Here is a 144,179-nt window from a genome sequence, read left to right on the forward strand (position 1 = left end):
GAGCTACTTAATGAGATCAGTACTGAAAATCACTTTTATAGGCTAAAGCTACAAGGAAAATATAAGTTGAGACATAAGACTGCTGTCAAACATTAAATAAAGGCAACAACATACTACTGACTAGTTGATAGATAATGTACACTGGTTCCAACAAGTGAATGATAGGGATTGGTGATCCACAAATATCTGTCTAGACGTGGTTACTTTCCTAAATTCCTATATTCACTCAAAGGTTTGTGGGTCAATTTCAGATTTCACAATAAATGGGCCTGGTGAGTGTGAGACTTAATGGCCTAAAGACTGGAAAATGCATCCATTACTTTACATCTTGAGAGTTAAACCTGCACTTGCTTCACATCTACCCAATTATTTACCCTTTTCAATTTTTATTAACCAAGAATTTCAGGTAGATGCATTTTGAACTCTAGAGTTTTCAGAGCTCAGTTACATTATTTGGTCTCATGTAAGAGCTATGATTCCGCTGACAAATCATAGATACCAGCTTCATATGTTCATGCACCTGGAGTAATGGTTTACTTTCATCAACAATCATCCCATGAACCCTCACCCAAGTCCTTAAAGGTGAAGAAAGTATTTGAAGTGGTGCTGTTAGGATTAACAGTAAGTGGTCATCAACATTCAACGTTACCTGAATGTTATTCCACTTTTGAACCACAAACAGTTCCCACTACAACATGAAGCTTAGGAAGGGAATTTTACATAGTTAATGCATTATAGCCGCCTATTTTTCCAAAGCATGCTGGTTTGTTTACATGGGCACATCCAGATCTCCAAAGTTCCCTATCACCTAAAGCCCATGATCTCTTCTGGTTCTTGACACCCTCGCAGCTATGACACCATTAATGTTCAAACTAGGAAGTGTAAAGAAGATAAAACAAGGCATTAGGGGGGTCATTCCGACCCTGGCGGTCCATGACCGCCATGGCGGAGGGCGGCGGAAGCACCGCCAACAGGCTGGCGGTGCTTCCTGGGCTATTCTGACCGCAGTGGTAAAGCCGCGGTCAGAAAAGGGGAACCGGCGGTTTCCCGACGGTTTTCCCCTGGCCCAGGGAATCCGCCATGGCGGCGCTGCTTGCAGCACCGCCATGGGGATTCCGACCCCCTTCCCGCCAGCCTGTTTCTGACGGTGTCCACCGCCAAAACCAGGATGGCGGGAACGGGTGCCGTGGGGCCCCTGGGGGCCCCTGCACTGCCCACGCCACTGGCATGGGCAGTGCAGGGGCCCCCTAACAGGGCTCCACAAAGATTTTCACTGTCTGCTTTGCAGACAGTGAAAACCGCGACGGGTGCCACTGCACCCGTCGCACCCCTGCAACTCCGCCGGCTCCATTCGGAGCCGGCTTCCTCGTTGCAGGGGCTTTCCCGCTGGGCCGGCGGACGGCCTTTTGGCGGTTGCCCGCCGGCCCAGCGGGAAAGTTGGAATGACCGCTGCGGTCTTTTGACCGCGGTGCGGTCATTCGGCGGTAACCGCATGGCGGGCGGCGACCGCCGCCCGCCGCGGTCAGAATGACCGCCTAGGTCTTTTCCATCTATGCAATCAGGATCTGCAATAAAATCCTCAATTTCATCAGGACCACCCCAACATTGCTCCAATTTAAGAAAGAATTGAAGATGCACCTCTTACATCATACAACATCACAATGCATGAAAGTCCACAAACCAGCTATCTGTACTATCACCTGTTGATTTTATGCATGTCTTTTACCCTGTACAGTGCTCTGCTGCCTTTTTGCTAGGTTTGCGCTATAGAAATCCCACATACACATATCCCTATACATATTCATACATAACATGAAGCAAAACAAGAAGCAAAGGGATTTTTCAAGGAGAAATGTTTCTTGGCAATGTGGCATAGTGGGCTTGGCATCTAGGAGGATATATACTAAGGGCATATGTGAGCTAACACAATGTTTTATGCTTTCACTTTGTGGCATCACTTCAAGCCATCAAGGAGATTGACAGAATAAGAGGATATGACTGCATTGGCCTTTTGCTTTTCGCTGTAGTTTGAATCTGAGCCCTGTACTTCCTTTGCTTTGATATTTTCTCTCTTTCCCGTTCCTTTAGTGATCAATACCTGATTGTTCCTTCTCCCCACATTTACAGTGCATGTTTTCTGAATCGTATTATGCTCCTCCATGATCAAGGTTGAATCCCACAGTTCTTTGGGGTTGTCAGGGGGTAAAATGATGAGGAGACGGGTGAAATATTTTATTGTAACCTTTCTATAAATACTTGTATGCCTACAATATGTTCATATCTGATGACACATTCATTCGCATCCTCAATCAAGGTTCAAGTTTTATTGCCATAAAAACATGTAGAATCAATAAAGTCGATCAAATACATAACAAGAATTGATCAAATATTAATACAAGACAGTAAAATACAAACAGGTTCCTGTGATTTCCTAGTGTTTAAATTCAAAGTTAAAAGGTCCACATATCCAAAAATCAATTGCATGTGAATGCTCAAATGTCCTGCACTAGGCCTAATTCCGTCATAACAATGAGCAGACATGGGGGTGTGGACAAGCCGTTGATCATGGCGGACGCGAGCTGAAGAAGCTCTGCGTCGCGCCCGTCTTATCCAGTGCCATCTGGGGGGGCAGAGGCGCCTTTCAGGTGACCGGGCGGGAGCCCGATCAACACCGGGTCACTTTGGTGCTGCGCACCGACTCACTGGAGCGGCGCGCTGAGGAATTGGGCCGGGACCGCATGGGCTGGCGGCCTGCGGTGCTAGGCCGAGCGGTGGTGTAGCCGTACTGTGTGGTGCGGTATGCGTGGTGGTGGCAAGGCCTGCGCACGGGGACGGCCTCGCGTCGAGGCTACCCAACAGCCGCTGCTGCCCCAGTGGAGGTGAGGACTCGGCAGGAGAGTGAGGTGCGGAGAGTGGGCGGACTGCCGGCAGCTGCCTCCCGGGAGCCGGACAAGGATCCTGACTGGGCCTGCGGGTCCCCCTGGGGCCTGGCTGGGGTGCGGTTGTGCCTGGGCCAGGCCTGACTGAGGAGGTTGGCTGGAAGAGGACGCCCTGAGGAGCGGGTGCCTCGTCTGGGGCACAGCATTACCTTTTGTGGACAGGCTATGAATGGGACCGCGTTAGGCCCAGCTGGAGCAGCAGAATAGCACTCATGTTTGCCTCTGGGCTAGCTGACCACCCGAGGAACTTGGAGGCTGGTGGTGGGGCCTGTGGAGCTGAAGAAGGTAGTGGGAGCCCAGCGGTGCAGTGATTACGGGCTGGGCTGCTTGTGCGGTAGTGGACTGGGGCCTGGCCCGAGTCAAGATCTGGATCAGCGGTGAGAGAGGCGGAACTGTAGGAGCCTGAGTGGTGAACCATTTATTAACAGCGAGGACAGCATTGAGTGGAGGATCCTCTTTGGTGCCTGTTACTGTGGAACCAGAAGCTACCAGGCGCTGGTGGTGTGGAGTTGGGAGTGGGCCTTGGGTGTTGCACTCGGCATCAGACTGTTGTACTGTCGGTGGCAATCTTTTAGCTTGGTCCCTCTGCGCCAAATGAGATCAATTAAAGGTGCGAAGCGGGTGGAGTTGGTGGAGTGACGGCGGGTGTCAGATTTGGAACAGGTTGGAATCCCTTGCGGCCTGGAACATGGCGGGGATGGGACGTTTGCGTTCTTGTACTTGAGCTGGGAGGGCGCAGGACATGGCTGTGCAAGACAGCCAGAAGTTAGATGCAGTTCTTGCTGTGGTGGAGCTCATTGGAGACTCGGAGCGGACCCGCACATCGTTAGAAGCCAAAATAGATAAGGTGACCAGCAACCATGTCCTTCTGCATGCTGACCATCGCAAGTTGGTAGACAAAACTGGCAAGATTGAGGCAAGGGTAGATGATCTGACGCCGACAGCTTCCCGTTTGAAGTCGGAGATGGAGGTCGTGCTGGCCCGTGTAGCGGAACTGGAGTGTCGGGTGGCGGATGCGGAGGGGCGCTCCAGGAGGAACAATATTCAGGTGGTTGGCTTGCCGGAAGGCGCTGAGGTCCAGGACACAGTGGCCTACTCAGAGAATTAGCGGCGGGGGCTGGTGCCAACGTGCACGCTTACTCCCTTTTTTTCTGTGCAGCGGGCGCATCGGATTCCCACGTGACCGAGACCGCCTGGGAGTGGTCCTCGTCCTTTCATCATCCACCTCCTCCATTATGCGGACAGAGACGTTATACTTATCACTGTGAGAACCTCCCCGCCCCCTCGGGTGGATGATGCGCAGGTCCTGCTATTTCCAGACTACACTCTGGCGGTGCAGAGGGATCGAGCCTCCTACCTGCCTTTGAAGCGCAGACTCAGTACTCTCGGCCTAAACTACTCCCTGTTATTTCCCGCCATGCTATGAATTGTGGCTGAGAACAAATCGCACTTCTTTTCTACACCGGAGGCGGCGTGGGAGTGGCTCGAGTCAACGGGAGCGCCTCAGGCTGTGCGGCGGAGCAAAATGTGCTGGTATTGCGAAGTAAGCGCAATCGGGCCAGGCGCGCCCGGAAGAGAGGTGAAGTCTGCGCGGGCCCGTGGAGCGTGCCCTAGACTTGGAGCAGCTCATACAGGAGAGGAGGGAGGCGATTCATTCTGCTGTGGCTATTAGCGCCTCCCTGTTGGCATCAGAGTCGGAGACTGAAATCTCGCAGCCGCCTAGTGATCGATCTATCACACCGGATCGACTTTTGGAGTTGGGCCTTGTTGAGGGCCTGCCCGTAACGCCTGCCACAGCGGTGAACTTTTATAAGGGCTGCGCGAGTTGTGCTGTAAGACTGTTCATTGCTGTGGCTGCCCCTCTGGAATGTTGTGTGACCTTGACTCCAATAAGTATGTTTGATGCTGCGAGAGGATGGCGGGTCTGATTGTTGAATGTGGGCTCTTGGCCTCGGAGAATTGAGTGGGCTGCCGCTGGTACTGTGCCTGTCTTTATTTGCTGTTCATTCTTATGGTCGGCTGCTGAGGCCTTCCTTTTTTGCCCCCCTCTCTGTTATCCACTATAGCCGGACTGTATGGTTTGTGTGGGGATTGCTTCCTCGTGGGATTGGCCTACCTCATAATGTGTGGTTGCGATGTTGCACGCTACTGTTTTTGTTGTTGGGTTTGGGTTGTGGCCTGTTTTCTATCTGCTCCGATGGTATTGGTTATGTTTTGGCTATGCTGGAGGACATATACAGATCGTCCGATCGGAGGTTGGGAATCTGTCAATGCTGGTGTGGCGCTACGCTGTGGGGCAGGGTGGTTGTGGGTGGGGGGTAGCTGGCTATCTGTGACATGTCTTCCTACACTGCGATTACTTGGAATGTGAGGGGCATACACACCTCCAAGCGCTGATACGCTATCTATTCCTATCTTAGAAGGCACTCAGTTTATTTGGCGTTTCTGCAAGAGACGCATTTGGTGGGCTTGGAGATCCCCCGATTGCAGTTGAGCTGGAGAGGGCAGTTATATGCGACAGGTCACTCAGAGTATGCTAGGGGTGCCCTGACCTGGATTAGAGCGGGCGTTCCCTTTGCGTTGGAGGAGCAGATCATAGACCCACAGGGTAGATTTGTTCTGATTCGAGGGAGCTTGGCGGGTCATGCTGTGGTGCTGGGTTCCATCTATGCTCCGAATGTAGACCAGGCCTCCTTTCTGCACGGGTTGTCCCAACACTTGGAGGGTTGGAGTGATTTCCCATGGTTGTTGGGTGGAGACTTCAACTGTGTACTTGATATCGACTTGGACCATTCCTTTCCTCCACTGCCTACGTCCCCGGTTGTGACAGCTGCACGTGGTTTAGTGACTTGGATGCACCACTGGCAGTTGGTAGATATATGGCGGAAGAGGCATGCTGGAACAGGGTTTATTCGTTCTACTCTGCCCCGCACTCCCTAAATGTGTGCTTAGACAGGATGCTTTGCACTCGGAACCTGGCCTCAGTGATTGTTGACACAGATTATTACGGGCGTATGCACTCGGACCACAACCCGCTGCTTGTGAGCCTGAGTTGGGACTCCTCTCCTCCAGCTGTTCCTACTTGGAGGCTTAGGCCGGAACTGTTAGAAGACGCTGCTTTTAGAGTACTTCGAGCACAATGATGCACGGCTTCGTCGGGTTTGTTGGAATGGGATGCATTTTAAGTTTTCGTCCGTGGGCATTGCCTGGCTCCGTCGAACGTGATCTGGCTCGGGTGGAGCGTGTCATGCTATGCCTGGAAAGGGAGGTGGCTGGTAGCCTGACGGAGGATTCGTTGTTCAGCTCGTGCTGAGCATCTGTCGTTACTTGAGCGCTTGCGCTGTTTGAATTACGCTGCGCACTCTGCGAGATCCCATGCTTCGGCCGATAAAACGGGCAAGCTACTTGCCTGGTTGATTCAACATGACTGTGAGACGGGACCGATCGTGGAGATTTGTTTGCAGGTGGGGGGAATGGTGCATATGCCCGGGGAGATACAAGCTGAGTTCACAAGGCATTATGAGGTGCTCTATGCCCCGGGTGCGCCTCCGATGGAGAGTTTCTGTAGCAACTTTATAGCTGGTGTGGAACTTCCATGTTTGGAGAAGGAGCAGATAGAGGCGCTTGAGGAGCCTCTTGATCTTGAGGAGATAAAGTTCAGCATTGGTGAGCTTGCATCCGGTAAAACACTGGGCCCGGATGGTTTACCGGCTGACTTCTACAAGGTCTTTGCGTTTCAGCTGGTGCCTCGGTTGCTCAGTGTGTATGAGGAGGCAGTTCAAAGGGGTTGTTTGTCAGCTTCTCAGAGGGACATTACTGGTGTCTCTTCCCAAGCCTGGGAGGGACCCAGCGGGATGGGTTTGTACCGGCCGCTAGCGATACTGAACACCGACTACAAAATCCTGGCCAAGGTGCTGGCAGTGCGTCTTACGCCGAGAGTGCCGTACCTGGTCCACTCAGACCAGAACGGGTTTGTTCCTGCTAGAGGTACCTCGCATAATATCAGACGGCCGTTTCGAGTCATGCAGTACGCGAGGCAGGATTGGCCGAGGGCGGGATGCCTTGTCCTGGACTTGGAAAAGGCTTTTGACTCTCTGGAACGGTCTTACCTGTTCAAGCTGTTGCGGCGGTTTGGTATGGGACCCTCCTTCACTCGATTGGTAAACTGTTATATACTCGACCAAAGGTTCGGTAAAGCTGGGGGCGTGATATCAGAGCTGATCCGTGTGTGCAGGGGCACCAGGCAGGACTGCCCTCTTTCCCCGCTGTTGTTTTCTCTCGCCATGGAGCCCCTGGCGGCGGCCTTGCATGGAGAGGGGACTGACTGGGGCATTGCCCTAGGGGACGGCCTGCATGTAGTATCGCTGTATGCCGACGACCTCCTCCTGAATTTTAGGGATGTTACGCAGATCCCTTCGGAGGTCATGACGCTGTTGCAACGATTTGCGATGATATCTGGCCTCAGGATCATTTGGTCCAAATCGTGCCTTTTCCCTTTTGATCCTGCGCTCCTGGATCCAGGGCTCCGCCTGGCTGGGAGTCCTGTTCCATGGCAGCCACACACGATCCGGTACTTGGGTATCCGTGTTTACCATCGAGAGGAGGACCTAGTTGATGGCAATCTCACGAGAGCGGTGTCTTTGATTAAATCTCAGATGACATTCTGGAGGACGCTGCTGCTGTCGGTGGCAGGTAGAATAGCGCTTTTGAAGATGGTAGTCCTGCCGCGTTTATTGTATTTCTTTTCAAATATTCCGCACTGGATTCCCCCCAGCTTCTTTAGGGCCTTGGAGTCAGAGTTGAGGGAATTTATCTGGAATGGAGGCCGTTGTAGGGTTGCTCTGAAAAAACTGTACTTACCGTCAGAGAAGGGCGGGTTGACTGTCCCTAACCTGGAGCACTACTACTTGGCTTCCCAGCTTCAGTGGGTGTCCAGGTGGCTGGTGGGCATCCAGCTGACTGATACGGCTTCTGAGCGGGGTCCATGGTCTCTACTGCAGGTTTTGCACTTATTTAATCCGCTTGCGCACGTGCCGGCTCTGCGACAGCTGTTCCTCAGACTGGCGTATAGCTGTTTTCGTAGATCCCTCCGGCTCACAGGGCGGGTGGTCCCGTTTGCGCCGGCCTTAACGCTGCTGGGCACACCACATGGCCCTAGGATTACGTCGGACTCGGAGCTGTGCGCATGGCATGAAGTGGAGTTGTGTACGCTGGGTGATCTTTATTAGGATGGCCAACTGCTTTCGTTCTCTAGGTTTCAGGAGCTGGGGCTGCCATCGGGGCCGTTTCTGTTGTAAAATTCCTTGTTGAGAGCCCTGAGATCCAAATGGGGAGATGTGTCGGTGGCTCCTCCCACGCATTTGCTGATTCATTACTTACAGGTGATGGGCCGGGGTCGGCGCTTGATTAGCTGGTTTGCAAACAAGTTGCGGACGCATGCTGTTCTGGAGTGTGGTGCGTTGCGTGATGCCTGGGAGGAGGATGCAGGCAACTCAATTTCAGAAGCACATTGGACGTCAGCCCTTTCTGGCCACCTTAATATACCCTGTAACTCCAGATTACGTTTAATTCAGTTTTACATTGTTCATAGAGCCTACCTCACTCCGGCTCGAGGGAACAGATATTTTGCTTGTCAGGATGCAGCTTGTCCCCGCTGTTTTTGTGTAGGCGTGGATTTGCTCCACATGTTATGGTCTTGCCCTCCTTTGTGCTGCTAATGGAAAGCAGTGGTCAACTGCCTGTCGGAGTGCACGGCCCGGCGGGTTCTGTTCACCTGGGAAGCGTGTATACTGGGACTTTTTCCCAGAGGCAAGCAGCATAGAGTTTAGGTGCGATTTACGGATCTGGGACTGATCACGGCAAAGCGTCTAGTAACCCGTAGGTGGAAGTCGTCAGACCTCCCATCGGTGCAGGCTTGGAAATGCTCCTTTGAGGTATGGGCGGGGGCCGAGGGAGTAGAGTTGAAGAGAGAAGAGGTGTTAGGGCTGCATGAGTTCCCGTTGTCAGCTGGCTGGGAGGAGCTGCTTTTGCGGCTGCAAAGTATGAACGGAGACTCCACTGTGGAGGAATCGGTCTAGCATAGATGGGTGTTCGCTGGGGGAATGGTGCGCTGCGATGAGGTGGTGTGTGTGTCCTCTGGTGGGATTTGATGCAGTCCTAGTGTGCTGAAGGGTACTGTTGGCTGGGTTCTGCGACTGGCTCTGCCCCTCTGCCGGTATGCTGGATTGATGTGGATTAGTTCTCAAACCGGTCAGGATACGTTCGAATGGTAATTTGTTGCCTGTATGTCTAGTAACCAGCAGTTGTTAATATTTGTATTGTTTGTTTGTAACCTGTTTACAGTATTTGCCTACCAGCTAGAAATACTCAAGTTATATTATGGGTGGGGGTGTCATTGCACAGCGGTCCTATTTGTTACATAATGCATTTGTTTAACATTTCTCCATGGACGTTCATGCTTTGAGTCCATAGCGTAAGCACATCTTGTACTTGTGTTGTATTCTTGTAAATAATATGCTATGGCAACTCGGGCTTGACATGGCTTAATGGAAGGATTAGATGTCTGGTTACAGCTTGTTATGCCACCTGAATTTTCTCCTCTTCTTTTTACTTCGAGTGGATATCCAGGTACATTGTAATGCACAATGATAATTATCCGCATGTCAGTGGTTCCTATTTGGTGTTATGATGTGATAAAATGCTAATAAACAGATTTATGAAAAAAAAAAACAATGAGCATACATTTTGTGAAATTGTAGTTTAATCTTAGGTTCTAGGCTTCAGCACCTCCATGACTTCTTGCCTGCAAGTCTTGACTGAGAGCTAATTAAACAATGGACAAAGCACTGAACACCATTTTTTAGGCATGCTGAACAAATGCATAAGACATGCAGTGGTGATTCTCTGCTGCTCCACAAAATCGGCAACTCTGTTCCCTATTGATTTTCTGCTAATGTGGATGATTGGATATAGTGGAGTGAATGCTAAACCTGTGTAGTATGAATTCACTTTTTAGATGTTTTGGAACCCTATTGTCAAAGTATGGTTGTCACTTTAAGGTAGTGTAAGTGTTTATTATTTGCCAGCTGTGCTTTCGTTTTGTAATACAATTTTTATCTTCTGAATAAGACTTATGTATGCCAATTTGTTAAGGACATTTTTGAAACTTGTTGTTAGTGGCAGAAACCCAGAGAGATTCGCCGGTAAATGACTCATGGATTTCTCCAGATAATGTCTGTGAGTTGAAGTTGGGCTCATTGTAATAATCATGTGGCATAATAGATGATCCAACATGTGCAGTTGGGCTGCACCCAGTCTGTGACACATTTTTGAAAACTGCACTCCTACTTTCTAAATCCTGTTCGACTATACGAATCTCTAGTCATACCCAGGCCTGAGATGTAAATTTAGGCATCCTCAATCAAGCGTTACCAGATTGCAAAGACAGCATTTTACCCCTGTTATTTTGTCCTTCTATTGGGGTCCCTCGCAAGGAGATATATTTATTGTAAATTGTTAGGTGCGGAATGGCACTGTGGCTACTTGGAAGGGGTTGGTTGCCCTTTCCTCAGGTAATCAAGAAGGCAACCTAACAAGGCATACCTTTACAGTTTCCATTGCTTGACATTGTCACAAAATGAAGTGAGGTTAGCAATTTAAAGGAATGGCTTGCTAGAGGAATATGAGGGAGCCGAGGTCACACGTTGATTATATTTAAGAGTAAAGGGGGACACGTTGATACACTGCACCATTTCCACAAAATGATATTGACAATGGGGTAGCATAGATTGGACTCTTTAGGCATTCAGAGCAATTCCGCAATTCAGTGTGTCCATATGTTACAGCAAATCTACAGAGTCTTACTTAACAAAGTGTCATGGGTAAAAAAAGTGCAAAAAATGCACATGAGCTCATATGGTGCTAGTTTCTGTGAAAGTTTATGATTAGTTTGATTCCACTCTGAAGCACTTCCACAGACTAGCATATGAAACATACTAGACAATACACCTTACTTTGTTTATCAAGAGAAAATTACTTAAACTGTACCTCTAACCGATGGCATTATGTAAAACATCTTCAAATGTGTACTAATAATTTGGAATGCCTCCCTGGGTCTGTTGATCTCATAATATGTCATGTGATCTTATCAATGATGTAATCAATTATGTCATTACAGAGATCGTCGATATGTAATCGATGATGTCATTTTAGATGTCTTTAATGACGTCATGTATGGCGTCTTGAGCTCAGCACGGACACATGTGTGCATTGTGATTAGCATAGCTAACCACAACTAGCCAATTTCAGAGATTTTTGATGGATTTAATTTGCAACAATGCCCTCATTTAAATGTGTTTATGAGGAATTTCAGAGGTGTTTAAAATATTTAGGTCTAATGAGCAAACAAAAAACATAGACCTCCCTTAATAATGTTTTAATATTAGTCTTTTGCCTACTCTTACTGTGCACAGTGAAAGTGCTGTTCGCTGTTTCCATTTAAAAAAATCAAAACACCATAAAAATGTGAAAAAGCAAAAAAAGAAACTTACAGAGCCACCACCACTTTTCAAAAGTAGAAACCTACTATTTGTTTTCTTTTTTATTTTATTTAATGGGCTATTTAAAAAAGTATTGAATATTTATTATGCTTAAACTGTGGCTTTTGTAGTAGAAATCACATTCATAACACAAAGTAATTACAATTTCTTTTCATAGTCTTTATCTACACATTTTAGCCTACGTTCAATGGCAAGTGCACTTAATAAATTGCAGTGATATTTAAGGGTAAGGATGTAAATGTGGTAATGCACAAAGACTTTGTTTTGGTCAGGCCTTATCACATAACAAGCTGGGTGACTAACTCCCCCTGTACATTTCCTCAGACATGTGCATGAGGCACAGTGGAGGAGATACTTTGTGCCCTTCTCCAGAGTTGCAGTTCCCACAATGTATGGCTTTTGCCAGTGTGCAACAGGGATAACCACAGGAGCTTGCCAATGGCCATGCCTTTCACTTAACCCCTAAGAGGCAAACCTCCACTTATCACAGTGCATGCACCAGAGTAAACCTCTTGAGCTGTGGCAACATTTTTGTTTGCAACCTCTCATTTTTACCATTTCCCTTGTTTTTGATTGTCTTACATTTTTATTGCATTATTGAGTGTATGAACAGTCTAGCGGTGCCCCCTTTGTTTAGTTAATCCTATCTCCTTTATCTCTCAAACGTTGGGCCAGATTTACAAGGCTCTAGCTCCTCCTTGTGCCACACTAGCATCATTTTGTACGCTAATGTGGCTCAAGGAGGTAATTTTCACGGTGCCATATTTACAAAGTGGCACAATGCATGCATTGCACCACTTTGTGACCCCTTGTGCCACATTCTGCATGTATCAGGCTTAATATATGCAAAGGGGTGTTCTGGCGTTAGGCGGCCCGTAAAAATGGGTTAGTGAAATCTAAAAAATTTCACTACATCATTTTTGGCATCGTTTTTAACACCTGCTCAGAGCAGGCGTTAAAATGATGCTTGCGCTTTGCTCCTCTAGCGTCAACATTTTTGACGTAAGTGGAGCAAAGCCCACAATAGCATCAAAAACTCTGATGCTATTGGCCTATGGTGCGCTGTATTATAAATACAGCACATACACAGGGGCAGCTCCTCCATAAGGGCAGAGGAGCATCACCCCATCCCTCGCCAGCAGCAACAGCTGTAAACCCTTTCCCAAAAAACGATAATAAACTGTGGGCAGGGCGACTGGGACGACGAGCAATGATGGGGAGTGCTCAGCACTCCCCCTCACTGTGCATGTATGTTTGGCCCGCCGTCTTGGTCTGGCCAAACACACATGTGCAGAAGGGTCTCTACAGCCCAGCAACACAGTTGCCGGACTGGAGAAAGCCTGCACAGACTCCCAGTTTGCCTGGGAGTGCCCTGGCTGGGCTATCCCAGCCAATCCTGAGGTTCCTCTGAGCAGAGTCAGGATTTGCCGCAGGCTGGGAGCCTGTGTCTGCAGTGAGATGGAGGAGCAGAGTAGTGCATAGAGGAGCGAGATAAGTGTTTAAAAAAAATATTTTTTATAATGTAATGTGTCCCTGCCCCCTCACAGGTGCTGCCCCACCCCTTCTGCGACTCGCGACTGCACACACTTGGTGTCGTTAGGTGGGGCAAGGATGACCTAAGAAAACTAGTGCATCAGTACTGATGCACCATTTTCTAGTAAATCTTGCCCTTTGTTTCTCAGTTTTTTTTTTTATCATCATGATGTTTATTTCAGGGTAAAGCCACATAACACATACATAAATAACTACATGCATCACAGGGAATACAATAGTAAAGTATTAAATATTAAAATATATGTAACAAATGTGCAAAAATCAAACCAGGTTATTACAATATAAAACATATTAGTGTCAAGAACATAGTCAGCCTCATGCACCACTGTACAGCTTATTAGGTGGTAAATCTTCATTACTTATACCAGAAGGCATGAAAATGTTGCCAAACCCTTGGTTGACCCAAGGTTACACAGTATAGTCTGGTCATTAAATAGTTACACCAGGACTGCGATTGTGTCTTCACCCTTTTGTTTTGTTTGAACCCGTAGGAGTTAGAAGCTTCCTTGGTGACCAAGCAGAGAATACAAACTTGCTTATTCCAAAAATGACTAGTCTGCTTGTGTCAGATCTAATACTTCTTAAGGCCACTTGATAACTCTGAGTGCCGAAATTTAGGCCTAGTGGCCGGATCCACTTTAGTCTTTAGGCTGTAGTAAATGGGACAAAAGAGCACCACATGTTCAATAGTTTCAGCAATATGAGCACAGTGAAACAAATGAAACAAGAGGAAACTGCATTGTATTTTGATAGAAAAGCCCTGGCAGGTAAAGTACAGAACCTAAATGTAACATAACGACTCTTAGCTAGAGGGGGCTGGATGTAATTGAGACAGGGCTCATACTTTGGAGTAAGTTTCACAGTCAGGAATTGATCATTGAGTTTCCCATTTGTCACTGACTAGTGTCACTGGTCTGTAGTGGTACTCCAATAGGCACTTATAAGGCTATCTTTGACAGCATTTGTGATAGTCAAGGGATCAGACCACAACATGTAGATCCCCACTCCAGAAAGCCATGTTTTCACTTGCTGAAACCACCGTAAGTTTGAGTTAGTATCAAACTGAAGTACTTCTACCATTTCATTTTTGTGTGATTCCAAGTCAGGATAGGACAAATGCCTTAGCAAGTAGAGGAGCGGCCTGAGGGTGTCAAAGTTGTCAATAGTAGGCTTTTCACTTTGGAGAAGAAGAGACAAACTCTGTGAGATTCCATGGAGTTCTGCGGATGGAATTGGGCATGTTGCCCTGCTCGCGCTAATGTTTAGCACCAGGAGCTTATTCCATGCTGTAAAATTAGCATGATCAGTACCACGTGGTGTGCCAGAGGGTACTGCTTCTTTCTGCCACTCAGGTGATTTTCTACTTGAGTGGCAGATTTCTCCACATGAACAGTTGTGACCTGCCGCAACCGCTCACATTGAGAAATCGCGCTGGGAGTCATTCTAGTTCCTGAATGTTGTATTAGGGGACACAAATTCTGGCTCATGCCCGCCAACTTAACATTGGATGAGAAAAAACACAATCACGTGGTGGTTGGCAGGACAATTCAGGGCAATAATGATTATCTAATTACACAATACAATTCTCCTCAACATGTTATTACCCTGAATTTTAATTTTTGTCTGATTGGGACTAATTCAAATTCTTGGTTGCTGAATGTGCCTAAAGAGGAATATAATTGATACATGTCCCCTGGACCTATTAGTCCTCTAGTCTTAGGGAATACGCTAGAAAAAATTAAATCATAATTTGCAAGGAGAATTCCTTTGTGACCCTTGTGGTGGTTAGGTGTTTACTTCTATGGTCATCAATATATATTTTCTTTCTGCTCAAAACCTTTTTCTGTCCTGATGGCACCTAGTAAATTGTATGGTCAAAACGTTTTTGTCGCAATATTGGCAAATTGGGGAAGAAGCATTTGTTAAAACAGGTACCTTCATGTTCAGACTATTTAATCAACTTTAAAAAGCCCTGACTTTTGTTTTTGTATATGCTTACACTGTAAATTGTTTGTATAAGAATGTTTAGTGTAATATGTTGAGCATGAATTGTTTGTCTGCATATTGTTTTGTTATATCGTTTTTGACAAATAATTATTCAAATATTGATTTCAATTTCTTTGAATTCTTTCTGTGGGCACTGTTGTTCTGTTGTATAATTGTGGTACAGATGTACTTTGTCTCCTGGAACCTCTGTGGCTTCTATATGGTTTGACTACCCCTGGTTCTAGGTCAGTAGGGCTGCCCCGTTGTTTCAAAACCATCAATCCTACTGTTTACATTTGGAGTACATTTCATCCGAGAGAAGAGATTACAAACAACAGTTTCATTTTTTAAACTGATTGCAATGCAAATACAATGAACTGGTTGTGGCCAGTTACCCACCTCCGGGATTCTGTGCAACTTATTAATCACATCATGTAGTTGGCTGTAGCCACCCCCAACCTTCTGGGGCATCACCTTGTTAAAAAGGTTTTGTGGTTCTTGATTTTCTCTGGTCTTAGAGGGCTTAACCCCTTAAGAAAAATATCACATGGGGTGGCATCAGGTGGTATATGCAATGGTGAGACATTTTCTGCTGTTACTTGCTGACAGTTTGTAATGATGGCTTGGGGATGGTTTGGCTCGTCTTTTGTGTTTGGAGCAGCTAAACGTTCAGGAAACAACATTGTTGGGAGGGTCATTGCTTGTGTGGTGGCCTGGGCTTGTGGTCCTAACAGTTTAGGGAAATGGTTATTAGTTGCTGGAGGATCCATTCATTTGGTATTGAAGTGCATGCATTTCTTTTGAGAAAGATCCTCTTTTGGAGTGGGGTGGCTGTGAGCCCACCAAGAGACTCTTCAGGAAGCCGAGCTAGTTGAGAATTGAAGTCATAAAGGAAGTGATATGGTTTTCCAACAGGTCCAGTCTAATACACATGGGATTCCTCGGATCATCCCCCTATTTAAATTCAGGTTTATCAAGAGCCATGTTGATAGTTGAATTCTCTTGGGTGATGGAAGCAGAGATCCCTTTGCTGCGCTAGGGATTTGTCAGCTCTTTTTTTTTTTAGGTGGGGATTTAATAGGTCTAGTGCAACTTTGTTGCCTGCTTTCTCCTGGGAATCTAAATATACAGACAGAGTATCTACACAGGGCTTGTGCCTTGTCTTGCCACCTAAAGTTGAGAAGAAGCAGAAGAAGCATAGGCCACTCTAATATGGGCAGGTCCTGTCTCATCCCCACTCACATTAACTGTTATTTTTACCGAGATCAGGCATCTACGGCTAATCCAATTTCCTGGTCAATAGCCCCCACAGTGTTTGTGAGATGACTTGTGGTTGCATGACAATTAGATAACCCTCACTATTAGATGTGGATTTCCTGTTGTCCATTATGCAATGATGGCAGTTCTCAAGATAAATGAATAGGAGCCAAGACAGGATCACCAAGGGATGACCAGACCCAGCTCAGCATGTTCTGGGCTCCGATGGGCACAGATGGACTCACTCTTGACTCAGTCTTCACCAAATCATGAGATTTGAAAGCTGCCTAACACTTTTGTATGCCTGATCAATACTATAAGGACCCCATTCCCATGACAATGAAGGAGGATAGTAGGGAATATGATCCCCACAGATCCCGCCCCAAGGTAACTAAGTGAGTGGCTAACTGTGATTGCCTTTGCTACTCCTGCAGCAGTCTAAAGTTGAAATACCTAACAAGTTAGTGGGATATCAGATCCATATCAATAATGGAACAATTGAACAGCCTCACTTCTGTACTACTTCTGTACAGCTTCCAGGTGAGCCCCATCTATCCAAGACCACCCAAACTTCGACCCATTCCAAAAAGTACAGCGAAAATGGTCAGCGCCACATTCAAGCAAGCAATAAAAAAGCAAGGCAAGGCAATTGCAGGCATTTTGTAAGTAGGAACCAGACATAAACAGTAAGCCACATAAGCACTTGCTGGCAACCACAACAAACGCTTGCATTGCCTCAGTCACAGAAACAAAATCACCAAAAACTAGCCTTCCATCAGCTTCTCCAGCCTCCCTATTCCCCCTTTACATGCTGTCAAGGCTCCTCCTGCATGGTTCTGCTGGCACACTTGCAAAGGTCTTCTTCCTGCCTCAGGTTCAGAAAACCCAAGCCAACTGGTGAGACACAATCACTATTCCCACCACTAGAGGTCGACCATATCTTTGGACTCAGTGAAGAGTCTGAGTCAGAGTGTAGTAGTCAGAATCATTCAATTACAAATGAATGACATAAAACCATAAACATATTTTAAACACCATGAAGAATGTAATCACTAAATGAAACTCCAAACTGAATAAAGTTTCAAAGCTTTATTACAATGCTAAAATCAAAGTCACGTATATGGTGCACAAAAATAATTTATAAACATACATGAAAAACATTGGCTGACTGAAATGTCTAAAGAGATTTAGCCTACCAGTCATCAATATTGTTAAACACCCCAAAAGAATGACATAACTTAGCAAAACCACAATATGCACATTAATTTCAGATTTCGAACATCAATTTGGACTTGATTGTGTGGAAATGGCTAACACATGTGGGCAAAAACCAAAAGGAAAAGACAAAACTAATTTGGGAAAATCATCTAACGAGGACAACTCACTATAAAATGTGCTGGTATAATTATCTAAACTGAAAAGGAAACAAGAAACCACATTTAGTTATACCTCTCCTCATGGGACAGCAGACAGTAAAGTTTCATCAGATAGAGTGTTCACCTTCTCCTGACATAAATAGACAGCAGCATAAGGACAGTACAGAACACAGACTGCACATAGAACAGGTTAGCAGTGCAGAATTGATTGGGCATATTAGCACTGAACAACAGGAGCAATTAGGGCAATTAAGGGTAGAAGAAACTCATAATGTAAAGATTAACTATGGCAAAAGACTTTGAAAGGGACAGGAGGTGAAGATGACACCAACAGCCTTTGCCAGACATCAACAGACTTTAACAGACAGTAGTAGTCTTGAGGCAGGAGTAGACTAATTTAAAGTTACAAAGTTCCTCACTAATCATAAAAATATGTGGGTCTATTGACTGGTCCGTCAGGTGGGCTCATCGCAGGCACAAGATGAAGCAACCAGTGGTTGCCTCTGACACCATCAAGTTTGAAACTATTCCGGATTCTCTCATTATAAGCATGAAGTCATTTCAATGATTTCATATTATTCCTTGTTACTTCACGATTCCTTCTCACACAGGATGGACTAAACATTTCTCACATGAAAAGTATAAGTTTTCCTGTCTTATTGGACAGCCAGAACAAATATAATTACATAGTTAACATTGAAACATGTTCTTTGTCTTCAATACAATTTGGACATTCAACATCATGTCAGCATACTAGGGAAAGATTTCAGGTCAGAGAGAACAAAATAACCAAGTATTTTCCCTACACTGCTCCGAAATAAATCTCCATGCCCAGTCAAGCTAAGAAAGCCTTAATACACATTAATACAATTAATACAGTAATAAATCCTACTGCTCACCTTAGTAAAAAGTTAAATCAAGTATACAAAGTAAATTATTTTATTGGAAGCATTATTTACGACATGTTAGAACAGTTTAAATGTGCATTTATTCTTCTGTACACATGTGAGCTATGTTAAAAAAATAATGTAATTCAATCCAAGTACGATTAATTCATATTAATTTAATACTTTACTTCGAATATTCATCTAATAAAAATACTTTTTGAATTATTTCATGTCAGCAGTTTACTCAAATATAAATGCACAATATTTTCATGTTAAAATGTGATGTCAAAATACAAGTGGAGGCCACATTGTCCATTATTTTTCAAATCATGCACGTTTTGCATTTCCACATTAATTTCTGTGTTAGACTTTAAAATGAATGTTTGTAAGTCGGCATATGCTACCTTCTATGCACTAATGTATTAGTCAAATTTGATCTCTATCAGTCCCTCCTCTGACGGCAATCTATGACATCACAAAATAACTTTTCTCATTTACAATGAGACAAATCAAAAACTTATTTTAAGAACGATGGACTCCATACATCTATGTTTGAGTATTTATTTAAGTGTAGGACAACAACCCCTGCTAGTCCTCCCTGCTCAGCACCTGTCTGCTCTCTGTCCCAGGAATCCACAACCTGGAATCCTTTGAGAAGCATTGGTTGCCAAAATATCCTTAGCATCAGGTTGTTTAGATGCAACATCTTCATGGTCTGATAGTGCCTGTTTCTCACAATCTCCATTTTTGTTTCTTCCCTCCTCTGTTTATTCTGTCTTTTCCAGAAATTATAAACCTTCTAAAATCAAAGTGCACAAGTTATGCACACTGTCACAATCAAGAACTGTTTCAGGATCCTTCTCACAAATCAATTTCTCAAATCTCCAATCCAAGATCCTACCTTTGAGAATCCTTCACCTATTGTTTCCCAAATATTCTCATGTTTCAGCTCCTTCAAGTCAAGTTTCAGGCCTGTCAGATTAGATAGGTATCTTTGTATTTCCTTACTTTTATCTGGTATGTATATACAATTGTGTTGTGACTTTAAAACTCAGCAAACCCTGCCTTCTTTTGCCAAGGTGATTCTGCAAAACCGTAGACCTTACAACAACCATTTTTCAATCCATTAGGAGCATTGCACCTGAAAAAATCAGTTGACAGTTTATCTACAATAGGCAATAACTTCCTTATGTTTATGTCATTTAAGATCACACCTACTGATGGAATGAAAGCTCCAAAAATATCTCCTGTAATCCCTGAACCACATTCTACTCTTTTAAATCACACTTTAAGTCTCTCAATCCCTGCTGTATTGTCAATGTGGTCCACTTGATACATTTTCAGAAACACCGCTCCTAAAGAGCATGTGCTATACCAACCTTTTAGTAACTGGTAATAAGCTTTCTTACAATAGATGTAATATACACTAGGCACATTGGGGTCTTGTGCATTTAGCATAAAATTCCATACACTCTAAAAGAAAATCACACATCTGCATTCACTCATTCCCACAAGCCTATTGTCAGTTTACGATTGCAGCCTATATGTATAAAGCCCCCCTTCATGCTACCAATCTAATGCTAAGCATCCTTGTGTGTCAGGAGTGTTATGAACTATTTTCTGCTTGGAAACTATCTCCCTATTTATCTTTTCTTCCAATGCTTTTCTTCTGTCATCAACTTGATTAATGAACTTCTTTTCTACCTGTGGAAGAAGACATTTTCAAATATTCTTGTGTGCATATGCTGTGCCAAAGGTTAGTGTAGGTTCAAGGAATCCACCTACTATATCTATGTTGTTAGCTTTTGCAATGCTGCTCAAATGCTGATTAATAGGAACAAAAAAGAAAATGAAATCAAAGTTAGATTAGAAATACTGAATGTACTCCTGATTGTACAAGTATGTTAACAATATACTGCAACTAATTCCATATGTCAGTGTTATGCTGTGATGGTGATTCCTTCCTGTACCAATGCACACAAAATTACATTTACTTCGTTAACCCTGTTCTGGGTTCATGGCTTCTGTAAAACCAGAAAAGGAAAGAAAAAAAGAAAAAATGTAAAGGCAAAAGCGAGCAAAAATCAAATACAAAGTGGCTTTCAAAATTCTTTTTGCACTATTTTCAACATTTCTTGATCTTCACAAAGTTCTTCAAGGTGCATCTAAAAGTTGCCAAAAATAGTTCAAAATGTTCATTTTCAATAAAACACAGTCTGATGATCACTTATGGTCGCTTCCAGAGTGTAATGTCTTAAATGATCAATTGGCAATGTTATCTCAATATTCAGTTCAAATGCAATTTGAAGTTCCAAAATGTTTAGCTGAATTCTCAGGGTCAAAACAAAAGGCCAGAAACTCAGTCTTCCATTCATTTGTCACAAGATATATCCATTCAGGTGAAGAGTATCTGCAGCACAGCACTCTTTTCCTTTTTGTTCTCCTTACAGCATCACCTCTGACTTCACTCTGATTCGACTCTTCAACTGCCTTTGACATTGTTGGGAGTTTATCAGCAACCAGTTAATCTGCAGATGCAGGCAATTGATCTTCTTGTACAATTCTCTTTGCAGGTGCAACTGTGTTCACAACATTTGATGTGTTGGCAGGAATCAGGTGGCTTTGACTTTGCTCTCCTGCACTTTTGTCTGCATTCAGGCTGCTTGCGATTTCACCTTTTTGCATGATTTCTGCTTCATCCACTTATTGAGTCCTCACAGTTTGGTCAAACTGAATCCCTTCTTCATCTGCATTAGCTCTTCCAGGATCAGACTCTGTGTTTGTCAAGAGGACATGGACCTTTATGTTAATGGCTGGATGAATCCAGTTCGGAAGACTAACACACTTCACAGCTGCTGTCGTCACCAAGACAACTTGAAACGATCCTTTCCAACTTGGATCTAGACAAGTCTTCCTTACATGTTTCTTTATAAGAATCCATTCCCCAGCTTTCAAACTGTAGCACTGTTCTTGGGTCTCTTGAACTGATGCTGCTTCAACCTGATGAGACAAAGAGTGAATTACATCAGCCAGACCTTAGCAATAATCCAGCACTAAGTCATCTGTCATGTTCTCAAGTGCATTTGCAGGTACTTCTGGTAACGTCGTTGCATATCCCATAAGGATCTCGTGGGGTGACAATCCTGTCTTCCTGCCAGGGGTGCTAAGCATGCTCATCAGGACAAGTGGTAATGCATCTGGCCATTTCAATGCTGTTGAGGCACAAACCTCTGCCAATAGAGCTTTCAGTGTTCCATTAATTTGTTCCACTAATACAGATGCCTCTGGTTTGTAACTCCAGTGCAATTTTTGTCCACTGTTCAGTACTGCATATAACAATTTTATGATTTCATTATTAAAATAAGCTCCTCGATCTGATTCCTAAGAAGTCGGGATCCTAAATATCAGTATTAGTTCCATGAGCACCACCCCACTCTTCGTTGAAGGTGATGCAATGGAGTCCACAATGTCTTGCAATTTGGTCAGCATAGGCATTGCCCAAAGATACATAATCATTTGACTTTTGATGGGATGTACACTTCAAAACTGCAGTCTTCTCAGGCAACTGCAAAGCATTTAACAAACTATGAATTCTTTCACCATTTTGAATGGGTGATCCTGATGAGGTCATAAAACCCCTCTGGAGCCATAGCTGCCAAAAGTCATGCACAACACCTAATCCATATTGACAATCCCTGAATATTGTCACTTTGACCTGCTCAGATATGCAGCATGTACTTGCAAGGGCAACCAACTTGTGACTCCTTGAAGCCATGAAGTTTTGACTACCCCTGAGATGGTGCAAACTGTATAACCAGCTCTCAGAGTACCTTTGTTGTCTCTTAAACAGGAGCCATCAACAAATACAACTTGATCATTCTCCTACAAAGGAGTATCTTGAACATCAGGTCTGAGTCTGGTGCACAGTTCAGTGACATCGAGGCAGTCATGTTCCATTTCATTAGCATTATTTGAATCAATAACATTAACAGGCAATAAAGAAGCATGATTTAGCACAGCACATCTCTTGATAATCACATTAGTAGAACCAATGATCAATAACTCATAACAAGTAAGACGGGCACTGGTCAAATTTAGGGTGTTAGTTCTTCTTAAAAAAACTTCAACTAAATGAGGGACATAAACAGTTAAAATGTGTCCCATCAAAATGCCTTCACATTGACCTGTGTTTACAGCAGCAGCGGTCACTGCGTTTAAACAACAGGGCAAGCAAAAGGGCAAAGCAGCAGTGACAGGGTCCAATGCAGCAGAAAAATATGCCACAGGTCTATTTGTTCCTCCATGCAACTGTGTAAAAACAGAAAGAGCATAACCATTACAGTCATGAAAAAACAGTGAAAAGCTTGTCATGCAGTCAAGCATTCCAAAGGCTGGAGCTCTGCACAAACTCTCTCTCAACTCAGTAAAGGCTTTCATACATTCTTCACTACAGAGACTGGGTCTGTAACTTCTTTGTGTGTTAACGTCTGCAGTGGTTTCTAAATTACTGAAAAACATGGGATCCATTGGCAACAATGGCTCACCATGCCCAAAAACACTCTGACATCTCTCTGTGCAACTGGGGGATTCAGTTGCATAATAGTTACAACTGTCTCTCAAGACACTTTCCTTGCACCTTTCTCAATTTGGTAACCCAAAAATTTTATTTCCTTTTGGCAATACTGTAATTTTGTAGAGGAAACCTTATGTCCATTTTCACCCAAATGATTTAATACTGCTATGGTATCTTGTCTGCATGCTGCATTTGTATTAAATGCAACCATCAGGTCATCAATGTATTGCACTAAAGCAGACTAAAATGGCAAGTTAAAAGACTCCAATGCCCAGATTTACAAGAAAATGAGGGAGCGAGATGCTGCACCAAATTTGGCAGCGTGGTTCTCCACCATTTTCAAAACGCAGGGATGCACCGTATTCACTAGAAAATGGCGCACCCGTGAGTTTCCTCCTGTGCCGAAGCAAAATCTGCTGCCGAGCACCAATGCAGCCACCCATGCCCTCATTCTGAGGGGGAGATTGCTTTCAGGGTGAGATTGTTTTTGTGCAGGAAGGGACACCTTCACAAAAACAATCTTCAATTGTGATTTGCTCTTTCTATGTGTGCTGCAGAATGTAGCTCACATACAAAGAGCAAAAAACTAGGAGAAATGAAAGCATTTCTCCTCGTGCGCCATGCTAACTGCATCCCTGGGGCGACATTTGATTTTGGCGCTGCCATAGATTTATGAAAACTTGTAAATCTGGGGCTGCTTCAAAATGGAATGGGGGCTGTTGTGGCATGCCCACAGCAACACTCATTGCAAGCCTTATTGACGCAAAGTGCTGCGCATGAAGGGGCCGCATTTACAAGGTAAAGTTAAGCTATAAAAAGTGGCTTAATGCCACTTTGTAAATACGGTACAGTGCATACCACGACTGGAGCATCACTAAAAGTGCAGATTAGGCGGCGATAGGGCCTTGCAAAACTGGCCCTAATTTCTTCTTCAAAAACTGATTAAAAATGTATGGAGATTTTGAAAAACCCTTGTGAAGTATGGCACCATGAATACACACAGTTTCCGAATCTGAATAAGAAAAGGAATTGGTTATCCTCGTGTGAAGGCACTGAAAAGACTGCCTATGACAAATCAATAACAGAAAACCATTCTGCTTCACATGGAATTTGAAATAATATTACTGCTGGATTCAGTACCACAGGACAACAGGATACCACCATTTTGTTCAACTTTCTCAAATCCTGAACTATGCTATATTTCCCACTTGGCTTTGGCAATCCCATAATTAGAGAATGACGTGGGTTACCCGTGACTTCTTTCAGAACTTCAAGCTCGACCAAATCTGCAATTACTGGGGCAATTCCTTCAATTGCTTTTGGAGTCATGTTATACTGTGGTGTTCTGGGGAAAACAGCCTTCTACTTCACAGTCATGATGACTGTTTCAACTCCTTTTATTAGTCCAATATCCTTTCCAGAGAGATCCCAAGCTCTCAACCCTAATGTGGCTTGTAATTCATCAGGCAGGTATTTGACTGAAATGACAGGAAGCAAGGTAATGAGAGGATACAGCTCATCAATTTGACTGGCAGTTTCATCATCACTATTTGTTTGAATTTCCATCCCTTCATGAGTACAAGTGATGGAGCATTTTAATTCACACAGTAAGTCTCTCCCTAACAGACTCACAGGACTTGAATCGCAAACTACAAATTGATGCAGAACCTCAAATGTTCCTATTCTGACTGGAATGATCTCTGTAATGATGTTTACCAATTGCTGATTTGATACTCCTACAACCTGAACTGTCCTTTCTGAAAGAGGCACATTAGGGACTTCTGCAGATCTGACAGTGGAACAAGTTGTTCCAGTGTCAACCTGTAATGAAACATTATTACACATGACACTCACATTCACATAAGACTTTGTTGATCTACCTCCAATGAGGCAGCCAACACACATTCCACCTCTTCTGAACTCTCACTCATATATTCTTCACTCATCTCATCATCACTGTAATCTATCAATGGGTATTGTGTGATTAACTGATTTACATTTGCATTTGTTCTTTTGTTCGGGTTCGGCTGAGGAACCATTACCTGTTGCTGTGCCATCGGAGTTTGTGGACTCTGCAATTGTTGTGGGGCCTGAAATTAATGTTGAGGAAATTGTACTTGTTGTTGGGTAGCCTACATTTGGACTGCTCCAGTAAGAACATTTATATTTTGATTTCGGGGCCTTTGAGCTCTTTGATTTTGAAATTGACTCTTGTCATCCATCTACACAACACCACCACCTTGCACCAAATTTTCCTGTTTCCAATGTCTGAGGTCACCGCAAGCATGACAAGGAAGCATCTTCTTCATGTTTTGAACATCGGACACATTCAAATTTAGGTCTACTTGAATTCCATAACCTATACCTCTGAACTGAGGCACCATATTGCCCTGCTGTTGTGTTCCCTGCATTCCTCTTGCGCTCATCAATTATTGGGATCTCTGCATACCTGCTGCTTGGGCAGACTTAATTTGCATCACCATTGCCTTCTCCCTTAGTCTTTTCTGCTTCAACTCAATTTCGTCACTACATTATTTTGCATAATGCAATAGGTCATCATTTGGCCCGTAGACAAGGGTCGCTCCCCAGGGGGGCAAATTTATTTTACGCTATTTCTGCCCCCCGGGGGCAGATGGGCCTATTGTTATTAGGCCGATGTGCCCCAAGGGGGGGCAGAAACCTCTAGGCACCAGGGCTATTTTTTTTTGTTTGTTTTTGTTTTTAGAAGTGGGGAGCAACCCCTTAGGCCTAGGGGGGCAAATTGTATTTAGACCATTTCTGCTCCCTTTGGGGGCAGATCGGCTGATTTTAGGTCGAAACCACTAGGCACCGGGGATTTTTTTGCGCCAATGTCACGCAAGGGGAGCGACCCCGTAGGCAAGGGTCGCTCCCCAGGGGGCAAATTATATTTAGGCTATTTCTGCCGCCCTTGGGGGTAGATTAGCCTATTTTTATGAGGTCAATCTGCCCCCAAGGGGGACAGAACCCACTAGACACCAGGGAGGTTTTTTTTCGTGAATTTCACGCAAGGGGAGCGACCCCTTAGGCAAGGGTCATTCCCCTGGGGGGCAAATTTATTTTAGGCCATTTTAATTAGGCCGATCTGTCACCAAGAGGGGCAGAAACCACTAGGCACCGGGGATTTTTGTTGTTGTTGTTGTTTTACAGATAGGGACCGACCCCTTAGGCAAGGTTCTCTCCCCTGAAGGGGCAAATTGTATTTAGGCCATTTCTGCCCCCTGTTGGGGGCAGATCGGCCGATTTTAGGTAAATGGGGGCAGAAACCACTAGGCACCAATGTCACGCAAGGGGAGCGACCCCGTAGGCAAGGGTCGCTCCCCAGGGGGGTGAGGGGGCAAATTTATTTTACACTATTTCTGCCCCCCGGGGGTAGATCGGCTTATTGTTGTTAGGCCGATCTGCCCCCAGGGGGGGCAGAAACCTCTAGGCACCAGGGCTATTTTTTTGTGTTTGTTTTTGTTTGTTTGTGTTTTTAGAGATGGGGAGAGACCCCTTAGGCAAGGGTCGCTGCCCTGGGGGGCAAATTGTATTTAGACCATTTCTGCTCCCCTTGGGGGCAGATCGGCTGATTTTAGGTCGAAAACAATAGGCACCGGTGATTTTTTTGCGCCAATGTCACGCAAGGGGAGCGACCCCGTAGGCAAGGGTCGCTCCCCAGGGGGTTTGGGGGGGGCAGGGGGCAAATTTATTTTAGGCCATTTCTGCCCCCCGGGGGCAGATCAGCCTATTGTTATTAGGCCGATCTGCCCCCGCAGGGGCAGAAGCCTCTAGGCGCCAGGGATAAAAAGTGTTTTTTTTTTTTGTTTTTTAGAGGTGGGGAGCGACCCCTTAGGCAAGGGTCGCTCCCACGGCGGGTGGGGTGGCAAATTTATTTTAGGCCTTTTCTGCCCCCCGGGGGCAGAACAGCCTATTGTTATTAGGCTGATCTGCCCCCAGGTGTGGCAGAAATCTCTAGGCGCCAGGGATTGGTGTGTGTGTATGCATGTTTTTTCTTTAGGGGGGCAGCCCCTTGGGTAAGGGTCGCTCCCCATGGGGGCACATTACTGTTGGCCATATCTGCCTCCCATTGGGGGCAGATGGGCCTATTTTTGGAAGGCCCATCTGCTCCCAAGGGGGGGCAGAAAGCCCACCAGAGGCCAGGGAAGTTTTTTTTTCAATAATAAGAGGGTGGGGGTATGGCCACAATCCACAGGTAGGCACTTTGTGAAAAACACCTCTGTTTTCTGTGAAAAAATGTGATGTGTCCACATTGTGTTTTGGCCCATTTCCTTTTGTGGGCGCTACGCCTACACACACAAGTGAGGTACCATTTTTATTGGGAGACTTGCGGGAACGTTGGGTGGAAGGAAATTTGTGGCTTCTCTCAAATTCCAGAACTTTCTGTCACCGAAATAAGAGGAAAAGGTGTTTTTTTGGCCAAATTCTGAGGTTTGCAAAGGATTCTGGGTAACAGAACCTGGTCAGAGCCCCACAAGTCACCCCATTTTGGATTCCCCTAGGTGTCTAGTTTTAAAAAATGCGCTCGTTTGCTAGGTTTCCCCAGGTGCCGGCTGAGCTACAGGCCACAATCCACAGGTAGGCACTTTGTAAAAAACACCTCTGTTTTCTGTGAAAAAATGTGATGAGTCCACGTTGTGTTTTGGGCCATTTCCTTTCGTGGGCGCTAGGCCTACCCACACAATTGAGCTACCACTTTTATCGGGAGACTTGGGAGAACGCTGAGTGGAAGGAAATTTGTGGCTCCTCTCAGATTCCAGAACTTTCTGTCACCGAAATGAGAGGAAAAAGTGTTTTTTTGGCCATATTTCGAGGTTTGCAAAGGATTCTGGGTAACAGAACCTGGTCAGAGCCCCACAAGTCACCCCATCCTGGATTCCCCTAGGTGTCTCGTTTTCAAAACTGCGCAGGTTTGCTAGGTTTCCCTAGGTGCCGACTGAGCTAGAGGCCAAAATCCACAGCTAGGCACTTTGCAAAAAACAGCTCTGTTTTCTGTGAAAAAATGTGATGAGTCCACGTTGTGTTTTGGGCCATTTCCTTTCGTGGGCGCTAGGCCTACCCACACAATTGAGCTACCACTTTTATCGGGAGACTTGGGAGAACGCTGAGTGGAAGGAAATTTGTGGCTCCTCTCAGATTCCAGAACTTTCTGTCACCGAAATGAGAGGAAAAAGTGTTTTTTTGGCCATATTTCGAGGTTTGCAAAGGATTCTGGGTAACAGAACCTGGTCAGAGCCCCACAAGTCACCCCATCCTGGATTCCCCTAGGTGTCTCGTTTTCAAAACTGCGCAGGTTTGCTAGGTTTCCCTAGGTGCCGACTGAGCTAGAGGCCAAAATCCACAGCTAGGCACTTTGCAAAAAACAGCTCTGTTTTCTTTGTGAAAATGTGATGTGTTCACGTTGTGTTTTGGGGCATTTCCTGTCGCGGGTGCTAGGCATATTCACGCAAGTGAGGTACCATTTTTATCGGGAGACATGGGGGGAACACAGAATACCAAAACAATTATTGCCCCTTGTCTTTCTCAGTGTGTAAAAAAGCCGTCTATTTGAGAAATGCCCTGTAATTCACATGCTAGTATGGGCACCCCGGAATTCAGAGATGTGCAAATAACGACTGCTTCTCAACACCTTATCTTGTGGCCATTTCGGAAATACAAAGGTTTTCTTGATACCTATTTTTCACTTTTTATATTTCAGTAAATGAACTGCTGTATTCCGGTATAGAATAAAAACCCATTGCAAGGTGCAGCTCATTTATTGCCTCTGGGTACCTAGGGTTCTTGATGAACCTACAAGCCCTATATATCCCCACAACCAGAAGAGTCCAGCGGACGTAACGGTATATTGCTTTAAAACATCTGACATCGCAGGAAAAAGTTACAGCATAAAACGTGGAGAAAAATGGCAGTTTTTTTTACCTCAATTTCAAATTTATTTATTTCAGCTGTTATTTTCTGTAGGAAACACTTGTAGGATCTACACAAATGACCCCTTTCTGAATTCAGATTTTTGTCTTCTTTTCAGAAATGTTTAGTTTTCTGGGATCCAGCATTGGTTTCTCACCCATTTCGGTCACTAACTGGAAGGAGGCTGAAAGCACAAAAAATAGTAAAAATGGGGTATGTCCCAGTAAAATGTCAAAATTGTATTGAAAAATGGGGTTTTCTAATTCAAGTCTGCCTGTTCCTGAAAGCTGGGAAGATGGTGATCTTGCCACCGCAAACCCTTTGTTGATGCCATTTTCAGGGGAAAAACCACGAGCCGCCTTCTGCAGCCCTTTTTCCCATTTTTTTTGAAAAAAACTAAATTTTCACTGTATTTTGGCTAATTTCTTGGTCTCCCTCAGGGGAACCCACAAAGTCTGGGTACCTCTAGAATCCCTAGGAAGTTGGAAGAAAAGGACTCAAATTTGGCATGGGTAGCTTATGTAAACAAAACCTTATGATGGCCTAAGCGCCAACTGCCCCAAATAGCCAAAAAAAGGCTCGGCACAGGAGGGGAAAAGGCTTGGCAGCGAAGGGGTTAAATAAAGGGTTGTAAGTTGCCATAAGCGAATTTCTACACCACTTATGTATTAGTAAAATTTTATCTCTATCAGTTCTTTCAGCCTGATACAACCAGCCAGCCACTACAACTGTTGATAACTGTATGTTTGAAGCTGTAACAATGGGTGAACTACAGGCGTCACAAAAACTGAAAAGGAAAGCTTGGGAAAGCAGGAAGGATGATGTGCAAGCCGAGACAGAAGCTAGGCTGACTGCTTCCACACACCATCTCTCCTCTGCAGTGTCACAGGACACCTACTGATGCAGGAAGTCATGTGAGTTGCAGTTGAGAGGTTTTTCTTCCCTTTATGGTGTTTCCCTCTTCCTCACCTCCCCTAAAGCACCCACCTAGCTTGTTTTTTCCATGCAATTTATTTTAATCTCTTTTCCTGCCTTTGTCTATTTAAACTTACTCATCCATGTTAGAAATGGGGCTTCTGGTTGGCTAGGGTATGCATCTAAGGCAGTCAGAACCCACCCACTCTAGTCAGGGCAAGGGAGTTACACACCCAAGATAACCCTTGTTCACTTCCTTGGTAGCTTAGCATGAGCTGTCAGACATATCCCAGAAGCAATGTACAAAGCAATTGCACAACACACACAACACACGTGACACACTATCACCACCACAAAGAAAACAGAACACCAAGTTATGTAAAAATAAACTGCATTGCACACAACATCATTAGACCACACATAACAAGTGTCAGTAATACCCTCATACACAAGCTGTTGTCAGAACATTACTCAGGTACAATTACTCTGTGAAAACTGACAGTAGTCATAATAAAATACATAGGTTACCTGTTGCCCTGCAACATAAGTAGTAGTCAGGTTGTCATTAGCATCAACATTGTATATGGAATGATACATTATCCTAAATGCCGAGACATCATCAGGCATGCACATAAAATTAAACATCCCCCTCTGTCTGTGTCATAAAATCATCCTGCAATACAAGTAGTTATAGAAAGATTCGTCAACCACTTCTTTGGCATAAGGCTCACAAACTAATGTGCTTTTTCCATGAAGAATACGGTTAAGGAGCACCCTCTATCCCCACAGGAGCTCCTGCGCTCCTATTACCATGAATGTGGGATCGAAGAAGGCTCGACAGGGATGGGGCCTCTGGAGAGGACTCCCTGCTGCCCTGTGAGCCATGTTCAGGGCAAGGTATGTGGGTAAAAGAGGTAAGGGACACCCACCACAATTAGCAAGGGTGGAGAGACCTCTCTCGATCTCCCCATATGTTGAGTTATCAGTGTGGCCACCCGCAAGCGTGCAGCGCAGCCACACCCGATATGGAGCGTCCCACTTCCAGCTTTGCACAGGGCCTATCCCCTGATTCCAAGAAGTGGGAGGGAATCACACAACTCTGACGCTGCAGGGAACTCCAACCGGTTCTCCTGCTCGCACCTCACCACTATGGCAGTTTCCTGGGCCGCCACAGCACTCTCGGACAGGGGAGGATCTCCCTATCATCACGGCCACCAGCCCATGCAGTCCTTCACGGCCTAAGCACGTCCGGCTCATGTTGCCCGTCACACCCATCTGGGGCTGAAATGGTGAGCCCTCAGGTGATCGGAGAGACACTTCCTCCTGGGCTCTGATGGCAAGAGTATGTGCCTGATTGTGCCCCAGGGGCATGACACCATGGGACACGGCCTGAAGCACGGTTATAGAATGCTCCTCACGACCTCCCCTCCAATGGGAAGCCTCACACACGGGGCACCTCCTGGCCCCGAGGGGGGAGAGGAATAAACAGACTCTTCGGCATGCAAAGTCTAGTGCTCTTCATAAGAAGTAGAAAAATGAAGTGAGGAGCAGTCTACTCACACTCTGAGGACCCCTAGAGTGCTTTCCAAAACCATGGGGGCAAAGAGCGCTCTTCAGGCGCTGTTAAACGGGAGAGATAAGCAGGCAGGCCAGCACACATGAGGAAGGGGGGCTGGGGTGGCAGTTCCTTGTGGCAATCCAGCAGAGCCAGGGAAGCCCAGGTCACTGGCAACAGGGCAACAAGCAGAAAAATGATCTGGAACGTACAGGTAACTTAAATCAGGTATTAGCTAATCATATCAAGTTTACAAAGGAGAGCACATGCACTTTAGCACTTTAGCACTGATCAGCAGTGGTAAAGTGCCCAGAAGCCCAACATTAACAAAAAGGGTCCGAACAAAATAGGCAAAACGTTGGGGGAATGACCCTGTAAAAAAGGCCAGGTCCAACAATCCATATCTCTCCTTTTTACCAACCGTGCTCTGCACCCACTTACATCCTTTTTTCTCTTTTTTTAACAATGCTCCTATTTTTTTCTGCTTCGCTATATGAATGCTGCATGGATGCTATAAGGTTAAAAGTACAGCAGAACGGTCTATGTTGATACAGCAATTGCTTTTGAGCTTGCAAAGGTCACCTTATGGTGCTGGCAGGCCTGTAGTAGGGAGAGAGAGACAGGAGAAGTCAGCGAGGAGCAAAATGTGGACAACTGGGATCTGAGAGGCAGGCCTGAAATTCTTGCCAGTCTGTCTATGATTTTCTTGGCCAATTGTAAATCATCTATGTCTCAGACAAAAGTCAGCAGTGGTGTAGTGCACTGTTCCACAGCCGAACCAGAGGGTGCCCTCCAGCTCGGAGTCTTAGGCCACTCTACTACATGCACCATTGATCATTATTTTCTTTGTGTAGGGTGGGTAGATGACTGGGAGCAGTGTTACTGGCAGAAATATCTATCAAGTGTTCTAATAGTACAATACTATTGTGGTTAAGCTGCAGCTAATAAAACTTTTTTTTTATTATCTTACTAAAACTGTTCAATCTGCTCTATGATACATTAGCTGCACCTTTTGTTACAACGTTTCTACAGAAATTGGTTGTTGGCATATTATTTCTGTAGATGAGCAACTGCACGCAATGGGGACCGAATTAAAGGTACTTGATGAAGAACACATGGAAGGTTATTTTACAGATTGAGCATCTGATTGAATATTTAAATTATTAAAAGCTAAGTGTGTGTTATGAGTGAGGGTCAGATTCAGTAATTTGCAAGTTATGGAAAGGGAGGGTGGGGTTGCGTAGCAGTTGAGTAAAACATCTCTCTTGTTTGAACTTGTAATATGTGACTGGCGTTGTTACTCAGTCAATCTGGAAAGTCTAGATGGGATAAAGCAGCAAATGTATTATAGAATGGAATGGAAAATGCTTTAGGAAGTAGTGTAGCATTTATTTTACTGAATGAAGTTGAAGAATTAACAATTGATCTATAGAAATATCCTAAAGGGAAGGCCTCAAGCCAACTGTTGATATTCAGAATACAATCTGCTTTACAACACTTTAGTTGCACCTTTTGTTACTTAGGGCCTGATTTAGAGTTTGGCAGATTGGTTACTCTGTAACCAATATGATTTCTATCCCATCTGATCGTAATAAGGCAGATGGGTTAGCCGTCACCATGTGATGGAGTAACCACGCCCACCAAACGCTAAATCAAGCTCTTGGAGTCTGGCGGATGGATTACACCATAACAAATGTAATGGACATCCCTTCCTCTTTATTACGATCTCCATAGGCCTTAGTGGGATCATAATAACGTGGACGGGATATCCATCATGTTTGTGACAGAGTAACCCTTTCCGCCAAACTCTAAATCAGGCCCAAAATAACTGTGGAAATTGGTTGTTAGTACATTATTTTTGCCCCTATTCACATCTTTCTTTCATCCAATTATTGTATATTTTAGTTAGGAGGAGTTGAAGCTAAATCAGAACACTTTTTATAAAAAATATTCTGGAAAAAAAACATTTATGAAAGGTGTATTTCTTGCATGTCAACCAAATATTGATTTTTAAATATCCACTAGCTCTAGCCCTTTATGCACCTGACTTCATCCTTCTGAACTTTTCTTGGAAGCATTTACTCAAGAAAATGTCGTCGTCTTTGCTAGCTCACTTGCAATAGAAGTTTTCACAATCGGTTCTTACAGCTGAATTTATCTTCAGATCATTTGGTTATGTTGTATCTGAAGAGTAATGGCATACATTTTAGACATGGGTTTATATTCATTCATTTTCTTAAACTCTAGTTTAGTAGCAGGTCTCATGCTACCTATTAGTGTCACTACAATTGTTTTACCCTGAAAAAGGATGTGAGCCACCTTGGTACAGCTGTCATATTTCACAGCAGTCTCGATAAAGAAACATATTGGGAGTCATTACGACCCTGGCAGACGGTGTTAAAGCGGCGGTAAGACCGCAAACAGGCTGGCGAAAAAAAAAGGGAATCATGACCGTGGCGGAAACTGCCAACAAAGACAGCCACTTTAACACTCCGACCGCCATGGCGGTACAGACAAGCAGCACGGCGGTCACCGCCAACAGACAGGCGGGAGACAAAGTACCGCCCACAGTATCACAACCTACCAATCCGCCACCTTTTTTAGGGGCGGATTCACTGTGGATAAAAACACAGCGGAAACAGCCATTTCAATGTGAAAACGCTCACCTCAACACACTCCATGAGGAAGGAGGGCACCATGGAGCCGTAACTCCAAATACTCCCTGCGATAGTCTTCCTGCTCCTCTACGATCATCAGCAACGCCGGCGCCGAAGACAACGGTGAGTACTGCACCTACGACATCGGGGAGGGGGGAGGCAAAAGTCAGGGACACACACATGCAACACCCCCACCCCCACCCTGACCCTCACCCACTACAACACACACACCTATGCATATCCAAACATCACAGTAACAACCCCCAAACCCCCCCGGAAGAATGCAAACACAAAAAGAAATGAGTTGAACCATTGTAATGTATCCAAATACAGTAAGCTAATATATACAGATATATATACACATTCAACAAAATATACATCATGATTAGTAGTGCAGGTATGCACCATTCAATGACCGTGGACCACTGGGCCCAAAATGCATGGGCGAGGCCCACATCAGATACCTGACCAGAAACGGAAAGAACACTGCTGGGGCATCAGATCGAAATTCAACAGGCACCTCAGGGGGAAGGGAAGGGGGGGCACCTCAGCCGGATGACAGCACCACGCCAGATCCACGATGGGGCTCCATGCCCATTGATGTATCCTGGGGAGTGCAAAGCCACAGTCTCACAAGTCCTTTCAGTGGGTGGTGTGCCCACTGCTTTATCCTGGGGAGTGCAAAGCCACAGTCTCACAAGTCTTTTCAGTGGGTGGTTTGCCCACTGTACCATCCTGGGGAGGGCAAAGCCACAGTCTCACAAGTCTTTTCAGTGGGTGGTTTACCCACCCCCACAGTCTCACAAGTCTTTTCAGTGGGTGGTTTGCCCACTGTACCATCCTGGGGAGTGCAAAGCCACAGTCTCACAAGTCTTTTCAGTGGGTGGTTTGCCCACTTTACCATCCTGGGGAGTGCAAAGCCACAGTCTCACAAGTCCTTTCAGTGGGTGGTTTGCCCACTGTACCATCCTGGGGAGTGGAAAGCCACAGTCTCACAAGTCTTTTCAGTGAGTGGTTTGCCCACTGTACCATCCTGGGGAGTGCAAAGCCACAGTCTCACAAGTCTTTTCAGTGAGTGGTTTGCCCACTGTAAAATCCGGGGGAGTGCAAAGCCACAGTCTCACAAGTCCTTTCAGTGGGTGGTTTGCCCACTGTACCATCCTGGGGAGTGGAAAGCCACAGTCTCACAAGTCCTTTCAGTGGGTGGTTTGCCCACTGTACCATCGTGGGGAGTGCAAAGCCACAGTCTCTCAAGTGGATGACAGTCTCCACTGGTTCTGGAGGGGGGCTGGTGCCCAGAGTGCTTCATCCTGTTAAGGACTGAGGTAGTGGATGCTGTTCTCCACTGGTTTTGGAGGGGGACTGGTGCCCAGAGTGTTTCATCCTGGTAAGGACTGAGGTAGTGGATGCTGTTCTCCACTGGTTCTGGAGGGGGACTGGTGCCCAGAGTGCTTCATCCTGTTAAGGACTGAGGTAGTGGATGCTGTTCTCCACTGGTTCTGGAGGGGGACTGGTGCCCAGAGTGCATCACTCTCCGCGTGATGGTCCCAGTTCCGTCACTGCCCCTGCCGCACATGGGCTACCGGTGCTTGAGTTGGCAGTGCTTGCCCTGTTCAGCGGTGCTTGCCATGGCGGTCTTTGCCCTGTTCAGCGGTGCTTGCCTTGTTCAGTGGTGCCTGACTTTGCAGTTTCTGACCTGTTCAGCGGTGCTTGCCATGGCGGTCTTTGCCCTGTTCAGCGGTGCTTGCCCTGTTCAGCGGTGCTTGACTTTGCTGTCTCTGACCTGTGCAGCGGTGTTTGCCATGGCGGTCCCTCATTGCCCAGCGGGGCTGTGACTGCCGGGGCCCTCCTGGGCACTGACTCTGGCGGTGGTCTCCTGGAGACCACTGACGATGGGACTGCCCTCCTGGGCACTGACTCTGGCGGTGGCGTTCTGGCCAATGACGATCGGGCTGGTGGTGGCCTCCTGGGCAATGGGGATGATGGCGGCCTTCTCCGCCGTGCTGCTCTTCCCAGACTTTGGCACTTTCTTCTGCCCCTTCCCCACCTTGGGAGGAGTCACAGGTGAGTCGACACTCCCCCCGGGACCCTTGTGAGCGGCTTTGCCGGCTGGAGTCTTCCCCCTATCCCGTCGGGCACTGTCCAACTTCTGGTGCTTCACAGGGGGTGACTGGCTGTGCTTTGGCTCCGTGTCACACTGGCTTCCCTGGTGCCCGGTGCACTCCACATACCTCTAACAGGCACCACTGGTACCGGAGATTTTTTGGCTGAGGTGCTAGTACGGGACCTATGAATTGGGGGGGGGTGGGAAAGAGGTAAAGTTTCTGACGAATACTGGGACGGGTAGCTGGAGGGGGTCTGGGAGTGGAGGAAGAGGAGGTGGTTGTAGGAGGTGTAACTTTTGATGATTTGGGTGCAGGTGCATGTTCTGGAGGCTGTTGTGAGGTGGATGAATGTTGGGTGTGTGTGCCCGCGTTTGTGTACTTTGGGAGGGGGTGTCACAGACACACTGGGAGAGGACACAGGGGATGTGTAAATGGTAGTGGGGGTGGTGAGTGCAGGTGAGCGGGGTGTGGTGGTGGGTGTCCTGGTGCGAGTCCTAGTGGCTGTAGTGGTAGTGCATGCAGGTGAGAGTGTAGACGACACTGGGAGGGAGGAGGGAGACGACGACGAGGGGGACACAGTGGAGGCAGTGGATGTTGCTGTGTCTGTATGTGGGTGATGCTTGTGTGAGTGCCTGTGGGATGTGTGGTGCCTATGTTTGCCTGAGCTTCCATTGTGTGTTGACGTGTGTGCAGGCTGGTCTGACGGTGTGCTTGGGATAGGCAGAGGTACAGGGGATTGGGTCTGGGTGGAGGAAGTTGGAGGGGGGAGGCTAGAGACAGGGATAATGGCTGCCATCAGTGCTGAGGCCAGAAATTGCAGGGTTCGATGATGGGCAGCCTGACCAGAATGAATGCCCTCCAGGAATGCATTAGTGTGTTGCAGCTCCCTTCCTACACCCTGGATGTACTTGGCACTCTACAGAGGTGGGGTGGAGTGGCACATGGCCTGCATTATGGAGGGGCATAGCCTACAGAACTCGCCCTGGCCTAGGGAAACCCACAGCCCTCCTCCCCCACCCAGACCCCTCCACTGCGCGCAAAGTCAGCTGAATGAGAGTGTACTCACCCCCTTGTGTCTGCTGTGATGCCCTCAAGTGCCCATCCAACTCAGGGTAGGCCACCGCCAGGATCCAGAACATCAGGGGGGTCATGGTGCGACGGGCACCCCTCCCACGTTGGGAGGCCATCCCCAGCTGAGCCTCTGCCGTCTTCTTGCTCCGGCGGTGAATGTCCTCCCATCTTTTACGGCAGTGGGTGCTCTGTCTCTGGTGGACCCCCAGGGTCCGGACGTCCTTGGCGATGGCACGCCAAATATCCTTCTTCTGGTGGGCGCTGACCTACATGATATGTACAGGGGAAGAAGAGAAGTCATTACCAACTGCACCGTCGAAGTGAGTGGCCCACATCCCTACCCTTGCCATGTGGCACATGCATTCACAGTCCTTCATGCTCGCAGAACTCTGCCCCCTTCCTTCTTACAACCAGCCCTCTCCACCCAGGCATAGCCCATACAACTTGCACCCTATGTACTCACCTGTTGGTCTGGAGGACCGTAGAGTAGCTTGTACTGGGGGAGGACCCCGTCCACGAGCTTCTCCAACTCCTGTGCAGTGAAGGCAGGGGCCCTTTCCCCAGATACACGTGCCATTGTCTCTTCCAGATCGAGGTCACAGCAGCACTTGCAGTATAGGTCCTCTCCTGTCGAAGATCAGGTATCGAGTGATTCAACAGATAGAAAATGGCAGTCACGTCCGCGGCGGTGACGTCCGTGGCGGTGCGTATCATCACCGCCGGCGCACTTCGTCATTGGCTCCTGGGACCCATAGGTTCCAATGTTAACCAATGCAGCATTGCGCAGCGGTCTTCGACCGCCTACCGCGACGGTGTACAACGCCAGTGCAGTTACCTCACATCCCATTGTCCCAGTTTAGAGGTCAGGCAGCCGCCATTTCAGGGGCCCACATGGCTTCATTTCCAACTGCATCACACATACCTAGGCCTGGACTCAACACACATACAGACAACTTTTTGGATTATGTTTCGTGTTCTGTGTAGCTGTGGGTACATACCTCTGAGTTGCTTGACTCTGTGGTCGCTTTTGTCCTTCCTAGGCACCGTCACCTGGGACATGTGAGGAGATGGCGGAATCCTCCGGTGTACCGACCGCTGGTGGACCTGTTGACAATGAAGGAGCGACATTTAATCATCACCTACAGGTTTGACCGTGCCACAATCTAGGAACTGTGTACCCAGTTGGAGCCAGACCTGATGTCAGCAATCCGCCATCCCACAGGAATCCCCCCTCAAGTGCAGGTGCTATTAGTGCTCCATTTCCTTGCAAGTGGGTCATTTCAAACAACAGTGGTCATGGCATCAGGGATGTCCCAGCCTATGTTTTCCAACGTGTTGTCCAGAGTGTTGTCTGCCCTGCTGAAACACATGAGGAGCTACATCGTTTTCCCTCAGGTGGAGGATTTGGCTACTGTTAAAGGTGACTTCTATGCCCTTGGACATATCCCTAACATCATAGGTGCCATTGATGGGACCCATGTACCTCTGGTCCCCCCCACAGGAGTGAACAGGTGTACAGGAACCGGAAGAGTTATCATTCGATGAATGTACAGATGGTATGTTTGGCAGACCAGTACATCTCCCAGGTAAATGCTATGTCCCTGGCTCTGCGCATGACGCCTACATCCTGTGGAATAGCAGCATCCCTTATGTGATGGGTCAACTCCAGAGGCACCGTGTGTGGCTATTAGGGGACTCTGGTTACCCCAAGCTGTCATGGCTATTGACCCCAGTGAGGAATCCCAGGGCAAGGGCAGAGGAACGTTACAATGAGGCCCATGGGCGGACTAGGAGGGTGATCGAACGCACCTTCGGCCTCCTGAAGGCCAGGTTCAGGTGTCTCCATATGACAGGTGGTTCCCTATTCTACTCACCAAGGAAGGTGTGCCAGATCATCATCGCCTGCTGTATGCTTCACAATCTTGCTTTGCAACGCCAGGTGCCTTTTCTGCAGGAGGATGGTCCAGATGACGGTGTTGTGGCATCTGTGGAGCCTGTGGACAGTGATGAGGAGGAAGCAGAGGAAGAAGACATTGACAACAGGGACTCAGTCATACAGCAATATTTCCAGTGACACACAGGTGAGAACACTTTCTTGACTACTACATGTACATGTACTTTCACTTCTACCTCTATCCTGTCTGTCAATTTCAACCAGTATTTCGTAACTGAGTTGTACATTTCCATTACGGTTTCACAGGTGTGGTTTCCAACGTGTGTCATCTGCTTGCATCCTTCATGGACTTGTGATGTGTGACATAGGTATGTTGATATTACTATTTAGAACGGATTTTGTCACTGTCATAGCTAATACACTTTTTCTAAATCACAGACTGACTCCAGATTGTTTTGTACTTCAAGGGTGTTTATTGAAGTGCTAATTTTTGGAGGGGGTGGTAAAATGGTGAGGGGTGATGGTGGAGGAATGTCCATGGCAGAGTCCAGTCTATTAGTCCCACAGGTGCACTGCCCATATGGGCATAGGAAGTGGAGCTGGGGCAGTTCCAATATGGACAGGGTTACAAAGTGGGACTGTGGGATGACAATCAGGGTGGTCTCATTTCTTGGCGGGGGTCTTGCCATCATGCTCTGTCCTGTTCCTGGATATCAGGGACCGCTTGCGGGGTGGTTCTCCGTCTGCAGGGGGTGGGGTGCTGGTGTGGTGGTCCTGTGGCGGGGCGTCCTGTCCACTAGCGCCGGCGGAGGTGGTGGGCAGTTCATCGTCCATGCTAGTGTCAGGGGCCCCTTGGAGTGCCACGGTGTCCCTCATGGTGTTCTGTATGTCCTTCAGCATCCCTACAATGGTGCCCAGGGCGGAGCTGATGGTTCTGAGTTCCTCCCTGAAGCCCAAATACTGTTCCTCCTGCAGGCGCTGGGTCTCCTGAAACTTGGCCAGGACCGTAGCCATCGTCTCCTGGGAGTGGTGGTATGCTCCCATGATGGAGGAGAGGGCCTCGTGGAGAGTGGGTTCCCTTGGCCTGTCCGCCCCCTGTCGTACTGCAGCCCTCCCAGTTCCCCTCTGTTCCTGTGCCTCCGTCCCCTGGACTGGGTGCCCACTACCACTGTCCCCAGGTCCCTGTTGTTGTTGGGGTGGTGGGTTATCCTGGGTTCCCTGTAGTGGTGGACACACAGCTGATTGACGTGTCCTGGGTGCGGAGGTATGGGGCTGCTGGGTGGGTGCTGTGCTGGTGTTTCCAGAGGGTGGAAGGTCTGTGTTGGGCTGTGCCTGTGCGAGGGCAACCGACTGTCCTGAGGCCCACAATGGTCCGGGCTGGTCATCCGGATCCAGTTGGCCAGAGCTGCTGTCATCACTGTGGGCCTCTTCTGTGGGTGGGGTAGAGATGTCTGGACCCTCCTGTCTGGTGACGTTAGGTAGTGATCCTGCAGGGGTGTAAAAGCATAATTATTGCATGTGTGTGTGTCATGGTGTGCAATGGGTGGGTGAGCGTGTACCCCAGTGCTAGCATTCCTGTGTGGGGGATGTGTGATGATGCTTGGGGGGGTGTTATGGGTATGTGCAATGGGCATGCTTTAGTGAGGGGCGTCCATGCTTTGTTGTGTCATGCAGGGCTTGGTGTTGGGATGGGTGGTTTGTGTTATTAGTACATTAGTGAGGAGTTGGAGTGATAGGGGAGGGGGTGAGGGTGGGGGTGTGTGACAGCATGCAGGTAGGGTGGGGGATATGATAGTTAAGATTTGACTTACCAGTGTCCATTCCTCCACCGACTCCTCCGAGGCCCTCAAGATGCATAATGGTCAAGACCTGCTCCTCCCATGTTGTTAGTTGTGGGGGAGGAGGTGGGGGTCCGCCGCCAGTCCGCTGTACTGCGATGTTGTGCCTGGAGACCACGGAACGCACCTTCCCCCGTAGGTCGTTCCACCTCTTCCTGATGTCCTCCCGATTTCTTGGGTGCTCTCCCATTGTGTTGACCCTGTCGACTATTCTTCGCCATAGCTCCATCTTTCTAGCTATGGAGGTGTGCTGCACCTGTGATCCAAATAGCTGTGGCTCTACCGTACGATTTCCTCCACCATGACCCTTAGCTCCTCCTCTGAGAACTTGGGGTGTCTTTGCCATGCCATGGGGTGGTGTAGGTGATGTGTGGGGTGGTGTATGTGGTGATGAGTGTGGTGATGTGTAGTGGTGTGTGGTGTTTTGTGTGTGGATGTAGTGTGGGTGATGGTGTTGTGTGCCTCTGTGTGGGGGGTTGTCTATTCTGTGCTCTCTCTCTGGCCTTTGTCAATCAGTTTTGGTTGTAGGGGTTTGTGGGTGATGTGGGTGTGTGTTTTATATTGTGTTGGGTGTGTGGGAGTGGTGTTTGTATGTGTATCAGGTGTGTGTAATTAGAATTGTCCAATGTGGCAGTGTTTTGGAGATGTGTGTGTATTTTGAGCGCAGCGGTGTGTACCGCCAGTGGAATACCGCGGTTGAATGACCGCCGGGTGGATTCGTGGGTCGTGATAGCATGGGCGTGTTTCTGTTGGCGTGACGGTGGAGGTTTGGTTTTCGCCAGTTTATCACTGACCTTTGGTGTGGCGGACTTGTGTGGGTGTCTGAATTTCGGCGGATTCCGAGATGTGGGTTATAATAGCTGTGGCGGATTTCCGCGCCCGCGGCGGTGTATTGGTGGTCTTCTGCAGGGCGGTAAGCGGCTTTTACCGCCAATGTTGTAATGACCCTCATTGCTATATGTAGCTTACTATTAGCCAATTCTATTTCCCTTCTATTGAAAACCACCTTCTTTTACAATTTCAAAATTTACTGTTGTCTTTTTTGTGAGCCATAAGAAACTTATATTCTTTAAACGCTTTGCTTAGCACAGAGATTTCTTTTGCTGCTTTCTGAGTGTGGGCATTTTATGTATGCTTTGTGCTTCGCTACTGAGAGTCTGAATAGACCAGTGCTTGAATCCTAGTGAAATATTGCATACAAGGTCAATAGGAGGATGGTTAACAATATGCAGTAAAGACTGTAAAGTACTCATACACGTGCATTTGTCAATAGTGAAGAAATCCGTTCTGGCGGTCAGTCAAAGATGAATACAAATTTGTACATCAAAATGATCTTGATGCACACAAGTTGTTAATCCAAAACAAAACAGACATGAAGTCCTCTGCAAATATGAATGACAAACACATGCTCAAAGTATTTCTAACCTAAAAGTTAAGTTAACCACAATTTATCACAAAACAAGACATTGGAAAAATGAAAGCAAACCTGAGTTTTTACAAAAAAGCTGACAAGGTAAATGGGGAGTTTCAGGTTTGTATAGATTTTGGTTTGTAAGGATTATGTACATTTTTATAGTTTTTTAAATTGCTTCTCAGTATAATAAGGCATAAATTACCATAACAAATATTGTCAATGATTCTTTAATGCAAAATAGCATTCAGCACATACTTTTTGCCATACACAGCAGATTTGCCCACATGGCCTTACATTCGACCAACTTGTCTAAAGGGCTGCTGCAAATGTTAGCCACTGTTAAAACACTTTTATTAATAATGTGCACTAGCTTTCATTTTGATGCCATGTTAAGTGAATAATGCATTAACACTAAAAGACCTCTTTTCAAATTGAAGAATTATGTATGTAAGATCATTTTCTTTTCTTTGTTGCGGATGTTACAACTTCAGAAGCCTACTTTTAGCTAGTGAATAGACACTTGTTTTGTATTAGACAACTGGTAGTAGGATTGTTACTGGAAGTAGACAAAGCCAGAGGAAGGATGATTCATGGTAAGGAGCATTTGGACCACAAGAAAACAGGTTGTAACTTTTCAAGGACAAATGCCTGATGAGAAAATGAGGAGTTAGTTTTTTCCCAGGAGTGTACAAAGATTCTATTAGAGCAGTGGTTCCCAAACATTTTCGACCCACGGCTCCCTTGATCTATTGGCCACTGGCTGCGGCTCCCCTTTATGTTACTTTTTGTTGGCGGGTGGGGGATGTAAGCCTGGCCTAGGGAGTACATCCATTTTTCCCCCTGAAAAGAATTGGGATGACGCCAATGAAGGTATTGTAATTCTATATATAACTGTAAAAAAAAATTTAACAGTTGTTTAATTACAGCATGCATAGGGTTTTTTAGTAAGGGGAAAATATTGGTTGACGGTAACCCTAGTAAAATGGGCAGGTCTCATTTTTATGTAGTTATAACGTAACTGTTTAAATAGTGTGAAATGTAGAATCACTTTAGTTGTGTTTAACCACCTGAGGGCGCTCAAGGACAAAATTAAAAAAGAGCTGCTACAACTGAGTAGTTTTATTTTGTACGAACTGGCCCAAGGGCAATAAATAGCTCAGTGGTTCCCAAACTGTGTGCGGCGCCCCTGGCTAGTTTTGATGGCACACCAGGGAGCCGCGGCGCACAGATTGGGAACCACTGTATTAGAGGATGAAGAAGATAAAAATTTTTTTTTATTAAATAGGATTTATGTTTTTACATTGGTACATGTTTCTAGAGTAGTATGCTCAGACCTCAGAATCCCAGATGCCCTGATTCCAGATCCTTTTTCCCAACTCTCTGTCAAGAGGCCCTCTATTGAATTTCTAATGTCTTCTCTTTATGAGAGATTACTTTACCTTGATTTTTTTTAAATGTCTGCTAATATCTTGTAATACAAAATATTCATGCTTGTGAATATGTGTCTCTCTCATCAAAACTCTTAATTGGGTTTCTGAACTGACACCTTTTTCTCTCTTAATCCCAAATTGATTTAGATTAGGAAATTTACTTTATGGAGCACACTTTTTGTATTATTACTATTTTGACTGTGATTTTAATGAACATTTTGTTCTGTTGTACAATCAAATATCGATTGATGGATTATATTAACTTTTAATGCTGAAATAGTAATGTCTAATGAATGGATGGATGAAAAACTAAAAGGTCTGAAAAACAAAAAACCTTTAACTCACACTAACTTTCTTTACTGACTGAATTTAAAGTCTTTAATAATTCATTGATTATGTAGAATTTCTACTAATTTCTCTACTTTGATGAACAAAGGTCCACATGACCAGTGGGCGGGTTTATTTAATGACTGCACCCAAAGAATGAAATATAGAAAACCCCGATCCCTCAGTAGGTTGGGCACACTACTCCCCTGCCATTCCTAAGGGAAGGGTGGTAGATTTCTTCACACTCATACCTTGCCCACCTTCCCAGAATTGGTTTACATTGCTGTCTTGCACAAATATTCTCTCATGCCTTGCCTCATTGCTGGGGGTTCTTTCACCTCCCTCTGCATTCTTCAAATGAAGGGGGCATTTCCTCCACCTCTTTCCCGCCATGCCTTCCTGGTGGGAGGACATTTCTCACTACCACTTCTTTCCTCAGAGCAGGAATGTGCTTATTACACCCCCCTTTCTGAAGGATGGGTGTCACGTTTACCCTCCACTAACTTTGACAAGAGTGGATGGGCTTTAATTCTCTACCTGCTTGACTAGAGGACAGGGTATTTTTCTCTATCCAGCTTCCCAAAGGTGGGTGTGGGTATATCTCTACCCACCCCACATGGGTATGTGCAGGGGTGTTCTCTACCCATGCATTGTCCAGTAGTAGGGTATATTTTCCTTCTCTCTCCTCTTCTCTCAAGAGCAAGTGGTAGTACGTTTCCCAGACTTCCCTTGCTCAAAGGAAGAGGGAGTTACTACCTTTACTCGTATTGCTCAATAGGAAATGGCATTTCTTTGCCACACTCACCAATCCTGTTGGATGTGTGTATATCTTTCAGTACCAGACATTGTCTCAGAGCGTGGGGTGCTTTCTACAGCATAGCAGTTGCAAGGTGGGTTTTTTCTATAGTTAAAAGTGAGCTAAGTTTGACAGAAGGTATAGTTGTCCATTTTCCTATGTCATGGAAGCGTTGCTTAAGGTCCTATGGTGCATCAAAAAAATAATGAATCCATGAGAGGGATGTCGTAGGGAAAACTGGTTCATGTGCAACAAAAGTGACACTTGGCTGATTTGAAGCAGGTAAGGCAAGGCTTGCATCACTTTTGAGTGTGTAATGCATCACAAATCCCTCAAAAAGTAACATATTTTCAAAAAAGTGTTTCCCATACATAAAAAGGAAAAGACGGAGCAGGCATCAGGCAGGTGCACCCAAGGCAACAACTCCAACAATCCCAGCACTAGCCAAGATGTCCTGTGAGACCAGCGGGGGAAGAGAGAGGGTAAGACTCTAATACTCATAAAGGTGACAAAGCACAAACATCAACTCTTTGTCACCTCAAAATTAGCATTAGGGAAGAAAGAGGCCATACAGAAGTCCACAGTGGAGAAAAGTCAACAGTGTTGGACAAGTCAAAAGGACAGTGACAGACTGCAAGAAGAACTGGCACGATTACAAGTTCAGGACCAAGGAGAAAGTGGCAAGCAACCTAAAGGCAGACACACGCAGAGAACAGCAACGGAGCTTCTCTTCAACTCGCAATGGTGAACAAAACTTAAAAGTTTCACAGTTAAAATGAGTGCCTTGATCTGACTCTAGAGAGATAGACATGCCATACCTAGGTACTAACTTCCTCGAAAGTAAACTATCATTTATCCTGGTTGGATACATGTCCAGCCATCTAGAGAAGGTGCAGACATTCACCAGGACATATCTCAACTCATTTCTAATGGGCATTTCAAAGAAGTCCATGTGCATTCTGCTGAAAGGACCTCCTGATCTTCGTACATGACACAATGTAACATGTTTTTGTTTGCCTATATTAATTTGTTGGGATGTTGCACATCAACAACCAAATTCTTCTGTTGGACTCTGAATCAGGGATTAAATCAAAATTGTTTAAAAGTTTGGATCATTGCGTCCCTACCTAAGTGAACTGGGCTGTGGAAATGTCTTGTCATTGGGGATAGCAAACTGTCTGTCAATACTGGAGTTCCATCCACTGAAACCCAAACATTGTATTCATCAATTTCACATCCTGCTCTGATCTAACCCTGTTTCTCCATCACTGGTGCATTTTCTTGAATTTGTCTCAATTCATCCAATTTATCAGCCACTCAAATTGATCAGATTTGTTTCTCTCGGGAATGGGTAACAATGTGAGTGTCAGTACTTGACATCTTCTCAGCATAAAATTACTTCCCACCAGAATCTGTTGTTCATATTGGGTTATTCTCAAATTACTAAGGTGCTGTGTGTTAGATCATGGGAGTAATACCTCTACATAGTGGGGGACCATGACTATTAAAGGATATCCCATTACAATGTTTTCACACTTTTCGAGGCTTGCACTTACTGCAGCTACCACTTTAAGGCTCTCAGGCAAAGCTGTGGCCACCGGATCAAGAGTTACAGAAAAGTATGGCACAGGATTTTTGGTGTCTTCATGAATTTGGGTTAGCACTGAGAGAGCTCAACCCTCTCTCTAACTGCAAAACAGAGTAACATCTTTTGTATAATCTGCCGGGACATGACATACATGTCATGTACTAAGTATCCACTATCTACTATAGCCAGCCATTCCCCAAAACATCCTGAGTTCTCTCTACATTTTTGGAGGACTCACTGTCAGATTATCTTCGACTTTTCTCTGGACACTTTTCTTGTTCTTTTTTCAAAGTTGTTCCCTCAAGAATTGAACCTCTTTTTAATAATATTGCAATTTATTTGGAGAGAATTTATTTCCATTCTCTGCCAAATGACTTTACATTGCAATGGTGTAAACTGTGCAAGATTCTTTGGTTCTTGATGCAACAAGTAGGTCATCAATATTTGGCATCAAGACTGAACTTCTGGGCAAACTCAGGGGGATATTTACAAGGAGCTTGAGCTAACCGCTGCTTCATTTTTTTTTAAGCTGTGGCCCTTTCCATGCTCCATATTTACTAAGTGATGCCTTATGTACAATGCATCACTTTCCACTTGCCTGCGTAGATTTTTCCTGCACTTCAACTGGCTGCACCAGGTAACGTTAAATATATGCAAAGTAGGCACTCCCCATAAAATCCAATGCAGAACTGGCACATTGATATTTACGGGTTTATGGGAAAGTGAAGTATTGCTAGCAAATGACGTACATAATCATGAATATATCAAAATTCCTGTGTATCAGCAACCTAGCCATACAAAATGACGCATTGGCACTGGTACATAAGCAGAACATACCCAAAGCACTTTGGCAAGTTCAACTATGCTATGGAGCTACCCTTACTGCAGCTCAAAGCAGGAAGAAGACGACCACCTCCACCACCACCACAGAGGCCACGGAGGTTAAGGAAGCAGCTATACTGCCACAGGACTACCCTCATTGACATCATGGAGGAAGAGGTCATCACCTATTACAGGCTCATGGGGAAATCCATCATCCAGCTCTTGCACCAGGTTGCATCAACACTGCAGACAATGCCCCAGAGGTGCACCAGAATCCCTCTTCAGGCCAAGCTGATTGCAATACTCCAGAACCTAACTTGCTTCTGGCTCATTCCAAACCACCATAGCAGGTATTCACCTAGCCATCTCTTAATTGGCATTCCTTCCCCCGTCAATAATGCAATCAGAAGCCTCACATCAAAGTATCTTGTTTCCCAACACACAACAGAACAAACTGGGAAACAAGCAAGGTTTAAATGCCATTGCTGGATTCCCACATGTTTTAGGGGCACTGCACACATGTGCAGCTGGTACCTCCTGCTGCTACATCCCACCTGTACCACAATAGGAAGCACACACATTCCCTCAACGTGCAGTGATTAGTAAACCATCTTTGGATGTTAATCAATCTGCTCCCAAAGTACCATGGGAGTGCTTGTGATGCGTACATTTTCAGACATTCCATCATGAATGAGTGCTTCCAGAATGGGAATATGGGGATGGCCTACTGATTAGTAAGTACAACTGAAGCACATGACCAACCTCATGATAGTAAATTATGTTGCATAAAAAAACTGTCCTTGTTTTGGGTGAATGAGACAGTGCATACGTTGGAGGTGTGGGGCCCATACAACATGGCACATGTGCAATACAACCCTGCAGGTCACACATGTTTAGACTGGCTAAGCCAGTGTGTGCCTCATTTACAAGAGGCCTGTGCTGCTGAAGTGTCATTTTCTATGATGCTTCAGTGGCACAGGTTTCCCAATCATATCTATGAGGTCACACAATGCCACCCTGCATGCCTTTGCATGGCCTTATAGCTATGGAGTAGGGAAAGGAGGCTCAAAGTGCCTTACTCTATGTCAAGTAGATGAGTCTCCTTTGCTAATATGTCTCTATGTCAAGGAGGTGTTCCATGGGAATTACAGTGGGTTTTCCCAGGCAATACCGATGGGTTTTGACACATTCTCAGATTTACAAGGATCTGTAAACCTGGGAATGCATCACAATTCTGCTCCTCCCAAGGGGAGGTGTAACAAAGAGAAATAACTGTATTTTTCTCATTTTTCCTCTTTCTTTGTGTGCTGCATTCTGCTGGCAAGGGTACACAAATGTGCCATATTTAATTAATATGGTACATTCCTGCCCTTTCTTTTTGATGCAGAGCACTACAGCTTCCTGTGATGCCCTGCAGCAACAACTCATAAAGGAGGGCCTGTATTGTATCAAAATGTTAGAAAGATCCTCAGCAATGCAACACTATGAAAAATGCAGTGTTGCAACACTGGGTTGAAAGAAGAGCCTCCATTTCTGTTGTCTGTGTGTCCACAGGTAATTCCCATGGTCATGATGCATGTCATGTATCCAATACCTGTGGAACTGAGACATGTTTCAAATAATTGGCCCCTCCAGGTCATGTGTACCATGGGAATTTACATTATGCATTATATACACTCTTGCTATCCTATATGTGGTCCATTTTGTGGCACACAGACCTACTCTATCAGTCCTCCAATAGTTCAGACTGTGCAGCAAGGTAGATCCTCATACACAAAGTATATCTCATAGGAAATGCAAACACACATTGACCATTTTGCTGATGTGTCTGTCTTGGTGCTACACTGCCCATTGTGTGCCAGTGCAGCCTGCACACACAGGATACTGCAGTATGTCCAAACATATGTCCTATACAGACCTCAATCAGTGAGGCAGACAGTGCAGTGTTGATAGTTCACCAGTTGCATTGTACTGCGCAGGATTGCCATATATGTCTCCCCTTGTATTCTATCAACATAGTGGACACAGTGCACTGCCATGTGTACACAATCATGCCCCACATTGACATGCACTTGTTTATCTTTCCATAGCAGTAGCTACTAAACAATAACGACTATTACTGTCACATCCAAATATGTGTGAATGAATGGGACCAGATCATCTGCACCGGGTAAATGTTTGAAAAATCAGGCATGTAATAGGACAGAAATGCGATGAGTATTCCTAGACCAACACAATAGAGAGTGTGAGAGAAGTATCTCCTCAATGGTTACCCGACTCTCCATACCAGTAAAGATTCACCATATTCATGACATTGGCACTCATAAGTATTACAAATAGTGAGTGTATCACACTGGACAATATACGTGTACGTGTATGAAAGTGTGAGTATGCCAAACAATGTCAGTGCACGTCACACACTGGTGAAAATGTGAATGAGTCATTCAGGACATACAGCAGACATATACTAGAATGTGGGTCCATCAAGCCTCATGACAATTGGCTGCAGTCTTGGGTCATGACATAATCTGTACATCTCCACATGGAGGGCCAGCAGTTCGACAACCACGCACTTATCAAGACCCAGTTCATAGTGGAACGGATGCTTGGAATACTTAAGTCATGCTTTCACTGTCTTAACATGTCCAGAGGGAGATTGCTCTACTTCCCTCATGGTCTGTAAGATTATAATTGTGTGTTGTATTTTGGAAAATATATGCAGATGGACCAATGTCTCATCGGATGAGGTAAATGAGGACTATGAAGGTGTGGAGGATGATGACAAGGAAGATGAGCAATTAATCCATAATGCATATACAATTGCGAGGACATGGCAGAGAGACCACATTTTCTTGCTGGACGCATGAGTCACACCAATGGACTTCATGAAAAACGTGCTTTAAAATGTCAATAAAGTTATGAACACTACCATTGTGTAAGCAATCTTACTTCATAGTAATTGGCCCATAACAAAGGTATGTAGCAGTGTTTAAAAAACACCGCTGGACAACATCTTGTGTGTAAACAAATGTGTGCATGACAACAATTGGTGCCAAATGCATGCCCATTGGGAAGACATACACCAAACAAAGTGTGGACATGTTGTGAGCATGGGTGGCATTTGTAAACAGTGTGGTGTAATTGTATGTGTGTTTTGTACATCTAGCCATTTGTACAACCTCATACTTGAGGAGGTCAGTAGAGCGAAGTCATAAGGGCAGATTTAAGAGCCTCTTGTGCCACTTTTTTGCCGCCTTGGCATCTTTTTTTACGTTAAGGTGGCTTTTTCTCCGTGCTAGATTTCCAAGGTCACGCAGTGCATGCATTGCGCCACTTTGTTACCCTTTGCGCCACTGAAAGCAGGCGTTAAAAGGACGCACCCATTGTAATCAATGGGTCTCCTTGCACTTAGCTCCAATAGTGTCAAACGTTTTGACGTTAGTGGAGCAAAGCAGCACAATAGCGTCAAAACTGTTGAAGTTATTGTTCCTAATACCACCATGGTGTGCTGTATCATAAATATAGCGCACACATAGTGGTGTTAGGGGTGCACAAGAAAAGTGGCACTGCATTGGATGCAGCACCACCTTTCTTAAATTCAGCTCATAGTCTGATAACTGTGAACAGAGGAACAAATGATGTGCATGGCCACACAGTGCAACCCGAACGGTCTACACATGCTACATCATTCTCTGCAAGCACATATTATAGTCATCATGGCATCTCACATAACACACATAAATGCAGATTTCTCAACTGTGCTGGTGCAGGATGAGTTACCTAGGACTAATAGTGCCACACTTGCCCCATTTGGCTAGGATGCAACTAGAACCAGCAAGGATGCATGTTACCCTATTGGTGTGTCTCACTCCGATACAAACAATGAGGTCACTCCTATAGCTCCATGTATGTGTATTTGTAAGAACATGACACAAAGAGTTCGAAAATAAAACAAGTACTTTGAAGAAATGACTATATGCAAGGTAAATCCTGCCAAGGTACCATTCATTTATGCATTTCAGAATATAGTGGCAAAATGCCCAGAAAAGCATCTTGTGTGAAGCATACCCACAACCTATGTTCAATTTACCACTCAACATAGCAAAATAATGTGATGCATGCCAATTGTAAACATACACTTCCTTGGAATAAACCATACTTGTTTTGGCTAAGCTGGCCTTGTGATGAGCAACATATAACAACATATAAGCAAATAATTAAGGCAAAAACGAATGTGCATTGGTACTGTGCATGTCCACAAATATTCTTCCAGACCCACGCCCATACAGCAGATGTGTGCGTAGCACAACATGATAAGGTGGTTGTTGGGTATTACTCTAAAGTAAATGTTGTTTTGCACTTATCAACATGTGTCATATATGCCCACCCACATACATTGCATATCAAGACAATCTGTCCCCAAATGCTGCATATACTGTGGACTGGCTGAACCAGCCAGTGTATGTCATTCCTTGAGTGGGTAATGCATCCATAACACATCCTAGGAGAGCAATGTATCCAGATATGGCCCTATTTACCAGAGGCTGGTGCTGCAATGGCTCACTGTTTTTGGACCTCAGGGGGAACAAGCCTCTCAACCATACTGATGACTCCACACTAAGTCACTTTGTGTGGCTCTTCTTGGCCTCTTAGCATGGAGTAAATGAAGGTAATGCAACAGGCAACTTAGTTAACAGGGGCCCTGTGTGGGGGGCCCTCAAAGCCAACACTCATTGATATTTGGGCTGATTCAGATTAACTTAAGGATGTAAATCCGGTGCTGTGGCAAAGGCATATGCCTTCCCCCAATCTGATGGCATGTGGCATTGTAGTTCTTCCTACACCTTCCTGCACCTAAACCATCCAAGGAAGGGTTTTGCCTATTCTATGTGGACCTCAGAATGCAGCACATATGCAAAGAGGGGAACATAAAGAGAACATAAAACATTCGTCCTCATTACGCCTGTTCTAGGGAGGCATAAGGTTTTGGTGCTGCACCATATTTACATGAGTCTGATAATCTGGATCAGCCTCAAGCTCCATGGGTGTTGCATAGGAACACCCACTGCAAGGCCAATGCAACACTTCCTTGAGGCAACTTGGTGCTTTGCGCTGCCTTACCTTATTCAATATCTATGAGGCTATGCCAAGCGACACAGAGGGGCTTTGCGTTGCATCATAAATATGATTGAGAGTCCTGCACCACCGGAGCATCTAGAAAAGTGACGCTCCAGTAGGCAGGACTCTTTTATATGAGCCCCCTAATGTAAACATCTCCAGATCACTCAATATGCCATGTAATTTCACACTGGTACTTCGCTGGCCCCAGTTTTCACCACAGTAATGCAATCAGTCACACATATGTGCACTGTCAACATATACATGGAACACACTGTGAGACATCAAGCATGTCTCCTCAGATATTCACAGGCAAAACTTTCATCCATAGAATTGTTTCCATGCATTGCACAATACATTACAATGTAAAACAAACATTTGGCCAAATGTGTCAATTTAAACAGATGCATTAGCCTAATGCGTAAGCCAATGCATAAAAAAAACTACATTGTGAAGTGGCCTGTGCTGTGTGTAATCATGCATTGCATTTTTTGCCAAGGATGCGTTTAAAAAAACAACATCTTTGGTGAAAATATGTTGCATCCACCCAGAAATGATGCAATGGCTCTGCAATTCTGCAAACCAGAAGTTTCTTTCAATTTCCCTTGCAGTCCTTTTGTCTGTGCTGGATGGTGGAGGTGTCTGTTTGTTGCTGGAGAGTGTGGTGCAGTTTACTGATCTTGTTGGTGTCTGTGATGTCCTTGTTGTGTCCCAAATGTTTGTTTTGTATCTTGTAGCTATAATGTGTATTGTTTTGTCTGGGGTATTGTTGGATATTTGTCTTTTAAGTGAATTATATTGTTAGGGGTAAATGGGGTAATAGGTACAGTCCTTAAGGGTTTTGTTTTATTTTGGGGAGGGAAAAGTCTGGGATCGGGAAATATGTCAGAGCAGGCCTTTGGTGGTTTCTTGTGTCTAATCACACACTACCTGCCCAACGTGATTGCCAGTGGTGGTCATATGATACAGGGGTACCCAAACCAGAACCAGAAGACACATTGGGAGAAGGTGCAGCAGCACATGCTCTGGATCTTCAAAGTGGACAGGACTTTGCATCAGCTGAAGCATTGCTGGGTGTATATGGTCACAGGAGGCAGATTATCATTGCTTACCTTGGCATTGATGTGGTAGAAGCTGTTGGTATGTACATATATGCCAGGAGTTAGTAGATGAGTCTCCTTTGCTAATATCTGATATTGCTTCAATGATACTAAGCGCGACATATGTTTTATGGTTAGAATGCCATGCTAGAGCCTAACTATGTTTAGAAAGAAAAGCAGGCAACAGAGGCATGTTAGCACTGGGCTGGCATTAGCCCACACAGACCGTGCAGTGTATGCCAGTCCCCGAGCTGATTGCTCCCCCACTAACACTATGCAGGTAGTGTTGTCATTGGGCATTCATGGTCATTACTGACTCACAAATGTGTGTGCCAAATTTATTGTAAGTTACAGGTATGCCTACTCAGATGTAATTACTTCAAAAATGTTGACAGGCTGTTTGGGGCTCATCTAACCATCTTACCATCTAACCATTTCTCATACATGTTGTTGTGCAGATGTTTGCAATTCCTCATTGTGCCTATACAGGGAATGGATGGACAATTTATGTTTACTTTGCAGCATTTTAACATTTATTGAGCTTATTAAAGGCAAGGAACAAGAATATCTACTGTATGACGTGTGGAGAATTGTTATGGGCATGTATAAATATGAGCAAGGAACAGCTAATATGTTCCCTCACACTAGAGCTGAGATGGTCAGATTAAAGGATCTGGATGCTAACAGTGAGTGTCACCTGAATGGTTTCTGTGTTGTGCACGGACACTGATGCCATCCACTTACACACTCTTACTTGCATCATTTGCTTGTCACAACAATGCAGTTTGAGGGCTAATATCCATTGATGTGCTCATCACCAGTGATGTGACTTTATTCACCATTACCATTGACCTTAAGCTACATGTGGCACTTCATGCTTGTGAGCTTGAATAACTACTTGTTGGAATTGATACACATAGGGTTCACCAAACATATTTCCCTTGGCCTGTGTAGCGTTGTCCATGGCTCGATGAGACACATTTCACTTTGGGTAACAGTTGGTGTCTTTGGGTCACAATATTCACCATTGTCTACTTAGTGAAGACACCAACAGCAATACAACACACAGGGTGATCTCAGTGCATTTATCTACATGTGCAAAACTGTTTAGGATCAGAGGCACAGTTCTTTCTGCAACAACCCCAACAGTTTTGTTGAGACATAGGATGTCCAGATAGAGTCCATGGGAGATACATTACATGGGACATGTGGAGGAGGGGAGTGTTTCAGTGAGAAAGAAGAAGAGCCAATTGCCAATAGGGAAAATTAGCCACTTCAACAGTCCACAAATGGGTGAGATCTACAGTGACAGCAAATTGAGGACAGCACCAGTTTGGGATGTACACTGGCATTGCCATCAGCACTGGGCAAAGGAGAAACAGGCAATTTTGCACTGACAATGCTACCAGACAGTTTTACGGTGGAAAGAGGTGAAGCCTACATCTTTCTCCTCCGATGTGTGCTCTGCTCCCCACAAGGGGGGTGTTTTGTTGCTAGAGGCGACATAGTAGCACACACATCAGGAGCTGAAAATGTGAATCCCCTGTCCGTAGCAGCATTTCTCTGTGCCAAGTGAGGCAGCCCCGCACTGAGAAGGGCTTGCAGGTTTGCCAGCGCAGCACCAACATTGCAGTAGAAGCCCCCCATTGTTGTGATGTATGTATCCTGCTTCTTCTCCAGAGACTACAAGGTATTGCAGATCACCCCCAACTGTTGGCAACCTTGCTAGTGCCACTTTGGTAGCACAATTGTTCGTGCCTCTTCCTCATAACACCAGTGATGTAAGTCAGGGACTGCTCGAGTCCATGGAGTGGAGGGTAGGTGCCTCTTATAGCTATTGAGGTGTCCTTTTTGGGACTGAGGCACCTACAGACTGCCTCTAGGTTCTCCATTCCCACCCACCCATACCACATCTACCATCTCCAACTTGACTTCTACCGTTGATGTTGGAATTCAACCTGGGGGTCCTCAGAGTACTGGTCTGGGGGTGGGCAGACAGGTGGTGTTTCCTCTGCAGACCCTGCAATGCTGTCAGACCTTCCCACAACTGGAGATACTGTATCAAAGGAGCCCAGATTTTTCTGGAGGGTAACTTGGTCAAGGGTTGGCAGACTGTCATCCTCAGCAAGATCATCATCCCAGACAAGCAGCTAGTCACGAGGTGTAGGAACAACCTCTGCGATGAGATAGAGAAATGTTAAAGATGTTCTATGTTAGATGTTGTCATGAGTAATATGACAACCTCACCTGCTAATATCTGACTTTCAACACAACGTTGACGTGTAGGATGTCTTTTACACAGAAGTAATGAGTCCAAGTCTAATTGCCCTTTAGATGGCAGTATTTCTGCATTGTTCATACATTCACTGTGTGGCAAGTCTGACCTTTTGTGTCTTGACACATATTGCTATATAGTTACACAGGCCACTGCACATACTATTCCTGCACGTATAAAAAAGAGGTTGTGTCCGCATCTGCCATGGCGATTTGCATTCTTTTTCATGATGCCTACACTGATTGTGTTTTAACATATTGACACCACTTCTGTTCACATTGCACCCTGCCTGCATTCCCTGTGGCCAGTATTCAGCCCACCACTCCTATGTAGGTGATCTGGGTCTAGTCTTGAACTAGTTATGATCCTGCCATATGGCTTTCGCACTGTACGCTAAAGAACTCTGCCTTGTTGTGCTGTCTTGCGTGCACAATGTGCATTCATGTGGCCAAGGGTTGATTTTGTGACACATATCATGCACACCTCCACATACAGAAACCTTGCTACCCTTCAGGAATGTATGAGGGTGTGTGATTTGAGTAGATACACATTTGACTTCATATTTGTGGATAGTGGGCACTGTGTACCAAATCTGAGGGCATGGGCCCAGTCACACTAGGTAGGTTGCTAGCATTGACACTCACCACAGTTGATAATTACCAGAGTTGGGTATCTTCATTGTTTAGCACACCGTTTGACTCAGGTCTGCTTACTTGTACATGTACATGTCTCCTCTGCCACTCCTCATTTGGTGCCAGAGGCTCAACTTAATGACACACAGTGATGGAACCTAGATCAGACATTGACTCTCATGTGCCTACAGCTCCAACAGTATGTATGACCATATCCAATGGGCTGACATGGCTGGCTGTTATTGATGCTTTGTGTCAAGCTGTACCCCACATTGTAGTAGTGCTAGAATTGGTGGCATGTACCTACCCAGGTTTACAACATATCTGGGCACATCCACCTGAGTCTTCAGTGATCGCTGACTCCTTTCCTTTGTAGTGGCAGAGTCATTTTTTCATGTACCTTGACAGGTCCCTATTTCACATCCTCCAGCTGAGACATTTGTGGCATGGTGAGGCAATTTCCCTTTAGACATCTTCACCCAGGACCACATCACATGTAGGATATCTGTCGCAAGGGCCCACCAGGGCCACACATCATCTTTGATTTCAACACACATGGTCCTCTGGTGGGTATCACTTGCATTCATCCCGACCCAGTCTGATTTTGTACATGGCATGAGTTCTGGTGGTCCCTACCTGTTCTGTGCGAGTCACCCATATGAATTTCAGGCGTTCCAATGGAGCAATGACAATTCCCCAATCTGGATGAGGACTAACGTGACTGCAATGAGGAACACATTGTCCTCTCACAATTCCTCAAGGAGAAGGGGGTTTTGAGAAGAGAAAAAGAGAACATACCAGCTTCTGCGTTGTGGATTGCAGAATTGGCTGCTGGACCAAGGATTGCATATCATGTTGTGCGTCATGGCTCCTGATTTCTCAAAACACTGGGTTCTTGGTTTTTAGGATTCTGGACTGCAAAAGAATTACTTCATTAAGAGATTGAACTTGCATTAACTATTGCTAAATTATATATTGCAAAATGTCAGCTATTGTTGACACACTGTGCACATGTTCAATATAGATCACATTGTGAAGAGCACATGTTTTGGCAGTTACAATTGGAGCAGGTGGAAAGGAAGTTGGTTGCTTGTTAAGGAAATGAGCAATTATCCTCCTGATCATGGCACATGTTCAATACAGATCACATTGTGAAGAGCACATGTTTTGGCAGTTACATTTGGAGCAGGTTGAATACAATGTGCATAATCAGCAAGCATTGGTTATAAAACATGAGCCATTTAACAAGCATTGGTTATTGCAAACTTGAAATTCAAGGATGTAATGAACATACCCAAGTAAATCTGAATGTTGTAGGCAACAGCATCTTACTGTAATTGGGCTCTTGGATGTGCTAGTGTACCCACAACACTAACATGGCAGTTGACACCTGTGTGGTCTCACCACACATGTCAGGACAGCTGTGTACTATGTATTGTCATGCCAGTGGCATGTCCCTATGTATTGATACCCACACCTGACCCTCCTCTCAGAAGAACTATTTGTCCTCTGACAAGCCCGTTCCATTCCTTTACATTCCAGATGTGTCTACATGGGCCCAACTAAGACACAGTGGCCTCATGTTGTAAGGAGGTCTGCATTTTCCACATCAGGTTGTACAGGGTTCAAGTGCACATGCATAATATGTTTCAGTCCATTTTGTTTACTTTGTATTGTGGGAATTGCATTTCTGGTGACATCATGTTGTACATTCCACTACACATGTCAGTATCCAAAGGTATACCTGGATTGGTGTCCTACTTCACACATGGAATAGAGACACTCAAAGGAGCATGACAACATATAACTGGATGGTGTGACTGACATCTCTGTGCCATTTAATGGGACATGATCCAGGTTTCTGCCCTTTGCCCTGCACATAGCGCAGTGGAGCGCTGAGACATAGCCAGCTGCACTGCAGAGCATGATTTTTTTTTTGCCCACATTGCTCCTTGTTGGTAATTACCCTGTGGCTCTGGTTGTTCTGTGTGTGCTAAATTGTTGCATCATGGTATTCCAGCCACCAACTCATCTGGAATGACAGCTGTCATCTGCTCCTCCAAGGCATCCAGCTCCTCCTGAGCACCGGGCTCCTTCTTCCGGTCTGCATTGCTGCCTTCAGGTTGTTGGCCAGTTTCTCCGTCATCTGCATTTGTAATCATGCCAGCATTTATTGCAGTCAGTGACAGTCTTCTTCATTTTTCCCACACTGTTGATCTTCTTCACTGTGGACTGCAATGTGGCCTCTTTCCTCCCTAGTGGCAACTTAGAGGTGATAAAGAGCTGATGTTGGTGCTCTGTCAACTTAGTGATCAAGGTGCCATTCTCCTTCTCACTGAAATTGTACTTGCTTTTCCCCTGGGAGTGTGTCCAGACATCCTGGCTGGTGTTGGTGATCTTGTCATTGCTTCTGCTGTCTGCTCCCTGCTCCACGGCTGCCTTCTGTGAAGTGTGCCATTTTTCCACAGATGCATAATTTTTGTACTTTTTGTTTTCACTTCCACACTCGAAAGTGACACCAGGCTGATTAGCGTTACTTTATGTGTCGCAAGTCAGCCCTGCATCACTTTTGCAGCAGATGCATCAGATTTCATTACAACATGGTGCACACAGATGCATCATTTTTTTGGGGCACACAGGATCCTTACGCCATGGCAAATTGTGTTGTAAATACAACTGATAACAAAAAGTATACTGTTCCAAGGGTGTCTGCCTATGTTAATCATCACGGGCAATTAGTGTCATCAGGAGTACCCTCAAGCATCGATTACGATGCTGAGCATCATCATCGGGTTGACTCCTCGCCGGACCGGCACTGCAATATCCGACGGGCCACCACTCGAAAGTGGTAGGCTCTATGACCGAAAATGATGTTACTGATCAAGTAGAGTCAGTGAAATATGATAATGTGTGGTGATAAGAAAGGAGAGTAAACGGTGTATTAAAATTGGCTCTGAACACCAAAATGTCTTTAATACTATATGTAGGAGTCAGGCCAAGATTAAAAAATTGAATCAAGGAGTCTAAAGGGGAGTAATGTGCCCCACACTCCTTAACATAAAGTGAGGAAAGGAGGAGAACTGCTCAATCCTAACATTAAGGGGTCGACATGTTTCACGCCTAAATGGTCTGTTAAAGATCCAGCGGTTAAAGAAGTCTTCGAGGACGCGCCCCAGGGTAGGTGCAGTGCTGACCAGCGACCATTCCCAAAGCGGTTCCGTCTCTGGTCGGGATTTTAGCGTCCTCATGAGGCCCTTTCTCAAAATGGGATGGGCGACCTAATAGACGACTGACAGCGACTATTTAATGCATACACTGTAAGTGACCTTCCAGCACTTATTGTTATTTGTCTTTAAGGAGAAGTTATCTTTTCTAAGGTCCTGAAGAAACGCCGCTGGATCTTTAACAGACCATTTAGGCGTGAAACATGTCGACCCCTTAATGTTAGGATTGAGCAGTTCTCCTCCTTTCCTCACTTTATGTTAAGGAGTGTGGGGCACATTACTCCCCTTTAGACTCCTTGATTCAATTTTTTAATCTTGGCCTGACTCCTACATATAGTATTAAAGACATTTTGGTGTTCAGAGCCAATTTTAATACACCGTTTACTCTCCTTTCTTATCACCACACATTATCATATTTCACTGACTCTACTTGATCAGTAACATCATTTTCGGTCATAGAGCCTACCACTTTCGAGTGGTGGCCCGTCGGATATTGCAGTGCCGGTCCGGCGAGGAGTCAACCCGATGATGATGCTCAGCATCGTAATCGATGCTTGAGGGTACTCCTGATGACACTAATTGCCCGTGATGATTAACATAGGCAGACACCCTTGGAACAGTATACTTTTTGTTATATAGGCTTATATGTAGGGAGCACGTATACTGGACCTTTAACTCTCCCAGTCCCTCTTTCTTATTAGTAAATACAACTGATCCATGGTGTAGGATTCTGTTGTACTGAAGCGCAAGTAATTTTGATGCATCTCTATGGCAATGCAGCGATGCTTCATTTATTGTAAGTATTCTCCTCAATGATTCCTGATTCTTTTTCAAGGCCTAGTTAAAATTTAAGGGGCTCTCTGAGTACCCTTGTGGGATGCGACACCATGCTAATACTTTCTCTCAAAACACAAAGGAAAACAAAGTACTGTCTTCATGCAATGGAATCGAGAAGAAAGCTTGGCAGAGATCAATCACAGTAAACCATTCAGCTGTAGATGGAACTTGATAAAGTATGGTGGCTGTATTCAGTACCACAGGAGAACAAGGGCTTACTATGTCATTTAGCATCCTCTGGTTCTGCACTAATCTACAATTCTCATTGGGCTTTCACAATCCTATAGTTGGTGGGTTGCATGGACTCCCAATGATCTCTCTCAATTTGCTCTTTTCTAGCTTTTCGTTGATCAAGGGCAATATTCTCTCTATCACTTCAGGTGTCATGTGAAAGGCTGGTGTTCTAGGGAAAAATGTATTTGGTTTTATGTTTATTCTGACTGGTGCAATTCCTTTGATTAATCCGATTTCCCTTCCTGTAAAATTCCATACTTCTGAATAAACTGTTTTAACTAAGTCAGCAGTTAAATCTTTTGTGATTAACATGGAATAAATCCCTACCTTTTCTTTTTGGATTATTTTAAAATCGTTGTCCCCATCATGAGCCTGGAGTTCCAGACCTTGTGGTGTACAACAGATGGTGCAATTTAACATGCACAATAAATACCTCCTTGATAGGTGAAGAGGACTTAAACTGCACACCAGAAACTGATTTTCTGCAAAGGAAAGTTTTCTCACAAAAATCGGTTTAGTAACCTGTCTGTCTGTAACTCCTACAACTAAGATCTCTTTTCCTGAGAGGGGTAGGTCTGGTACTTCCACTGTTCTCACTTGGTGTCCATTCACCTCACCTTCCACAAATGGTCCACTCTGATCTACATTCAAGACTGCCTCCCCTCTCAGGCACCGTCATTGTGACATGCTTGAATTGAACATCTCAACGTTATCAAACACGGGAAACTGCTGGACTGTTTTTTTATTTTGAATCTGCATCACGTTTCAAGTCATTTTAGGCAACTGATTCTAATTAAACCTTGCACTGTTTTCATTTGCCTGGTTCACAGGTGCTTGTGACATGGGTACAATCGGAGTTTGATTTTGCATTGGATCTTGCATTTGTCGCATAGACACATTCAGCATTTGCAGTTGATTTACTCCCTGCATCTTGTTGTTGATAGTTCTATCCGGATTAAGCCTACACTCACGCTTCAAGTGCTCCATCCTGTTACACAGATGACAAGGTGTCGTTTTCTTCAGCTTTGCAAAATCAACACCTGTATTAATATCAATCGGAGCATCCCTTTCTCTCACTTGAGACATCACCATTCCTCTCTGCACACCCTGTACTCCTGCTTGGATCCCACCTGTTCACATTCCACTCCCTTCCTGAACTGCACCACAATGGCCAACAAACAGCTGATTCTATAAATCTCATTGTACAAATTCAGTCTAAGCCAAACTTAAACATCTCCTTAATCTTACAATGTTTCATCTCCTGCTCATCATTGCAATACTGTGAGTACTTCAAAATCTCATCCAAAGACTTAGCCAACAAATCATATTCTGTTGTATTGTCTGACAAATCTGAGGTCACAAATCAAGCATAAGCTATGTAATGAAAAATCCCATATCTGTTTGATCAAGATGCCTTTGTCCCCTATGCTGCTGAAATGCTTTCATCAATCTTTCATAAAATTCATGCACAGTTTCCTCAACTTCCTACTGCATTTGAGTCCATTTCAAATAACTTAAAATTTTAGGTGGAACTCTGCCTTTCAAAAATGTTATTCCCTCATTTTACTTTCCAATCACCACAGGTGACGTGTATTCATAACAGGAGCTGTCGCTGGTTCTGCATCTGGCCACTGAACAGCAATCTTATATTCAGCCCACAATTCTCTCAGACCACAATCTCAAAAATGTATTTAAATCAACCCACAACACCTTTGCTAGTTTAACAAATCTCTAAACTTGTGTACACCACTGCAATGATCTTTCTCTCTGTTCGTAATTGATGCAAGATCTCCACTACTCCAAGGGACATGTACATTCCCCCCACTTGGTATCTCTCTCAAAGGATATGCTGAAGTTGTCTCTTTCTTTTCTGAATGTATTGTTTTTTTCTTTTCTCCTCAGACTTTTCTACCTATTTTGTGACCACTTATTTTCAAATTTGTCAAATACTTTCCATTTGCATACCCATTTTATTAATTCAGTGAGATACATTTTGATTCCTGAAGAATGCATACTTTCAAATCATTCATCATCTAATTGCACCCTAAACCTTCTCTGAAATGGTACGCTTTTAGAAATATCAACCTAATATTTGTTTACCAGTTCAGGTAATCTGTCATGAACAGTTGCAGCTTTTCTCATAATTTCTTTGCACAAGTAAACCAATTATCTTTCATGACATTGGTTCATATGATCAAGATATAAACATCCTCTAATCATTTCTTCCAATTTGACTTTCAACTTGGACACACTTAAAGGTCTCTCCTTTGAAGGAGCTGGGCTGTTATCTGAACTTGAGCTTATACTTGATCTTAAGGCATCTTCAACTTTCACACGTTTTATGGCAGCCTCTTCAAACCAAGGAGGAAATAAACTACCTTTTATATCCCCTTCACCTGGTACAGTTTGTGTTGTGAAAACAAATCGCCTTCCTTCTCCTAATGCTTGAATGGTCTGTGGTGTTGTCCATACTACAATCTGTGAATTTTGTGATCTCAGGATAAACCCTATTATTGGCACCATCCCAGTTGTTTAATGAACTACTGTAGCTGGAGCACGAATAATCTGTGCTGACACTGTTAACGTTGTAATTATTTCAGAAATCTATGCTGGATTTGAGTTAAAGGCTGTGTAATAAAAGGCTTTGCAACAATCAGTTGAGTTATTACCTGCTGTGGTACAATTGACTGAGTCAATGCAGGTTGTATATTTGCAGGCTGTACTACTTGCATTGGACTAGTAATTTGTGGAACACTTTGATCTGTGTGATCTGTATCTATGGTCACATTATTTACTTATTGAGCTCCATCATTTGGCATGGGACCCACATATGGTGAGGGAAGTGTAGTCTAATGTTTATTTAATATATCATAACCCGAATCAGTATCCAAATCAAATTTCTTTTCGATTTCCAATTCCTGATCACCTTTAAAAAAGTTCCTTACAGGCTTTTCAGATTCTTTAGTTTTTGTGCTCTCTTCATCTATAGTTATGGGATATGATCTAGTACCTTCTATTATACCCTTCCTTCATACCTGTGCTTAACCATCCTACGCGACATCTGCATAATTTCTTATTGCTCTCTTAGTATGCCTTTAAAATCTTTCCCTGTCCTTAATTCATGCCATCTTCTCACATTCACTAGGTGCACCAAATTGTGTAGGTCTAGGAGGTGACTGCATTTCATGTAAAACTTCTGGTAATCTACTAATGATGCCTAAATGAAATGTTCCCCATCTAGGAAAGCTCAATCCCATTCCTTTTCAGAGATCTTGCACCATTGATGAAGCCAAACACATGTAACTAACACTTCTTCAATCACAATATGACATGCTGACATACCCTCAGGAGGTGTTTCCTCACCACCCCTGACTGGCCCCATTACATCACCTCTCATTAGACGCTTTTAACCTTTGAAAAATGTCATAGTTATGGATTTATTTCAATTAAATGTAGTTATCAAAATTACAGTATCTCAATTATTTTAAAATTGTTCCTTATATGTCAGAAGACAGAACCCTTTTTTTTTAGATTACAATGAAAGTTAGCAATTAAGTTGACTTTGCGACCTTTTCCAATATGCAACCAATTACAGTGCAGCATTATACCAAAAGACCATTACTAATGTGGCACAGTATGACGTAACAACTCACTTCTTCCAATGGTTCACCCTAATTTACAATGTTCTCCTCTTTGCGAACAATAGACAAAGAAATAACTCAGCAACATAAAATGACATAAATCTTTGTCTGCTTCTTCTAAAGAAAACCAAAAGTACAATTCACCAATCGAAACTACATTTCTACTCTTCCGATTCTCAATCAAAAATACTTTTTCACTCACAATGATGAGTTCTTGACCTGCTCGAAATCACCTAATTAGTTTAGTGTCACTTTTGTGCATCAGGCTCTATCAACATCAATTAAAGTTACTACAATTCCAACAGATTAATAAGTCTCTATGTGTGTAAAGCCGTCCATGTCTCCCAAACCTCTTATTTTCTCTGTATCTCTATCTCTATCCCAGGATCTTAGACTACTTCTTAGTCTGATAACCTCTGTATCTCTTCAACAAATCACATAAAGCATAGACCACTGCAATTTAAAACATTATTAACAATTTTCAATATAACACAAATCACAAAATACACCAATTTGAAGGATGACTGTATTGATACTCACACCTGTCAATTTCACCAGTTCTTCAACGGCAGTCTGCAACTGCTTCAGAAACTGCACCTCATCAGTTCCCTCAACCAGGTTCTGGACACTTGAGCTTTATCTAAATCTTGGCACTTTTTATCTGTTGCAACTTATTTCCCCTTACCATTCAACCTTATCTCTGTTACCAACTTTTTGGAAGAGCCAAAAAACCTAACATTTTAAAATACTCTGCACCACTTAAACACCGATGAGGGGATCATGGATATGGACTAGAAGTGTTATGCTGCAACTTTTCAATTTCAATACATCAAATTTACCTTTATGAGTGAATAAAGAGAGTTTTGGGTGTAGTTTAAAATTGTATTTATGATGATTTCAAACTCTTCCTTATTAGTCAAATAAGGTTTACAGAACATTGCATAAAGAGTGTCACAAAATCTGTCCCTTTTCCAGTATTCTAAGTCAGCATGAGTAAATCATTTTAGTCAGCAAATGACAAATTGAACAATATTCCAAGAGGCAGTCTAGTCAGTGATAAAGTTATAAAGAGTACTGTAAGCAACTCTGATAGAATAGTTTAAGCATAGAGCAAACTCTGTCTGAGTCACACAGAGATAGAGTGAATCTCATTCTGAGAGCAAAGTAAGATAGCGAACATCTCCTCCCTCACTGTCTGGGTCTCTCACTGTCTTGCCGTGGGACACTTTTAATAAAAAGTAAATAAATAATACCTTTTAACAATTTTTTTTTTCATCCAAGATATTAGACAGCCAATCAGGAGCCAGTAAGCTCATGAGAGCCGAGCATTTTCAGTCATAATAGTAGATTCTACCATGGACTTTGTTACACCACTGACCCTTGGCTCAGCTCTGGCTCGGTTTGTCTTGTTAGTTTGATAGCTCACCCACCTCTATGCTTGAGTTCCTTTCAAGCTCTGGAAGACTCTCAAAGGCGGACGAGCACCAGTCGCCAGGGCCCTAGTGGAGTCTAAGCTCAGATCCGAGTCTAGAAGAGCATGTTGTACATTATTGATTAGTTATCCGTTTCATTCAATTTTAACTGTGCCATGTTACAGATATTTGAACTAAGAAATCCACTGTCCTGAGAAAAAGTTTAACAAATTGAGTGAATCTCCAAAGTAACAGTGATCTTAAATATGCAAAGACTTCTGCATCCGTTTATTGTGTATGATGACAATTGCACGGGTATTCAATGGAGGGATAAAATTGCACAAGTATGAAATAGGACGACTTTATGTTCGACATTAGCTTTTAAAATGTGTTTCGATGAATGTCACATTACTGAAGTTTAATGTTAGCTTGTTAATTATCCTGTTTACATTTATTTGGGTAATTTTGTTATTATATACTATTCATTCATTGTTTTATATTTTTCTATTGCTTTGATTGAACTGGACTTCATAAATATCAGATGCTATTGGAAAGAGGTGAAAGTGTTGGGTAAGTAACAGATAAGAGGCTACTTCTGACGCAAGAGGATGTAACATGCAGAGGGTTTCAGCATTCATTATATATCTCTTTGGACTAATGACTATTTTGCTGTTTGTGGACCAACGGACAGCTGCGCTCACTTGGAGACCTAATTATAGAATAATAATTGCCTGTTACGTTTACTCTGTTTGAATGATTGGGGAAAACAAGTAATGGTTACTTGCTGCCTTAGGTATAGTCACTCAGATATACACTAACACTCGTTCCTATTGCAATTAATTGTATTACATTAATAGATTCATACACTCAGATTGTATATATATCATAACACGCAGGACATTTCTAGTGATAAAGTTTGCACTTTTTGAACATATGGCGTATTAAAAACAATATTTAACTGAAGTAGATATATTTTATCTTGTCATACAGAAGCAGATTGCTCGACAACCGTGTCTCACACAGCCTGAAAACAAGGTGTGCGACTGCACCTCTAGGACCGTGTTATTCCCTTTGGTCAGCCTATTTGATAAAAATCAACAAACACTTTTCTGGAAGCAGTTCTGTCATTTTATTGATGAACGACTACATAAAGCTGGCTGAGCCTGAAAATGTAAAACGTCGTCAGTAAATAAGTCAACCACCAGAGACAGCTGTGTCATCAAAAGGCCTGATGTGTGATTGATTAGAGGAACATACATCTTTGCACAATGTGAACCACTTACTTCTTCCATGAGTTTATGCTGTTGATCTTGTACAATTACTGCAAGATCTCTAACGTTTCAAGTACAACCTACAAAGGAAAAGATGCACAACCATGCAAAGATTATGGTCGCCTTGTATGAAGATTGTTTGTTCTGCATAGCGGTTTCAATATAATTCATAATAGGTTGCCTTTGCTCAAAACTTTCAACTTTATCTACAAGGTGTTTCGATCAAGCAGCGAAAAGGACAATAGAACAATTTATTGGAATATAATTACGAACTCAAGACTCGTTGTGCTGGGACTGAAATGTCCCCTGGATGGTTTTGCAAACCTGCACCCTGTCCTTATTTATCTTAATGCAACTGTCTTCTGTTTTTATTTTACTGGCCTCATGACACACAACTGTCATATGTGCATGCTGAGGACCACTTAGTGCTGTTGGTACGAGTCCCAAAGCAAAGGGAGGGTAGGGGCGCTCCATGAATGCATTCCATATTAAGATGGACTACTCGCCTGATGTTGGCTGACAAATTTGGCAGCCGTCGTAATGTGTGCTTTTAATCCCACTTGCAGAGAAAAACCTTTTCCCCGGATCTCTGGCTTGGGCTACGTCTTATGTGGCTGAGTCCCTTGCTACATGCTGTGTGCCTGGATAATTCAAGCATGTGGAATAGGTAGGTGGCAGTATGTACCCGTGGAATATGCACTCTATGACTGTTAGTCTGTGGACTCCACCCTAGATTGCCACTGCATGCATGCTTACAAAATGGAGGTTCAAGGTAGCCTGGCAGATGAGAATCACATATTGCTAGCATTCCTGAGACTTTTGTGTGAAAACAGAAGTGAGGGGAAAAAGAGACAGGGCTACCTTTAGAAAGGCGAAAGAGACATTTTGCTGTGTCCTGACTTTTGATCCTTCCTGGTGCTCTCTCATTAGATAAATCTGGAAACAGTGATCTATTCTGAAATGCGGGGTTTGTCTTTGTCATGGTTTGAACCCATTTTTACTGTGATGTGTTGCTTCATAAACGCTGATGAGTGTCAGGCATGAAGACTTCCTTTCTCTTTCGGCTTTTGCTGTGGGCTTCTCCCAGTGGAGACTCCCATTGTCACCTCCTCCTGTCATCACATGGAGACATTGACGATGTCTGCTCTTGAAGAGATGGGTTATACAAAGTGAAGGAATAGCTCTGAATCAGTTCCAGAAGATCTCATGTGGAATACATGAACAATGCCTGAGCAAGGAGCTTAAGAGAAGGATTGAAATTGCCACTCAGCTTTCCAGCACTTCTCCATGGCCAGTGTAGGCAGCAGGCTCCAGGGAGTTGGTGAAGCCACTGAGATTCAGTGCTGGTGTCCTTTAGGGGTGGGGTAGGGGGTAGGATTAGTTTTAGTTTTTAGGGGCAAGGGGTGGGGTTCGTTTTAGTTTTTAGGGGAGGTGTGGGAGTCAGGGTAGTTTCAGTTTTTAGGGGCAGGGTGGGGGTAGTTTCAGTTTTTAGGGGCAGGGTGGGGGTCGGGTAGGATTGTTTTAAGGGGCAGGGGTCAGGGTAGGATTTTTTTAAAAACAGGGGTGGGAGTTTGGGGGGGGCGCATGCTGGAACCATGCATGCCTTTACCAAGCATGCTTTTACAATGTAAAATTGTTGTTAAGGCATGCGTGGTAAAGGCATTTGTGATAACGCCGCAGTAGTTGTTCTGATCGCATTGTTCAGGCATGCGTGGTTCCAGCATGCGTTGTTCCATCATGTATTCATTTAAAGGATATCATAGCTAATATTTAGTTGATTCTGGATGCTACATTCATTTTAAATGTCAGGAATCTGCCTCAAAATGAAAATTGCAATTTGGATGATCTACCCATTTCTTTCTTGTAATAGTTAGTCTAGATTGTCTTACATCATATATTACAGATCCCAGTTTATTAGTGTTGGACTTTTGCCCTTTTGCAGGGTCATCCCCAATCGTTTTGCCCCCTGCCTCCTATTTCTTCTGACCTGTTGCTGTTGGCTTTTGAACTCTGAGCACTTTTCCACTGCTAACCAGTGCTAAAGTGCAAATGCTCTCTGTGTAAATTGCATGGTTGATTGGTTTATCCATGATTGCCATATTTGATTTGCTAGTAAGTCCCTAGTAAAGTGCACTAGAGGTGCCCAGGGCTTGTAAATCAAATGCTACTAGTGGGCCTGCAGCACTGGTTGTGCCACCCACATTAGTAGCTCTGTAATTATGTCTCAGACCTGCCACTGCAGTGTCTGTGTGCACAGTTTTTAACTGTAAACTCGACATGGCAAGTGTACCCACTTGCCAGGCCTAAACCTTCCCTTTTCTTACATGTAATGCACCCCTAAGGTAGGCCCTAGCTAGCTCCAAGTGCAGGGTGCAGTGTATGGTTAAGGTTAGGACATATAGGGGGTCATTTCAACCGCCAGGGTGGGTGACCACGGAAGCACCGCCAACAGGCTGGCGGTGCTTCCCTGCCCATTCTTTACCGCCGCGGTCAGAAAAGGGGATCCGGCGGTTTCCCGCCGGATTTCCCCTGTCTGGGCTGAATCTCCATGGCGGCACTGCAAGCAGCACCGCCATGGAGATTCCGACCCCCTTCCCACCACCCTGTTTCTGGCGGTTTTTACCGCCAGGAACAGGATGGCGGGAACGGGTGTCGTGGGGCCCCTGGGGGCCCCTGCACTGCCCATGCCACTGGCATGGGCAGTGCAGGTGCCCCCTAACAGGGCCCCAGCATGATTTTCACTGTCTGCTTAGCAGACAGTGAAAATCGTGACGGGTGCAACTGCACCCGTCGCACCCCTGCAACACCGCCGGCTCCATTCGGAGCCGGCTTCTGGGTTGCAGGGCCTTTCCCGCTGGGCCGGCGGGCGCTCCCTTGGCGGGCGCCCGCCGGCCCAGCGGGAAAGCCAGAATGGCCTCCGCGGTCTTTTGACCGCGGAGCGGCCAATTGGCGGTTTCCGCCGCCCGCCAATATTGGAATGACCCCCATAGTAATATGTCATATTTTCACTGTTGCAAGACCTGTCCCTCTCATAGGTTAACATTGGGGCTACCTTTAAATATGATTAAAGTGTAAATTCCCTTTGGCAGTGGATAGACATGTGGAGTTTTAGGTCTCTGAGCTCACAATTTAAAAATACATATTTTAGGAAAGTTGATTTTAAGATTGTGTGTTTGAAAATGCCACTTTTAGAGAGTGAGCATTTTCTTGCTTATACCGTTTCTGTGACTCTGCCTGTTTGTGGATTCCCTGTCTGGGTCAGTTTGACAGTTGGGCTTTTTGCACCTCACACTAGACAGTGACACAAAGGGAGCTGGGGTGTAGTCTGCATTTCCTGATGGGCCATCTGTGCTAGGTGGGAGGGAAGGAGTGGCCACTTACACCTGAAGGGGCTTGCCTGCCTTCACCCAATGCAGTCTCCAACCCCCTGGTGAGTGTCTGGGGCCTAGCCGGGGCAAGGCAGGATTTCACATTCAAGAGAGACTTTGCTTTGAATTAGGCCTACTTCAAAGGAGAAATTGGGTATGAGAAGGGCACCCAAAACCACAGACTTTAGAACACTTCTGGAAACCAAGAGGAACCTCTGCCTGGAGAAGAGCTGAAGAGCTGAGGAAGAAGAGCTGCCCTGCCTGTGACTGTGCATTGTGGAGCTATCCTGCAGTTGCTGTTTCTGCCAGTGTAAGAGGGCAAAGACTGGACTGTGTGTGCCTTCCATCTTGTGAAGCAAGGGCTTGAATTAGAGCTTGCCACCTGCTTTTTGAAGTCTCAGGGACATCAAAGACTTCTCTCTGCCAGCACCTGGAGTCTCTGGAGAGAATCCTACCCCACCAAGTGGTGCCCATCCATTTCCTGGGACCCTGAAAGGAGAAGCTGGCAGCCTAAAAGGAAGAAATCCACGCAAAGGAAGCCCTGCGGGGAAAAGATCGACAAGACTCCGATCTGCGGCTCTAAACTCGACACGCCGTCGGTTTCGCGGCTGAAAATCTACGCTCACCTGCAACAATGGGGTAAGCAGGGGTTAGCTGAGGATGATTCTCTTTTACTCTGACTAGAGTGAGGCTCCTTGCTTGGACAGGGGGTAACCTGACTGCCAACCAAAGACCCCATTTCTAACAATTAGTATGCCCAGATGTTTTAGTTAGTGTTTTTTCTATTGAAATGTTGCTGCTCATCATGAGGTATGGGTTTACATCTGCCCACCTTTATCTGCTTATTACTGCAGCAGGTTAACCTTGTTTATTTGCATTAGTAGACCCTGGGTCCCCTGAACATGCTTTTGTCCTGTGTAGAGTATCTGAGGTAATAAAGGACTTTCACTTTAAAAAAAAAAAATGATTGGACATTCCAGTATCGACAAATGTTATTCTTATTGTTGGCTTTTTAGTCTCTAACACCACAAGTTTTCCTGGATAGGCCTTGGCTTAGCTATCCATCTACTAAAGCAGTATACGTGATGCTCTCTTTTCACTATCTAAGTAGGACAGACCCCAAAACATCAATGATATACAGACTCATCCCTCTAAGTTGAGATCCAGTAATAGCTGTATGCCCTGGGACCATGAACAGCCTCTGACAAGTTTGAAAAAATGTATTTTTTTTTTCATTCAGGTGGTGATAAAATTGTCAGCTCGTCAGGTCAAGGGAAACTCATCAAACAAAGCAGCAAACGAGCACACTGCCTTACAACCCAGTACTCAGTTTACCTGGATGCATTATGGTAAATGTAGTGCATGGTAACCCTCACTTCAGTATTTCTTTAGCTTTCATCATTGTTGGTTCAGCCAGTGCTGTATATCTCCAGACACACGTTTCAGGACTGTTGTCTTTCTTTTGGTAAAGAGGAATGCATTGTTTTGTGGGTGCTGGAAAGCTGCTCACAGTTTACCCATGTCTCTGTATCACTCACTGAGAACAGGTGCATCAACCAGAGGATGTGAGCTCACCAGCTCAAGGGGGCCTTTTCAAACAAAGGATGTCAGGAGCACACTGCCTTATATGCCAGTACTCAGTCTGCTCAGATGCATTATGGTAAATGCAGTGCATGGTAACACTTACTTCAGTAATAATCCATAGTTCTTACCATCGTTGGTGCAGCCGGTGCGGTGTATCTCTAGACACAATTTTCAGGATTGCCATCCTTCACTAGAGAGTATCACATTGTTTTAGAGGTGCTGAAAATGCTGCTCACAGTCTTCTCAGTTCTCTGTAAAACTCACTGAGTAACTGCGTATCAACCACAACTCGTGAGCTCCAAGTAGTCTTATCAAACAAAGAGGAATGGAACACACTGCCTCACATTACAGCACTCAATTTGCTCAAATGTATTATGGTATGTGCATTTAAAAAAATCTATAAATCACAAATCTTGCTGTGATGAGATGAAGGAGTTTACATATTACTGGTTTAGCAGTGAGTTTCTATATCATGTACAAAAGCTGGGCTAGGTAGAAGGCCGAGGCTGGAGCTTTCTACATAGCCAGCCATTGCTTCAAGGATTTACTATGGCACATCAATTTACTATAGAGAATAATACTTAGTTCATCATACTAAATATTTCACTGCTGGCCGTAGTTAAAGTCATAGTGCTGGATCTGTCTGGCTTACCATATTAGACAAAAAATGATGCACTTAGATGCAGCCTGAGTATTTACCAGGGTCAAAGACCAATCCAATCATTCCACGCATCACCTTTTTTGTTTCTTTAGCATGATGCCATAGGTACAACTGTATGCCCATACTTGCGACCTGTACTCACTGTTTCTAGATGAGGGCTAAATAGTCTGATATCAGTATGATGTTGCTTGTATTTCTGTCTGGAAGTGATCTAGCCTGACAAGTCTGTCTGGACTACCCTATTGGAGCAGGACCAAAGCTGTCTTGTATATGGCTGGGCTTCATCTAGTGTGTATAGTGGACATAAACAGATGACTCTGGATATCACCTGAATAATTACCACTGGCTGGGATTAATTCAAGTACTGCACCCAGCATATGTTTGCTTGCTCAAAAATAAAGGTGGATTGAGAAGCAAGGGATACATTCAACAAATTAGCATGGACATGTTCAACTGATCTTATGGCAATGAAAGAAGTCCCACTATAGATACTTGCACTTATAATACTATAGAATGATCCTTCATCCAAGACAGTTAAATCTTATAGAGAGAAGAGACTCACTTATGACTAGTTAGGTTGAACATCTAAGTTTAAGTACAGAGATGCGTATTATTCTGATAGAGAGAGACCATGGTCTTCAAATAAATTGTAAGTGAGCTCCCACAAAGCCTAAATAACCTTGCTCTCAAAGATAGACTAGTTTCTTTGAGGAACCCTTTACTCGTCCCTTTTTATCTTGCTCAAGTATAAGGGCATTCCTCAATGATGCTGTGAATATGTGTAATGTGTGCATCATCACTACCTAAACAAAACATCAGTTAAGAAATAGAGGACATAAAATACACTGTTAGTTAGAACAGGAAAAATTTATTAATAAATAAAATTAACAAACGTGAAAGATGGAATCAAAAGTAAGTCACAAGCTTTACTTCCTAGGGCCTAAGGAAGTTTCAGGGAACAATATTATCCCTGGATTAAATGTGGGATACATTTTTGGAAAAACGTCTAGTGGAAAGGAAATTTAAGGGATTTGTAGATGTGCATCTAGCATTTGACCTACCACACGTTGCAATGATCTTTAAGTACCTGCAGAGTAAAGAGTTTTTTAGAGATGGTCAAAAATCTGTGGGGCTAACTGAACTTGTTTGAAGGACTCTATCAGAGAAAATGGTACAATTTAATTTTTTTTAGATATTGTGAACGAACGGTGACCCAGTCATGTATACATGTTGAACTCCTGATGTGACAAAATCCAGACACAGGTATCAGTAGAGGAACTGCACACAGATGGACTCATAAACCCCATTTGGGCACTAACACATGGCATATTTAGCAATACTGCATACATTGGTTCTATAGGATGATTGCTGGAATATGAAAGACCCATGCCAACTCTTACTGTCCCAGAGGAGTACATCATAGGACACTGCTCAACTTTTTATCAATTATTAGTAGGATTTTTTCAACCTTTACATCTAGCTTTGGGAATAGCAAATGATACTCACTACACCCTAAAATAATCCTCATGGGGGTTACTCGATCTGTCTCTTGGGATGGGGGATGAAATATGGTTAATTTTCTGGTCATCACTTGTGATCTGAAGTGGATCTGTCCCTCTTTGTGAATGGCTTATCAGCCCAACTTGGGAATAGACCATTTTTTTATATTTTGCAACTGAAATCCAGCCATAAAACATTGATACATCAAATGCATATTCAGTTTATGGACGGGTCGCCTTCACCATGCCTCTTCTAAATACCAAATTGGTGTAGAGTTCAGAACCCCTTTTAAGAGTTGCCAATATTATACCAACCCTCATACTGGAATAAAATTGAATAAGTACATGGACAAAAACATTTTTGCTGTCACAAACAGTGATTTGGACTTTCTGTGAGCCTAAAAACTGTAGCACATCTGACTATAAATCTTATAATTTATACGCATGGCTATTTTGGTGCACTTAATGATTGTCATCTATGAAAATAGGTAGCCGTCAATAAGAAATGGTATAATACATCATATTTACTTCTTCTAAATTTATAATGGAAGTGCATAGATATATTAAGTCCAATGTGGATTTAAAGCATAACTATTAAACGGTGGCTTGTGTGAATACAATTGGAATGATTAAATAAGGTGTGTTTTTTTTTACTTCTGTGTACTTCTAGCAATTAGTTTGATCAAGAATACTGTCTACATCAATAGTGTTCTCATTATCCTTTTTTAAAAGCTAATGTTCCCTGTGCTATGCATATCTTGTTCTTGTATAATAGGGTTTCCATTATTTTTACCTTTTTGGTTTGCATGTATATCTGATTCAAGTCAATGTTTGCTCAATGAGAGCCCACACTGGTGCATCAGCACATGCTGATAATAAGTATTTCAGTTGTGATAGTTGATATGCAACCCAATATCTTTCAATGTGTGATTTGGGCCTGAAATGTAAGTCTTAATTTGGTCTGACCCCAAACAAAATTGTTCATTGCTTCCAGTATTGTATGAGATATTTTTTAAGGATATAATAGCTAATATTTAGTGGATTCTGGATGCTGTATTCATTTTAAATATCATGAATCTGCCTCAAAATGGTTGATCTACCCATTTGTTTCTAGTTGTGTGTAATAGTTAGTCTAGATTGTGTGGCATCGTATATTCCAGATCCCTGTTTATTAGAATGCCCGGATATTTTAGTTAGTGTTTCTTCTATTGAAATGGTGCTGCTCATCGTGACGTTTTAGTTGTGCATGCAATCAGTGATAGTGCTTCACATTTATCCCAATTATTCTGTACCCAGAGAATTCAGAGAAAGTGGAGGCCCTCAGATCAATTCAAAAATGGATATACTAGTTTTTGTTAACTGTCACTATTACATTGCCTTCACAAATAGTATCTTTTGATCTCTCGCTTCAGGTCTTATACGACAAATGTCTTTGTTTGTCTGATTGATGCTTCAGGAGGTTGCAGCTCTGATAAGAAAAGTTGTGAGGATAGCAGGCACTCCTATCTCATGTGTCTGGATATTCAATAGGGTCAAGAGAGGATCAGTGAATAACCATTATACTCTTCTCATAAATTCAGTGCCTAGCATCATTCCGTCCATTTTGTCAAATAAATAGTCACATTCCTATTCCAGATGTTCAAATGTTTTTGTTCGAACTAAGAAAATGGCCACTGCATCATTATTCTCATAATATACTTTCAAAATTTAATGTGATGCGGTTCACATATGGGTGGTGGACAAATGTTTTGGTATGAATCTGAACTGGACGTGCGGATCAGTGGAGATATGATCATTCGCAGTCTGGTTACTGAAATGTATGCCAGCATTTTCTTATCTGTATGAGTAGATGGAAACGGTCTGTAATTACTTCCCAAGAACAGGTCTGTATTGGGTTATAGTATGACCACTATTTTATCTCCATTGAATGTAGGGGCTATTTAACCCTTGTCTACTTTAAAGCTTCTTTACATACTTTATGTAATGGGATACTATTTTCCGTTTGTTGATTTTGTAATATTTAATGGGTGCTCCATCCTGCTCGGCTGCCTTCCCTATTGTATCCCTTCTATGACCTTTGCAATTTATTTCTCTATGAATTTTTTTTTTTAGGAGTTGCCTTTGATCATTATTTTATTTTGGTATGTAGTGTTCCTCAGGAACCCTTCCAGGTGATCACTGGTGTTTCTGCATTCAGATTCATACAAGGTAGTATAGAATTCCTCCAATGTAATTTTAATGCCTATTTTATTAGTGATCAACCTGCCTCTAGAGTCTTTTATGGGCAGGATTGCGTTCTATATTTACAAATGGTTAAAATGTATTGCTAAAAGTTGTTTCACCCTCTGCCCTTGTTCACACTTTCTTTATTTTCTATGCAGATCAGTGCACATTCACTTTTGGATATGTATAAAGTATTACATTTTTTTCTTTGTCCTAACCAGTATTCTCAGTGTCTCAGTCTGTAGTAAATTATCATAAGCCAGTGTAAACTGCTCTATCTTTCATTCTAGTCAGGTCTGTACTCCTTTGGCTTTGTAGTTGATAAGAGCTGAGTCCCTCATCAAGGACCCCCTAGACATGTTCTATCCCTGCTGCCCACAGAGTTTGTACCATTGAAATTGTTCCCTCAGTGTTTAAAAGGATAAGTCACTAGGAAGGTGCTTTGTCATGTTTTTATCCTCAGATAACTAATAACTGAGGCTTTTCAATTGTATCAAGTAGGAAAACATATCCATGTGATTTAGTGCCATTTATACTTAATGTTAATATATGGTATTGTTCTGTCAGATGTACTAGTCTGCAAGATTTGGCAAGGATGTAGTCTGCAATAGTCACCTGTTTTTCCCTTTTCGTTGGTCCTTAGGTGTGGATTTAGGTAACAATGAATGCATAACTACATTCAAATCTCTGTTTATAATTATGTTAGATGTCAGCATAAAAATAGGGTTCTAGAGATCCTTGAAAAAAATGCTACTTTTATCACTTGTGTGTGAGCATATAAATCCTATTGTAAGTCCTGTCTCATGTAGGCAAAATTTAATAAAGACATGGTCCTTTATGGTGTGGCCAAGTCTGAGGAATCCAAGTCTGAAGAATTCTAGGAACTCTTTTATCCATATGTATACTCTGTTTTTCCTAGCTGATACTACAGGTGTGTTATTTAAGTGTTCTTTTTTTTGGTCACATTCATGCATTACCTTGCCAATTGCCAGTTCTTTCAGGCATTTGGTCTTCTCAGATATGTCTCTTTTTCCAGTGCTATGTCTCAGCATTAAATCCCAGGAGTGATAGTACCTTTGCCTGTTTCTCTTCTGTGCCATTCCCTTGACATACAGTGACAATATGGAGATGCTGGTCATGTAAGCGGGATTCCCTATTTAATTCTGTGTTCAAAGTGTTTTCATGTGGCTATGGGTTAGATCTATTGTGCCTTGAGTGCTAACTTTTATAGTGTAGGTAGCATCCACAAGGCTAACAGGGACATTTGGTACCCACCCAGTCAGAGACTGGAAAACACTAACCTTCAAACTGTAAATGAGGGAGTAATGGCCTTCCTAAGTGTCCAGTTCTCAGCTCGTGTGATACTTTTGATAATTTCTATGTCCAACGTGTTAAAGCAGGTTTTCTGCTGACCTATAGGAAAAGCAATGTGGCACATCTATTTGTTATGTCTATAGATCACAGTGAACCTTCTAGTAAACAATCTCATTCACTAACCTAAGAGTTTTGGATTTTTGTGGGATAAGAATCATTAATATTCATAAACTGTTCTGGTTGTGGTCAGTTGGAGAAGCATCAGTAATCTAAATACCCAGGAAGAGAGTATACAATGAAGTGCCTCTTACCCTCATCCCCTACAATGTGTCTTTTCTGCAGGTCTGACTTATCATGTACTACATTGATGCCTAATCTCTGTTATCAGTGACCTCACCGGAGGTTCCCAGTGCATGTGCTCCAGTGTCTCCACACAGGCCATATGCTTGATTTATACTATCACTCTTCTTACAATTTTTCCTTTCTTTCTCAAGCTTCCAGAGCTTACAAAGTATTTTACATATGAGTCCTTAAAGAGTGATCTCGACTTGTCTCTATCCTATGAAATTACAGCAAAAACAGGTGGAGAATGCCAAAGACGTTCGCACATCGACATAGGTTTGTCAAATGTTCATTAGTAATAGTCTTTTTCGAGCAACAACTAGTAGTGGGTGCCAGGCTAGCCGTACACCTGCCACCTCAGGTGTCAAAGGAACACCCACTGGAATCAGTGAGTGGTAGCCTGTGTAATTAGAACAAAAGTCCAGGGCACACCCAAAGTATAACTTTGTATGGTAGATGAAAGTGGTGTTTCATGAATTGAATCAATGTCCAGCAAATAGGTGACACTCGATATTTATTACAGGTGAGCACATAATGGTCAAAATTCCAATCAAGTGACCACATAACGTACAAGTCCAAACAGCAAAAACAGCCGACACGTGTTTCGTCTTCAAGACTTTGTCAAGGCTTTGGCTACTTTGGGTGTGCCCTGGCCTTTTGTTCTAATTGTCTCTATCCTATGTTTAGCCTCAACAGTCGATCTCTGCATTGTAGGTGATGGTGTGTTATATTCTCCCCTCAACATTCCAGACATGTGCAGTTGTTCCTCTTGCAATGGGTACTGTTGTTTTTCCCTTACCTTTGTAGTGTCTATGGTTGAGTCCTCCATCAAATCCAACAATTTTTCTACTTCTTCCAGGTCTTAATATTCTCTTGTTTTACCATCAAAATTGCAAGTTCCAATAGATCAAACCTGATATTCCTTTTTTAAGTGTCACCTAAATTCCAAGATGTCTTTCTCCTTTGATATATAAATGATTGTTTTCATATTGAAAAGGACCACAGCTTTTGGGGACTTGCAGGATCTATCTAGTCTGTTTGATGTCTCAGTAAGCAGGCAATTATTTGCCTCCATCTTAATGTGATATTCTGCTATCTTGCACAGATTCTATGCACTATTTGATCTTCAGATGAGGAATGCTGGTATGTGATAGTCAGCAAAACATCACTGAGGAAGGCAATAGTGTCTTCCTCCCTTGTTTCGTTGGTACCCCTGAAAAATGTAGATTATCTCCCCTACTTTGGTATTCTTGCTCCATTCTTTTTCTCTAGTCATCCTGCTCTGAAACAAAGGATTCCATCATTTTGTATTCTACAAACTTCAGACATTCTTTGGCAGTAAAATCCCTTTAAACCAATGCAAACTAAATGGAAAGAACAAAAGTACCTGGAGAAGCACCACATCCGTGCTCTTGAAAGACTCACCTCCTCTAGCCTGAACCTCAGCCATCAGTTGGTTGTAGGCCAATGGTCAATATGTGCAGCCATGAATAGCCCATCCAGATTCTTTCAGTGTCAGGATAAAATTTGTCAGAAATTAACCTCTTTCTACTAGGGATAGCATCGTTCCCTTCTCGTTTGCATCCCTCTCATCCACCTCTCACTACTCCCAGATGAATGTCAGGAGAACTAAAGGGCTTCTGCATTGTCAGCCCTCTCTGATGCTGGTGGGAAAATTCCTTCATAAGAAAAGTGTGATTTACAATTTTCCCTCATGTTTCTGTGCCAATCAGTCTTGAGGTTATTTGAAATTTCCGTTATTTGTGTGGGGGTATAAGTTCACATGCAATCAACACATTGCCATTCTCAGCCACAATTGTCCAACTTGTCCCTTATGTGCCTTGCCATTGTCATTACGCTTTCTTCTTGTTTTCCATTTTTTTTGTCATCATTATATATCTTGAATAGGCCTGTGCAGAGTTTACAGAGTTTTACGTAGCAAAACTCTGCGAAGTGCTGAAAAACTCCACCATGCTACCTGGAGTTCCACGAGTGCTGGAGTTTGGGTAAGTTACATTGTCAGCACTAATTTTCAGTGCCAGGGGTTTCTCCCCCATTATAAAATCAGTGCGAAATGCATCACACGCAGTGTCAGAGAGCGCTAACTTCTTTCTGCCGCACAAGTAGCAGCAGCTTCCTCAACATGAGCGACAACTTTCTCAACAAGAGCGGTAGCGACATGCCGTGGATGCCCGCATGCAGAAGTCTCACTCTCCAACTTAGCAATTTCTCTCTCTTGTTCTCGCCAACTTAAGTTTTTCGGAACACTGTGTGGAGGGCAGAGCCCTGAGTGGGGAAAACCCAGCAAACTCCACCAGCAGAGTTAAATTCTTTGCCCACCCCTCATGTTGACTTATAGCTTGTTGTTGAGCAGATAAAAAAAAGAACAACATACAATGTGACAACCATAAATTGGCATGCTCGTCTAAGGAACCACCACTGTGGTGCAAACAGCTGACCCGCCTCCTCAACAGCCAGAACGCATGCTTAACGGTTTTCCAAGTATGGAGGAGTGTTCCATTTTTTAACTGTCCAGGGCCAGGACCTGGTTTCCTCAAAGCAGCTTAGCTTCAGAGATAATCCTGCAGCAACTACTTTGACGTACTGATGAGTGGGAGTAATGACAAGTAAGAATCTGCATGCTCATGTTTAGCTGTCGAAGTTTGTCACACACAGATAGCACTTATGTTTGGTAGGATATGAAGTGGTAGAAACAAGCGGAAACACATTGCTCCATCATGACTATGTTGTACATTCATACTGTTGCATTTCCTAATTTACAATGCTTGCAATCCTTTCCTTGATTTGTACATTATTTTCCTTAAGAGTCACAATAATTGATGGAATAAAGCCATGAGGACAACACCACAAATGCATTTCGGCTCGGGTTTCAAATGCTGGACTGAGCACGGTGTGCAGGATAACAGGTCTGGTGGTCACTGCACTTCTACTAGTCTCTCATACCTTAAGCCTCATTCACTGCTACCTTATTTTGCAAAATGTCTAAATACTGGAATGCTTCCTAAACTTTGAGATCTCTGGTACAGTATTCTAAAGAATACAATCATTCTTCACAAATAGAATTTGACAGGTGCAAATTGGAATCCTTCTATCTAGTCTCCTTTCCGCTCTTTTAATTTATATCTGCAATCTTTGCAGTGTTTTCTTCATAAGCTCATCTTAATCACATATCCGTATCCTGATGACATACAATTGATTATTAATCTCCAAGATGTATTTTTGTTTTTCCCTGTGTGCTGACTTGGGTCTTGGAGCCCCAGGGCAGTCAGTGGTTATTGGGCTCCAGTTGCATTAATTATGTTTGTTACACAGTACTACTGGATATTAAACTGGGTAACCATTCAGTGTAGCCATACTGAGCAGTCTGATGCCAAGGAGGTGAAAAGCAGGGGGTTTAGCATGAAGAATACCATCAACTCGTTAATTACTGCTAATAAGGCAATGCCCAGTCAGTGCATTACTTTGTCAAAGACTTTAATGCATACACACAAACAACTATAATTAAAACTAAGATAAACTGTGAAACCCAAAGTCTCTAATAACTTCTGGGCAAGAGGTCTGATCCAAAACAGTAATTTTGTGCCCACACACTAACTACTCTGAAAACAGGTAACATTGGAACCTACAAACAGTGCTGCACATGGTTGCTTTTCAAAGCTAGAACAACTACACCAATACATGTATTGCAATTATATTGCTTCAGCAGTTGCTATGAACTTGAATGTTCCTAGTCCGCCCACTGTTCCACCGCCCAAAGAAACATAAGTGCACACAAATTCCCTGGAGGGAACACTTCTTTGGTAGTGCCTTCTAACCAGTCTAGATGCAGTTATTTGAGTTCCACAAGTCCAGTAGCCACTGAGCTAGCTATAGGAGAGAAGGTGCTGTCAAGACACTACCACACCTTTATATTCTGAGATTGCATATAAGGAGTCAGTCATGTACCTTATAGCCCACCGGTGTGTCTTGAGTTTCTAGAGGGAGGCAGTATCCTCACAAGAACAGCGCTGCTTGCTAATGGAGGAGGACAAGTAAAAAAAAACAGGAGACTATAGAAGACCTGGGATAAGGATGGAGACAAGGAGATCACATGTTAAATTCTTCAACAGGGCAATATCTGGATTCAGGCAGTTACTGGAAGGTTCCCACATGATCCCACAGATGAGCTTCTCCTGTGTTCCTAAAAGTTAAGTAAATTCCTTATTATAAATAGCTGTCTTGAGTTTTCTTGTGGTCCAGAGAGGTCATTCTTCCACCGCCCACTCCCACAGGTCTTAAAAGACAGCTGGTTTGGTGCTGGGCTGCTGAAACGTCATTAGCCTATGGTGACCTGAAGCCTAATTCCTACTATGCCACTAGTAAATTAATTTTCACATGCAAATCAATAACAAAGCACTTTCTCAAATCCAAACACTGTTTCTCATTTGGCAGGGAGAATGGACATTCATTATGATTCAATTTCTAGGACTCTGCTTCTATTACTCCTGCTGTGTGGACTTTCTCAGAAGACAAGTAAACTATTTAACAGCCAATTGGCAAAAGACAGTACCCTTCTAATCCTTGGGGCATGTTTACTACATGAGGAAAGCCAACTGCCATAGTCCCATCTCTTGGTACGTGTGTCTGCTGCTACGAAGGAGGAATGTTAATCCTAGTAGGGGGGCCTCAGTTAAAGAAAATGATCATCACTCTGAGAATGTGTGTGTTGTTTCAATCAGAGGGAAGGTCTTCATTAGTGAACACACCTTTAAAACACACATGATAGAGGCCAAAAGAACCTAGGTATTTGAGAGTGCACTCAATTTACGTGGATGGAATCTACAAAAGCATACAGGTGACCATTCATTAACATTGTTGTCCCTTCAACAATCTCTATTGAGAGAGGAGAAACCAGTCTGTAAATGAGGAGTGAACAATGCATGCCTTTTTGACCGCAGAGCTAAGATCCATGCTCACAATGAATGTAGACATGAATATCCTGAATGGACATGTATGATTGTCATGTTCACTGAACTGAAAGTCAAAACATCTACTGCAAATGTACAATTACTTGCTAGGAGAATAATACAGCCAAGGGAACCACAGCCTCTAGAGTCTTGCAGATGACTTTCCATCCCAATACTGACTTTTACATTTGATGTAGGGCCGCCTAGTGAAAGCTAGTCTTTTATAAGAATAAAACCATCATATTATAAACCTCTACAAAAGGATTTTGTAGGCCTTAACTAAACACTGCATTTAAATGTGATTTTGCATTTGAAGCTTGCACAACATGTACTTGGCTGAACTCCTAATAAATACAAATTATTTTTCCTTTCCCTCTTTTATTCTTTCTTCTTTGTTAGTTTTGACCTGTGTCGTGATCATAAGTATAATATTTAATGAAGCAAATGAATAGAGAGATTGTTAAAGCATTGTTGTTTCATGTCCATATAACCTATGAAAATAATTACTGCATTATTAGATTAATTTTAAAAACGGTTTCTTTATGAATAAGCTCTGATAGAAAGATGTATGAGAATGGAAGTGAAGTCATCTGAAATATTTATCATGTTTAATTAACTGTTCTTTGCCTTATAGACACCAATCGGTGGAAAGAAACTTGCATGTTTCATCACAGTTTGGATAATGGTTAAATGTATTGTGTATTTACAATGTTCTTTGTTCAAACTTGCCATCTTAATGGAAGCCGTCTTGTTCACATAAAGACGTCAAGCTCTGATTGGTCAGACTTGAAGATTATCTACCAAAGTTTTATATTTGTTGCAGCATACAATGATATAAACGTTTGCTCCCAGACTGATACAGGGGCTGCAAGAGCTAGATTTCTAGATTTTCAGCTTCCTCCTTCTACTCATTCAGCTTGGCTGACTCAGTTCTTCTGAGAGATCACTCTGACTCTGACAAATGTTGTTCTATTCCCTTTGCTGATACATCTTGGATTAATTCCGAGACTGGATTTTGTATAAACCTACTGCTGAGAGATTCTATTGAAAACTCTCAGTAAGATGCTCCACTAGAAACTATACACTTTCACATCTGAGACAAAAACTCTTTATGGGTTCTACTGAATTTAAATGTTTTCTTGAGAATAGACTAAATAAGGGACTAGGTAATCATGAGACATTCTACATGATCTGTCCTGTAGTTTGCATTGCAATGAAATGATTTACTAATAAAGAAAGTGATGAACTAATGATTTAACAAAATCTTGAAAAGAGAACCCAAACTCTCTTTATTGACTCTAATCACATTGAACTGAAAGTATTTTATCTCAGAGTGTGCTTTTCTTAATCTTATTCACCATCAGCCTCAAATACCTCATCTCTAGGGCTCAGTAGAGATGTGGGATCTGTATATTCTTGAAGGCTCCCAATAGTCACCAGGGGTTTTCTGAAAAAAGAAGCTTCATCACTAGTCATCTATGTCCTTCCTTAGGGTGCATTCTATCACTACAGGGATCATGTAAAGCTGAATTAATTGGTATATCCACAGGGGTGTGCTGCAGTATGTTTGAGTGAGGGTTTAATAAAACTACCTGTGTGCATTGTATCATCTGAGTATGCATTGTGTTCACTTAGGTCTCAATGGTCTTTTATGGAAATAACATATGGTACCAAATCTTCCCTGCAGGTACGTTATATAACCCAGCTCCACTTCTTCAATATTAATTTATGACAGGAAGAATGAATGTAGAAAATGGGAATGGAAAGAGAAACACATTTCAGGGGATAGTAAGAGAAACATAATGGATGACTAGCATACTCCTGGAGCACAGACTGGAGAAAACATTTTAATTCGCAGATGTTATGGCTAGACCTATCATGTAATTAACTTACATCGCTCCCCTCCCTCTTTATCTACCAAGCTTGATTTTGTGTTCTCATTATTGGGCATGTCATAGTACATGTCATTGTACTATGGAAACAAAAATCATAAATTAAACAAGAAGAAATGTGTTGTGCGTACCTAAAACCCTAAAGTGCAGAAGTAAAAAGTTATAGTCCTAGAAATATCATTCAGATTAGTGCCAAAGGATATCGCTATGTCAGCAGGTTCACAGGAATGAATGCAGTTGAAAGACAGAAACCAGATCCACCCTCTACCATGTGTTCATGACACAGTAACTGTCAAAAAGATAAAATTCATATGTTCAAGAAGGACCACTGGTTATATCACTGGTTCTGACTGGGTAAACATAATCTAACTATGTGACAACTGCCAGATCTCAACAAAATTAAAGCGAGATAGCACCAAAAACTCATGAAGTCCATAAAAAACGCAGTCAAAGCTTTAACCCGAACATCCCTCAGTATCCTCAGTGAAGGATTCCACAGGATTAGGAGCCATCCTTCCACATAGGATGCATCCAGACATACTTGAGGGATGCACTTCTGGCCCAAATGCAGAGATCACATTTGAAGAAGAGTATTGTGCTTCTCTACTTCAACGGAGGGAAAAGCTTGTCTGCCGAAGTCCCGATGGATAGGTTGCCGTCAGTGCGGCCACTTCTGCACCGGCCCATTATGAGTTTCCTGCTGGGTCAGCAGGCGGAAATAGAGTTTCCGCCTGCTGGCCTAGCAGGAAATGGCCTACAGCATTGTCTCTGGCTCATAATAGAGTCAGAGGCAATGATGTAGTGCGTAGGGTGAACTTTGCAATGGGGCTTTCCCGGGGGGGCATGCACTTGGCATGGGGCACCCTGTCTCCGACAGCTGTTTCATGACGGTGCAGCAGCCATAAAACCACTGGCAGAGAAGGGAGTTGTAATCCCAGGGCAGAGCTGCTTTCAGCTCAGCCATGGCAGATTAGGACCACCAGCACCACCACATCATCATGTCGATGAGAAGTAGCGGAGTTGGTGGCCCCACCGCAGTGCTACCACTGTGGTTATAATGTGACACTCATTGCACCGACTGTCACAACGACCATGGCATTGGACCTCAAGGGTTGAAATAAGGCCCAAAGTCTTTGGATCACTTTTATAGCAGAAGCGTTAGAATGAGAGAATTGCAGAGTAAAAGAAAACATTTGGTATGAATTTACACTCCTTCTTTCAAATCCCCACAGCTTCCAACACTTATGTAACAGCTCTGAATCTAACATTATAGTGATGTGGTGGTGTCACGATTTTTTGGTGACTTGGAAGAGATTATCAATACATTTGATTGCAATTGTTATTTTGCACTATTTAATTTGCGTCTTTGGGCATAATTCTATTCCTTGTTAAACCTGCTTTTGGGAAGTGGAGGTTTTTCCAGGGGTATTTTCCCATGATTTTGAGAAAGTCTGCTGGCTTTTAATTGGCAGGCTATTCAGTGTCTGCAATGATTTAGCGCATGGGGTACATATCAAAGTCAACATTTACAGTTTATCATAAATATTGCATGGGATAAATATCACACTGCAGTCAGCCCTGCCAAAGTATATGTGTGATATTGTGAACGCATAAGTTTGGCTATGCAGGAGTGGCACAAAAGTGTAATTGGCAAAGCATATATTATGTGCTTTAATGTGACTTGTGTTAAGTGGTGCATCTAAATTATATTTTTCAAGATGCACTCACAAGTAGAAAGGTAATCATTTTATATGTTTGCTTTTACAACACATGTATGAATTTATATTCATGTATCTGGATTTTGGTATTGTAATTGAAAGATGTATAATCACCGATTTTTATAATTATTTTAAATCTATGCATGAAAAGGCACATAACTATGTATCTCAAATGTGCATTGAATCACCTACTAACTTAGTTTGACTGAGGGCCTGAAATGTTGTTTTTCTATGCCTAACCTTCAACGTGGAGTTTGCTCACATTGTACTATTCTTTATTTGCAGGTATGTTTGCATGAGTCTACAGTTAATGAAAGACGTTGTGTATTTGAGATAGTAGGGTACGGAAGGATATGTTAGTAAGAACGAGGAGCGCTAATGCACTGATGAAGAAAAAGACTCCCCTGTTGCGCCAGGAGATACCCAAGGTCGTCCTGATGTTTGTTTCGTGGGATGAAGCTGTGATGGGAGTTGCAAATTCCAACTGCACATGAAAGATGGAAAACTACTGGTGTTGATGATGTGGGTTCTCAAAGTTTCTATGACATTTAAATTAGTATTTATTTAGTTAGACAGCAGCAGACGCTTTTACCCTTTGACTGGAGCCGATTCACCTGAGACTTAGAGATGTAGAGACGTCAATTCCTGAATCTAGTATAGACCTCTAATCCTAATCTAGTTGATTGGCTTTGTGCTACACACACCTCTCAATCTGAATTTCTACTGAGGTTTCTGTTATGCTTCACTTTCTAATTATTCCCATTTTCCTATATTTTGTAAGAGATAATTACGATTTCCCCTATAGCTTAGGTAGAAAATTTAGATTAAATTATTTTCCAAATGATTAGACAAGAGGACTGTGATTTATATACTGACCATCAGATTCTGTTCCTCATCTTTTGTATTGTTGCAAACTGAGATTATTGCTTGCCTTATGCTTGTACGATTTAAAGATTTGACGGTTTACTTCACCTTTGCTGATTCTATACTTATATAGTATGTTCTTGACACTCATTTACATAAAATGTGGCTTTATATTTGTTATAAACCTTTGAACTTTAATCTTCGACTCCGAGATTTAATGTGTGACCAAATAGGTTACACTGTTAATTGATTAGAAGAGTTTACTTTGACTCGCTTTATCTCTCAGAAGTCCTAAAAAAAGTCTGTTGAAAGGCCCAGTGTTGAAGGAAAAAACCTTAACTAGAGCAGCATATCACTCATTGTCCTAAGAAATGTTGCAGAAATGTTGGCATTAGCAAATATCAATATTAACATTAACCATGTTCGATATTTACCAAATGCAGTAAATATTCCAATTGGCTTTTTGACTTGTAATCGAACAGAGACCACCAGACTCATGCTGAGTTTAGAATTACCCCATAACAATGTTACCACACGGTTTGTAATCGGAGCTGAAGCTGAAAATCTGCTTGAGCCAATAATGTTGAATTCAGACAATTCCAGAAAAAATGTCCACGCTCTTTTTTGGATCTTAGATCCGAACTTAATATATCACTCAGGCTAAAGTTTGCTAAAAAAAAAGGCAATAAAATGCTGAACTACTTTTCGAGCATTCACTGTAACATATAAACATACTAGGGAATCCTACATTTGATTGTCTAAAATGAAAATGTTTTTCTTCCTGAGTTAGGGATTATCAGGTGTTAATTTGGGGCATGGTTAATAGAAAATTACTCACTGGTATCTGGTACAAAAATGCGCTGCAGTAATGATTTCTTACTCAAGCCTAAGACTTGAGGCAGCAATATTGAAACACCTGACAAAGGAATTTGCTGTAGGAAATAAAGTAACCTACTGCAAAAGAATGAGATCACTTGGTTTTAAAGAAAGAAATGTAGTCTGCAAGGTTGTGTCAAACAAATGACATTGCGTTTCAATTAAATCAAAGTGAACTCAACATTTCCAGAGATTTAAGTAGTATGAGCTACTTTATTACAAGCATGAGCTCTATATCAGGGATTTGCAGTTCTTTGAGATAGGAAACATAAATATAGAAATGTTTAAAAGCATACTAGTTTTCTAGAAATATGTAGACAGTTTTAATGTTCCTGTATTATCAGCTTATTTAGTCATTTACAGTTGACATTTCTGCATGCACATGTAGGCTTCAGAAAATGTTTCATAAGCCAGAAAGGCAATTCAAATCCTTAACTGTTTTGCATGTTAAAAATGAATAATACTTATGCAATTGTGAAATTATTATAGTCGGGGCACAAGTCCTAAAAAAATAAGTGGGTAGAGTAATTTAGTTAGGCAGTATGCAAGTGACATCCTAGTGTGTGACATCGTGTGTGACTTCACAGGAAGTGGCTTCACAGACCATGAGCTCACAGGAAGTGACATCACAAGAGGTAACATCAGACATTAAGCCCTCCCACATATTCTTAGCATGTTTATCATGAGTATATTTGAGTGCACAAGATTTAATAAATTAAAGGTTATCAAAATACATAAATCTTTGACTTGAGTTCCCTGTCTGAAGTAATTACCAGATCAAATGTGGATGACGCCTGGTGACTAACTAACTATAGTGGAGAAGCCACTAAGTGCTACAAGTTAGTCATACTAAACTTATTTATCTTTATCAATAAAAAAGCAAGTTGAACACTGCATTTAGTATTCTAAACATGACTAACAACATTCCCTATAAAAGATACAGTTATAATGGAATAGTCTGCACATGTATCAATTAAGACATAATGGGCCATACTATATTGCCGCAGGATGTTTGAACAGCAGACATGAGTAACTAGTGAGACCTTTTATATCACTGAATACCTGATACGCGGGTAATGAAATCATTTAAAAAATACCATGCATCTGGTGTCTTTTGTTGTGTTCCTATACTGAGTATTATCCACAATGGCGATGAGCAGTCACACATCTGTTAACACATGACCATGTATTCTGAAGAGCAAGAGCATGGCCCATGAGACCTACGCACATTAGTGAAGAAAAGCATGCAAAACCAAACCATTATTGTAAGTGTGACATTATCAAGTTCATGGGCCTGACACCTCTTTTGAAGTCAATGATGGTGTGTTTATTGCCCCCAAAACAGGTTGTAGCTGTTCCTTAACCTCAATCCCAACATTATCAATATAGTATCTAAAACCTTCTAATATGAGCATGTATTTAGGAGACAATCTTCTTCATAGCGCTCTACACGAACAAAAACTGCAAACACTCAAATGTACTTTCTTGTGCATTTCTTTGAGGGGTCTGCTAGGAGGGTGTTTCTGCAGCCACTAGTGTAGAATGGGTCGTAAGTATATGGACAGCCAGCACTTGTAGTGTATGCTCTGTGAGCACAACTCCTTCAGATTTACCTCCACATCTTACAATGTCCTGAGAAAAAGTAGGAAAATGATACTGAAAGAACATATCTGAATCTAACAATGAAATGGTAACTTTATTTAAAAAAATGATAAAACATAGGGGGATTTTTAAATCCATAAAAGACTTAAATATATAAAGCAACATATTGAACAAAGTGGTGAGCTGATCATTTAGCTGCTTGAGTTTAATGTCTGCTACTGCAGAGACCTATGTGTAGCCTTTAAACTTATTTAGATCGTAGCCATGCCACCTCAAACATTTCACCATTGTGAAAAAATGATGTAATTAGAACCACAGAGTTGAATAAGGTATGTCTAAAGTTAGTTGCTAGGTACATTAACTGGAATGAGTGCAGAAACCAATGACTGGAGTATCTGCAGATATCTATGCTAAAACTTGTCAGACAGATCAGTGGCCAAGGCATGGGGCATGAAGTGTAATCACTATTTGAGGTTTTCATAGGTTTATAATTGTGTGCATTTTTTTAAATGAGCAGAATGCATTTTCACAGTTAATTTCCTATATATACATTGATTTATCACTACTGCACTTGAAACAAAGTTTCTATGATGTATAGATGTGTGTTATTCTAATGCATATTAAAAAGTACAGATTTTCATGCAAACCTCACTTTGCTTAAAATGTCACTCATTCTGCTCACCCGTCCACCTTCTGTCTGTGCAAACTCTGCAGCACACAGTGAATATTATTCTGCTGTCAATTAACTTTTCTCTGTTCCGCTATGACTTGTAACATCCCAGGATTTCTTCTGTTGAAACACCGTGCTCTATTCAATCACATAACATGCTGTTGTTAATGTATCTTATTCTGTTATAGCATCTTCACATGACATTAGTATAGACGGTGTTAAATTATGATTGCATGTGGTGGGTTCATGCTTGATTGTTAAGGCAATGTGACATTTATTTTTATACTCTGATTTGCTGATGAAATTACATAGTTGCTCACACTACCGTCTTACTATGATTTCTGTAGGAGTAATGTACCAAAAAAACCTTGATATTAGGGGTGAGACAGAAGATTTTCCTCATGACCTAGATGCTTCTAAGGATGCTGCTCATTTCTTTTCTTATTTTACAGCCAATTTGGGAGTTTGAATAATTTTTTGATTTTTGCATACTCTGTATAACTCTGCATTGTTAGCCTTAAGGGCATTTATTCTGTAATACTTTATGTTAGAATTCTGTTATAAAACCCTAGAACACAGGTATTTACTATGCCCATTCAATTCACCCTATTCACAAGTATTTTCTGTTTTTTTATATTTGGGAGCTACCTTAACAGAGGACACATTGCTTCATGAAATTAAGCTTTAACACTCTGTCCAATCCAGTGAAATGTGGGAAATCTGATTGAGGTAAATTTTGGGCTGTCCAGAATTTAGGAAATACTGTTTTGCTCCCCTAGCTCCATCCTTGCATGTTTAGAAACCATCCCGAATGCTTGCAGACATCCATTAATCTAGGCTACATATAGGGAGCACATGACCATTGACTTGCATGTGGCATCTGCCTGACACCTGTGCTTCAACCTCCTCTTCCAAGAATTAAAGACTATGGGCCTGATTACAACTTTGGAGGAAGGTGTTAATCCATCCCAAAAGTGACGGATATTCCACCAGCCGTATTACGAGTCCATTATATCCTATGGAACTCGTAATACGGCTGGTGGTATATCCGTCACATTTGGGACGGATTAACACCTCCTCCAAAGTTGTAATCAGGCCCAAAGTATTAACCTTTAATGTAGAATAGAAGAAATAAATACAAGCCCATTGGTGGAGTTGGCCACTCTACATGGTCACCCCCAAAGTCACACCTCCTGTTTTCTGAAAGTGTTTTTGCTGGTGTTTAGGACTCTGTGCACTTTACAAATGCAAACCAATGCTAGTATGTATGGGCACTCTTTTAAGCAAGGCAAAATTTTCTTTGGCTCAATTAGTGTTCATGCATGTCCTTATTAAAGTGGTACTACATATACCCATGGCATGTAAATTAAATGCCACTAGTGGGCTTGCCTCGCTTTTTAAACATGCCTCAGGCCTGCCATTACAGACTCTGTGCATTTTTAAATTCCCAATTTGACCTGGCTTTAAAAACTTTTTGTAAAGTCTAAACGTTCCTTTTTAATACCTATAATTCACCCCTAAGGTAAGCCCTAAATAGCCCAGAGGGCAAGGTATGGTGTATTTAAAAAGTTGGACATGTACTTTTAAATTTTACATATCCCGGTAATGAAAAAGTCATGTATTTCACTACTGTAAGGCCTACCTCTCCCATCGGATAACATTTGGTTACCGTATTATTACATTAAATGTGTGATAACTTTTGCTCGAGAACAGGTCAAAAATGAGGTTTGGTCTTAAAAGACTTGTACTATAAAACCATCTTTAATGGCAAAGGTGGATTGTAAGTCACAATTCTGAAAATGCCAATTCTAGAACGTTGTCTGTAACTTGTCCTACCCATTTGGTGACTGCAGTCTATAACCTGAGTCAAATGACTATCTGTTGTTGGCAGTTTGCCTTTGTGCATTTCTCCTAGACAGGATCAGAAAGGTAGATTGGGTGTTGGCGGGATGGGCCACCATGATCAGACGGAAGAGCAGAGATATCACCTACCACACTTGCACTTTAAAAGAGCTGCATCAGTACACACACAAATAACTTTACACTAGCCTTTTGTGACTCCTGACATCCTGGGCCCAGTACAGGCAAAAGAAGGAAGTTCCAGAACCAGATGTGGTGGGAAGTCTGGAAGTTTCTCTGACTTCAAAGCTGACACCAGGTATAAATACTGGTCCCTCAGACCAACTCTTATGTGTACTCCAGGACTTGTGGGTACTACAGAAGAAAGTATTTACTGCTGTCAGAGGACTGGCCTTCTGCTTGAGACGAAGGAAGACTGGATCTGCTTTCTCTATTAAAGTCTCCCTGAGGTGACTCCTAGAGTCAGCAGACTGACTTCCTATTCAGAGCTACTGGGATGATCCATTGTGGCCAACCTGAATTTGTGTCTTTCCCTCAGGCCAGCAGGAGCAGATGACTGCTAGTGGCACTTTATTCTTTAAACCACTATACTTACGTAAATCTTTGAAATTGCATATCTCCAATTGTACTGATGGATTTTTGTTGTTTTGGTCTCAAATTCTTTATTAAATTATAATCAATGTTTCTAAATTGATTTGGGATTTTTCTTTTGTTCTGTTTTCACCTTACAACAGTTTGTGTGCTGCATAAATACTTTACACATTGCTTCTAAGTTAAGCCTGACTGCTTTTGTGCCAGCCTACCAGAAGGTTAAGCACAGGTTAATTTAGTGACTTCTGTGGGTCACTCTGAGAAGGACTGTGGTGGCTGCTTCAGAAGGGTTCCCACCCATCAATTAATAACCCAATTTACCACACACATCTAGTGGCAGAATTACACAATGTGAAAGAAGAAAACCTGAGATCAATCCCGGCGTCCCCACTTGACCAAATTGTGTGATCCTAAGCAAAAATATGTCCTGTGTTTAATTTAATAGGCAGCAGTTCTGTTCCATGTACAATGGGAACCTGGATACAGCTGACTCCTTTCTGCGAGTAATGTTTTTTGGGTTTCTTTCTTCCTTTTCTGTCCAAAAGCAACGCATGAATCAGCTCAAATGGAAGACAAGACGCAGGAGGGCAAAGACAGGTGTAATGGTTCAGGAACAAAAATACCAACATTTTGGCTGCTATGTTTTTAAATGGTGTGCAACAAATGTTGATCTTCTGGCTTCCTTGTATGGTGTATTCTGGGAGAATCACAGAGTGGGCATTTTTTATTACATGCTTCTTGCTGATTTGTGCCAGGCTGCTGGTGCAGGAATGCTGTGAAAAATATCAAAAGTATGATGGACAGAGTGCTGAGTTAAATCAATTGGGTTAAATCAATGGTTCTTATACTCACCATGCTACCGCAGTTTTGACCCAGCCATATGCAAACCAGCCTTCACCCTGGTCCCCATGGGAACAGTCCAGCATGAACTGCCAGGCCAGGTCCTCCCTAGACTGGAAACAAGCACCCTGGGACCGATTTCTGGATATCGACCCTCATCAGCCAGGTAGCTTGAATACAGTGGCACAGTGACCAAGGGTGTGAAATGGGCCCCGCATGTGGAGTGTGAACCACAGGTGAGAAAAGAAGAAAAAGTATGCATTGGGGACCTGCAGGATAGCAGGGTCCCATTGCTATGACTATAATTTTCTACTAATTTGCTCTGCCTACATATTAGTGATCCGTCCTTTCACAAAAGATAAGTAAGAAACGCTCTCTGGATGAGGATACGATTTGGTGATTATTAGTGAGCTCTGATGCTTGCATGATCCATTATGGATACAGGTGAGTGGTGTGGTATAATGCTGACAATATGTTTGTTTGGGCCTATTTGAGTGAGCACTGACTTGATTGATTGTTCACACTGGGTGCTTCTATCTGATGTTTTAATAAAGGAATAAGGTAGATATCTCTATGGTGCAATGTCAGTGAATTTTTAAATATTGCTCAGGCATAATTGGGAGAAATTGGTTCAAGGATTTATGTTTTTAAAAGGGTTTCTAAATTAATGGTGATTGTAGAATTTTGGAGTCTATGTATTTTATTTGGTTATCTTTTATTCTTGGATAGATATGAAATGAATGTGTTGGGAGAATATATAATTGTTGTGAGGAAGGTGGTGAAAGGACTGTGAAAGACAACCGAAATGCATCAACGCAAGCTGGATTGCTGGACCCATTGGAACTGGCCAAAAATAGATGAGAAATTGGGTGCACAAATCAATTGGCCATTGCATACCAAAATTGAGATGGCATGAGTTGATGGACTAGGGAGGGTGTCTTGTGTTATGTCTCCCAATTTATTTGTTTTGAATTAGAGACTGCATAGCGGGCCCCTGTGTGGCCCGCTGGATTTTCTAATAACTGTTTTATATTTGCATTGTATTGTGGATTACTTATTGAATATTAATTTTAACTATTCCTTTATTAAGAGTGATCATTGGAGTGAATGAGTGTTTGAGAATAGAGTTGAGTGGTGGATAACATTATTTTCCCCCGGGGGTTATTTTTCTTAATCACTATCTTGCTCATTGCGCCCCTGGCTTCAAGACAGCCTGGCCGATGAGGGTTGATACCATGAAACTGGCCCCAGGATGCTTGTTTTTTTCCATTGCTGGTGGACCTGGCTCAGCAGTTTGGGATAGACTGTTCCCATAGGGATTAGGGTCAAGATTGATTTGCATATGACTGGGTTCAAACTGGGGTGAGGTGGCAAGCAAAATAACAATGGATTATACCCAGATCTTTTACTGGGGGCGAGTGTTTGAAAAGTTTCAACGCTCTGTCCATCATTTTATTTTGTGATGTTGCTAAATGCTGTGAAAAATCACAGGTTGGACATGAGGCCGAATTGAAATAGCTTTCCTGACTTGCTGCTGCCATGTGCGTGATCCATACAGCAGTGCTGGAACTGGAAAAACTTGACTTTGGGAACACCTAAATTGGGTGTCAAGATGTGGCAATGAAATGAGGAGGTTAAGTCCAGAAGACAGAGTTGTAAAAAGCAGTCCGAAAGTCAATATATATATATATTTTAAGTCTGCTAAAAAATAGGCACCAAGGAGAAACACATCATTAAATCTGTTCTGGCTTAATTGGTCACAAAGGTTGCATTTAAAAATATCTTATGGGCTTAAGGCACCTGCTGGAGATATCTTTGTGTGCCCAGTAAGTCTCAGGGAATATTATTCATAATAATGGTATGATAACTCTAGTGGTTAATGCACTTGCTTGAGAGATCTGTTTTTTCTAGCTATGGCTCAAAGTAGCATATAGGATTAATGTGTAATCTGCAAAGCATATCCTGTAATATGTAGATAGGTAAGTGTTTTAACACTGAGCTCCTTTTATTATTGGCAGTTCATAAATTGCATCCTGAATATAGCAGAGTGAGCTATGAACCAGCAACAATGACCTGCAAGGCATGGGTTTAAGCCAGGGCCCCTGGATTTATGTGATTCCACAGTTGCAGCATTTTCCACCTAATTAAGGGTTTGCCTCACTTTCCACAATCCATCATAATCGAAAGATTTTAACCAGAAAAACTGTTTCTAGCTGAAAGAAGTCAAAAGTAACTACAAATGTGGTGCCATAGGTCTTTACATCTCTCAGTTGTTTATTGCTGTATTTGGGTATCAAACAGGGATTAATAGGAAGAAATATTTTCCCAGGCAATGTTACTATGTGTAAAAATGACAAACAATGAAGCAATGCTATGACAAAATGTGCTGCATTCCGGATCTCAATTTGTATTTTCTTACTGCATAGTTGGATCCTCCACTGCTGCATGATTCCAGTGGCCCTGGTTTAGACCTTTTTGGTTTTTTTCAATCTGCTTTTAGTATAAGGCTGATAATAAGGGTTTCTTCTGATAGTAATTCGTAGTACAAATAACCCAAAGCACTGCATTACATTTGAAATCCTGACTTTATATTTCTCCTGGCCATGCACTCTTAATGCATAATGCTTAATGGTAAAGGTAATTTGTAACTCCGACACCTTGTAACCCTCATTGTCTTTTGAAACATATTCTGTAAATTGATGTACACACTTGTATGATTTATTTTCAATGTATAATGTGTGTGTGATGTAAAACATTCTGACACCCTAAAATGGGATGTGTAGCGCTACAAAATAATACAGTTATAAAAATATTGGTAGCTATATTGTTATTCATGTAAATACTCAGACTGATTCTTACAGTGCATATGCATACTCCATACAGAGACATAAAAAAGTGAAAAAGTTGCCTCCAGATCTTAATTCTGCTAAGTACTTGTAAAGTGAGAAGTTGTGTGCTTCTGTTACCCCTCCTCTGTATAGGCATCTAGGTCTTAGGCCCTCTAGTAGAAAAAAAGGACAGCTCATATTTTCTTTAAATGGGCCTCTGTTATGGGCCCAGTTGGAATCTCCAAAAAGAAAGCATTCCCGCCGCCTACACTTTGTTGCTCAGTACAGGCAAGCAGAAAATGTGCAGGTGCTGATGAATGTGTCTCGGTGTTGGCAAAATTACATCAGCACAAATTCAGCATATTTCACTCGGGCCCAGCTTTATGGTGGGGGATGCCTTCCACCATATGAAAATAGTGGGTGGACATCGTCTACCCATATGTACTCCTGACGTGCCATGAAAATAGTAAGTAGACTCACAGAGTAGGCCCTCAGTACAGGTGGGAAAGGAATAACAATGTTCAATTTCCGGGCCCAAAATAATAATAAAACATAGACTGGTGAACCACAAAGTGAAAATACAGTGATATTCAGAAATTAAATTTGAATATCCTATGAGAAATGGAAATCACTGCACAAATCAGTGATTTATCATCTGTTTATAGAGAGACAGTGGCAAATTCGCACATTTTAAATCCGTCACTTTGAGAATAAGGGCCCGATTTAGGACTTGGCAGATGGAATACTCTGTAACAAATGAGACAGATATCCCGCCTGCTGTATTATGGTCCACATAGGATATAAAGGTATCGTAATACGGCGAACGCGCTATCCATCACGTTTGTCGTTTGTGACAGAGTACTCCATCCGCAAAGATCAAAATCAGGCCCTAGGGGCCTGATTATGAGTTTGGCAGTCAGATGAGTCGACCGCCAAGCTAGCAGGGATGAGACCGCTGTCAACCAGGCGGCATCACCCCCAGTCGTACTACGATGGTCCCACCAGGCTGATTGGCAGGAACATTGTATTATAACGTTCCCACCAGTCAGCCCAGTGGGAACAGTGCTACGTATTGCTCTCAGCTCCCTTATGGGAGTCAAAGCCAATAGCATAGCACAACACCACTCTCAGAATACGCACTGTCTGCAAAGCAAACACTGCGCATTCTGAGGGTGCTGAGCATTGGGGCCCCAGCACTGCCCAAGACATGGCCACAACATGTTCGTGGACAGTACAGGGGCCCCCTGTGGCGCCCAGCACTTCCTTTCTGCCAGCCTTTTTATGGCAGTTAAACTACCATAAAAAGGCAGGCAGAAAGGGGACTTGTGATCAGCATGGTGGTGCTGAATTCAACACTGTTGTGGTTGGCCACGAGTCTGACTTCCGTCAGCACGCTGCAAACCATGTTTTTAGTGTTGATGGCAGTCTCCTGTGGGTTTGACCGCCAGGGTAGTAATGTTGCAGTCAGACCACCAGGAATGCGGCGGTCTGACACCATGAGGCTGGCAGCCTCAAGACCGTCAGCCTTGTAATGAGGCTCTAAGTCTTTTCTCAGATAAAATATGTCACCACTTCTTGTTCTTTTTTTTGTTCCCACTTTTGGGACCTTTTTTGGCTTCCTTTCAGTGCTGCAAGGCCACAGTGTTTTTATATAATTTACATGGTGTTGTGGGGGGTTGCACTGTTTAGCATTTGCAGTGCAGTGGTCCTATTTTTAGGGTCTAGTGCACAAGCACTCTAGCCTGCTGTAATCTTTCTGTGGGCTTTAACCACGATCACCGCACTCCCATCAGTTTAGTTGGTTCATGGGCTTGCCTTTTAAAAAGCGATTGATCTTATTTGTGAAAGGCATGTATACGTCATGCCTTTTCTGGTGTTTAGCCCTCCTCGAACACATCGGCAAACTACTGAAAACATACAAGGCTTCATGTTTTCAGCATGGCTTCTGGAATACTTTTTATTTTTATTTCCTACACATCGCGATCTTGCTGCATATTTGCCGATACGTTTGACTGCAGGCAAACTTCTGTTTCATTTTGTATGCTCCTTCCCGCACATGGCGTGATGCTTTAAATCAGGTTACTCATGTAAAACTGTATTATTTTTCATTTCATGCTTTTGGCGGCATGTGACAGGTTAGTTGGATGTATTTTCTTGGTCATTAGCCATCTGGGAAGTACAGGGCTTGCAGTGCAACAAGCTACAATTCATTGCATGTGGAGTACTGGCCCACTTTCAATTTCCAGTCAGCGTGGCTACCTGACAACATTTTTAAAGGAAGTGATGAGTCAGTATCCTTTAACATTGAGCCTGGGGGACTCAGCGGTAAAGACAGACACATTACAAGTTGTGGGGTTTGGGAGAAGCCAAACCTAGACAAGGCCACCTTGCCCACCGGTGTGGTCGCACTGATGTGGCCGATGGTGAGCACCTCCAGCCCGGCGGCAGGCTTCAGCCTGGCTGCCAGATTACACAGCAGGCTTCAGCCTGGCTGCCAGATTATGAGTCTGCAGACTGCCAGGCTTTCCGTGACAGTCACCCCACCACAAAAATCCTGGAGGCAACGCACCTGGCGTCAGGAATCCCCATGTCCCAACACATGCACACATGCACCCACACACATCCACACTCTTACAAACACGGACCCCACTCACAAACGCACTCACTACATACACCCCTATTCACTCGGAGACACACAGTGAAACACGCACACTGAAACTCGCATTCACACACTTACACACACTCAGGCACACCCATGCAAAAGCACACATGTACACTAACACCCTCATTCACATGCACACACACACAAAGATTCATATTCAGTTGCATACATGCACACAATCACAACTTCTCCACATACATGCACGCATTCACAACCCCTCCACATACATGCACGCATTCACAACCCGCTCTACATACTCGCACTCATATAATACCCCCTCCACATAGTCATACTCACACATGCAGACACTCCAACCCCTCGCATTCACACTACCACACATGCACTCACACACACGCTCACACACACAGACAGTCCCACAGCCCCCCTGTCAGATGATCACTTACCTTCTCGGTAGAGGAGATCATCTCGGAGGGGATAGATCCTGGCGGTTTTGCACCACCAGCACCACCACACGGCATGTAATACGCCAGGAGGAATCTTGCTGTTATGGAGGTTCTGGTGATGCAACTGCCTCTTAAACTCCAGTGGTACTTCAGCCCATAAATGGGTGGAAGTCTAACCACAACTCCAAATATGGCGGTCAGCATACCGCCAACACTGGCAGTATGCTGGCTGCAGCGGCTTCCGCCAAAGCCATAAGGGCCTGAGTGTCCCTCACCCATATATCATCCTCATGTTGGTTTGAGACTCCGTATTTCCTATAAGATGAGTGACTGATGCTTTGGGGAGAAAGAAGGTTATATTTTGTGTATTGATTCTCCTTACCAGCTGTCATGACCTGTTATGGTTCACTTGCTAAATGGGGAAAATTAAGCTCACAAATCATTCACCCTGTTTTCTTAATTTAGAATACTATTTTGTTACCTGTATATCTATGGTGGTAAAATGATTCAAACTCATGAAATGTTTGTGCAAAGCCTATTTTTTACTACTTTTGTTATCATGAATATGTTTAAAGTTATTTGAGCATTTAGAGGTGGAAGTTTGTCTTTGCTGGCATTGGACTTTAGCTCCTCTGTGCTAGACCCCTGAGTGCTATTTATTCAGCTTTTTTAAATCAGCCCTACTTGCTTCTAGATTACCAATGGTGAGCATGAGTAAGCATTTGTAAAAAGAAAAGTCACGTTCACTGTCTTGCTTTCTAACTAGGAGAGTTCTGACCATGGGGTTAAGATAAACAATCATAGGTCCGCCTATTTCCTCTGATGTCAAAACAGTGTCTTCAGTTTGATTGCTTGAGTTCCAGTTTAGGGAGGACATGGCCTGGCAGTTTGGGCTGGACCATACCCATTGTAGCAGATTGTGGGGGAACATGGCGGCCAGCTATGCTGGTCAGGAGCTACTTTCGGGGTTGGCACAATATGGCATTCAGGTGTTAGACCTCCCTCTGCCCTCTCCCAGCTAGTTTCCATACCTGGAGGAGCGGACAGTCTGTGGCCTCAATGCAACAGGCTGCGCTGGTTAAGGGTGCCTGGGTAGCTGTTAAGGAGGTGAGTGCACTGTGTCTCCTTCAGACGTAGCGCAGGCAGAGTCATCACTTGTCTGCCGACAGGCCGTTTGGCCACTACTTCCACAAGCTGGATTAAGGAGCTGTGCAGGAAAAAGGAAGTCAGGATCACATTGATATGCTGCTAGGAAAGCTGAGTGACTCATCACACTGGGACAAACAGAAAGGGAGCAATGAAGGGCACAAGAATTCTGAAATGGATGTTGGTAAGAGAGCTTTGGAATGCGGTGATGGTAAGGACAGTATCAGACTGCATCATATAACCAAAAGTGTTTAGGAGGGCAGAATCCGAAAAGAAGAGAGAATATGTGCTTTGGTAAAAGGTATTCACTGAGATACTTTAACGTTCACATTGCCAATCTTTTGTCAAACCCAAACCTAGTGACCAGTAGGGACAAGGAGCAGTAGCAGGATAAAATAAAGGTGAATACGAAGAAGCAGATTAGACCCTCCGGGAAAGCTCCCCTAAAAGGTTGATGTTCTGCAAATGGAACCCAGTCACTGACTGGGTACTCTGCCAGTCTAAGCACTAAGCGCACCAAGATTACTCCACCTTTACAATCCTGACAAGGAGTTTAGAAGGGGCAACTATGAACGACAAGAGACTGAGAGCAGCTGGGGTACCTCTGGACCTATCTCTGGCAAATTGATTACAACAGAAATCTTGAACAAGGTGGCAACAGTGGTCTCAGTGGAGACGGGGGACAAAGCACAAGCAGAGACAGGTCACACAATGGGTCCAGAGGTGCAAGCCACACAGAGCATTTCACCTGGAAGCAGTAACCTTGACTGGTGGCAAAAGGTACAAGAAATGAATGGGGCTCTCACAAAGGAAGTTAAGGGTTGGTTCTCTATTTCTGAGGCAGACATTAACACACAGGAGTTATCTCGCTGAGACAGATGGCAGACAAGTTCAAGTGACTGGAAAATAATTTAAGACGTAACAATATTAGAATCCTGAATGTGACTGAGGGGGCTAAGGGAGAAGACGTGAAGCAGTTTGAGGTAATTCTGTTGAAGAATGTGTTTCCCCAAATAACCTCCTCAATGATCTTACATGCAAAATTCAGAGGGTGCATTCCCATTCAAGTTGAATCCAATGAAGAAGAAACCCTAAAACAGTCTTGTCAATTTATTGTCGCACTGAGTCAAAAAGCAAAATTTAGGCTCAGCCCTCAACGAGAAAATCTGAAAAACCCAGGGACTTCACTTTTCCGAAAGATCAGACATTTCACAAGCCATGGAACATAGGCAATAGGAGCCGAGTAAGCGTAAGGAGGAGTTACAGAAAGCAAGTATGAATCTTCACCTTAGATTCCAAGCATTCTTCAAAGCAATGAGGCAGAATAAGATTTCTAGCTTCTCCAAGCTAGCAGTGGATGAGTTTAGAGCACAAATGAGATCGGAGGGAGACTAATAGCATAAAATGGGACTGGTGTAATAACAAATGGTGGAGGAGATCAAATCAACATTAGTAATGCTAGGAGGAAGGTGTGGGATGGCTCCCATGGGTGGGGTGCATGTGGGGAAAAAAAATTAAAATGTTTTGTCCGTTACTGGTACTAGTTCGTTATTAAGTGGGACAGGTCTCAGGTGGATAGAGAATGAGCATAGGGAGAGCGGGTGATCAGCAGGGGACTCAGGCCCTCTCTATTTAGTGCTAGAATGTTAACGGGCTACAGGTAAAAAGAATGCAAGGTTTGATACTGTAATGTCTAAGAGATACTAGGCTACATAGTATAATGCTTCAAGAGATTCATTTACTGAGACAAGAATGTAGAGATTCATGATGAAAGAGAAATAGGTAGAGAAAGTAATAAAAACTGATCAAAAACAGTGCATGAAGGGTGTTGCAATTATACTAATGGCAAACCCAGGTGTGGACCTAGTAAGGTATTAATCGGATGAGGATGGACATTTGCTAAGTGCAGAAGTTAAAGTAAGAAAAAACCTATTAACCCTGGTAAGCTACTACGGTCCAAACATTGATGACATGAACCCCTTAAAGCAGCTTTTCTCTGCATTGATGGAATTCAAGACACCTATAATTCTGGCAGGAGTCTTTAATATCCTTCTAGACAATACCCTAGATAGGTCCTCACCATGCTTCTAAGTAAACTCTCCGGAGATGAGGGTCCATCTGTTATTCATGATAGAAACCCTGAATTTTTGTGATATATGGGGGAGAATAGAAAATAATCAGAGAGTCTACACTTTTTATAGTAAGAAACCTGGAATACAAAAATTGGACCTTCTCCAAATTCACCTATCAGCCCAAGCCACCCTAGTGGTTGAAAGTTGTTGGATCAGAAAAGGAATGGGCGGTGGACAGTGGAAAGGAGACTCTTTTTACATGCAGAAGTAGTAAAAAAGTTAGACAAGGCAACACAAGATTTTTTGGATTGAATTCTGACATCAGTCCAGACTCATAAAATCTGGAATGCATATAAATCTTTGCTTAGGTGGACTTTACATAGCCAATCAGTAGCTTGGAGTAAGAAGAAAAGACAGCAGTAAGAGCAGATTGAAATTTAAATTGCCAGTTCAGGGGCTGCCTTGAATAAAACCTCTCTGGAGGAAGGTTTCAGTCTTGTTATTGAGCAAGTTCTGGAGGCTCACCTGCTGGAGTGTAAGTTAATAGTGAAAGAGAAAGTCAGGCAACAGTGGGAGGCAGAAAGGTCAGGAACTAAAAGTATGGGGAAAAGTGCTGGAAAGGTGCAGAATCACGGACCTGAATCTAAGATAGTGAATTGTGACGGGATTGAAAGAGAGTTCCACTCGTTTTTCAGGATCTATTTACAGAAGATACACTATCAAAGTGCGAGAAGCTAGAAAGCTGGCTGGCAGGTAAGGAATTCCTCAAGTTAACTTTAGAACCTCAGCAAATTTTAAACAAATAAATAGCAGGGAATGATATCTTGAAGGCAGTCAAAAAACTCAAAAGAGGAAAAGCTGGGGATCCATATGGGATTTCCAATTAATTCTATACCCTGATGGCAGAGAAGGTGGTCCTGGTGTTATTAACTCTGTTCAGATCCACTTTGTTAGAGGGTTCACCTTTCCCTGAGTCATGAAATGAGGCAACTATCTCCCTTATATTGAAGCCTGGAAAAACATTCAGCTGAATACCGGACTTACTATCCCATGTCCTGGCTGAATTGCAACTATAAGGCCTTTGCAGATATCTTGGGTGCACGCCAAAACAAGGTCATAGAGATGGTGGTGCATCAGGACCAAGGGGTTTTCTACCTGAAATACGTCTGAGGGAGCTGGCACATTTTCTAATAGGCTTAACAGACTTAGCAATGGCTTTTTAAGACCTTCCTGGCAATTATAAGATTGAACAAACTAAAGTGTTTGACTGTATCAATTGGTCTACTTAATTAACAGCCTAGAGCATTTTGGAGTAGAGGAGTTGTTCTCCAATGTAGTGAGGCAGATTAATAGCTCTCTAGGGGCTCAGGTGCCAGTGAATGGCAATCTAACCTCACCAGTTAGGATAAAATCAGGGATTAGGCAAGAGTGCCCCCTTTGTCCTTGTCTCTTCAATTTACATATTGAACCATTTGCCCAAAGTTTAAGAGCGAATAAGCAAACCAGGCCATTTGGGTTGGTGAGTTCTGAAAGAAAATAGGGCCAGATTTAAGAAAAGTGGCACTGCACCAATGCATCACCACTTTTCTTGCACCGCTTAGCGCCCCCCTACCGCCACCATGTGTAGGTCGTATTTAATGTACTGCGCACCATGGCACAGGTTAGGGGCAATAGCATCACCATTTCTGATGCTATTGATGTACTGTGTAGGATTAGCATGAAAATGCTGGCGCTAATCCTGCACAGTACATAGGGGCCTGTTGAAAACAATGGCATGCCCTCTTTTGACTCCTGCTCTGTGCAGGTGTTAAAAATAGCTGTCAAAAATGACACCCTGGAATCTTTTAGTTTCCACTGTACAATTTGTGCGGTCCCCCTAACCAGGGAATGCCTCCATGGCATACATTATGCCTTATACAGGTATAATGTGGCACATGGGGTTACAAAGTGGTGCAATGCATGCATTGTGCCACTTTGTAAATTTGGTGTGGCCTTTTTGAACCACATTAAAAATGATGCTAATGTGGAGCACAGAGGGGCTAGGACCTCTTAAATGTTGGCCATAGTGTTATATGCTGATAACTTAATGGTCTATACCTCAGAGACAGTGAGTGCCATGACATGGATTTCCCTGGAATTTAGGCAAATTGGGGAATTCTCACTGTATAAGTTAAATGAATCGCAAGACTGGGAGGGTGCTGAGCATCAGGAAGTAATAACATACCTAGGAATAATAGTTGTGCAAAACTTAGATGACATCATGAAAATCAATCTAAAGAGGGTCAGCCATGAGATAGACATGTTTTTTAAAAGGATGGCAGAATCTACCTCTCACTACCTATAGTAGGGTAAACGTGGTAAAAATGTCTTATATTGTCCGATTCACTTACCTGTTTGACAACATTCCACTAAGTTTTGACATGAAAAAACTTGGAAAAATTCAAGGTAGAATAACCTCTTTTGTTTGGGCTGGCAGGGGCATGTTGTTGTTGTGGAAGAAATTGCAGAGGTGGTTGGGAAAGGGACGTTTATAGCTCCCAGATATCCAGCTGTATTGTTGGGAATTTCAGCTGAAGAACTGCAGGATGCTTCATTTACACTCAGACAAGTTAGTGGTGGTCATGTATAGTGCTGTGTTGATATGCTTACCAGGAGAGGGTTTTTCTTGCAAATTTGGAGTGCCCAAGTTCTTCGATAGAGTGCAGTTGAATTGTCTTTGCTTGGCTGCAGGTCTTAGGTATTGTCACGTAGGTTCTCATTATCCTAATGAGACTACTGGATTCGGGAAGCAGAATCTCCTGTACTGCGGGGGACTGAGTCTTATCCCTCACCATGTGATACCTGTCGGCCTAATCAGGTTAATTCCGCCTAACTAGCAGTGCCTCATCCCCACCCAAGAGCAGGGATGATTGGGGCAACCGAGCGCATGACATACATTACTCCTCAGGCGAATCGTGGTCACTCAGATCTTATCCGTTTCTCTCAGTTACATTAGTAAGGACATGCAAGGACAGTTAGAGGCAGAGTATAGTTCAATAAGGATTTATTGAAGTAACTGCATCTTAGATAATAAAGCATGTATTGCAATAACTAGGACGATGAAGCACAATAAGATTAAAATTGTGACAAGGAGAGTAAAACACAAGAATAATGCTACCATACTGTCACTAAGATATGGGGAGATAGTTCCTACCTGAGCTATATTAGAGCAGGGCATGTTAAGCTCTAATTCTGCCTTTCAGGTTCCCCCTGGGAAGACATCATCCCTCATACCTGAGGAAGAGGCCTGTAGTCTACACAAGCAGCTGCAGTGAAGCAATCAGCATAAAGTAATGGTCATCTGGCTGGAATCAACCTCTAAAGTACCTGGGTCAAAGTAGTGTTTTTATAATAAAACATGTGATGTTCCAAGAAAGGATCCTCACATAAGAATGGGTATGTTTCAGTGAACATTGGAGACAAGCCGTACCACTTTTGCCGGCAACCTCCCTTGCTGTAGCCTTGAGAAAGCACAGAGTGAAAGAAATGTCTTAAGAACGCAGTGCTGACCTAGGCGAAGAACAGCTAGATGGAAAAAATAAAACAATACCGCAAATGTGGCTAATGTTAAAATAATAAAACAAAGCTGAAAAAAATATGTCTAGGTTAAAGTGCACAACGGCAGGCCTTGTTTGCTAAAATAGCGTGTATAAAACTATAGCTAAAATGGCTACAAAACAGATAGGAACTTCACTGGGAATGCCATACTATACCATACTATACCAAGCTGTCACCAATGTGAAAATCCCCTGACTCGCGCCCTCGCCATGTACTGCTAATTACCCCACAAATTACAGCACTCATGACATCTTTAGTAACATCATTGATAATGTCACTGGTAAAATTATTGATCAGGTGGAGCACAAAGTAGAGTTACTTTAGGGCGTGAGTTATAGTAACTTGAAATAACTCTACCTGTAACAGGTGAATTCCTATGGTTTTTGAGATGTAAAATGTGATCCCTGTAAGCTTTTAAATGAATTTCTATGGTTTTTTTTTAATTCTATTTCCTAACTATAATGTCCTGTAACCTTTGTTTTGCCAGTGAATTTCTTAATTTTTTTATGTAAATTAATTTTCATTACTATACATTAATCCAACCACCACTGCGCACAGCCTGCAGGCGTACAGGAAGGTGGGTGGCCACAGGTCATGACCTCTGGCCAGGCTCTGCCACCAATTCCTATAACCCACGAACCCCTATATCAACAAACCTGTGCTCTGCACAGCCTTTGGCTGTGTGCAGCGGGAGTTGGCCACAGGGCCTGCCCTAGGGCTAACCCCTACAACAATTTAACACTGTGCTGCCCACAGCCTTTGCCCATGCGCAGCGGGGGTTCGCCGCTGGGCCTACCCTGCAGCCAACCCTTATAACAACCCAACCCTATCCTGTCAGGACCGGTGACTATCTCCCCTAGAACCAGAAAACCCAGGCTGTACAAGGCCTTCGGCCATGCACAGTGGGGGCTGGCTACACTGCCAGGCTCTGCGGCCAACCCTTATAACAACCCAACATTGCTATGCACATGGCCTTCAGCTGTGCGCAGCGGGGTAGGCCAGCAGCCCAGCCCCGCAGCCAACACTCCTGCATGCACCCAAACCCAACCTGTGCACCGCCTTCCGCAACATGACATTGGATGCAGTGGGTGCTATTTTTTTCAATTTTCTTTCTTAATCCACCAGTGGATTCACAAATCCATGGATCCAGCCATAGATTTGCAGATATGAGAATCAGGCAAAAAAAAATATTTGGACACCTTTATGTATCCTATAGGATTACGATACCTGTATCCTGAAACTTATGTGTTTTTTCTCTGATCATTTTCCACCCTCTGAGCCAAAGTGAAAAATGAAAATGGCAGACACAATTTTTCCGTAAGGTTGTGGCCAGCCAATCAGGGCCTTGCTTTTTTCCCAGATCCGCAAATCCAAATCCATGTCCCTAGGTATCTATATTCTTTAAAATATAATATCTCAGAAACTGCTGAATGGATTTACAACAAATCACAAAAAGCGTGCTTTTAGAATGAAGATCTAGCTTTCTGCCCGATTTTGTGTAATTCTATTCAGTTGTTCGGGATGTAAACGTGTTGAAAATTTTGAAAAATCCTATTGACCTAGAATGGGGAGAAAGTATTTTATGTCTCCCCTTTTTCTCAGCCCCCACTTGACAGATCACCTCAAAACGTTCTAGAAAGTAGCTGAACCAGACAAAGTATAAGGCGGTCATTATGAACAAGGCGGGAAAGACCGCTGACCGCCATGTCAGCGGGGAACAGAACCCCGCCGTTGGCGGTGAATGTAAATCTGCCATGTAATGAACAAAAAAACCAACCCCGCCAAACATTTCCAGACCACCACTCCCCGCCATGACTCGGTCGGCGGGAATCCCGGCCCATCCCACCAAGCACACCCACATCCCGCACTCCAAATAATGATGCACAAATCACTTCGGCGGACCATTGACGACCCAGACGACCATTGACGGCTGCGAGTGCCACAGGTGGCAAGTGGACTCAACAGCAACAAGTGCACACATTAGATAGGCGTATTACCACCTGACCCACATCCAGAACCCCATAAAACACCTGCAGACACACCACGCAATCCCTTGCAACGAAACCAAGACCAGAAGACGGAGAGCACCAGAGCCAGACAGCGAATGGCAGCATACAGGAGACGCACATCGACCCACAGAGGAGCACCCTTACCCTCTCCCCAGTCCCAACGCCATCCACCACACTCACCATGTCCCCCCCAAAAATCCACACTTCACCGAAAGGGAGCTAAGGACCATGGACTTCCACGGGGGAGGCTACTACCACAGGAGGTAGTGACTCTGAGACCTCCTCCGATGGGGGTCCCCAGGCGGTGGCGGACACAAGTGCACACACCACTACCGTGAAATCTTCTGCCACCCCCATACCATCACCGCCCTCCCTTCTGCTCCCCACTGAGTTGCCCGTACCGGCCCACCCAGAAAGGTGGGCATCGTCTTTGCCCCAGGCACCTCCTCCCCTGCCCCAGTCAGCCCTGCTTCCCTCACAGAGGAGGCTATTGACCTCCTGATAACCATCTCTGTAGGGCAGACAACCATTGTCAATGCCATCCAGGGGCTAGCATCAGAGGTGCAGCAGACCAATGTCTATATGGATGGCATTCACAGTGCTGTGTCTGCCCTACAGAGATCTTTTCAGGCTCTGGCCTCCTCTCGGACAGCAGCCCGTTTCCCTGGCCATTCCGTCCCCCTCCAACCTCCTCTACCCCTTCCAGCACCCCACTCCCTTCACCCGTCCAAAGCACACAATCATACCCGCTGACAGGCACATTAACACACAAGGAGCACACTTCAAAGCACAAGCACCACACCTCCCACCACAAGCATTCACACAGCCAACAGACACCTGCACACACAACTACGTCCACTTCCCCAATGTGCCCACCTCTTTCGCCTTCCTGTCTGTCCCCTCTCCATCCACACCCTCATGCACTGCACCTTCACTCACTGTTACTGCTCCTCTTCCTGCACTCACCACAATAGCAGACAGCCATACATGCACCCCATACACCACACCTGCACTCACCACCTCTACTGTAGTTGACACATGCAGCACACTCACCAGACTTGCAGACACCCACACAACATACATCCACACTGGCTGTCTGTCTTCTCCCACTGTGTCCACCCCCCACCTCCCAAGACACACAAACACACCAAGACACCCACCCATCAGACATCCACCACACAACAGCATACTGAGCAGTCACCTGCACCCACTACACGCACCCCTACACCCCATACATCCACTCCCTCTGCCTCCACTCCCATGCCCTCATCCACGCCCACCCCAATTGCTCCCAAGAAACTTTTCCTCTCCTGTGCTGACCTCTTCCAACCCACTGGCCCACCTCGTTTTGTCCCCAAACGTGCCCACCTCCTTGCCCTTACCGCTCCTTCCGCATCACAGCCCACCCCGTTCTACCCTTCACATTCCTGTGCCCCTTCCCCAGGGGCAAAGCCTAGGCCATCCAGCTCCACCCGAGCCAAACAGCCCCCACCCCCTGTTAGGGTTTGTGCACAGCAAAGAGCATGTCCCCTCTCACTGCACTAGTGGGTTCTGTAATAGCTCCCTTTTAAACTTACTATTGAAAGCCTTTCTTGTTATCTCACCTTCCCCCCCCCCTAGGCTTCTGTGTATGTTGTTTAATGTGCTGTTTTGTTTACACATTGGGCCTTGCTTTTACCAAGGCTTCTTTAAAACACTCCTCCCTAGGCCATGTGTTAATTCAACTCATTTGCATAATAACTGAAACTCTGCACACCTTTCAAGAACATGTGCAGCATGTGAGGACCACACCCAGCTCTTCAAACCACACCCAGCTCTGCACACCTTTCAAGAACATGTGCAGCATGTGAGGACCACACCCAGCCCTTCAAACCACACCCAGCTCTTCGAACCACACCCAGCCCTGTCTATAAAAGGCAGCCCCCAAGCCTCACCCAGTGCTTGTGCTCGTCTACCTCCCGCTTACCTGAGAACAGATCCCTCGGCGCTGACACTCCTGACTTTCATTAGCTTCAATGGGCGCAGCTGCTGGCTCTTCCTTCTTCTGGTTTCCGGTTCCTCCTTGCCTCAGCCTCTCTCCTACGAGCAACCTGCAAAAGAGAAAGAAGACAAGGTTAGACTGATCGATATCTCTTGCCAGCAACAAGTAAGTGCAAAACTTTTTATTACCTGAAAGAACTTTGACAACAATTTCTGGATTTGTGTATAGACAATTGGAAACAAGATACCTTCCACGAACATTGTGATTCAAACCCTTTGTTACAAGAATACTTTGCGGAACTTTGTAAGCAAACATTGTTTTTTTTTTATGGAACTTTTAAGAATCGAACAGTGGAAACCATTAACAGCAAGGCAAACAGTAAATCAAGGACTTGCACAAATTACATGCTGTATTTTGATGTAAAAGTACAGTATTTGTTTTATAAAAGATTCTGGAAATATGGGAAAAAAGCTTTACAGTAATAGAAAACACATCCCAGAGCAGTAACACATTCCAAACCTGGAAACTAGAGACCAGGATCCAAGAGGCACCAGTTTCTACAGAAGTCAGAAAGGGTCGCAGATTTGTGCAGCACTTCAACAGTGGAAACGCAAGAACGGTGTTGTCTCTCTTTTTTATTTTATCCACTTCCCCCCTTCCCTTGAGCTTCTGTTCTTAGTGCACTGTTTTAAAAACTAGTGTGCTGGAACAAGCAGTTTCAGGGTGGGGTCGGATTGTCTTCAACCTCCATCAGAACTGAACAAGAACTCAGGTGAGCTGGGCATTGACAGAAGCACAAGCCTTAAAAAATTTCAGTTCTGGTGGACGATGAATACCGGGGAAGAAATAGAGGGCATTGACGTCACGGATATGGCGCAGGCCCAAATGAGGACTTGGCTCATAATGAATCAGTGTCTGGCATCTTGCAACATATGCAAGAGGAAATAGAGAGATTAAAGATGGAGAATACCTCTTTAAAACAGGATTTAAGCAGGTATAAATTTAGGGGATCTCAGTGGAACACAGCTTTTACGCCTTTGTTTGAAACCTCTTCAGAGACAGGGACGCCATCAAAACATACAACTTTGCCTCCCCCAGCTGAGGTTACTGTTAATGTTCCTAATGCTGTGCCCTTAGCAGCACCTGAACGTTTTCATGGAGATAGTAACAAATTCCATGTTTTTATCAATCAATGTCAATTACACTTTGTTTGTAAGCCACAACAGTTCCCTACTGATGATACGAAAGTGGCATTCATCTTGTCTTATTTGGGTGACACAGCAGCCAATTGGTCAATTCCTTTCGTGGATAGAGATGATCCCATCCTCCATAATTGGAATCAATTTAAACGTACCATGACCAGCCTTTTTGCAAAACACACTTTCATGCAGGCAAGTGATAATGAGCTTTTAAATCTTAAACAAGGTAACAAGGATTTATTGACCTATCTCACTAGTTTTAATCGTTTACTCACCGAGACACAGTGGCCAGAAGAAAAGCGTGTCTCCCTTTTTTATAAAGGTTTGAGAGATGAGTTAAAAGACGCGCTGGCTCATATCGTTGATTTGCCAGAAGACTATTCCGACTTTGTAGATTTAGTTGTGAAATTAGAACATAGATTAGGAGCAAGAAAGGGAGATAAATACAAACTGGAATCACGGTTAACTTTTATTAGACACAAGAAGAAAGACACAGATAATAAACTCCCTGAACCAGAACCTATGCAAATAGGGACACTCAGAGGTCCACTCACATCAGAGGAAAAAGAAAGAAGGAGAAAACTTCAATTATGTTTATATTGTGGCAGGGCAGGTCACTTTGCAAGAGAATGTCCAGTAAAGCCTAAAACTCCACGAAAGGGTGCTGTTTCCTCCACCTCCTCAACTGAATCGGGAAACGATTAAGCTCGACAAGGGGAGAGGTTACTTGTTCGAGAAAACATCTTAATCAAACCTCTAATGCTGCAGCCTTCAGGGTACCGCACATACCTAGACATTTCATAATTCAGGTCGTTTTAATTGTTACTACCCAAGTGAGGCATTCTCTCCCTGTCCTACTGGACTCAGGCGCGACAGGAAATTTTGTGGATAATAAGTTAGCTGAAAACCTAGGACTTCCTATGTGTCTAAAGCCTTGTCCAGAAGCAGTATGTGCAGTGGATGGGTCAGAATTGACCTCTGGATTAATCACAAAACAAACAAGTCCACTTGTTATGGTCTGTCAGAACGGGCACACAGAGGTGATTAGCTTTGATCTGATAGATACTCCTAATTTTGGTTTGATTCTCTGGGTACCCTGGTTAACAACTCATAACCCAAAAATTGATTGGGTGAATAGAACTGTTACTTTGGATTCCTCTTTCTGTAGAACCAATTGCTATCAAGAAGCAGGTACAGAACAGAGCACAGTATTACACTGTGCTAGTCTTACACAAGATGAACCAAGTCTCCCTCCTGAATATTCTGACTTTAAAGACGTCTTTGATCCAGTAAAGGCTAGTGTGTTGCCCCCACATCGGTCTTATGACTGTCGTATAGATCTCATCCCAGGGGCCCCTTTACCTAATAACAGAGTATATGCTTTGACTGACGAAGAAACCAAATACTTAAGAACCTACCTAGATGACCTACTACAGTCTGGGTTCATCCGTCATTCCACATCTCCGGTGTCATCTCCACTCTTTTTTATCCCGAAGCCGGATAAATCCCTGCGCGCGTGTATCGATTATAGAGGACTAAATAAGGCTACAATAAAGAATAAATATCCTCTTCCTCTAATACCTGTGTTGTTGGATCAATTAAGACATTCTACTGTATACACTAAACTAGATCTGCGGGGAGCTTACCACCTGGTCCGAGTAAAAGAGGGGGATGAGTGGAAGACTGCTTTCAAGACAAAGTTTGGTTTATTTGAGTACACAGTAATGCCCTTTGGGTTATGTAATGCCCCTGCGGCCTTTCAGTTCTTTATAAATGAGGTCCTACACGAATTCCTGGACGTTTGTGTCATAGTATACATAGACGACATCCTCATTTACTCTAAGAACTCAGAAGAACATACCCAACATGTTCGTGCAGTATTATCAAAGTTAAAAGAAAATCATCTTTTTGCTAAGTTAGAAAAGTGTACTTTTAATGTCAGCAAGGTGGACTTTTTAGGATACTGCCTGTCACCTCAAGGAATAACTATGGATGTAAAGAAAATCAGTGCTATTGCTGATTGGCCAGAACCATCCTCTGTAAAAGATATTCAGAAATGTCTGGGTTTTGCCAATTTTTATAGGAGGTTTATTGCACATTTTGCAGACATTGCGGCCCCAATAACTACCTTGTTGCGGAAAGGGCAACGATTTCTTTGGACTGATGAGGCGGCACACGCCTTTCAACTCCTAAAACAAAAATTCACTTCAGCCCCAATTCTGAAACATCCTGATCCTGACTTGCCCTTTTTTGTTGAAGCGGATGCTTCACAAGTAGCTTTAGGAGGAGTTCTCTCTCAACGAGATGCAGTAGATGGCCAGTTACATCCTATAGCCTTCTATTCCAAAAAGTTATTACCAGCTGAACAAAATTACACTGTGGCTGAAAGGGAACTACTAGCTATCAAAGTAGCCTTTCCAGAATGGAGGGACCATTTAATGGGAGCCAAGTACCCAATTACAATTTTTTCTGACCATAGGAACCTACAGTTTTTTGGATCACTTAAAGCACTAACACCACGTCAGATGCGCTGGTTAATTTTTTTTAGCACATTTGACTTTGTAATAACCTATACACCAGGTGCACAACAAATTCAATCTGATGTGTTATCTAGATACGGACATACCTCAGACATGAAACAAGATAAAATAGGAGAACCCATTATTCCTCCCCAAAAGTTTTTGGCACCAGTACAACAGAAGGATTTCATCACAGATCTATATAATGCACACATGCAAATAGCACCTCAGGATTGGTTAAAGGATTCCCATAACACAATACAACGAAGTTTATTGTATCACGACAACATGCTGTTAGTGCCCACCTCTGAATTACAAACACAGGTGATAATTTGGCATCACGCCTCACCGTTGGCAGGTCATCCTGGTTGGGTAAAAACCCTGGAAAATGTGCAAAAACACTTTTGGTGGGACACTATAAGAAAGGACATTAAGCAATTTGTCACTACCTGTCCAATTTGTGCAAGACATAAATCTTCTCATAAGGCCCCTGACGGCTTGTTAATACCAATGCCAACACCCAAACAACCTTGGCATACTGTGAGCATAGACTTTATTGTAGGTTTACCACCTGTAAAATCTTTCACAACAGTGTTGGTTATAGTGGATTTTTTATCTAAAATGGCACATTTTGTACCATTACGGAAATTACCCACGGCGGCAGAATTTGCCGATATTTTTATAAGGGAAATTGTGCGTTTACATGGTTTGCCAATCAAAGTGGTGTCAGACCGAGGGAGCCAGTTCAACTCTAGATTTTGGAAAAAATTATGTGAAAAACTGAAAATAGATGTGGCATTATCCACTGCTTTCCACCCAGAGACAGATGGACAGACTGAACGACTGAACCAAACCTTACTTCAAACGCTACGTTGTTTATTGGCTGATTATTCTAGTGAATGGTTGGAAGCTCTCCCTGTAGCGGAGTTTGTTTATAATAATACTGAGCATTCAGCTCTGCTTTGCTCACCATTCTATTTCTTGCAGGGGTATCATCCAAGAGCTATACCCATTTTGTTAGAAGATTCCCTGTTACCTACAGTAACGGATAGACTAACGAGGTTAGGTGACATACAAGACAAAGCCAGGAAACATTTATTAAAGTACAAGGAAAGCATGAAAAGACAAGCAGACAAACACAGATCTGAGGCCCCAATGTATAAAATTGGTGACAAGGTATGGCTCTACACAAGGAACCTAAACATAGAGGGATCCCGAAAGCTGCAACCACGTTTCATTGGACCCTTTAGTATAACTGCCATAGTAAACCCGGTAACAGTAAAATTAGATTTACCAAAAGAATATCCAGTACATACTACATTCCATGTGTCCTTGCTTAAGCCGTACAACCCAAAAACCCGACCTGAACCACCACCTCCACCCATACCAATTAAGGGAAATCTAGAATATGAAGTGAAAAGCATAAAAGACTCAAAATGAATTAGTGGACGTCTGTTTTATTTAGTAGAATGGAAAGGATATGATGAATCTGAGAATTCATGGGAACCAGCATCATATGTACATGCCCCACAGCTGATTAGACGATTTTATTTAAAAAATCCAGGAAAACCCCGTCCTGTAGGAGGGCCTTTGAGGGGGGCAACTGTTAGGGTTTGTGCACAGCAAAGAGCATGTCCCCTCTCACTGCACTAGTGGGTTCTGTAATAGCTCCCTTTTAAACTTACTATTGAAAGCCTTTCTTGTTATCTCACCTTCCCCCCCCCTAGGCTTCTGTGTATGTTGTTTAATGTGCTGTTTTGTTTACACATTGGGCCTTGCTTTTACCAAGGCTTCTTTAAAACACTCCTCCCTAGGCCATGTGTTAATTCAACTCATGTGCATAATAACTGAAACTCTGCACACCTTTCAAGAACATGTGCAGCATGTGAGGACCACACCCAGCTCTTCAAACCACACCCAGCTCTGCACACCTTTCAAGAACATGTGCAGCATGTGAGGACCACACCCAGCCCTTCAAACCACACCCAGCTCTTCAAACCACACCCAGCTCTTCGAACCACACCCAGCCCTGTCTATAAAAGGCAGCCCCCGAGCCTCACCCAGTGCTTGTGCTCGTCTACCTCCCGCTTACCTGAGAACAGATCCCTCGGCGCTGACATTCCTGACTTTCATTGGCTTCAATGGGCGCAGCTGCTGGCTCTTCCTTCTTCTGGTTTCCGGTTCCTCCTTGCCTCAGCCTCTCTCCTACGAGCAACCTGCAAAAGAGAAAGAAGACAAGGTTAGACTGATCGATATCTCTTGCCAGCAACAAGTAAGTGCAAAACTTTTTATTACCTGAAAGAACTTTGACAACAATTTCTGGATTTGTGTATAGACAATTGGAAACAAGATACCTTCCACGAACATTGTGATTCAAACCCTTTGTTACAAGAATACTTTGCGGAACTTTGTAAGCAAACATTGTTTTTTTTTTTATGGAACTTTTAAGAATCGAACAGTGGAAACCATTAACAGCAAGGCAAACAGTAAATCAAGGACTTGCACAAATTACATGCTGTATTTTGATGTAAAAGTACAGTATTTGTTTTATAAAAGATTCTGGAAATATGGGAAAAAAGCTTTACAGTAATAGAAAACACATCCCAGAGCAGTAACACATTCCAAACCTGGAAACTAGAGACCAGGATCCAAGAGGCACCAGTTTCTACAGAAGTCAGAAAGGGCCGCAGATTTGTGCAGCACTTCAACAGTGGAAACGCAAGAACAGTGTTGTCTCTCTTTTTTATTTTATCCACTTCCCCCCTTCCCTTGAGCTTCTGTTCTTAGTGCACTGTTTTAAAAACTAGTGTGCTGGAACAAGCAGTTTCAGGGTGGGGTCGGATTGTCTTCAACCTCCATCAGAACTGAACAAGAACTCAGGTGAGCTGGGCTTTGACACCCCCTTCAAAGGAGAAGCCCACCCCCCTCCACCCTCCACAAGAAATCAAAGGCCCACCCCCATCGAAAATCCCCACCCCCAACACCTCCTGCCCCCCTTCCGTGAGGTGCCTGGATCCCCAAATGGTGCCCCGTTATGTGGAGTACCTAGCACTTGTGGGAGTCAGGTGTGGCCTGTTGTGGCCCATGACAATTGGGATTTTACGGACTGGTCATTGGCCCTGTTTGCACTGTCTGGCTCAGTGAGCTTCTTATTAAAGTTTCTGTGTGGCCTGTGTTTGGGCTGCACGCAGTTACACCCTGGTGTTTGTTTTGATTTTTTATGGGTGTGGGGCTTTTGTATATACTATGGTCAAGTTGCATTAGCCTTCTGTCAGGTACGTACCTCTTGGTGTGGGGTGTATGACTTGTGCTGCTGGGAAGGGTTGGGGGGGCGCTGCCTGATGGGTGGAGTGTGTGGGTATGTATCCGTGCCCTTTCCTCTCTTGTGTCGTAGGTTGCGGTACTTACCGTCGTCGTCTTCGTCGGCGGTCTCGGTCGTGTAGGTATATGGCAAGGAGCAGGGCTGGCATGATCTGCAGCTCTCTATCCATAACTGCCGCTGCACATTCTGTGGGACTCCGGTACGTGGTTCCTTATATTTGGTTCATTTCTGCCTGGCTTTGTGTGGCAGTGGTTCCCGCCCCGGAACTGGCGGCAGAATGGTGGTTCATTATTTGATGGGCGGGTTGGGCCTTTCTGATGGCCTGTGGGCGGACTCTGCCGTCGTCGTCGGGACTCCTCTCCTGGCGGTGGGTGGTTTGCGGGATACGTGTGTTTTGTTTGGATCATTATTTGGCAGTCCGGATCGCTCCTCTGTTGGTGGTTTCTACCACCACCGCCGGCGTAGCGGAATGGACCACCATGTTCGTAATGAGGGCCTAAGTTTTAAAAAAATTGTGAAGATTTGTCAATCAGTGCCAAAGTAATTGGCAAAAAAAAAAAAAAAACTCTGTCTATGGTAAAAAAAAGTCCTAACTATAACTACCTAATGGCAATATATATATAATGACCATGTTTCCATAGGAAAAAAGCTTTTGACTTGCCTATTACTTTGGCACAATTTCACGAATAGAAATGTTATTGTTATGACCATGTTTCCATAGGAAAAACATTTTTGACTTGCCTATTATTCCATCATCATTTTAGGAATCTTCACAAAAAGTTCCATAAAAAGTGTGCCAGTGAGTCTTGTTTTGCACAGAAAGTTTGGGGGTAATCCGCCATGCGAGGGCAGAGAAAAAGGGGTGGTCAAAAAAGTTTAATTTCCCATGTTAATTCCCTTAGGACCTTTAGACACAACTACAGCCTGAACTGCTGGACAGTATTATGCTAAATTTGACAGAAAGGCAACTTTGGCAGATTACACTTTCACTTATTTGGTGTAAATTTGTTCAGTAGTTTTTGAGAAATTTAAGGAAATCCAAATTAGTATATCCCTGGCCAAGCGACTTTGTGAATACTGAGGGGCTTGTACAAGGAAAGGCACAGCTCTGATTGGCTGCCAACACTTCAACCAGGAAGTGTTGCCAGCCATCTTGGGCCTTGGCTTCAGCCGAGCCTTAGCCAACCCGAGTAGCTCTGGTGCCACAAGAACATACATTTTTTTTTTTTTTTTTAAACCTTTTCCAGCAAACTTGTGAAATTTGCTGTAAATTGTTTTTAAAAAAACAAGCGTGGGCTCCCGCTCTTGTTTATTTTCAAGCCCTGAGGTGGGCCAGGGGCAAAGTAAACAATAATGAGGGGAGGTGCATGGGGCCCCCTTCTGGGTTTTTAGTGTCTTTGGGACCACCACCTGTCCGGGGCTTATTTTTCATTTAATATAGTGGGCCTTGTGCCCCCCTGCAGCTCTGAGGAATGTCACCTCCGCAGGGCTTGATTCTATTTGAATTCAGGGGGGCCGCGCAGCCCCAAGGACACCACCTCACCTGGGGCAAGCATGAAAAAAAAAGACGGGGTCAGTTTCAGCCCCCCACACCCTTGGAGACCGCCACATCCTAAATTCACAGTTGGGGGGCACATGGCCCCCATCAAAGAGCCAATGATGGCCCTAGGAACAACGATCCCCCTGGGCCAGCTCCTGCTATTTCCTGGGATGCCCAACCTGGGACATAGCTGTTTGTTTTTGCTTGGTGGGAACTGGCAGATCCCACCAAGCAAAAGCAAACACAATCTGCTTTCTGCATGTGAGAGCTGTGGAACAGCTTTCACTTGATGAAAGTAGAAATTTCATCTGTCTTTGCTGCATGCAAATATGTGCGCAGGGAAGACAGATAAAAACATTGCTTCCACAAGCGTGGAGCTGCTATTTAACAATTTAAAAAAAATAAAAAGTGAGGGTTCTACTCAAAGTGTGTCCACTGTCATTTTCCTTCTTTAATTTCTTTTAAACTTCAAAAGTTTAAAAGGTTCATACTGAAAGGTGGTCTCACTCTTTTTAATTGACAAATACATGTTTCTTTTCAACTTTTCCAGAAGTACATCATTCTAAATATATCATTCATCAAAGCCTAAACAACTCTCTATCTCTATCTCTCTTCCTCTCCCTCCCCCTCTCTCTCTCACTCTCTTTTTCTCTCTCAATTTCTCTTTTTCAATCTTTTTTCCACTCACACACCCACTCAGACCCTTACGCACCCCCTCACAGACCCACTCAGACACTTGTGCATCCACTCACAGACCCACTCAGACATTTACTCACCCACCCACTGACCCACTGAGACGCTCAGGCACCCACTCACAGACCTACTCACACTTTCATATAACCACCCATAGACCCATTGGAACCTTCACACTCCCACTCTGACCTTCACACACCCAGTCACAGACCCACTCAGACCCCATATACCCTCTCACAGACCCATTGAGAGCCTCATGCACCCCCTCACAGACCCTCCTAGAAACTGTTGCACTCACTCACATACCGACTCAGACCATCAAGCACCCACACACAGAACCACTGAAGCACTGATGCACCCACTCACAGACCCCCACAGTCCTTCCAGCATCCAATCACAGACCCACTCAGAAACTGAAGCACCCACTAAGAGACCCACTCTGACCATCATGCACCCAATAGTAGACCCACTCAGACACTGATGCACCCATTAAAGACCCAGTGAGACCATGATGCACTCACACACAGACCCACTGAGACACTCATACATCCACTCACATAGAACTCAGAGCATCACGCACTCACTCACAGACCCACTCAGACACTAACGTACCCACTCACTGACCCACTAATTCCCTCACACACCCACTGACAGACCCACTCACAGACTGACACACCCACTCATAAACCCACTCAGACTGCCATGCACCCACTCACAGACACACTCAGACATTAATGCACCCACTCACAGACCCACTCAGACAGTGACACATACACTCACAGACCCACTCAGACACGGAGGCACCTACTCACTGACCCACTCAGATACCGATGCCTCCATATATAGACCCACTCAGACACTGTTGCACCCACTCACAGACCAACTCAGACCCTCACACCCCCATTTACAGACCCACACAGACACTGGCACATCCACTAACAGACCCACTCAGACACTGATGCACTCATTCACAGACCCATGCAGACCCTTGCACACCCACTCACAAATCCAATCAGAACTTCATGCACCCACTCACACACCCACTCAGACCCTCACACACCCACTTACTAATCCACTCAGACTCTCATTCTCCCACTCACAGACCCATTGAGACCCTCATGCGCCCACTCACAGACCCACTCAGACTCTGATGGACCAACTCACAGACCCAGTGAGACTGCCATGCACCCACTCACAGACACACTCAGTCATTGATGTACCCACTCACAGACCACCTCAGACAGTAACACATATACTCACAGACCCACTCAGACACTGAGGCACCCACTCACTAACCCACTCAGACACTGATGCATCCACACACAGACCCACTCAGACATTGTCACTCCCACATACAGACCCACTCAGACCATCACACACCCATTTACAGAGCCACACAGACAATGGCACATCAACTCACAGACCCACTCAGGCACTGATGCACCAATTCACAGACCCATTCACACCCTTAAACACCCACGCACAAATCGAATCAGAATGTCATGCACCCATTCACACACTCACTCAGACCCTCACACACCCACTTACAAATCTACTCTGACCCTTATTATCCCACTAACAGACCCATTGAGACCCTCATGCACCCACTCACAGACCCACTCAGACACCAATGGGCCCACTTACAGACCCAGCGAGACACTAATGTACCAATTCACAGAACCACTAAGACATTCATACTTGCACTCACTGACCATTCAGAGCCTCATGCACCCACTCACAGACCCACTCAGACACTGACGCACCCACTGACTGACCCACTCAGACCCTCATGGTCCCACTCACAGACCCACTCAGACACTGTTGCACACACTCACAGATCCAGTGAGAAACTGGTGCACCCACACACAGACCTATCTGAGACCCTCCACATCCTTTCACAGACCCACTCAGACACTCACGCTCCCACTCAACAACCTATTGAGACCCTTGTGCACCAATTAACAAACCCACTGAGACTCTCATGCACCCAGTCACAAACCCACACAGACACTAACACATACACTCATAGACCCATTCATACCCTCATGCACCCACTCACAGACTCACTCAGACACTGATACACCCACTCACAGAACCAGTGAGATACTGATGCACCCACTTACAGACCCAGTGAGATACTGATGCACCTACACACAGACCCACTGAGACATTCATACACCCACTAACAGACCACTGAGAGCCTCACACACCTACTCACAGACCCACTGAAACCCTCACACATCCAATCAGAGACCCACTCAGACACAGACACACCCACTCACAGACCCACCCAGAACCTCATGTACCCACTTACAGACCCACTCAGACCCCTACACCCCCACTCACAGACCCACTCAGACACTGAGGCACCTACTCACATTGCCACTGAGACACTGACACACCTTCTCACAGACCCACCTAATAAGGATCATGGTTCCATAGGAAAATAAAATGACTTACCTTTATCTCTGGCACCATTTGATAACATTTTCCAAAGAAAAGTCCCCAATGATTCTTGTTGCACATGGAAAGTATGGGGGTAATGTATCAAGCGGGGGCAGAGAAAAAAGGAGGTCAAAAGAGTTGCGTTTCCCATGTTAATTCTCATAGGACCTTTAGAGACGACTACAGCCCGAACCACTGGATGGAATTACACCAAATTTGGCAGAAAGCTAACTTTCGGTATGCAGATTAACAGAAATCCAAATTTAAGTTGTGGCCACCATTTTAGGTAACAGGACACGGTCCCTGGGGCTCAAAAACAAAATATAAAGTAGTATAAGGGGTCAGGGTGTAGGTCCCCTGACCCAGGTGTGTGACATAGGGGTGTCTGAGGGTCACATTATGGGTTTAAAATGATTTTCAGCACCATGCACAATATTTGCTATTAATTGAGATTAACTGAGATTAATTCAGAATAATCACAAATATGCAAACAAAAAATGTAAAAATAATTCACATACTCATTCATTCACTAATTCATTAATTCATACACTCAGAGACTCATGAGGCCACTCACACACCCACTCAGACACTCATGAACCCACTCAAACCCAATCACAGACTCCGATGCCCACTTTCATACCCAGACACTCATGCACCCACTCACAAACCCACTCAGACTCAAGTCAACTTGTAACAAATATGCATCTTGCAGAATGTGCTGTGAATTTGTGACCTACTGTTTCTAGTGGGTTTCTATGGAGACTGTGCTAAGAATGGATTGGGGTAAGGATATTACAGAGAGACTCCTGTGATTCCAAATGTTAAAAGAGTTTGTACTCATTAATGAGTAAAACGTGTTTTGCTTCCAAAAATGGAAATGTCAATAAAGGATACTATGTAGTTGAACTTACAAAACCATAAAGCTACATGGGTTTTTAGACAACCATTTTTTTCAGGATTTTGTCACGATCATCGTAACTATTTTGCAATTAAAAAAAAAAACTCTAGTATGGTGGGTTAATCAGGAGAGTTCATGTGAGGATTCACATACAGTAACCATTCAGAAGTGTTGTTGCATAACTGAAAAATGAAAGCTATGCTTTTATTTGTTGTTATCTGAATTATCAGACATTGCTCACACATTCTTATGCTTAGTCTTGACAATTCCTGAGAGTATTGAATATATTTGAAAAAAGCAGAAAAAAATTATTGTATCAATGTATTAAATTTTCAGGTATGTCAATGTTTTCATTTTGAAAAGAAATTCATTAAAATGCATGTGTGTATGTGAGGTTGTCAAAAGAAAGTATGGAACATATAGAGAAGTATTGAAAGTAGCTGAGACCATCTATGTATGGGAGTGTGTCGGGTTCTATATATTTATTAATAAGTAACCAAGGGCCAGATGTATCAAGAAAGGCCTTTGCGAATCGCAAATAGCGATTTTTTAGAAATCGCTACTTCCGAGTCACATTATGCGATGTAATATATTTGTGAATCGGAATTAGCGATTTCTTAAAAATCGCTATTTGTGGTTTGTGAGGCCCAAATACCGAATCGCAATTTGCGAGAACGCAATTTGCGATTCGGTAATTGAAAATAGTAAATTGCAAGAAAGTACACCTGGCAGAGCCTGATGACACCACAAGCAGGAAGTGAGTAATCCCAGGCAGTTTGCAGGTGCCACACCCAAAGGAGCACTGAGAGAGACACAGCCCAGCCACAGTGAGCAAGTCTGTGAACAAGGCAGGACTGTAAAACCACCATGGACACCTCTGCACAGGGAAAGGAGAAGGGAGAGAGGAAAAGGAAACTCAAGTTTAGTGAGCAGGAACCGGAGGTGCTCACTGAGGAGGTGGTGAGGAACCATGACCGTTTGTTCGTTAAAAGCTCACTCCAGGTCCCTGAAAGTGAAAAGCGCAGACTCTGGGCAGACATTCAGACAAAAATCTGCGCTGTGGGAGTTGCGCAGCGCTCTGTGGAGGAGACAAAGAAGAGGTGGTATGACCTGCGTTCCCGTGCCAAGGAGAGGGTGGCAAGACGACTGCAGGAGGCAAGGAGCACAGGAGGCGGACAACCCACCGAGACACCCTCCACCGGATGGAAGACCTGGTGGAGTCGACACTCCTCCCAGAAGCTGTCAATGGGGTCACTGACATCGACACATCTGGCACACCAAGCACCAGTAAAGGTAAGTGCAATATTGAAATGTAACCCCATATGTGTATGTACAAATGCCCCTTAGGAATTAGCAAGTAGTTTAAAGCATTGTGAGAAGTAGTCCATTCCACATCTTAGAAGAGGCACAACAATGCCTTATGGGAGTGGTAGTCCACAACCCAGAGCTGAAAGTAGCACATAGAATGTAATTATGTCGAGCGACACCCAGAAGAACACAAGACCCACAACATAGTGATATGATGTAACTGTACATTTTTTACCATTGTGTGACCTTTGGTGATACATACATAACTGACATGCTGCACATTGTCGTTGCAGGTGGTGCAGGCCCAGCAGCATCTGCAAGTGCCGTAGCGGGGGATACTGAAACCCACCCTGCATCTGACTCAAATACCAGTGAGTCACAGAATATAGCGCCCATCAGACGCAGAGCTAGGGCTGTACCGCTACCCGAATTGAGCCAGGACTCTGATGACATGCGGGATGACGGACACACACCTTCCCCAAATGGCAGATGCACTGTGATGCAGGAGTAACAGCCCCAGCGTAGCACAACACCCCGCAGGAGGCCTTCCTATGCAGGCGCACAACATATTGAAGCAGTAGAGGGACCATCAGTCTTCAGTGGCCTGGAATCTGCTATGTTGAAGCAGCAGCGCCTGCAAAACATAAAAATCGCAGCTTTAAAAGGCAGATGCAGGCACACAATTCAAACATGGGGGGCTGCATCGGCAGTTGGAGTGCCTCAATTCCAACTTCACTAAACTGCATGAGGGACAGCTCCAAGCCTCTGAGAACACCAGGGAGCTGACAAGTGCAGTGAGGGAACTGTGTACAGAGCTGCGGACCGACAGAGTCAGCCACCGCAGGCATGAGAGGCGTTTTATGGGGATGTTTGGTGGTTTCTGTCGCTCAGTCAATCGCCTTGCAAATTCAACAGCCCTCATATCACGGCGTGCTGTAGCCGCACAGGTGGAGGCAGCGCACAGCAGTAGGGATGTGGCACAAGGACTGGTGCAGATCACAAATGTGCTTGACAATATGCTGGGTAACCACTCTGCCACACCCAGTGAAGTGGGACTGGGGGACACTGAGGACACATCTAGCCTCAGTAGCGTAGCGGTACCCACCACTGATGCTAGGCATCGCAGTACCAGGCACAGCACTGTAACTGAGGCCGACAACAGAGGTGTCAGTGAGGCCACTGCGTACTCGAGTGGCTTGCGTGGCTGTAGAAAGTGAGAGTAATGGCCACAGAGGACTGTTTATTATTGTGTCATACAGTAAACTATGATTGAACAGTGATATAATGTTATCTGCTTTTTGTTTAAGTTACTTAACCTTATTTGTGCTGCTAGTGAAACTTATGTTACCTGATGTTAAGGTAATACATTTTCTAACTACAAGTACACATGTCAGTGGAGTTGTGTTGTAATTCCTTACATCTGAAACGGTTGTGCGTGATGTCAGCAAGCCTTTGCCTGCCCTCTGCTGCACTGGTCCTGTCTGCTGGCTGTAGGGGGGGTATGGGATCATCATCCTCATCAGAGTCAGAATCAGATATTTCCACAGGTATGCCCCTGGTGGTAGCTATATTGTGCAAGATCGCACAAGTAGCCACTATTCTACATGTCATGTCCGGGCTGTACTGTAGTGCCCCTCCACTTTTATGGAGGCACCGGAGGCGACTTTTCAGCAGCCCAAAGGTGCGCTCCACCACATTGCGGGTTGCCCTGTGTGCTGCATCGTATCTCCGTTCTGCAGGTGTTCTAGGATTTAGGTAGGGAAGGAACAGAGGGTACGATGAGTAAGTGAGCCATCTGACGCCACAACGGCATCGATGCACCAGTGTACAGAGGGTCAATACCTAGTAGATATCCTTCACCAAACTCCCCAGCTAGCAGTCTTGTGTGAATCCCACTGTGGCGAAAGATGTATTAATCATATGTGCTCCCTGGGTACATGGCCACGAGATCAGTTATGATATAGGAGGCATTGCATATCACGTGTATATTCATGGAATGTTGGTATTTACGGTTGCGGTATACATACTCTGTGGTCGATGGTCGACAGATTGCAACATGTGTCCCATCTATAGCACCTAGGACGTGGGGGAACTGTGCTATCTGGTAGAAATCTATTTTTGTCTGCTGTATTTCCTGTGGGGTGTTGGGGAATCTGATGTACAGGTGTATCCTACTCAGCATGGAATTGATAAATGCATTGAAAAATCTAGAGAGGGCACTCTGTGATACCCCTCCAGCTGCTGCTATGACCCCTTGATAGCTCCCTGAGGCTAGTAGGTGCAGGTGTTGTATGTCAGTAGTGATTAGATTAAGCATTAGCAGAAGACATCTTGTATTTAGCTACTATCGTGAACATTTCGCGGAATCCATTTTGTATTCATGGCAGCCAGTATCTCTGCCATGTGCTTGCCATGTGCTCTGTCCTACCTTTCTGTTAACTACTCTTGAAAATCTGTCTAGTGACAAGTTATATTTAGCATCTCCCACTTTCGCACATGCCCAGTAAGATCTGCAGCTGTTAGTAATCAGTAACAGACAGTAATGTGTCAACTAGTCCTTGAAAACTGTTAGCCCCTCCTACCTGTCGACTGTTCATTTCCATATGACCTTACATGTATGTAAGTCTTGCTTCTATAATTGTACCACCTTCTTTTAGCCCCTGCGTGGGTATAAAAGGACCATGCTCTCTTAGTTCAGTGTGCTACTTCAAACATTACCGAAGGGTGCTGTTTGAACTGTGGTACCACCTCATGAGGTTTAATAAACTTTGTCTTTTATTTCAGTTTCTGTACCAACTTCTTCCTATATGGTCTGAGGACTGTGTGCAGAAAAGGGCGAACCCCTTGCACTAGTAGGCCTTGCTGAGGCTTACTTTGACAAATTGGCGCCCGAACAGGGACTCATCGGCGACACGGACGCCCGACGGATTGGTCGCGACGAAGGATTGGGATCTCGCTGCGGACGATCAATGCCTGAGGAGACCCGAGTCTTGGCAACCACGCCGTTCTTCCCTTCTTTCTGATTTGACCATCCAGGTGGCGCCGGTCCTCGACTGAGATCCTTTTTGTTCATTCATCATGCAGTGACCATTTTCTCGATTTTAGAACTTGGCAGTTGGAACCTGGACGCCCTGTGATTGGTAAGAGCCGTTTTACGGCACTTACTGTGGGTTTTGATGCCTTTGTTTGGTAATGAAGTTTAGCACCACTTACTGTGGCTCTCGTGTTTTGGGTGACTAGTCAATTTGTGTCCTTTGAATTGATATATAAATTGAAATTTATATAGGCAGGTATTGAGGAGAATTTTCTCCAATTTAATTTTGATTTGAACAGCACCTTAAGTGATACTTTGATTATAATATTGCATATTCTGCACTATTTTTGGCATGCCTGTTTTTAGCGCACTTCGTAGGATGTGTTGCTTTTGTAATGGTACCAATTTGAGACTGGAAGAATCGCAACCGGCACCCCCAGAGGGGACGCCCAATAGAGATATGTATGTTAAACATGGTCTTTCTTCTATAATGTACAGCACATTATGGAATAAATACACTCGTGCGGATCCTGAGTTACGTTGGCCTATGCATGTGTCATTTGATTTGCGAAAGATTGAGTATGTGGAACAATGTATGTGTAAGCGAAGGTCTAGGCAAGATATGTTTGACTGTGTACAAATGTGGGAGAAAGAAGTTCATGGACGAGTGAAGCGTGAGCAAGCCTTGCTTGAGAAAGAGCAGCGGAAGAATTTATATGTGAAAGCATTGGAAATGAGAAATAAATAAATAAATGACTTAAAGGAGCTAGAAGAGAAAGAACGTAAATTACAGGTAACTGGCCAATTCACTGTTAGGCAACCTCTCTATCCTATCCTTAATAAACCACACAATGATTTTTTGTTACGAGATCGCCCTCCATCTCCGTATGTCGTTCCTTCTGCCCCTCATGAGTTATCTGAGGTCTCCGGTTCCGAGCAACAGAAGATACGAGACAGTCGCTCTATGTTGCCTGCTGACCGTGCGTCTGAGCTTAGATCTATTGCTCATAAAACAATTCGTAGCGTTGTCTCTGCTTCTGAACTTTTAGACAACATGAAAGGGTGGACGGAACAGGAGCAGCTATATTTTACTGAGGCATTTGGCTCAGAAGTTATTGAACTATTTCGGAAATATTCTGATGAGTTAGAGCCCGATGATGTAGCAGCTGATCATAAGCAAATGCGTGATGGTCTTTTTGTTTTCTCCCAGGTGGCTGATGCAATCAGGCATTTGGTGAAATTATGTGTTGTGGCAGTCCGTTTGCAAGAGGAGAAAAGGGCCGTGGACGTAGTTACACGGACATCTCAGACCGACGGAGTGCAAGCTTCCATCTTCGAAACAGATGAGACTATGATAGTTCACGCGAAACCAATGCGGGAGGCCGTGCCTTTGTATGTTCCTCCTAAAGGATTGGGTACAAGTGATGATAAAACTTCTGTTGATGCTAAGGGTTATATTTTTTATAATTGGGTGTATACTCCTTGGAATAGGGCAGATGTAATAGCACTTAAAACAGCATTACCTGACCTGTGGAAAAATCCAGCCGCCTTTTATGAGGAAGTTGAGGGAGCAATTAGTTCTTGTACTATGACTTTGGCTGACATTGATTCATTTTTTGGATTTATATTACTGCCAGATATGTGGAGAACTGTTCGTAAAGTTGATGATCGTGTAGTTTTTGGGGCGTCATGGAAAGAATTAGAACAGATGGACGGGGATAGGGAACCTGCGAAAAAGCCATATCAGTTGATTCTAGATCTTCCTGCAGCCATATTAGTTAAGTTAAAAACAATTATTCCCCCTAAAAAGATAGATTGGACTGTTTTAGCGTCTTGTAAGCAAAAGGCAGATGAATGGGTCTCTGATTTCTTTACACGCTTTGAAGAAGCATTTCATGATTTTAGCGGCCAGTTATTGTCAGATGATACGGGCAGACATTTGTTTGTCGATAAATATGTTGCAAATCTGTTACCAGGAATAGCTAGTCGTCTAAAAGCTAGTGAAAGTTCATGGACTACCTCTACTCCGTTTCTCTTTTGACTATGGCTCAGTATTATGAACGTCAGGAATTAGAAGCAAAAGGTAGTGAGGATAAAAAGATTAAAGAATTAAAGAATTAAAGACGAAGGTTATGTTGGCTCAAGATTATGGTCCGCTTTTTAGAGGTAGTGATAAACGTGGACGTGGATCTTATGGTTCTTCTTACACTCGTTCGAATTTGTCTGTTGATCAGTGTGCATATTGTAGGAAATTTGGCCATTGGGCTGCCGATTGTCCAGCACTACATGTTCAGCAGTGTTCACGTGGTCGGGGACAAATGAGAAATCGCTCAGGATATTCTGGGCATAGAAGAAGCACGAATGATCATGCTAGGGTTGATGCTAATGTACGAGGGCAGGATGGGTTTAACACTTTTGATAGACGGAACCAATACCAGATGTCTAACTATGTGCAGCCTGATTTCCAAGATTCTACTTATGCATAGGATTGCCTAGGATGGGGTAAGGAATCAGTTGAAGTTCCAGTAGATCAGAGGGGTCCCTATGTTACAGCACATGTTTTGGGTTCTACTGATCAGTTTCTGGTTGATACAGGAGCTACTCGTAGCACCTTGTTTAAACAATTGATTCCAAGGGCTCCCCTGTCTGGCTTAACCATTACATCAATGGATTTCGATGGAACACCTTCCCCTAGCCCATTGTCACAACCACTTGCATTCCATGTTGATAAATTTACTGCTCCATGTCCATTTTTGCTTTCTGCAAATAGATCAGACAATATTGTTGGGTCTTGATATGCTCAAGTATTTCAAGGCTACAATACGATGCTCTCCTGAAGGGGTGCGTGTTATTTTGAATGATAATCATCCTGTGATGGAAAGAGTTTGTCTGGTTAAAGAGGATATTGCATTAGCTTCACTCCCTAGTACTTTGTGGGCTACTTCAGATACTGATGTGGGACAAATGATTATTCCACTGGTACATATTAGTGTCAAGGAGAGAGCTGTATTGCCACGTCTGCCTCAATAAAAAAAATTCACAGGAGGGCGAAGAAGCACTCACACGAATTGTGCATGATCTTATTGCAGTTGGAGTTGTTGAGGAAGTTCCGTATAATGTTTGTAACAATCCGATTCTTCCTATTCTGAAAAAGGATACTGATACTAGGATTTACCGATTCATTATTGATTTATGGGAAGTCAATAAGATTGTGGTACCACAATATCCTGTGGTATCTGACATCACAACACTTCTTACTTTGGTTCCCCCGACAGCAACTACGTTCTCTGTGATAGACTTGAAGAATGCTTTCTTTTCGATCCCTATTCATCCTGACAGCCGATATTTGTTTGGTTTTACTTTGAATAAACGATCATTTAGATTTTGCAGAGTTCCTCAAGGCTATACTGAGAGTCCTAGTATTTATAGTCAAGCGTTAAAGCGACAACTTGATTCTTTTGTTTTGCCTGAAGGTGTGGCTCTCATAAAATATGTTGATGATATTTTGTTGGCAGCTGATACCCCTGAGCAATGTGAAAAGTGCACTTTGTCCTTACTTTCTTTTCTTGCCTCACACCATCATAAAGTGCCACAAAAGAAATTGCAATATTGTAGACCAAAGGTAACCTATTTAGGTCAACTTTTGTCTAAGGAGGGCCGTGCACTTACATCAGATCGTATTCAAGCAATTTTAGACACACCAGTACCCTCTACTCAGAAAGATGTTCGTTCATTCCTTGGTCTTACTTCTTTTTGTAGGCAATGGATATAAGGGTTTTCACACATTGTCAAACCTTTGCTAGCACTGACTAAAGATACTCCAATGCCCCTCCCATGGACAGATGAATGTGAGACTGCTTTCTGGCAGCTACGACAAGCCCTTTGTTCAGCACCAGTGTTAGGTACTCCAGATTACACGAAGCCTTTTGCACTTTACGTACATGAGAAAGATGGATGTGCATTGTCAGTTTTAGTACAGAGACATGGCGATAAGCAGCGCCCCTGTGCATATTTTTCAGCAGTACTTGATCCTGTCGCTCGAACGTTGCCTGGGTGTTTTCGATCATTTACCGCAACAGCTGTGTCAATACGTCAGAGTGAAGGGATAGTTTTGTCACATAAGCTGTTGGTGTTAGTACCCCATGCGGTTGATGCTCTTTTAAATCAAACAAAGACACAACATTTAACTAACGCTCGCCTGACAGGATATGAATTGACATTGCTGGCTCCTCACATTACACTGAAGAGATGCGCAACACAAAATCCAGCCACTTTGTTGCCATATCCGGTGACTCAGCCTCAGTCACAAGAAACACATGATTGTATATTCCTTACCGAAGAGCAGACAAAGGGTCGTTTTGATTTACAAGATACTCCCCTTCCAGATGTAGACGGGGAATTGTGGGTTGATGGGTCTTGTTTGAAGTTGCCAGACGGTACGACCTCAGCTGCATCTGCAATCACCACAATACACACGGTAGTCGAGACAGCTCGTATACCACAGAAGTCAGCTCAAGCAGCTGAACGAATAGCTTTGACACGAGCATGTGAGCTTAGTACTGACTTATGTGTGAACATTTCTACAGACAGCCGCTATGCTTTTGGAGCGGCTCATGATTTTGGTTTGCTTTGGAAGGAGAGAGGCTTTCTCACATCCCACGGGATGCAGATAATGCACGGAGAATTAGTGCATAACCTCTTGACTGCATTGACATATCCAAAGAAACTAGCTATTGTGAAATGTAGTGCACACAAGAAAGTGACTGATAAGATAGGGCAAGGTAATGCCCTTGCGGACCGCATAGCACGTGAAACTGTGAAGCAGCGAAGTACTACTTCTATGTATGTAGTGAAGTCACAAGCTGAACGTTGGCATAATGTTAGACAAGACGTATTAGATATACAGAAATCTGCTTCTGTGAAAGAACGTGAGCAATGGTCTGCAGAAGGAGAATTGGATGATAAGGGGTTTTGGCGGAATAAGCAGATGGATAAATGGATATTGCCTATAGCTTTTGTACAACCTATGGTTCAGATGGCACATGGGCTGGCACATGTTGGAGCTTCAACAATAACGAAGTTGATTATGCAAGTTTGGGAGCATCCACAAATTTCCAGTACAGCTAAGAGAGTAGTACAGTCTTGTTTGATCTGTTTACAATACAATCCTGGAAAAGGGACACGAACTCCTGTGGGAGGGTTTGCTACACCAACTGCACCTTTCGAAGTTCCACAAATGGATCATATTCAGCTTGAAAGCTGCAACAATTTAAAGTATGTCTTGGTGGTGATATGTGCCTTCAGTAAATGGATAGAGGCGCACCCCACAAAGGATAATACTGCCATTAACACAGCGAAGGTGCTTTTGAAAGAATTTTTCCCTAGGTTTGGTGTTTGCAGACTTTTATGGAATGATAACGGACCTCATTTTGTTGGGGAAGTTATTAAGTATGTCCTGAAAGGATTAGGGATCAAACAGAAGTTCCATGCGGTTTTCCACCCACCATCAGCAGTGTTGGTGGAAAGGTATAATGCTACTTTGAAGCTGAAGTTAGCGAAGATACAGGCTTCCACATCCTTAACTTGGCCGGATGCATTACCGTTGGCATTATTGTCTATTAGGTCATTGCCACACTCTTGAATAGGCCTTACCCCCTATGAAATAGTATTTGGAAGGCCAATGAGCATTTGGGGAGTTCCTAAGCCAAATTCTGTATATGATGTACCTTGTGTCCTGATGAATGATTATTTGGCACAGTTAACCGACAATTTGGTTTCTATTCATCAACAGGTTCGAGAAGCACTTCCTGACAGATCTACAGGTTAAGGCCATGAACTCCGACCTGGTGACCAGGTGATGATTAAGTCCTTTGAAAGATCAAGCAGCTTGGAACCAAGGTGGCGAGGCCTAGAGCAGGTGCTCCTTGCGACAAGGACAGCAGTTCGAGTGACGAACCAAAAGAATTGGGTCCATAGTACTCACTGCAAGAGAGTGCTACCTACCTTGGTGAAACCTGCTGTGCTGACCGATCATCAAGAGATTTTGACTACGGAGAAAGGCCGTGCCATATCACCTGACGAATCTGCTGAGTTTTTCCCGGACCATACGATTTCCGGAGTGTCGCGATGTAATTTGAGACCGAGGAAAGACCCCGGAGTGCTGGAGAAAACTGGTTGCGCTACCGCCCTGTGTTAGTGAAACGGAGAGCCAATGTGGCAAGGGGGGGGATCAGCCATGCATTAGAGTAGTGACACCCGTCTTGGCCCTGGTGAAGAAATAAGCAGCTGCCCAGGGTTAAGAGCTCCAACGATTGTTTTTAATTAATTTCTGAAAGGGTCGATTATCACTGTTGCTAAAATGAATAACAAACTGATCATTAGTACTATGGGGTTTGTTGTTGTTTTGGTGGTTATAGCAATAATCACCTGGTTTGTTGAAAAGAAGGCTCCTGCTCGTGAGTTTTTTGTTGCCACTACTCCAGTACCAGAGGATCGCTATTACTTTACGCTTCACTATCAGGAGCAGAAGCACCGTCAATCGTACTTCAATAATACTTTCATTCAGATGTTGCATCATACTCATAATGCTACAAATACTACTAACTGTTGGGTATGTGGAATGATACCTGCGCATCAAAAGAAAGGAGGAACACCTTTAATTCCTCTTCCTTTTTCACACAATGGTTCTTGTCAAGCTTGGTATATGCTTTTGTTTGCATCTGGAAAACGTACAGAGGGCGTACTTCTTTTTTGCCTTAATAAAGTATGCTACCAAGACAAAGATGGGTATCCCCAAGCCAAAGGAACTAAATGGGAATGGGAAGAGTATCAACCTGACAATGTTTCAATACCATATGTCTTCACAAATATAAGAGACTCTGACAAGAAAGAACAATTTGTGATTTCTGTTACAAAAACTAAAGCAGATTTATGTATACGTAGCATTGGGCGAATTCCAGTTGGGATAAGCGATTGTACCTTGATTTTAACTATTGAGGGTGTAAATAATAGTCGTTGTACAGCTTCACGTAATACATATTTTGTTTGTGGTAACTATGGATATTACCAACTACCTGTTGGGTGGTCAGGTGTGTGTTATGTATCTTTTCTATTACCCCCTGTGTTTTTGGCACCTGCATCATATCACCGAGATTTTAAACTGTTCAATGACATCATTAAAAATAGATATAAAAGGACAATAAGTCCAAATGAGGTAGACCCAACGGTCACTAGCCTGCAACAATATGTTGATTTTAATTTAGGGTTGTTCTCCTTTGTGGGTGCTGCATTAAACAGTAGGAAAGTGAGACTATTGACTAATAAAGAGGCTAATTGCGATTCGGTATTTCATGTCGCAAAATGCGACACGCAAAACCAAGTCGCAACGCAAAAAAAACACTATTTTTGAGATTTCTTATTTTTGGCCTGCGGATGCCTTTCATGCATCGCAGACCACGTTTTTGCATTCGCAAATGGCCAATTTTAGTGATTCGCACCGTTTGCGAATGCAAAAACACTTGATACATCTGGCCCCAAGATACAATTTATCCTACCAGTAGAATACGTGAGAGAAGTTGCTTCATAAGGTGTCCAATGTAACTGCATATTATATATGTTGTGCCTTGTTGCATAGTCTAATTGTAGGAAAAACATGTTTGCTAAGGGTTAAACGTATGCTTAACAATGTAAGTTTTATATTTCTATATATATATAATGTGCTTCTCACCAGCAATGCGTTGCTTGGAATTCTGTGACTTGTAGTTTTCATTATTTGTTTTTAGAGGAGATGTATGAGATACAGTATTGAAAGTGAAGAACATGCACAGTAGAGGTGTATGCTCATGTGTACAGTAATACAGGGTCAAATGTATTTATTGAGTAAGTTGTGTAAACGTTTACAGAGTCATTCATGTAATAAAAGAGACACTCACATAGTAGGAGATGTAACATTTTATAGCACTACTATGAGTGGACATCTACTCTAACTGATATATATATATATATATATATATATATATATATATATATATATATATATATATATGTATATATATATATACATACTGGCTTTGCTTTTTCTTCCCGTTTATATAACCTGTTGGGAGTGCGCTTTGACATGAGGACAACTTCGTTTTTGATAATTAACCGGCCTGTCCAGCCAGGAAGGCAGCACCACTGCACATCGAAGCAGGTCTGTGTGACTAAAAATGGATTGTAACATAAGAGCAATCAGGTTGGGTTATTCACAGCAAATCTGACAATTTTACTTTGGATTCGCCTACAAAGGTTTTGCACTTTGGTTCATTATTTCGTATGGCTCCAGCAACCCACTTGAGGCAAAATGAAAAAAATGCAGGACTACCACAACCAGCATGCACTGTTACTCACTTGAGAGGCCCACTGGGGCTGACTGGTATTTAAAGAGACTAATCAGGTGCCTGTAATTAGACAAGCTGAAGCCATGCCGGTCTTTGCAGTAAGAAAGAAATGCCTGGAACACTTCCAGCACTGGCTGCACCTACGAGGGTGAAACACTTTTATATTTTTCTCTGCTGAAGAAAGGATTGACCTAGAAACACGTGTCCAGAGATGATTTTATAACCTAAGGCCTGGAATAATGAAACTGCTTAAAGAATTCACTGTGAGTTGCTGTCTTTGCTTTTTCTTCCCGTTTATATAACCTATTGGGAGTGCGCTTTCACATGAGGACAACTTCGTTTTTGATATATATATATATATATATATATATATATATATATATATATATAACGTTCAACACCCCCTTCAATATCAGGAGAGCCAGGACACCTCCAAGTATGAAAATTCAATTTATTTCAGCACAAAAATCCAACGCGTTTCGGCAGCAGCCTTACTCATGGATACAACATTACTAAAGTGCTCCACATAAATAACCCAAGTAAATCATGAACATAAACAACGGACAAAGACTAATTCATTCACCAAAGGCACATATTACAGCGGCCATCTTTAAAGTGCACATTCAATCACAGTACATAGTGATTAGCAACTTGTTGGTCCCAAAGTTCGTTAAAAATCTCACATAAAGTTCTTTATATCAAAAAAATGTATATCAAAATTTTGCAAAAGGATTCATCATGGTGTTACTCTCCAACAGATAAAATCTTATTACAAAATTCCAAAATTGTAAAGTTATTAAATTATAAATTATTCATTGTGACATTGGGATAAATATCTGTATATATTTTCAAGTTAAAATCCAATATACTCAATATAAACATTTAATAATTATACCCACGTCTGAATTGCTACCATTAGATTTTGTAACGCCCAAAGGGCAAACATACTAGTAAATGGCTTCTCTGGAGGAGATCATATCATGATAATGATATCATTTCAGAATTTATTAACAGCTCACTATATCCTACTTGTTTATTGGGACTTCTTTACCCAAGTGGGTAGACATCCAAACTCTGTTGCTATTAAAAACTACTAAGAGCCCACCTCTAATACCTTAATAAATAAACATCAAATAAATCCAATGCTAAACCGTGTTATTGTATTAAAAAAAAACACCACATTCCCCAATGTACTTCAAAATATGTCAATTACCCTAGATGGATACTCAGCTCTTCACTCGAGTTCAGCCCTACTGGTTCCAATGACTCAAACTCTATTATATATTTAGACTCCAAGATACGCAGCAGCCTTTCTCGGTTGCCGCCCCTTTTGTTGATCCTAACTTGGTCAATAACTACAAATTTCAACAAATTTTTATTGCCAAAATGTTGAGTAAAGAAATGTCTAGCTACCGGGTAGTTCTTATCCTAGTTTTTAATAGCTCGCCTGTGTTCCAGAACTCTTTTCTTCTCACTGTGTATCGTGCTCCCCACGTATAGTTTGTCACATGGGCAAATCAGACAGTAAACACAATAAGTTGTGTTGCAATCGTAATTGCCTCTAATTACAAAACTATCTGTTCTTCCTGGAACATTCACTGTCCTACAATTACTACTTGTTATGCAAGCTTTGCATTTCATACAGCAGGCAAAACCCACTACTCTGGTACTCTTCACTTGTCCCTTCAATGTTACATCATTACAACATAAATTATCCTTAAGAGATCTATTCCTCCTAAAGGTTATTTGGGGATTATCGCCAATCCAATTATTCAGAATAGGGTCGGTCTGTAAGAAATGCCAACTCTTGCTGAGAATGGAATGTATTTTGTAAGACTGATTGCTGTAAGTTGTAATGAATCTGATCGAGTCATTGTCCTCCCTCTGACTCTTATTCGTCCCATATAGGACATCATCTCTTTTTAAAGTCTCCACTTTCCGTCTGGCTTGATCAATAACCTTAACCCCATACCCTCTGCTCCTGAACCTATTGCACATTACTTCACAATCCTGTTGAAAGTCAGCTGGTTCACTACAGTTTCTCCGGGCTCTCAACAGCTCTCCAAACGGAATGCTTCGTATTAGAGCCCCCGGGTGTGCACTATGGGTGCAAAGCAGGCTGTTGCCGGCCGTCGCTTTCCTAAACAATTTGGACACCAATCTATTGTCCCTTACAGAAATTTCTACATCAAGGAACTCAATGCGACTTGAATCTAACTGTTCGGTAAATCTCAAATTGCTTTCATTGTTGTTCAGATCCCGCACAAATTGTCTCGCTGCTTTTTCATCACCCCTCCAGATTACAAAAATGTTGTCAATAAAGCGACACCATAGAACCACCTTAGTATCGAATTGAATGTACCCATCTGACACCTGTTCCTCCCACCAGCCCATAAACAAATTTGCATAGCTGGGGGCAAAACAGGTGCCCATAGCTGTCCCTTGCAACTGCTTGTACAAGTGATTATCAAAGACTCTCCTGATATTGAAGGGAGTGTTGAACGTTATAGTAGGGCCTCTCGGAGCCCACCCAGGACCGCTGTGTTGAACACCTGCATTCCGGGACTTGTGTACGAAATATATATATATATATATATATATATATATATATATATAAACAAACACCCATAGGAAAGTACTGAGAAAATATTGTCATCTCTCCAGACAAATACTACTTTAATCATGTGTGAGGTGTAGTAGTGCATAGACTGTATCTATTTGCTCAGTGGATAAGTAACTTTGGGCTGTACAATTTGTTTCTCAGATATCAAACTCATGTTTTAGTAGAAATACTAGACTTCTGTGAAATACTCCATGTGTGCCAACAAGCATTGCTCATTGTGCTTCACTGATTAACAAATGTAGTTTACAGTTTAAAAACTTAGACATGGTCTTTTAGATCTCTAGGGGAAGCAATACATAGAGTATAGCACTGACCAAGGAACTGCTATTCATCTTTCCCAAGCATGGTTTGTGTGTCTGAGCCAGTGAGAGGCAGACAGAGAATTTCTGCTTTCAGTGAAATAATCAGAAATTAATGAGATCTGCAGTAGTATTTAACAGAATTTGACACAAACTGGCATTGTGCTGTATTCAATAAGAGAGGTACTAACATATCTGCTTAGATGCTTATGCAGACATTTAGAGAGGTATAGAGGTACTAAAAGAGGCACTAACATAGTTAGAGGTGCACACGCAAATTCCAGTGAAATTTTCTCATGTATGTTGAGAAATAGTGGTTTAATTATGTATGAGGCCTTCTAGTGCAGAGTTTGTTTCATCCTTCAGTGTGTAACTAAAGTTTGCCTGTAAAACAGATTTTTAGGTCTCAAACTCACTTTTCAGTACAACTATGGTATTTTTGAGATATGCTGAAGTTATGCCATGAAGAATGGTGCACTGCCCTTAAGTGATTAAAATATGTAATTTTCAGTTTGAGAAACGTACTCCTGGATTTCTTTACCTCTAAGAATAGTACTACGTCCAGTATAGCACTTACTAAGAAACTCACATTAATCTTTCCAAACCCTGCAATCTGTGTGTTACCCAGTGAGAGAGTGACAGGAGACTTCTAAAGTCACCGAGATAGTCAGAAAGTACTTATAAATGCTTACACACACTCACATAGTGCTGTATTCCCTAACAGAGGGACTGAGCTATTTGCTTAGCCACTTATGTACACATTTGGAGAGCAATACTGGCACTAAGGCAGGCACTCACATACCAGTACATGTACAAAACATTTCAAGGTGCTAATACAGATGAACAGCTAGATTCACTGAGATATATAGGGAAGTAATGAGACACTCTTTTTATGTAAGTACACAACTACGGCTTTAATCATATGTGAGGTCTAGTAGTGCAGGCCCTGTGTGAGCTCTGTTACTGCCTAACTAATGGTGGCCTGTTAACCCCCCTGCCCCCCTGTGACATGCTATAGGTATGCCATCAAGCCTGGTGCACTGTGCTTAAGCAATGTACTTTTCAATTTTAAAAACTTACTCATGCACTTGCCGACCCCTAAGCCAAACACCACATAGAGTATACCACTCACCAAGGACCTAACATTTTTCTCTCCAAAGCTGTGTCTCAGCCAGTGACAGAGTGACATGAGACTTCTAGATTCACTCAGATAAACAGAAAATACTTGTATATGCAGTACTAAAAAAGGCAATTGCAGAGACATTGACATACCCCTTTATTCCCTAACACAGGCACTAAGGTATTTCTTCAGCTACTTATGCACACTTGTTCAGAGCCATATTGTACTAAAGCAGGCACTGATATACCAGCAGATGTGCTAAAACATCTCAAGGTGCTACAACACATGGAAACCTACATTCACTCATATATATAGGCAAATACTGACACAATCTTGTCAGGTATCCAGCAAAATACTGCTTCTATCACGTGGAGGGCCTAGTAGTGCAGAGCCTGTGTGTGTTGTCTCACTGTCTGACTAAAGTTGGCCTGTAAAGCCCCTTTGACAGGTCTCAAACTCATGTTTTACTACAAATAAATCACCTCTGTGATATACTGTAGGTATGCCATCAAGCCTGGTGGACTGTGTTTAACTGCTAAGCAGCACACGTTTCAGTTTTGTAAACCTACTCATGCAACTGCAGACCCCTAGGCCAAACACTACATAGAGTATACCACTCACCAAGGAACTGACATTTAAAGCATGGATCCTGTGTCTCAGCAAGTGACAGACGAACAGAGGACTTCTATATTCACGTATATACTCAAAAAGTACTTATATATACAGCACTTTGTTCAGGCACTTATGTATACATTTACAGTGCTATACAGGTACTGAAACAGGCACTCACACACAGGCAGATGTACTCAAACATCTCCAGCCATTACTACAGGTAGAGATTTAGAATACGCAAGTACTGAACACAATCTTGTCATGGTTTTAGACAAATACTGCTATAAACATGGGTGAGGCCTAGTAGTGGAGCCTCTGTGTGTGCTCTCTCACTACTTAAGTAAAGTTGGTCTGTAAAACCCCTTTGTCAAGTCTGGATTTCACATCTTAGTACAAATAACTCACCTTTGTGATATGCTGTAACTATGATATAAAGCATATTGCATTGTACTTAAGTGGTTAAGAAATGTAGGGGCATATTTAATAGCCCCTAGCACCTCCTTGCACCACATTAGCATAATTGTTTTATGCTACTGTGGCTCAACGCAACCAAAATCCCAGCGCCATATTTGCAAAGTGTTGCAATGCATAATGTATGCAAAGGGGGCATTCCACAGTTGGGGGGGCTGAAAAAATGGTGCAAATAAAACTAAGAGATTGCTTTGCATAATTTTTATCGGCACTTTTAATGCCTGCTCTGAGGAGGACTTAAAAGGAGGCACACCATTGATTGCAATGGGCCTCAAAGAGCTTTGCAGGATAATCATCAACGTTTTTTATGCTAATCCCGCAAAGCTCTGGACAAGCATAAAAAATTCTGACGCTAGTCCCCTAATTACCACCATGGTGCGCACACATTGTGGGGTTGGGGGGGGCGCTAAGAGGAACAAGTAAAGTGGCTCTGCACTGTGTGTAGCACCATTTTTCTCAAATATTTTCAGTTCTATAACCTTAGTCATGTAATACATAGAGCATAGAACTGACCAGGCAACTGACATTTATGTTGCCAGAGCATGGAACTTATGTTACAGCCAGTGACAGAGCTGCAGAGAGACTACTACATTTGACCATTCACTCATGTATTGAGAAAGTAATTATATATCCAGAACTATTAAACATGAGTCCAGACACACTGCCATAGTGCTGTACTCACTTACAGAGAAGCTAAGGTATTCGTTTAGCCACTTATGTACAGATGGACAGATAGAGCAATTGAAATACACACTAACACACCAGCAAATGAACTAAAACATGTTGCAGCGTTACTATCAGTAGTCACCTACATTCACTCAGATATATAGAAGTGCTGGTAAAATCTTGTCATGTATCTAGAGACATTCTGTTTTAATCAGGCTTTAGGCCCAGTAGTGCAGAGCATGTAAGTGCTCTTTTACTATCTAACTAAAGTTGACCTGTGAAACCCCTGTTTCAGGTCTCAAACTCATGTTTTAATACAAATAACTCACCTCTGTGATATGCAGTAGGTAGTTGCAGACCTCTAAGCCAAGAACTACACATAGCATTTAACTTACCAAGAAACTGATATTTATCTTTTCAAACCAGCAATTCTGAATCTTAGGTACAGCCAAACTGACAGAGATACTTCTATCTTCACTGTCATACTCAGAAAGCAGTTATATATGTAGTGCTATCAAAGTGATTTGCACACACACTGACCTACCCCTGTATATTTTAACACAGACACTAATGTATTTTTTTCAGCTGGTTACATACACATTTAGATAGCCATACGGATACTAAAACAGGTTCTGACATACCAGCAGATGCATTAAAACATCCAATGGCACTAATACAAATGAACACATACAATCACTGGCATGTATTGGCAAGCAGTGGCATAATATTGGTATCTCTCAGACAAGTAGTGCCCTAAGCATGGCTTAGGCTAGGAGCTACATGTTCTGTGCCTGCTGTAGCACTGCCTAGTCAAATTGGCCTGTAAAACCCATTTGTAAAGTCTGAACTCCTGATTTTCTCTTCTATCCAGACAAATAGGTCTTTTAAAAAATGATGATGCTTAATGGCGCAGAGCCTGTCTCTGTTCTGTCACAGGCCACTGAAATTGACCTGTAAAAATAGAGTTGTGATGGTTAAAAATTAGTGCGATGTATTATTGTCAAATCAATCTATGTTGTATAAGCAGATTCTCAATTAGCTGTACAGAGCGACTGTAAAATCTTAAAACTACCTTTTTGTAGAAGTAAGATTTCTATGTTTCTAAGTACAATAAGACATTTTTTTATATCACCCTGAACTGTTAAAAATATCCAATATACAAGTAAATAGAAATTAAGTGTGCCTTTTTATTCGTTTTCAGGTGGAAGACCCTACTCAGCTACACAGAGTTGCAATACCGTCAAAAAGTGAACAAAAGAAGAAAGAAGAGCAGAAATACTGTCCTTAGAACTGAGAAACAAAAGGGGAAAAATTTTGAGAATCTTCTGAGAGCAAAACAAGCTGCTGGTAAAAGAACAAAAGCATTTTTTAAAATAGTCTATAATCGGCTTGAATAACAGCAAAATGCAGAGCATGAAGGAGAGAGGTTGAGATTTACTAAGAAAGGAGGGAAAGTTCATCATATAAGAGGTAAAAATTCAGCAAAGAACTAAAGACTTTAACTAGAAGGCAGCCCCAGTTCAAGGAAATAAGAGATAGGATGTTCCATAGCAGAGTGATCAATAATCTAATGAAAAGTATGAAGAAGTATAAAAGGAGGACAGCAGCTGGAAGACAAAAGCAATGTGTTGAGACCATAGTTCATAAGCCATTTGTACTGAAGAGGAAGCTATTTATTTTGGTTTTGAACAGAATAAAAACACTCGAGGAGACAGTGTTGACTATGAGGAGAAAAAGCTAAAGAAAAAACTTACAGACATAACTAACTTTTGCAAAGGTTTTTGTGGGAAATGGATACACACTTCTAGTACTGAGCTTTTCTTTAATGAAGAAAGCTACTTGCAAGAGAACAGACTAGTGCATCCAGTTGATGAATGTGGACGCGGTTATGAGATGAAAGACGATGCTCCTATTGAGAAAGAGGTAATGGTACCTAGAAATGTTGAAGACGTTATAGCTTAAGTAGTGCAAGGAAAGTGTAGACAGGCTCCTGTACCAAAGTGGAAGTGTAGCAGCATTTGTGCTGTTTGGCAGGAATCAACTGACATAGTGAGAGCATTTTTACGGAACTTCCCATGTAAAACTCTTCGGTGGAAAATTGCAGTTCTACAAAGACTAGACCTATGCAAAGTAAGAAAGTACACAATCTACACAGACATTTACTAGCATGTTTATCAAGGAAAGTGTGCCAAAGTACTTTTCATCATTTTAGAATGTTGGCTGTACATTACTCAGAAACGAGTACTCTAGTTAGAAGGCTTTACCACGTAA

The sequence above is a fragment of the Pleurodeles waltl genome, chromosome 5, assembly GCF_031143425.1.
Source record: "Pleurodeles waltl isolate 20211129_DDA chromosome 5, aPleWal1.hap1.20221129, whole genome shotgun sequence".
Lineage (NCBI taxonomy): Eukaryota > Metazoa > Chordata > Amphibia > Caudata > Salamandridae > Pleurodeles > Pleurodeles waltl.